General features: G+C 46.2%; 3 protein-coding genes across 4 annotated transcripts; 1 reads left to right on the top strand and 2 right to left on the bottom strand.

Moving 5' to 3' along the window:
• The first annotated feature begins 30,294 nt into the window (after window positions 1–30,294).
• LOC141174302 (uncharacterized) lies at window positions 30,295–35,854 on the top strand. 2 transcript variants are annotated; one of them, XM_073659166.1, is made up of 2 exons: window positions 30,295–30,505; window positions 33,699–35,854. In XM_073659166.1, exon 2 carries the CDS (start codon window positions 33,707–33,709, stop codon window positions 35,411–35,413), a length of 1,707 nt encoding a protein of 568 aa, XP_073515267.1. In that variant the 5' UTR covers window positions 30,295–30,505; window positions 33,699–33,706; the 3' UTR covers window positions 35,414–35,854. The 2 variants fall into 2 exon arrangements, with proteins under 2 accessions (XP_073515267.1, XP_073515268.1); XM_073659167.1 differs by lacking the exon at window positions 30,295–30,505 and adding an exon at window positions 31,221–31,361.
• Window positions 35,855–39,057: 3,203 nt separating this feature from the next.
• TERB1 (telomere repeat binding bouquet formation protein 1) lies at window positions 39,058–63,971 on the bottom strand. Its single transcript, XM_073659168.1, has 21 exons — window positions 63,879–63,971; window positions 63,073–63,121; window positions 61,054–61,167; window positions 58,445–58,573; window positions 58,243–58,374; window positions 57,485–57,545; window positions 57,284–57,396; window positions 57,027–57,149; window positions 56,436–56,588; window positions 55,574–55,705; window positions 55,114–55,239; window positions 54,479–54,633; window positions 53,309–53,461; window positions 50,889–51,187; window positions 49,763–49,812; window positions 49,356–49,445; window positions 47,850–48,017; window positions 46,140–46,202; window positions 44,596–44,670; window positions 41,444–41,517; window positions 39,058–39,300 (listed from the first exon to the last, which is right to left on the bottom strand). The coding sequence occupies exons 2-21, from the start codon at window positions 63,116–63,118 to the stop codon at window positions 39,100–39,102; spliced, it is 2,457 nt and encodes an 818-aa protein (XP_073515269.1). The 5' UTR covers window positions 63,119–63,121; window positions 63,879–63,971; the 3' UTR covers window positions 39,058–39,099.
• Window positions 63,972–64,952: 981 nt separating this feature from the next.
• NAE1 (NEDD8 activating enzyme E1 subunit 1) lies at window positions 64,953–87,838 on the bottom strand. The gene is made up of 20 exons (XM_073659169.1): window positions 87,700–87,838; window positions 86,354–86,457; window positions 86,003–86,063; window positions 85,702–85,732; window positions 85,537–85,608; window positions 85,303–85,382; window positions 85,119–85,228; window positions 77,672–77,781; window positions 77,060–77,122; window positions 76,925–76,988; window positions 76,017–76,108; window positions 75,463–75,522; window positions 75,081–75,214; window positions 73,522–73,597; window positions 73,378–73,417; window positions 72,886–72,972; window positions 69,107–69,199; window positions 68,164–68,278; window positions 65,679–65,728; window positions 64,953–65,191 (listed from the first exon to the last, which is right to left on the bottom strand). The coding sequence occupies exons 1-20, from the start codon at window positions 87,747–87,749 to the stop codon at window positions 65,082–65,084; spliced, it is 1,602 nt and encodes a 533-aa protein (XP_073515270.1). The 5' UTR covers window positions 87,750–87,838; the 3' UTR covers window positions 64,953–65,081.
• Between the last annotated feature and the right edge of the window lie 22,468 nt (window positions 87,839–110,306).

Below are 110,306 nucleotides of genomic sequence, written 5' to 3' on the forward strand. Positions count from 1 at the left end.
ACAGCAATTTTTTATTTATTTTTGTATCATTTTTTTTTCTTATCGTAACCATAAACTGTAATTGCAGATTTTTTTTACATTTATTTTAATTGTCTTTTACAAATCAACAATTCATCGTACGGGTAGAATTGACTTTTTGGGTACTTAGAATTTTCTATGTTTATCCTGCCTCCCCAAAAAAATTGTATCAATTCAGACCTTATTTTTAATTGCAGTTTTCTTCTTTACTTTTTAAAAAAAAAAAACATTCGATTTTTTATGCTTTTTTTCCTTTCTGCTATTACAGTTTCCAACAATTTAAAGTTTTTCTTTTTTTTTTCTTGACGTCCATCGAAAGAACTTGAACATGTGATCACTTTTTATGGCTGTCGGTGTAGTCCTATGTAGAGGAGCCCCCCTCCCTCCATCTAGTAAGTTTTGTGCCCCCCAACCCAGTAATAATGCCCCCTGTAAACATCTAACGCCCACTGATCAAAGTCCCCCAAAAATGCCCCCCCCTCTCCAAAAGTGATAATACCCTTTAGCACCTCCTTAAAAAAACAATGCCCTCCAAAAGTAATAAAGGCCCCCCCCCAAAAAAAAAAAAAAGTTTATTTTCCGGGTGAACAAGTCCTCTTCACCGTCCAGTGTCGCCATGTTTGACATGTTCCAAAACTGAAGTTTTTCCCAGGATGACTTTCTAAAAGCGGCTCACCCACATCAAAGCGCTGAGGTTTTTGCCGCCGAAGGGAAGAGACTTTTTACATTTGTTCTTGAAGTTTGTTGTGAAATTTTATGATTCCTTTTCTAGACTCTTTTATGTTCCCGGGATCAATGGTTGCACACAGGGCATCACTTTGTACAGATATTGGGACATTGCAGTAATTTTGGGCTGTGGCAGGAAAACCGAGTACCCAGAGGAAAAGCAAGGAAAACTCAAGTCCATAATTCATGCGACCCATCTCATCTCTGAACTGCTAGAAGCAAGAAAAACTATTATCTAACCACAGCAGGTGTGCCGATGAATAAGTATTTAAAGAGGACTTCTCACCTGCTATAAATAAATATATTATTTTTTTATTATTTATTTATTTCTTACCTGGTGTAAATGCCGCTGTTCTCCTGAATCCGGCGATGCTTTCCTTTTATTTCTGCTCCCCTCCTTTCCTCATTTTCCCGGTTCATAAATCTAGAGTTTTTTAGCCAACAGGGAGCGGTCCTAAAGAAGACTCCCGTGAGGATTGTTGAGGACCACACCCACTTAGCTACATTTATATACAGGGAAGAAAAGGACATATCTCAGGAACGGAGAGGAGTAGGAGCAAAAGAAAAACATCGCCGGATTCAGGAGAACAGCGGCATTTACACCAGATTTAAAAAAAAACAAGTTTTTTAAATACCTGAAAATGCCAAAATTTAATGTATAGCAATATTCTAAGCCATAAAGAGGTTTATGCGTGAGGAATGGACTATTAGTAGTTGGCCTCATTCAGACAGTAGCAATCTGGGCTCATTTTAGTGTCGATATCATAGACGCAAGTCTTGGTTTTACTGCAGTTTTACCGACCCAAAAGGTATCTGTGCAATAAAATAAAATAAAAATAATCCCTCTTTTATTTTAATCCCAGACATCCCCTTTAAATTCTGCATTGAGTTTCTAAATTTCCGAGGATCTGCAATGTCCTCTATCTAACATGAGGTGGCGCTGCATCTCTTATAACAAACAGTACAGGTTAGGGCTTGTTCTTCAGCATCATGTCTGACTTCATATTGACTCTCCGGTAGACCAGCGGTGCTTGTACATTTAGTAATAAGTCACATTTTTTTACATAGATGAAATAGGTACATTACAGCTTTGAGAATTGCATTTCTGACAAGATTTTAAGACCATGTTCATACCTTCAGTATTTGCTCAGTATTTTACATTAGTGTTTGTAAGTCAAAACCAGGAGTGGGTGATAAATGCAGAAGCGGTGAAGTGTTTCTATTATACTTTTCCTCTTGTTCCATTCTTGGTTTTGGCTTACAAATACTGATGTAAAATACTGACCAAATACTGAACGTGTGAATGTGGTCTAAAAGTAAAAATTATTTACAAAGGGAAAAGAAATGGAACAGCGCCACTCAATGTGTAGTGGACGCTCTCAGGTACTGCAGCTCACTTCACTCCATTGATTTCAATAGGAGCTGAGTTGCAATACCAAAGAATGACCACAACACATGGAGGGGAGAAAAAAAGCGCCTGACCCTGCACTACACATGGAGGGCAGGTAGAAAGCGCCTGACCCTGCACTACACATGGAGGGCAGGAAGAAAGCGTCTGACCCTGCACTACACATGGAGGGCAGGAAGAAAGCTCCTGACCCTGCACTACTCATGGAGGGCAGGAAGAAAGCGTCTGACCCTGCACTACACATGGAGGGCAGGAAGAAAGCTCCTGACCCTGCACTACACATGGAGGGCAGGAAGAAAGCGTCTGACCCTGCACTACACATGGAGGGCAGGAAGAAAGCGTCTGACCCCGCACTACACATGGAGGACAGAAAGAAAGCTCCTGACCCTGCACTACACATGGAGGGCAGGAAGAAAGCTCCTGACCCTGCACTACACATGGAGGGCAGGAAGAAAGCTCCTGACCCTGCACTACACATGGAGGGCAGAAAGAAAGCTCCTGACCCTGCACTACACATGGAGGGCAGGAAAAAAGCTCCTGACCCTGCACTACACATGGAGGGCAGGTAGAAAGCGTCTGACCCTGCACTACACATGGAGGGCAGGTAGAAAGCGTCTGACCCTGCACTACACATGGAGGGTAGGTAGAAAGCTCCTGACCCTGCACTACACATGGAGGGCAGGTAGAAAGTGTCTGACCCTGCACTACACATGGAGGACAGAAAGAAAGCTCCTGACCCTGCACTACACATGGAGGGCAGGAAGAAAGCTCCTGACCCTGCACTACACATGGAGGGCAGGAAGAAAGCTCCTGACCCTGCACTACACATGGAGGGCAGAAAGAAAGCTCCTGACCCTGCACTACAGATGGAGGGCAGGAAAAAAGCTCCTGACCCTGCACTACACATGGAGGGCAGGTAGAAAGCGTCTGACCCTGCACTACACATGGAGGGCAGGTAGAAAGCGTCTGACCCTGCACTACACATGGAGGGTAGGTAGAAAGCTCCTGACCCTGCACTACACATGGAGGGCAGGTAGAAAGCGTCTGACCCTGCACTACACATGGAGGACAGGTAGAAAGCGTCTGACCCTGCACTACACATGGAGGACAGGTAGAAAGCGTCTGACCCTGCACTACACATGGAGGGCAGGTAGAAAGCGCCTGACCCTGCACTACACATGGAGGGTAGGTAGAAAGCTCCTGACCCTGCACTACACATGGAGGGCAGGAAGAAAGCGCCTGACCCTGCATTACACATGGAGGGCAGGAAAAAAGCGCCTGACCCTGTACTACACATGGAGGGCTGGAAGAAAGCGCCTGACCCTGCACTACACATGGAGGGCAGGAAGAAAGCGCCTGACCCTGCACTACACATGGAGGGCAGGGAGAAAGCTCCTGACCCTGCACTACACATGGAGGGCAGGAAAAAAGAGCCTGACCCTGCACTGCACATGGAGGGCAGGGAGAAAGCTCCTGACCCTGCACTACACATGGAGGGCAGGAAAAAAGCGCCTGACTCTGTACTACACATGAAGAGCAGGAAGAAAGTGCCTGACCCTGTACTACACATGAAGGGCTGGAAGAAAGTTCCTGACCCTGCACTACACATGGAGGGCAGGGAGAAAGCTCCTGATCCCGCACTACACATGGAGGGCAGAAGAGAGTGACAGACCCCGCACTACACATGGAGGGCAGGGAGAGAGCGACAGACCCCACACTATACATGTAGAGCAGGTAGAGAGTGACAGACCCCGCACTACACATGGAGGGCAGGTAGAGAGTGACAGACCCCACACTATACATGTAGAGCAGGTAGAGAGTGACAGACCCCGCACTACACATGGAGGACAGGTAGCAAGTAACAGACCCCGCACTACACATGTAGGGCAGAAGAGAGTGACAGACTCTGCACTACACATGGAGGACAGGTAGAGAGTGACAGACTCCACACTACACATGGAAGACAGGTAGAGAGTGGCAGACCCCGCACTACACATGGAGGACAGATAGCAAGTGAGAGACTCTGCACTAAATATGGAGGACAGGTAGAGACTGACAGACCCCTCACTACACATGGAGGACAGGTAGAGAGTGACAGACCCTGCACTACACATGGAGGACAGGTAGCAAGTGACAGACCCCGCACTACACATGGAGGACAGGTAGAGAGTGACAGACTCTGCACTACACATGGAGGACAGGTAGAGAGCGACAGACCCCGCACTACACATGGAGGACAGGTAGAGAGTGACAGACCCTGCACTACACATGGAGGACAGGTAGCAAGTGACAGACCCCACACTACACATGGAGGACAGGTAGAGAGTGACAGACTCCGCACTACACATGAAGGACAGGTAGAGAGTGACAGACCCTGCACTACACATTGAGGACAGGTAGCAAATGACAGACCCCTCACTACACATGTAGTGCAGGTAGAGAGTGACAGACCCTGCACTACACATTGAGGAAAGGTAGCAAGTGACAGACTCTGCACTACACATGGAGGACAGGTAGAGAGTGACAGACCCCACACTACACATGGAGGACAGGTAGAGAGTGACAGACTCCGCACTACACATTGAGGACAGGTAGCAAGTGACAGACTCTGCACTACACATGAAGGACAGGTAGAGAGTGACAGACCCCGCACTACACATGGAGGACAGGTAGAGAGTGACAGACTCTGCACTACACATGAAGGACAGGTAGCAAGTGACAGACCCTGCACTACACATGGAGGACAGGTAGAGAGCGACAGACCCCGCACTACACATGGAGGACAGGTAGAGAGTGACAGACTCTGCACTACACATGGAGGACAGGTAGAGAGTGACAGACTCTGCACTACACATTGAGGACAGGTAGCAAATTACAGACCCCTCACTACACATGGAGGACAGGTAGAGAGTGACAGACCCTGCACTACACATGGCGTACAGGTAGAGAGTGACAGACTCCGCACTACACATGAAGGACAGGTAGAGAGTGACAGACCCTGCACTACACATTGAGGACAGGTAGCAAATGACAGACCCCTCACTACACATGTAGTGCAGGTAGAGAGTGACAGACCCTGCACTACACATTGAGGACAGGTAGCAAGTGACAGACTCTGCACTACACATGGAGGACAGGTAGAGAGTGACAGACCCTGCACTACACATGGAGGACAGGTAGCAAGTGACAGACCCCACACTACACATGGAGGACAGGTAGAGAGTGACAGACTCCGCACTACACATGAAGGACAGGTAGAGAGTGACAGACCCTGCACTACACATTGAGGACAGGTAGCAAATGACAGACCCCTCACTACACATGTAGTGCAGGTAGCGAGTGACAGACCCTGCACTACACATTGAGGAAAGGTAGCAAGTGACAGACTCTGCACTACACATGGAGGACAGGTAGAGAGTGACAGACTCCGCACTACACATTGAGGACAGGTAGCAAGTGACAGACTCTGCACTACACATGAAGGACAGGTAGAGAGTGACAGACCCCGCACTACACATGGAGGACAGGTAGAGAGTGACAGACTCTGCACTACACATGAAGGACAGGTAGCAAGTGACAGACCCTGCACTACACATGTAGTGCAGGTAGAGAGTGACAGACTCTGCACTACACATTGAGGACAGGTAGCAAGTGACAGACTCTGCACTACACATGGAGGACAGGTAGAGAGTGACAGACTCCGCACTACACATTGAGGACAGGTAGCAAGTGACAGACTCTGCACTACACATGAAGGACAGGTAGCAAGTGACAGACCCTGCACTACACATGGAGGACAGGTAGCAAGTGACAGACTCTGCACTACACATGGAGGACAGGTAGAGAGTGACAGACTCCGCACTACACATGGAGGACAGGTAGAGAGTGACAGACCCTGCACTACACATGGAGGACAGGTAGCAAATGACAGACCCTGCACTACACATGGAGGACAGGTAGAGAGTGACAGACCCTGCACTACACATGGAGGACAGGTAGAGAGTGACAGACTCCGCACTACACATGGAGGACAGGTAGCAAGTGACAGACTCTGCACTACACATGGAGGACAGGTAGAGAGTGACAGACTCCGCACTACGCATGGAGGACAGGTAGAGAGTGACAGACTCCGCACTACACATGGAGGACAGGTAGAGAGTGACAGACTCTGCACTACACATGGAGGACAGGTAGAGAGCGACAGACCCCGCACTACACATGGAGGACAGGTAGAGAGTGACAGACTCCGCACTACACATGGAGGACAGGTAGAGAGTGACAGACCCTGCACTACACATGGAGGACAGGTAGCAAATGACAGACCCTGCACTACACATGGAGGACAGGTAGCAAATGACAGACCCTGCACTACACATGGAGGACAGGTAGAGAGTGACAGACCCTGCACTACACATGGAGGACAGGTAGAGAGTGACAGACTCCGCACTACACATGGAGGACAGGTAGCAAGTGACAGACTCTGCACTACACATGGAGGACAGGTAGAGAGCGACAGACCCCGCACTACACATGGAGGACAGGTAGAGAGCGACAGACCCCGCACTACACATGGAGGACAGGTAGAGAGTGACAGACTCCACACTACACATGGAGAACAGGTAGAGAGTGACAGACTCCGCACTACACATGGAGGACAGGTAGCAAGTGACAGACCCCGCACTACACATGATGGACATATGAAAAGAGATTCCCCGATTAGATTTATATCGATGTATAACAGCCACTGGCAGACTATTCGAGGGATTCTCAGCAAGCATTGGCCTATCCTTAAAACGGAGCCAGCACTTAGTAAAATCTTGCCTGACAGACCATTGATGACGGCCCGAAGGGGGAAAAGTTTGAAAGACTCATTGGTCAGAAGCCATTATATCGCCCCCACTTCCACCCCTTTTGGGGTGACTAAATCGCGATGGGGATGCTATCCCTGTGGATCGTGCATGGCCTGTTGAAACATTGTCCGCGCTAAGTCATTCTCTGCCAATCAGGGCAGGGAATTTAAAATTACTCCCCATATCTCTTGCAGCTCTACGCATGTTGTCTACTTGGTCCCGTGAATTCCAGGTTCGTGTTAGGGAACACGTTAGGGACGTGGTGGCTGCAAGGGATATTTTGGATGTATCAGCACTTAAGACTGTCCCGCGGCACTTCAGACTGCGCCACAATTGCGATCCTTCACTCCTCAGATTTATAGGCATTGATATGGTGCATTTGGGTACCAGGGGAGGTAACTACAAACGCACTTTGGTGCAGCTGGAGTGCCGCTGGATTGCAACGCTGGACACAGTGACCCCTGGTGGTCTTAATGAACACAACAGCTTTTCTTCATTTTTGGAGGCTCTCATCTCCTTTGTTTTTAATGTGGGTTTTTATCCTTTTTTTCATTGTTTAATTTTTCTTTCACCTTTTCTCCACTATTTTTGCACTCAGGCGCCATGTTCTACACCTCTATGCCATATATAGGACTTTTGGACGTATATGGGACGGGCAGCTATAACTATTATGAACATTCAGCACAGCAAACAATTCTTAATGATCTGATGGATGGCTACCTACCATTTCTATTTATATGTATACCTGGCCCCTTGATAAATATGTTCTTATTATAACATTGTTATCTCTGATATAGTAATGGGGCAATTGTTTTACTTTCATGTATTCTCTATTTGTCTTTACCATGGCAATTTCTGTACCGTTTTATACATATAAATATGTTTGCTTTCCTCCTTTTCCTTTACCTGCCATGGCTACTATTGAGCTGTGTATGTGCAGTGCCGTTCCTGTCTGACCCGTCATTCATTATTTCCATCAATATGCATACTTTACCTTTTTTCCATATGCGCCTATGGTGGCATTACTGTTCCTGTTGTATAAATGGGGCAATTACTTCATCTGTACTTTTTTGTACTTTCTTTACCATGGCAATTTGTATCTTCTTATACATAGAAATATTCTTGCCCCCATCCTTGCCCTCACTTGTCATGGCCGCCGCTGAGCCGCGCATGCCCAGTGCCGTCCTCTTCTGGCCGCGTCCCGTCGGGCTTCCGTACGTGGGGATTGTGGGTAGTGACGTCACCGCAGTGCGTCCCTGCCCGCGATCCCCCGGGAAACTGGCCGGACATGACGCGGTGCGGGGGGATGCCGCCGCTCCGCATGCGCTGCACTAATCAGCGATCTCCCCAGGAGGGTATTTAATGGCGCCTACCCTGTCCACAGCCACAGCCCCCCGAGGAAGCCATGCGAAACGCGCGTCGGGGCTGCAGCACGGCGGTGTGGTCACTCTAGTCCCCATGGGTGAGTTCCTGACCTTGATTTTTTCTCCCGTCTTGGTCACTTGACCTTCCCTTTTGAGTACTGGTTACCCTCTATACCTGGCAATACTTCTCTCACTCAGGTCCTTGAGCCTTTATACGTGTTCTATAGCCGTGTGCATTATGTATACATGCTATTCTATCTGCTTTATGAACTATTAATTTATTGAAGGGATGATTTACCTTTTTTCCCGGGGGACCCACTAATAAATTGCCGTATCTGCTTTGTGTGTACTCCTACCCTGTATGACCCCCCTTTTTAATTGTTACACATATTTTTAATTTTTCTATCAAATAAAAGTGTTTTTAAATACATCAATATTGTCCTAGATTTGATTTGTAGGGTGTTCTACTCCAATTTTTCTAGGCTTAATGTTCGATTGAGGAGTACCCTGTTTATTGACTATGATATTGTACCATGGTGTTCGGTTCATTTTCTAACATGAAGAACAGGTAGAGAGTGACAGACTCTGCACTACACATGGAGGACAGGTAGAGAGTGACAGACCCCGCACTACACATGGAGGACAGGTAGAGAGTGACAGACCCTGCACTACACATGGAGGACAGGTAGAGAGTGACAGACCCTGCACTACACATGGAGGACAGGTAGAGAGCGACAGACCCCGCACTACACATGGAGGACAGGTAGAGAGTGACAGACTCTGCACTACACATGGAGGACAGGTAGAAAGCGGCAGACCCCGCACTACACATGGAGGACAGGTAGAGAGTGACAGACTCTGCACTACACATGGAGGACAGGTAGCAAGTGACAGACTCTGCACTACACATGGAGGACAGGTAAAGAGCGACAGACCCCGCACTACACATGGAGGACAGGTAGAGAGTGACAGACTCTGCACTACACATGGAGGACAGGTAGAGAGTGACAGACCCTGCACTACACATGGAGGACAGGTAGAGAGTGACAGACCCTGCACTACACATGGAGGACAGGTAGAGAGTGACAGACTCTGCACTACACATGGAGGACAGGTAGAGAGCGACAGACCCCGCACTACACATGGAGGACAGGTAGAGAGTGACAGACTCTGCACTACACATGGAGGACAGGTAGCAAGTGACAGACTCTGCACTACACATGGAGGACAGGTAGAGAGCGACAGACCCCGCACTACACATGGAGGACAGGTAGAGAGTGACAGACTCTGCACTATACATGGAGGACAGGTAGAGAGTGACAGACCCCGCACTACACATGGAGGACAGGTAGAGAGTGACAGACTCTGCACTACACATGGAGGACAGGTAGAGAGCGACAGACTCTGCCCTACACATGGAGGACAGGTAGAGAGCGACAGACTCTGCACTACACATGGAGGACAGGTAGAGAGTGACAGACTCTGCACTACACATGGAGGATAGGTAGAGAGTGACAGACTCTGCACTACACATGGAGGACAGGTAGAGAGTGACAGACTCTGCACTACACATGGAGGACAGGTAGAGAGTGACAGACTCTGCACTACACATGGAAGACAGGTAGAGAGTGACAGACTCTGCACTACACATGGAGGACAGGTAGAGAGTGACAGACCCCGCACTACACATGGAGGACAGGTAGCAAGTGACAGACTCTGCACTACACATGGAGGGCAGGTAGTAAGTGACAGAACCCGCACTACACATGGAAGACAGGTAGAGAGTGACTGACCCCGCACTACACATGGAGGACAGGTAGAAAGTGACAGACCCCTCACTACACATGAAGGACAGGTAGCAAGTGACAGACCCCTCACTACACATGGAGGACAGTAGCAAGTGACAGATTCCGCACTACACATGGAGGACAGGTAGAGAGTGACAGACCCTGCACTACACATGGAGGACAGGTAGAGAGTGACAGACCCCACACTACACATGGAGGACAGGTAGAGAGAGCCATGCCTTTCAAAACAGTCTCTCCAATTTTTGCCGTTTTTTTCGCACCACACCCTTTTCAGAGCTCTCCTATGTTTAGTACCAGTTTTAATAAATGCAGCTGCTGCATTCAGGTCTTTGATCCTCGTTGCTTTTTCCTTTGACATTTTAGTTTCTATCTATTTGATATTCTTTGGTTTATCTTATACCATAAAACTCACATATAACAATTATCTAGATGGTTCGTCCATGACAAAAGCCGATGCTTCAGCTTGTCATCCGCCGAGTCACTTCCTTCTGGCTTCCCATTGTGCGGGGTCTCAGCGTGGAGCCGCACTGTAGCTTCATTGTTTCTTCGCAGCCTATTGCTAAGACGACCATGTTGGAATGCCGGTCCCTTTTCAGGTTTCTTCTTCTCCGCGGTGGCAGCTGTCATACGTCGAGCTTTCCTGCGTTGCGCACACACAATCTTTATGTGTTAACCAGTTGTATAAAGTAGGACGCCCTGTAGGTAAAGAGTCATAATTATAGGGGGGCAGCGGACCCCCGGACTGGCAGGTGTCACCAGCACTTTGTGGCATCGGATCGTGGCCAGTAATGAAATAATGTTTGATCTGGTGACCATAATTGTCTGCAGCTTTGACATCACGGTGACAGCGCTGCAGCTAATCACTAAGCTCGGCTACTCGGGCTGTCAACTCAGAGCTGCTGAGCTCACTGATTGGCTGCAGCGCTGTCAACGTCAGGGCTGCAGAAAATAACAGATACCTGGGGCAGCAGCGGAGACACATAATTTTATAGACATGCAAGTGTGCTCTCCTCCAGAAAAAATTAAGAGGTAACATTTCTCCTTGTGGTGAGTCCTAGCATGTCAGAGTGAGGAGACTTATAAGCCATGCATACTCCTCTGGTGATGATGTCCTGCCAAGAACAAAGATTTTTTTTGTAATTTTATTTTCATTCTACACTAGGAACACTGGTTCCCAAAAATTGTGCGGTGAAAATGCACCCTTGGGATATTTACCTGAACCAGAGTCCTCAGCCTTTATGCCCCTCATCAGTGCAAAGTAAGGGATTGGTTAACAGTAGCCTATGGGATGCTTTTTTTTTTTCTTGTGGAGAGCATGAAGCTAGCATTGAAAGTCTTATAGGCCAGGCAATATTCCCTGGGGAAAAAAAGGTCTGCAAATTAGCTCTCCTCTAAGAGGAAGAAAACTATTAGGCTATGTGCAGAGTTTTTGGAGCAGAAACTGAGCTTAAACTCTCCAAATCCTCCTCAAAAATGCAAAACTCCTCAAAAACTTGGAGTTTCTGCTCCAAAAACTCAGCAAAAAGACTCTGGCCCTAATTAATCAAAGCTTTTAAGCCAAACAAGATGGTGTTTAAAGGGTAACGGTTCTCGTTGTGGAGACTGGCATGTCATAGTGAGGAGACTTATAAGCCATGCATGCTCCTCTGGGAAATTAAATATGCAAATTGTCTCTACAGAGAGGACTTGAACTCTAGCGCCTCCTATTGGAAACAGCAATGCTGAAAGTCAATATCAACCCTTTAACAAACTTTGCGATATGACTCAGGATAAAAGCCAAACCAGAATCTCAATTTGCAGACACAGTGTTTCGGGGTATTGCTCCTCGTCAGTGCAAAGTATGAGATGTGATTTGGCTGGGTGAGAGGCTCTGAACTGGGGTCTAAGGGGTAACAATTCTACTTGTGGAGTTTGACATGTCAAGTCTGGGATGTCAGAGTGAGGAGACTTAAAAGTCATGCAATGCTTCTCTGGGAAATATACAGAACTGGAATGGGACAGGGGGCAGAGCGGGTGCGTGATGACACAGCTTGTCTAATTCATGACGAGGTCTGGCATTAGCTATGCCAGAAATCTCACTCTAGTCCCTGACTGGAGTAAGCTTTCTGACACGGAGCACACTCATTCATTAGATGCTCCAGATGCTCCAAAAAACTCAGCAAAAAGACTCGATTCTTCACAGCTTTTAAGCCAAAAAAAAGTGGCGCAAAAGCTTTGAAAAGTCTCAAAATTTTGGCGCAACTGTTTTTTACTCCAGTTTCTCCCAGCTTTGCTATAATGGGTGGAATGGTGGGCAAAGCGTGGGCATGACGCAACTGCTGGTCTGTGGCTTGAAATCTCACTCCAGTCCCTGATTGGAGTAAACATTTCTGGCATGGAGCATCAGCATCATCAGTTGCTCCAGATTCATGAAGACAAGTGCACCTCTTTATAGATCAGGAGCATGTGCAGCTCTTCATGGATCAGGAGCCTCTGTGTGTACATAGCCTTAGAGGTAGAGCTGCAAAGTCAGTTTTCTTCCCCTTGGAGGAGAGCTAATTTGCATATCTTTTACCCAAGAGAGCATTGCCTGGCCTATAAGTATGGCTATGCCAGCTTGATACTCTGCACAAATAAAAGCAGTACCCCCTATCCAACGTGTAACCAAATAGTATGTAGGGAATACAATGGTCTCTGGCACCGAGATAGATTAGGATCTGAGTTTGATATGAATCCCTTGGCATCGCCTGTGATATAAACAGTCTTCGCACAATAGAATAAATATTTAGCTTGCGGAGGATTGGGCACACATCTAGAGATTTATGGTTCCAGGCTGTGGAATCCGGGCGGAGAGTCTGCAGATCAGCCGCAGGATTGTCCTGACCTCGAAGTGATGGGGACGAAGATGAATTGGGATCCTGCTGTTGTAGTGTTGGGTCTGGATTACATAACCGAGGCCGGGCCAGGAGTGGTGATTGTCATCAGTATTGGCAGTTCACATTTCCTTCTGACCACACATTGCCCCAGGAGACAAGTAGAATACTGCAGGTTGTGATAGACTGTGAAACGCGTCTCACGAAAGCGATAGGTTGCCATTAAACCATGGAATGAATTTATACCGGATGCAACCTTTATTGGGAGCAACTAAATCGAAGAGCGAAGACTAAAGGTTGACCTTCTAGCTTGGGGCTGGAGGGTGGTCGGCTTCTCTCTATGAAAATGTCCTTAGGAATCTTGTCGTGTACGGGTGACAATTGGCATCTACCGGCGTTGCTCATAAATGCTACAAAAACAATACTACGGCGATAACCAAATGATTCTCCCTGCTTTATAATGATCCTTTTAAGAGTAAATGGATAATTTTTAGACAGGGAGGAAACAAACAACGGCCAAAAGATGGCGTCAAAGAATTGGCACATGCCGGGGCAAAGGGTATCTGGATCAAAGGGTGCTCATAAATGCTACAAAAACAATACCGTGGCAATAACCAAACAATTCTTCCTGCTTTATAATGATCCTTTTAAGAGTAAATGGATAATTTTTCGACAGGGAGGGAAAAAACAACGCCAACAGATGGCGTTAAAGAATTGGCACATGCCAGGGCAAAGGGCATGTGGATCAATATTCTCTATGTTGGTCAACATAATAGTGGGATAATTAGGAGGCCACATCTACTAGCGGAAACTCTAGTGCCCACTACATTCACTTGTAGCTCCAGAAGAAGGGCATGTGGGTCAACTGCTCATTATTTGGGATGTCCTACAGCCACTTAGTACTAAAGAAATGTCATGATCACTGGGATGCTACTCAGTAGACACCAAAGTCAATATTTCTTTGCAGTCCATTTTCTCAATCCATAAGGTGTCGGCAGTAGATGATTCCATTTCCTCGTAATGGTGGTCTCAGACACAGGACCTCCGTACTGCTGAGTTTAGCATTGCTTTGTATTGGGGTGCACAAGAAGAACTCGTGTATACATTAAATACTAAATCTATTACGCAGGATGTATTTCCTGCTAATGTTCCCTAATTAGATGATTACATGATCTCTGCTGCCATATAAATACATTATGGCCGAGCGTTCCTGGACAATGGCGTGTTTCTGTCTCATAATAGAGTCCTTTCAGAAACATTTCCCAACACGTGATCTACAGCCGAGATTATTTTACAACTCGTTGACACTTCTTGTCGCTCCAATTTCTCCAGAGAAACATGTGGAATATGGAAGATTGTATCTATGGATAGTGAGACACCTTGAAACTGGGAAAGAACAGTCACGTCTCCAGGACTGAGGGCTGCAGAGCAGGAGATACTGGTGGTGTTGGCGTCCTACTGGAAATCACTTGTGTGGGTTAAATGGTCCCTTTATTTTCAGGCAACTTGATCTAATTTGATAGATAATGTGATAAATAGAAAATCTACCAATGTTTGTTTAATAATCGTGTTGTCTTACCCATGAAAATCCCTCCAAAGTGTCGGCCACTAAGTGTTTCTCTTCTGTCTAACCTGCTGCCCACTGCCTGCTGTTAAGCGCCATCTGTCTCCAGCACCAGTGACACAGAGACAGATCACACTAAGTGGGGGAGGGTCCTTGTCTCTTTATGTTAAGTGGGGGTGGATCTTTGTCTATCACTCTCTGCAATAAGTGTGGGTGGGATATGTCTCTCTACAGTCAGTGGGGGCCAAAGACCCTCCCCAGGACTTTTTCTCTCTACAGTAATTGGAAGAGGACCCTCGTCTCTTTATGTTAAGTGTGTGTGTGGGGGGGGTCTTTGTCACTCTCTCTGCGATAAGTAGTGTTGGGTACATGTCGCTCTACAGTAAATGGGGAAGGGTGTTTGTCTCTCTACATTAAGTGGAGGCAGGTCTTTGTTTCTCTAGAGTAAGTGGGGGAGGGTCTTTTTCTCTCTACAGTAAGTGGGGGCAAGTCTTTGTCACTCTACAGTAAGTGGGGGTGGGTCTTTGTCTCTACAGTAAGTGGGGACAGGTCTTTGTCTCTACAGTAAGTGGGGACAGGTCTGTGTCACTCTACAGTAAGTGGAGGTGGGTCTGTGTCACTCTACAGTAAGTGGGGGCAGGTCTTTGTCTCTCTACAGTAAGTGGCGGCAGGTCTTTGTCTCTCTACAGTAAGTGGGGGCAGGTCTTTGTCTCTCTAGAGGAAGTGGAGGCAGGTCTATGTCTCTCTACAGGAAGTGTGGGCAGGTCTTTGTCACTCTACAGTAAGTTGGGGCAGGTCTTTGTCTTTACAGTAAGTGGGGACAGGTCTTTGTCACTCTACAGTAAGTGGGGGCAGGTCTTTGTCGCTCTACAGTAAGTGGGGGTGGATCTTTGTCTCTACAGTAAGTGGGGACAGGTCTTTGTCTCTACAGTAAGTGGGACAGGTCTGTGTCACTCTACAGTAAGTGGAGGTGGGTCTTTGTCTCTCTACAGTAAGTGGCGGCAGGTCTTTGTCTCTCTACAGTAAGTGGGGGCAGGTCTTTGCCTCTACAGTAAGTGGAGGTGGGTCTTTGTCTCTCTACAGTAAGTGGGGGCGGGTCTTTGTCTCTACAGTAAGTGGGGACAGGTCTGTGTCACTCTACAGTAAGTCGAGGTGGGTCTTTGTCTCTCTACAGTAAGTGGGGGCAGGTCTTTGCCTCTATAGTAAGTGGAGGTGGGTCTTTGTCTCTCTACAGTAAGTGGGGACAGGTCTTTGCCTCTACAGTAAGTGGGGACAGGTCTTTGCCTCTACAGTAAGTGGAGGTGGGTCTTTGTCTCTCTACAATAAGTGGTTGCAGGTCTTTGTCTCTCTACAGTAAGTGGGGGCAGGTCTTTGTCTCTCTACAGTAAGTGGAGGTGGGTCTTTGTCACTCTACAATAAGTGGTTGTAGGTCTTTGTCTCTCTACAGTAAGTGGGGGCAGGTCTTTGTCTCTCTACAGTAAGTGGAGGTGGGTCTTTGTCACTCTACAGTAAGTGGGGGCAGGTCTTTGTCTCTCTACAGTAAGTGGGGACAGGTCTGTGTCTCTCTACAGTAAGTGGGGACAGGTCTTTGTCTCTACAGTAAGTGGGGGCAGGTCTTTGTCTCTCTACAATAAGTGGTTGCAGGTCTTTGTCTCTCTACAGTAAGTGGGGGCAGGTCTTTGTCTCTCTACAGTAAGTGGAGGTGGGTCTTTGTCACTCTACAGTAAGTGGGGGCAGGTCTATGTCTCTCTACAGGAAGTGTGGGCAGGTCTTTGTCACTCTACAGTAAGTTGGGGCAGGTCTTTGTCGCTCTACAGTAAGTGGGGGTGGGTCTTTGTCTCTACAGTAAGTGGGGACAGGTCTTTGTCTCTACAGTAAGTGGGGACAGGTCTGTGTCACTCTACAGTAAGTGGAGGTGGGTCTTTGTCACTCTACAGTAAGTGGGGTCAGGTCTTTGTCGCTCTACAGTAAGTGGGGGTGGATCTTTGTCTCTACAGTAAGTGGGGAAAGGTCTTTGTCTCTACAGTAAGTGGGGACAGGTCTGTGTCACTCTACAGTAAGTGGAGGTGGGTCTTTGTCTCTCTACAGTAAGTGGGGGCAGGTCTTTGCCTCTACAGTAAGTGGAGGTGGGTCTTTGTCTCTCTACAGTAAGTGGGGACAGGTCTTTGTCTCTACAGTAAGTGGGGACAGGTCTGTGTCTCTCTACAGTAAGTGGGGACAGGTCTTTGCCTCTACAGTAAGTGGGGGCAGGTCTTTGTCTCTCTACAATAAGTGGTTGCAGGTCTTTGTCTCTCTACAGTATGTGGGGGCAGGTCTTTGTCTCTCTACAGTAAGTGGAGGTGGGTCTTTGTCACTCTACAATAAGTGGTTGTAGGTCTTTGTCTCTCTACAGTAAGTGGGGGCAGGCAGGTCTTTGTCTCTCTACAGTAAGTGGAGGTGGGTCTTTGTCACTCTACAGTAAGTGGGGGCAGGTCTTTGTCTCTCTACAGTAAGTGGGGACAGGTCTGTGTCTCTCTACAGTAAGTGGGGACAGGTCTTTGCCTCTACAGTAAGTGGAGGTGGGTCTTTGTCTCTCTACAATAAGTGGTTGCAGGTCTTTGTCTCTCTACAGTAAGTGGGGGCAGGTCTTTGTCTCTCTACAGTAAGTGGAGGTGGGTCTTTGTCACTCTACAGTAAGTGGGGGTGGGTCTTTGTCTCTACAGTAAGTGGGGACAGGTCTTTGTCTCTACAGTAAGTGGGGACAGGTCTGTGTCACTCTACAGTAAGTGGAGGTGGGTCTTTGTCACTCTACAGTAAGTGGGGGCAGATCTTTGTCGCTCTACAGTAAGTGAGGGTGGATCTTTGTCTCTACAGTAAGTGGGGACAGGTCTTTGTCTCTACAGTAACTGGGGACAGGTCTGTGTCACTCTACAGTAAGTGGAGGTGGGTCTTTGTCTCTCTACAGTAAGTGGCGGCAGGTCTTTGTCTCTCTACAGTAAGTGGGGGCAGGTCTTTGCCTCTACAGTAAGTGGAGGTGGGTGTTTGTCTCTCTACAGTAAGTGGGGGCGGGTCTTTGTCTCTACAGTAAGTGGGGACAGGTCTGTGTCACTCTACAGTAAGTCGAGGTGGGTCTTTGTCTCTCTACAGTAAGTGGGGGCAGGTCTTTGCCTCTACAGTAAGTGGAGGTGGGTCTTTGTCTCTCTACAGTAAGTGGGGACAGGTCTTTGCCTCTACAGTAAGTGGGGACAGGTTTTGCCTCTACAGTAAGTGGAGGTGGGTCTTTGTCTCTCTACAATAAGTGGTTGCAGGTCTTTGTCTCTCTACAGTAAGTGGGGGCAGGTCTTTGTCTCTCTACAGTAAGTGGAGGTGGGCCTTTGTCACTCTACAGTAAGTGGGGGCAGGTCTTTGTCTCTCTACAGTAAGTGGGGACAGGTCTTTGCCTCTACAGTAAGTGGGGGCAGGTCTTTGTCTCTCTACAATAAGTGGTTGCAGGTCTTTGTCTCTCTACAGTAAGTGGAGGTGGGTCTTTGTCACTCTACAGTAAGTGGGGGCAAGTCTTTGTCTCTCAACAGAAAGTGGGGGCAGGTCTTTGTCTCTCTACAGTAAGTGGGGGCAGGTCTTTGTCTCTCTACAGTAAGTGGGGACAGGTCTGTGTCACTCTACAGTAAGTGGAGGTGGGTCTTTGTCTCTCTACAGTAAGTGGGGGCAGGTCTTTGCCTCTACAGTAAGTGGAGGTGGGTCTTTGTCTCTCTACAGTAAGTGGGGACAGGTCTTTGCCTCTACAGTAAGTGGAGGTGGGTCTTTGTCTCTCTACAATAAGTGGTTGCAGGTCTTTGTCTCTCTACAGTAAGTGGGGGCAGGTCTTTGTCTCTCTACAGTAAGTGGGGGCAGGTCTTTGTCTCTCTACAGTAAGTGGGGGCAGGTCTTTGTCTCTCTACAGTAAGTGGGGACAGGTCTGTGTCACTCTACAGTAAGTGGAGGTGGGTCTTTGTCTCTCTACAGTAAGTGGGGGCAGGTCTTTGCCTCTACAGTAAGTGGAGGTGGGTCTTTGTCTCTCTACAGTAAGTGGGGACAGGTCTTTGCCTCTACAGTAAGTGGAGGTGGGTCTTTGTCTCTCTACAATAAGTGGTTGCAGGTCTTTGTCTCTCTACAGTAAGTGGGGGCAGGTCTTTGTCTCTCTACAGTAAGTGGAGGTGGGTCTTTGTCACTCTACAGTAAGTGGGGGCAGGTCTTTGTCTCTCTACAGTAAGTGGGGACAGGTCTTTGCCTCTACAGTAAGTGGAGGTGGGTCTTTGTCTCTCTACAATAAGTGGTTGCAGGTCTTTGTCTCTCTACAGTAAGTGGGGGCAGGTCTTTGTCTCTCTACAGTAAGTGGAGGTGGGTCTTTGTCACTCTACAGTAAGTGGGGGCAGGTCTTTGTCTCTCTACAGTAAGTGGGGACAGGTCTGTGTCTCTCTACAGTAAGTGGGGACAGGTCTTTGCCTCTACAGTAAGTGGGGGCAGGTCTTTGTCTCTCTACAATAAGTGGTTGCAGGTCTTTGTCTCTCTACAGTAAGTGGGGGCAGGTCTTTGTCTCTCTACAGTAAGTGGAGGTGGGTCTTTGTCACTCTACAGTAAGTGGGGGCAGGTCTTTGTCTCTCTACAGTAAGTGGGGGCAGGTCTTTGTCTCTCTACAGTAAGTGGGTGTAGCGTCGGCGTCCCTGCCTCCTGCTAGGCAGGAACGCTGTTCCCCTCACCTCTCCGCTCCGTGCCCGGCGTCTTCCTCCCACTCTGCTGGCAGCGCGCGCTGCTTCCCGGCTATTGTGCTTAGGGCGCGCGCGCGCGCTCCCCCTCTCTTAAAGGGGCCGCGCGCGCCGTCCTAAGGAGTCCCCGGCCAATGGCCGGAGGACCTCACCATATATAAGGCACCTCCTCCAAAATGGAGGTGCCCGAGCAATGTTGTTGCATAGCCTATCACTCTGCTTCAGCCCTCAGGTCCCGTTACCAGATACCTGCCAGATTCCTGCTTGATACCTGCCTGATTCTTGTCTATCTACTTGCATTCCTGCGGTCCGACAGTCTGCCTACCAGCCCTGCCAGTCTGTCTATGGATCTGATTGCCCGCTCACCTGGGAGCGCTCATCTGCTACCTGCCTGCTAGCCTACCTGGAGGCTCTGCCGTCACGTGCTGTGACCACCTGCCTGTCCAGAGAATCTTACCCGCTCACCTGGGAGCGCTCATCTGCTACCTGCCTGCTAGCCCACCTGGAGGCTCTGCTGTCACGTGCTGTGACCACCTGCCTGTCCAGAGACTCTTACCCGCTCACCTGGGAGCGCTCATCTGCTACCTGCCTGCTAGCCTACCTGGAGGCTCTGCCGTCACGTGCTGTGACCACCTGCCTGTCCAGAGACTCTTACCCGCTCACCTGGGAGCGTCCATCTGCTACCTGCCTGCTAGCCTACCTGGAGGCTCTGCCGTCACGTGCTGTGACCACCTGCCTGTCCAGAGACTCTTCCCCGCTCACCTGGGAGCGTCCGCCTGCTACCTGCCTGCTAGCCTACCTGGAGGCTCTGCCGTCACGTGCTGTGACCACCTGCCTGTCCAGAGACCCTTGCCCGCTCACCTGGGAGTGTCCACCTGCTACCTGCCTGCTAGTCTACCTGGAGGCTTAGCCATCACTTGCCGTGACCTCCTGCCCCTCTACCCAGAGACTGTCCCCGTCACTTGCCGTGACCTCCTGCCCTTCTACCCAGAGACTGTCCCCGTCACTTGCCGTGACTACCTGCCCGCCTTCCCTGGGAGCCACCCGCTTCCTTACAAGGACTGCCCCTTTGTATCGTTGCTCAGAGGTTCCACCTCCCAGACCCGTTAAGAGTGGGGGCAGGTCTTTGTCTCTCTACAGTAAGTGGGGGCAGGTCTTTGTCTCTCTACAGTAAGTGGAGGTGGGTCTTTCTCTCTCTACAGTAAGTGGGGACAGGTCTTTGTCACTCTACAGTAAGTGGGGGCAGGTCTTTGTCTTTCTACAGTAAGTGGGGACAGGTCTTTGTCACTCTACAGTAAGTGGGGACAGGTCTGTGTCACTCTACAGTAAGTGGAGGTGGGTTTTTGTCTCTCTACAGTAAGTGGGGGCAGGTCTTTGTCTCTCTACAGTAAGTGGAGGTGGGTCTTTGTCACTCTACAGTAAGTGGGGGCAGGTCTTTGTCTCTCTACAGTAAGTGGAGGTGGGTCTTTGTCACGCTCCAGTAAGTGGGGACAGGTCTGTGTCACTCTACAGTAAGTGGAGGTAGATTTTTGTCTCTCTACAGTAAGTGGGGGCAGGTCTTTTTCTCTCTACAGTAAGTGGGGGAGGGTCTTTTTCTCTCTACAATAAGTGGGGGCAAGTCTTTGTCACTCTACAGAAAGTGGGGGGCAGGTCTGTGTCACTCTACAGTAAGTGGGGGCAGGTCTTTGTCTCTCTACAGCAAGTTGGGGCAGCTCTGTGTCTCTCTACAGAAAGTGGGGGCAGGTCTTTAGCACTCTACAGTAAGTGGGGACAAGTCTTTGTCGCTCTACAGTAAGTGGGGGCAGGTCTTTTTCTCTCTACAGTAAGTGGGGGCAAGTCTTTGTCACTCTACCGAAAGTGGGGGCAGGTCTGTGTCACTCTACAGTAAGTGGAGGTGGGTCTTTGTCTCTCTACAGTAAGTTGGGGCAGCTCTGTGTCTCTCTACAGGAAGTGGGGACAGGTCTTTATCACTCTACAGTAAGTGGGGGCAGGTCTTTGTCTCTCTACAGTAAGTGGGGACAAGTCTTTGTTGCTCTACAGTAAGTGGGGGCAGGTCTTTGTCTTCTACAGTAAGTGGGGGCAGGTCTTTCTCGCTCTACAGTAAGTGGGGACAGGTCTGTGTCTCTCTACAGTAAGTGGGGACAAGTCTTTGTTGCTCTATAGTAAGTGGGGGCAGGTCTTTGTCGCTCTACAGTAAGTGGGGGCAGGTCTTTGTCTCTCTACAGTAAGTGTGGGCAGGTCTTTGTCTCTCTACAGTAAGTGTGGGCAGGTCTTTGTCTCTTTACAGTAAGTGGGGGCCGGTCTTTGTCTCTCTACAGTAAGTGGGGGCAGGTCTTTGTCGCTCTACAGTAAGTGGTGGCAAGTCTTGGTCTCTCTACAGTAAGTGGGGGCTGGTCTTTGTCTCTCTACAGTAAGTGGGGGCTGGTCTTTGTCTCTCTACAGTAAGTGGGGGCAGGTCTTTGTCGCTCTACAGTAAGTGGGGCAGGTCTTTGTCTCTCTGCAGTAAGTGGGGGCAGATCTTTGTTGCTCTACAGTAAGTAGGGACAGGTTTTTGATGCTCTATAGTAAGTGGGGGCAGGTCTTTGTTTCTTTATAGTAAGTGGGGGCAGGTCTTTGTCGCTCTACAGTAAGTGGGGGCAGGTCTTTGTCTCTCTACAGTAAGTGTGGGCAGGTCTTTGTCTCTCTACAGTAAGTGTGGGCAGGTCTTTGTCTCTTTACAGTAAGTGGGGGCAGGTCTTTGTCGCTCTACAGTAAGTGGGGGCAGGTCTTTGTCTCTTTACAGTAAGTGGGGGCAGGTCTTTGTCTCTCTACAGTAAGTGGGGGCAGGTCTTTGTCGCTCTACAGTAAGTGGGGGCAAGTCTTGGTCTCTCGACAGTAAGTGGGGGCTGGTCTTTGTCTCTCTACAGTAAGTGGGGGCAGGTCTTTGTCTCTCTACAGTAAGTGGGGGCAGGTCTTTGTCTCTCTACAGTAAGTGGGGGCAGGTCTTTGTCGCTCTACAGTAAGTGGGGCAGGTCTTTGTCTCTCTGCAGTAAGTGGGGGCAGATCTTTGCTGCTCTACAGTAAGTGTGGGCAGGTCTTTGTCGCTCTACAGTAAGTGGGGGCAGGTCTTTGTCTCTCTACAATAAGTGGGGACAAGTCTTTGTTGCTCTACAGTAAGTGGGGGCAGGTCTTTGTCTTCTACAGTAAGTGGGGGCAGGTCTTTCTCGCTCTACAGTAAGTGGGGACAGGTCTGTGTCTCTCTACAGTAAGTGGGGACAAGTCTTTGTTGCTCTATAGTAAGTGGGGGCAGGTCTTTGTCGCTCTACAGTAAGTGGGGGCAGGTCTTTGTCTCTCTACAGTAAGTGTGGGCAGGTCTTTGTCTCTCTACAGTAAGTGTGGGCAGGTCTTTGTCTCTTTACAGTAAGTGGGGGCCGGTCTTTGTCTCTCTACAGTAAGTGGGGGCAGGTTTTTGTCGCTCTACAGTAAGTGGGGGCAAGTCTTGGTCTCTCTACAGTAAGTGGGGGCTGGTCTTTGTCTCTCTACAGTAAGTGGGGGCTGGTCTTTGTCTCTCTACAGTAAGTGGGGGCAGGTCTTTGTCGCTCTACAGTAAGTGGGGCAGGTCTTTGTCTCTCTGCAGTAAGTGGGGGCAGATCTTTGTTGCTCTACAGTAAGTAGGGACAGGTTTTTGATGCTCTATAGTAAGTGGGGGCAGGTCTTTGTTTCTTTATAGTAAGTGGGGGCAGGTCTTTGTCGCTCTACAGTAAGTGGGGGCAGGTCTTTGTCTCTCTACAGTAAGTGTGGGCAGGTCTTTGTCTCTCTACAGTAAGTGTGGGCAGGTCTTTGTCTCTTTACAGTAAGTGGGGGCAGGTCTTTGTCGCTCTACAGTAAGTGGGGGCAGGTCTTTGTCTCTCTACAGTAAGTGGGGGCAGGTCTTTGTGACTCTACAGTAAGTGGGGGCAGGTCTTTGTCGCTCTACAGTAAGTGGGGGCAAGTCTTGGTCTCTCGACAGTAAGTGGGGGCTGGTCTTTGTCTCTCTACAGTAAGTGGGGGCAGGTCTTTGTCTCTCTACAGTAAGTGGGGGCAGGTCTTTGTCTCTCTACAGTAAGTGGGGGCAGGTCTTTGTCGCTCTACAGTAAGTGGGGCAGGTCTTTGTCTCTCTGCAGTAAGTGGGGGCAGATCTTTGCTGCTCTACAGTAAGTGTGGGCAGGTCTTTGTCGCTCTACAGTAAGTGGGGGCAGGTCTTTGTCTCTCTGCTGTAAGTGGGGGCAGATCTTTGTTGCTCTACAGTAAGTAGGGACAGGTTTTTGTTGCTCTTCAGTAAGTGGGGGCGGGTCTCTGTCGCTCTACAGTAAGTAGGGGCAGGTCTTTGTCACTTTATAGTAAGTAGGGGCAGGTCATTTTTGCTCTACAGTAAGTGGGGGCAGGTCTTTGTCTCTCTGCAGTAAGTGGGGAAGGGTCTTTGTCTCTCTACAGTAAGTGGGGGCATATCTTTGTCTCTCTACAGTAAGTGGGGGAGGGTCTTTGTCTCTCTACAGTAAGTGGGGGAGGGTCTTTGTCTCTCTACAGTAAGTGGGGGCAGATCTTTTTCTCTCTACAGTAAGTGGGAACAGGTCTTTGTCGCTCTACAGTAAGTAGGGGCAGGTCTTTTTTGCTCTACAGTAAGTGGGGGCGAGTCTTTGTGTCTCTACAGTAAGTGGGGGTTGGTCTTTATCACTCTACAGTAAGTGAGGGGGGCTTTGTCTCTCTACAGTAAGTGGGGGTGGTTCTTTGTACAGTAAGCTGTGGCAGGGTTTTGACTCTTTCTACAGTGAGTGGGGGAGGGCCCTTGTCTCTTTATGTTAAGTGGGGCTCTACAGTAAGTGGGGGCAGGTCTTTGTCGCTCTAGAGTAAGAGGGGGCAGGTCTTTGTTGCTCTACGGTAAGTGGGGGCAGGTCTTTGTTGCTCTACGGTAAGTGGGGGCAGGCCCTTGTCGCTCTATAGTAAGGGGGGCAGGTCTTTGTCTCTATATAGTAAGTGGGGACAGATCTTTGTGTCTTTATAGTAAGCGGGGGCAGGTCTTTGTCTCTTTACAGTAAGTGGGGACAGGTCTTTGTCACTCTATAGTAAGTGGGGACAGGTCTTTGTCTCTTTACAGTAAGTGGGGGCGGGTCTTTGTCTCTCTACAGTAAGTGGGGGCAGGTCTTTGTCTCTCTACAGTAAGTGGGGACAGGTCTTTGTCTCTCTACAGTAAGTGGGGGCAGGTCTTTGTTGCTCTACGGTAAGTGGGGGCAGGTCCTTGTCGCTCTATAGTAAGGGGGGCAGGTCTTTGTCTCTATATAGTAAGTGGGGACAGATCTTTGTGTCTTTATAGTAAGCGGGGGCAGGTCTTTGTCTCTTTACAGTAAGTGGGGACAGGTCTTTGTCACTCTATAGTAAGTGGGGACAGGTCTTTGTCTCTTTACAGTAAGTGGGGGCGGGTCTTTGTCTCTCTACAGTAAGTGGGGGCAGGTCTTTGTCTCTCTACAGTAAGTGGGGACAGGTCTTTGTCTCTCTACAGTAAGTGGGGGCGGGTCTTTGTCTCTCTGCAGTAAGTGGGGGCAGATCTTTGTTGCTCTACAGTAAGTTGGGACAGGTCTTTGTTGCTCTCTAGTAAGTGGGGGCGGGTCTCTGTCGCTCTACAGTAAGTAGGGGAAAGTCTTTGTCGCTCTACAGTAAGTAGGGGCAGGTCTTTTTTTGCTCTACAGTAAGTGGGGGCAGGTCTTTGTCTCCCTGCAGTAAGTGGCGGAGGGTCTTTGTCTCTCTACAGTAAGTGGGGGCAGTTATTTGTCTCTCTACAGTAAGTGGGGGCAGGTCTTTGTTGCTCTATAGTAAGTGGGAACAGGTCTTAGTCGCTCTACAGTAAGTAGGGGCAGGTCTTTTTTGCTCTACAGTAAGTGGGGGCAGGTCTTTGTCTCTCTGCAGTAAGTGGCAGACGGTCTTTGTCTCTCTACAGTAAGTGGGGGGCAGATATTTGTCTCTCTACAGTAAGTGGGGGCAGGTCTTTGTTGCTCTATAGTAAGTGAGAACAGGTCTTTGTTGCTCTACAGTAAGTAGGGGCAGGTCTTTTTTGCTCTACAGTAAGTGGGGGCGAGTCTTTGTGTCTCTACAGTAAGTGGGGGTGGGTCTTTATCACTCTACAGTAAGTGAGGGGGGCTTTGTCTCTCTACAGTAAGTGGGGGTGGTTCTTTGTACAGTAAGCTGTGGCAGGGTTTTGACTCTTTCTACAGTGAGTGAGGGAGGGCCCTTGTCTCCTTATGTTAAGTGGGGCTCTACAGTAAGTGGGGGCAGGTCTTTGTCGCTCTACAGTAAGTGAGGGCAGGTCTTTGTTGCTCTACAGTAAGTGGGGGCAGGTTTTAGTCTCTCTATACTAAGTGGGGGCAGGTCTTTGTCTCTTTACAGTAAGTGTGGGCAGGTCTTTGTTGCTGTACAGTAAGTGGGGACAGGTCTTTGTCTCTTTACAGTAAGTGTGGGCAGGTCTTTGTCTCTTTACAGTAAGTGGGGGCAGGTATTTGTCGCTCTATAGTAAGTGGGGACAGGTCTTTGTCTCTTTACAGTAAGTGGGCACAGGTCTTTGTCGCTCTATAGTAAGTGGGGACAGGTCTTTGTCTCTTTACAGTAAGTGGGGACAGGTCTTTGTTGCTCTACGGTAAATGGGGACAGGTCTTTGTCTCTCTACAGTAAGTGGGGGAGGGTCTTTGTCTCTTTACAGTAAGTGGGGGAGGGTCTTTGTCTCTTTACAGTAAGTCGGGGCAGGTCTTTGTCTCTTTACAGTAAGTGGGGGCAGGTCTATGTCTCTCTACAGTAAGTGGTTGCAGGTCTTTGTCTCTCTACAGTAAGTGGCGGAAGGTCTTTGTCTCTACAGTAAGTGGGGGCAGTTTTTTTTTGCTCTACGGTAAGTGAGGACAGGTCTTTGTCTCTTTACAGTAAGTGGGGGCAGGTATTTGTCGCTCTATAGTAAGTGGGGGCAGGTCTTTGTCGCTCTACAGTAAGTGGGGACAGGTCTTTGTCTCTTTACAGTAAGTGGGGGCAGGTCTTTGTCGTTCTACAGTAAGTGGGGGCAGGTCTTTGTCTCTCTTCAGTAAGTGGGGGCGGGTCTTTGTCGTTCTACAGTAAGTGGGGGCAGGTCTTTGTCGTTCTACAGTAAGTGGGGGCTGGTCTTTGTTTTTCTACTGTAAGTGGGGGCAGGTCTTTGTCGCTCTACAGTAAGAGGGGGCGGGTCTTTGTCATTCTACAGTAAGTGGGGGCAGGTCTTTGTTTCTCTACAGTAAGTGGGGGCAGGTCTTTGTCGCTCTATAGTAAGTGGGGACGGGTTTTTGTCGCTCTACACTAAGTGGGGACAGGTCTTTGTCTCTCTACAGTAAGTGTGGGCAGGTCTTTGTCTCTTTACAGTAAGTGGGGACAGGTCTTTGTCACTCTACAGTAAGTGGGGGCAGGTCTTTGTCACTCTACAATAAGTGGGGGCAGGTCTTTGTTGCTCTACGGTAAGTGGGGACAGGTCTTTGTCTCTTTACAGTAAGTGGGGGCAGGTATTTGTTGCTCTATAGTGAATAAGGGAAAATTCGGCTCCAAATCCACATTTAAGAAAAAAATAATCATAATCTTATTATTGGAAAAAGCCTGTTGCACATCATGCTGACTTCTATACAGGTTTTTTCAGCGTGGAAAAAGATAAAATGTTTATTCTTGAGGAGTTTCTGCCTGAAAAAATGCTCCAATTTTGGACACTGAATCAATAGAAGCAGAAAAAAATCCTGCTTTGTGCATATTTTTTTTACATGTTTTTTTTTGACAGATGTATTGTACTGTAATTTGCTGCCTGAAATTCAGAGCAAATTTGCCATGTGTGAACACACCCCAAAGGATGGCTATACATGGTCCTTTTCTGATCCCATAATGACATGGTCATCCTAACCTTAAGGTCCACGGACCCTGTATCCATCGGCTATGCTAATGTGACTGATGACCGGGCCGTTGTGGTCAAATTTAAATGGCTTCCCCTACTCACGTCTCGTATGACCCAGAAAAGTCAATATGATGGCAGTGATATTCAGTCTATAAATTAACGCTGCAGGGATTGGATTGCACATATTACCTCGAGGACTAATGGTCGTCTCCCTCTTCTCCAGCTGTGACTACCCCTAGGTCATTAGGGTTAGAGTTGCTGTGGTTTCACCATTTGCCAAGCCATGGGTTACATGCAAATTTTATATATTATATGATTTCTGGACTGACCCCAGTATCCTGGTCCAAACTCAATAGCCTCATGCGTACTGTCCACAGGGTAGGACTGGCCCACCGGAGAACCGGAGAATCCTCCGGTGGGCCCTAGCTTCTCAGACTTCTCAGTCGTTATGGGGCCCTTGAGCTGGGGAGAATCCGGCGCCACCATCTGGATTTAAACAGTATTTCAGGATTATGTGATAACCAATTGAATTGGCAAGCAGAGCCAAATCATAACATTGTGTATCTGATGGCTATACCGTAATATACAGTGCCTGATGATAATTAGCCCTGGTCTGACAAATCCCTTTAATGATAATGAATTTGCTTTGTATAAATGAAAGATGGCCCCTCAGAATCAAGTCCTCTGGTGGGCCCAATGTTACATAGTCTGACACTGACTGTATATATTAGTCCACACTGTCTAGATAAGGTTGAATTCAGATCGAGGACTGACCGCGTCTCTCCTGACCTGAACTCAACAGCCTCATATATATGGAGAACTGAGGTTAGTCCTGAAGTCCCGGTCTAAATTCAGTCTGGACTAATAAAATTGCAAGCTCCATTTGTATACGGAAGATTGCAGTTCCATTACATCCAACAGGATCCAATGGGGAGAGGGGAGGGGATAATTTTTGGGCAATTTTGAAAAAAAACTCCTGTTCAATATAATGTAAGCTTTACCAGCTGAGGCAGTGGCGTTGCTATAGGGGGTGCAGAAGATAGTGCATACCCAGGTCCGGGTGTCTCAGGACAGCTTCACACATCTGCATTACACAGTTCATGGACTACTATTCCAGGACCGACCTGTTTGGGGGAGAAAGCTGTCAGCTGAATAATCTTTCGTCCGACAGCTAGTTAAATAGAATCTGTCAGTAGGTTTTGTTATGTAATCAGCTTAATGTAGGGGCTGAGATCCTGATTCCAGCGATGTATCACTTAGTTTACTGGGTGCTGCAGTTGTGATACAATCACAGCTTTCTCTGCTGCAGATCTAGCAGAGCTTCAAATGCTGAGCACTGTATAACCCCACCCACAACTGTGATTGGCTGCTTACTGTGTACACCGTGCATAGGCAGAAAGCAGCCAATCAGTGCTGGGGGTGTGGTTGGACCAGGAGGCACGAGACACCTAGTCTTGTAGTGATCATCTCCTGCTGATAAAACACTTATTGTATTGAAACCACAAAACACATCCTAGATGTCAGCTGACGATCAATAGGATAACATGAAAAGTGCTACAATGAGTTTCCAAATTTTTTTATGCAGTTTCGGAAGCCAAAGGCAGATGGAAGACACATCGGGAGGATTCATGAAGACACGCGTTTCATATGGCAGTCTTGATCTAAAGCCTGCTGGAGGAGATGCACCACATGTATTAAGCGGCATGTGCCTATTAATTTTAAGCCAATTTTGGCCTGTGGTGGGTTAAGCCCCCTAGCCTTCTATGGTGCCTCCATTTTTTTTTTTATAGAAAAGGGCTGGTAGAAAACCACAAAAAGTCACCAAATTTTTGCACAACTACAAATTGCACAAAAGTGCATTTTTTTAATCCATTCCTGGCTCTGGAATGCATTCCCGGTAAGTATTTATTTGTCGGGATTTTGCAAAAATGCAAAAATGGTACCGTTTTTTTGGAAAAATAAAAATAAACCATTGTGTGAACTTTTGCTACAAAAACTACAGCAAAAATCTCAACGTGGAAACATATCATAAGGATATGCGTACATGGAATTTTTGGAACATTACTTTTATCCCAAGTTTGGAAAATAATAAATAAAATAATAATAAAATAATAATAATAATAATAATAAAGTATATAATTATTAATAATAATAAATAAAAGTCTAATAATACATAAAATAATAACTAATTAAATTAAATTAATAATAATAAAATATATATAATATAATAAAAAATATATAATAATATAAACAAAAACAAATATCATAAAGTAATAATAATAAAATATATAATTATTATTAATAATAATACAAAATAAAAAATATAATAATGAATAAAGTAATGAATAAAGTAATAATAAATAAAAAATATAATAAATAAAATAATAATAAATAACATAATAAAATATATAATTATTATTAATAATAATAAAGGAAAGTCTAATAATACATAAAATAACAAATAAAATTATTAATAATAATAAAATATATAATTATTATTAATAAATACAAATATAATAAATAAAGTAATAATAATAACATATATAATTATTATTAATAATAATACAAAATAAAAAATATAATAATGAATAAAGTAATAAAATAAAATATATAATTATTATTATTAATAATAATAAATACAAATAATAATACATAAAGTAATAATAAATACAAATAATACTACTAAAATATATTATTATTAATAATAATAATAAATAAAAAAATATAATAAATAAAATAACAAAAAAAGAATTATTATTAATAATAATAAATACAAATATAATAATAAAGTAATAATAAATAAAATAATAATAAAAAAAAATATACTTATTATTATTATGAATAATAATAAAAATATAATAATAAATAAAATAATAATAATGAAAACATCTGCAATATGTGAACCAAGACTTGGGAGTCTGAGGCTGCGGTAAACTACCTGCAGTCCTAAGTAAAGGACCAGGTAACGCTTTGTAATAAACGTGGTGCCAGATGACGCTTTCGGCTCTGCTACATCTGCTGATATTTTGTCCTATTCCCAGGAGCGGTGACACATACAGAGGCTCTTTAAATGGACTGAAGGGCAGCAGAGTCTTTCTGCTTTTGAGGTCTTCAATACAGCAGATGTAGGGAGGGGAGCGAGTGTAAAAGGCAAGGAGAGGAGGGGGATGGTGAATACCAGATTGTACCTCTGAGAGGGGAGCATCTGTCACTCTCCATCTTGCTCTCAGTCCTAGCCCAACCACTCCTGGTTCTGCTGCATCTCTCACTCCCAGGCTTGGATACATCTACCAGGTATGTTTTGTGGCTTGGGATGCCCGTGTGCCCGGTGGCAGCTGGTGGCGGGCTCGGTGGCTCGCTGGCTTGTAGCGTATGTGCATATAGGAGATGTGCAGATAGTGCTGCAAGCCGGATCCTTTGTTCTGTAAGACCCTACTGCAAAGCCAACTGCAGCATTACCCTCCCTCGTAGCGAGCGATGGCCAAACTCCCACGTAATCCATGTAGCCGTTCACATTTTTTATAATTTTTCCCAATATCCAAAAACTAGATTAATATCCCTATTACCTGTCATCATAACTACAATACTTCTTCTCACCTCCGCAATCCCCTCCCTCCGTCCATGTGCTTCTCGTACCGCCAGTGTCAGCTCTGCGACCAAGAAACCTCGCGAGGGTTAATTCCGAATTTTTCCTTTTTTTTTTTTCCGTCTCGTAAGTTGTACATTAGATGGGTTGCGTGATAATCTCCGCAATCCTACAATTATCTCTCCGCCCTTTATCTAATAATTGTAATTAAATCAATTTGCATCTGTTACATCCGATTTTTTTTTTAATCTTTTCTCCATCTGCTGGTAACAATGGATCTCCACCCTGCGATGACAGCGAAAGGGTTAAACAATGCGTATCCGTATCCAATGCACACGTGCCAGGGGAATATATCCCAATCTCTATTGTTCAGGGGGTTTTAACCCATGATCTGCCGGAAGGGACCATGTAATTCTTCTGGGCTGGACCCAGTCTGGCACACGTTTGGTTAATAGCCTACCAAATGCTGGACCTTTATCAGCTGTGTCAGGAGAGGCACTTCCCAAAATGTTCTGCAGCCTGCAGTAGGAGCAGCAGCATTATTCCTTGTGAGACCTGGGCGAGGTATGGATGATGGGGGATGTAGTTGATGTCCTTGCAGTTGTGCGGGATGATAGAGATATTATACAGTGTAACAAAGACCAGATTTGCTCTGTGGGGTTGGTGGTCTTCCCTTGTTCAGATATTTTGGCATTATAATGGTGCATTGCTCTGGCCCTCCTATAACTGGAGATGTGTCCATCCGATATGGGGGGATAGCGGTAGCTGACCTGTGACCGTAGGGTGTAGTAGCATGCAGCTTTTAACATTTTGGATGCTTTTTTTTTTTTTTTTGTTACCTTTTTTTCCTTTAAAAAATTGCAAAAAATACATGTGGATTTTAGCATTCTGATCGTACCGTAACATTACCACATATACGATTATAGGGTTGTTATATGTGCGGATTTCTACTTGCACGTGGGTTAGCGGTAGTAGAACATATTAGGGCAGTAATTTTTTTTTTTCCGCATGTTCCGTTTAGCAATCACGTGATGGTCATGCATTTTGCATTTCCATGGGTGCACGCTCTGCACCAGGGCCGTGCAGATGACCTGATATGGTCTGGGTGCGTGCACTTGGATAAAATGTTATTGTATCTTTTAATTTTGTGGTGGATCTTCGGTTTCAATCTGCCTGATCTATGCGCCTGTCGGGTGCTGCCTGGTGGCTGCAGATGAGCTCTATCTCTCTTGTCTTGGAGCTGAGACGTGTGGTTGATCACTATGGTCGATTTAAGGGGAGCAGATGAAACCATGCAGGGCAGTGGGATAAGGACCAGGATGTGTCGTTGTACAGTGCATTGTTCTTCCCACCATAGGGGTCCGTGATCATCATCTTATGGTCTTCCTTGACCATTTCAACTCTGCGCTGGTGGAGAAATGCATCCCCCTGATTTGTGACTATTGCAAAAGTTGCTGGCACTGCAGTCTGTGCCCCTTTTTGATCTGTTTGTATATGGAGCGGTGAATGTAGTCATCCTGAAAACTCCTCCTACTTGGCTGAATATAATGAGGTTGATGGGTTTTAACTGGTCCTGGTTTATATATCTTGTTTTATAATCTTTCTCAGTTGAGCTGTAATACCCAATCCCACCAAAGGATAAATGTGGCGCTGTTTGTTCAGTAGCAGTAGGTATGACTTTGATTCCCATTGTGTAAAGTGATTGTATATTGCTTGGATATTCTTATTTTTTTGGGAGGGGGTAGTGTCTGACCTCCAGGATCACACTGATGCCTTCCCATGTCTCTGTAGTATATAGGACCGGCCGTAGGCCTCCTGAGCTGTATGAGGCCGTTGAGCTTGGGACAGGAGATCAGAGGTCCTTGCGTTCTCGGACCATGAAATGTTGCCATGTGCATGCCGCTAAAGGTGACACCCAGTCTTGGTTTAGTATTGCAACCCCTTCTGACTGTCTGGGCCACCTAGAAGCTGCAACCGGCCCCATTCACTTCAATGGAGCTGTGCATGAACTGGAGAGCCGGTGTGAAGGAGGCGCAGCACTGAATTCGCAGTAGGGCTCCTTTTTAGCCTGTGGCGGTTCACGATGAGCAAAAAACTTGGCAACGCGATGTCCAGTTTGGTCATCCAACCAGATCAGGGCAACGTTCACTTCTACACCAGCAATCGTGGGCGCCTCTGCCATTTACTATTCCCCATGCACCAAGCTGTGAGATCATGACGTCTCATGGATGGAGGTCCAGGATGCCGGGCAGAGGATGGCTGGCGCAGAAGTGAACACTGCCCTGGTCCAGCTCGGATGCCGGTGGCTAGAACATCTTTATATCTAGTGGCGATCCCAGAAGGTTAAACCCGATTTATGCCGTATTTTAGGAATATCCCTCAAAAAAATCTTGGAAAGCGTATCTATTAGGTCATTGCTTATGGTGGGGGGGACGGTACGTTGTAGAGTTATAGTAGTCGCCAACTTTTCCCACTGTGTACAACCGTTTAATCGGTGCTATATAGAAAGATGTCTTTGTCTGCTGACAAATGTCAGGGGAAGACGGTCCACCAATCTGCCAGGCAATTAAGGAAAATTTCAAGGAGCGCAGTCCCAGTTCAGCTTCTTTTTTCTGCATGCAGGAGAAAATCTGGCCATCTGTCAAAGTTTATGGTTCATTAAGGAAAGTAACGAGTGGGTTACTGTAATGGGTGTTTCCACTTATGGCACTTGACACCCGTCCTCTTTGGCACCTTGAGGGATGCATTTGGCTATTGACCAGTTGTGGTCTTCAAGCCAAGGCTACATCTGCTGCCAGTTCTTGATTATTTTTTTTCTTCAAGCAATGAATGTTTTATGTTGATAAGCTTTATATACTAGTTTTCTTATGTTCTGATGATCTTCCTTGCTTGTCTTTGCAGTAATAACAATGGGGGCAAAGTTGAGTAAGAAGAAGAAGGGATATTGCCTTGGTGCTGGCAAAGATGGAGAGTCCACAGAAACAACAGAGGTTGAACAAAAAGAAACAGAGACTCAGTTGGGACAAAAAGATGCAGCAGAACCAAATGGAGAAAAAACCCCTACCGACAAAACTCAGAACAATGGTTCAAGTGAGGAAAAGAGAGCCCCAGTGGAAAAAAACAGCATGGAGGATCCATCTGGTAAAACTACCAAAGACGATACAAATAAAGACCAAAAGTCTGAAGGTAAACCTAATGCTGAACAAAAAAAGGTAGAAGAACCTAAACAAGAACAAGACAAACCTGAAAATACCAAGAGTTCAAGTACTTCTCAGCAGACAGCTCCGGAAAGTGGTAAAGAAGAAAAAAGTCAACCTGTAGAAAAACCACAAACTGATCCCGAGAAGGCAAAAGAGTTGTTGGCTAAAGAAGAACCAACTCTGGAGGCCAAGGCAGTAACGACACTCGCAAGTTCAGAGCCGAAACGGCAAAGCCAATCTGTAATCGAACCCTCAGCTCCTGTAGCAGAACATGAAGAAGAGTTGGCAAAGTCAGTACCTGATCCAGAGACTAAAGTGGAGGTAGAGAAGATGGAGAAAGAACAAACTCCAGTGCTGACAAAAGATCAAGTTTTAGAGCAAGCAAAGAAAGAACAGACACCAGTATTGGATTCTGTGAAGGGGGCAGAAATACCTGAGATAGTTGAGTCATTAGTCTCAGAAACTGTTTTGGTAGATCCTGTGTTGCAGGAGCCAGTAGCTGAAGTGGTAGAACCAGAGCCTGCGCAAAAGGTGATGGAACCGGAACCTGAACTTGCCCTGCCAGAAGCTGTACCAGATGTTGAGTTGGTAAAGCCTGAACCAGTGACTGAGCTTGTGAAGTCAAAGATTTCTGAAGAGCCTGTAGCTCTTGTCCCAGTGATCAAGATTGTAGAGCCTGTGGCAAATCCTGAGCTGGTGCCTTGTTCTGAGCCTGAAAAATTAAGTGAAACTAGGCAAGAAACAGAATCTTTAACAGAACCACTGCCATCAAATGAAGTGCCTGACTCCACTGTTAAAGTAGAAGAAATTGTAGAGAATCATGAAACTTTGAGTAATAGCGATCTGGTTACAGAATCGATAGAAACCCAGGCATTTCCTACTGAATCTGTTCCAGCAGAGCAACCATCTGTTGAGAAGGTCCCTCATCAGGATGTGACTGTTGCCGACAAAGGCCCCTCTGAGAAAGCTGTAGAAGAAATCCATGAAAGTAAAGTCCAAGACATGATCACCACAACACAGGAAGTGGGAGATAAGGAAATCCAAAATGAAGTTAAGGAAGAAGAAAAAGAAAGCGTCTCCAATAAAGAACCAACAGAGCAAGGAAGCCTAGAGAAGAAGATTCCCGTAGAGGAGGTATTGGACACATCAAAAGATGATAAAGAACCTGAAGGTACCATAATCCATGATGGAACTCCAGATAAAAATGCTGAAGCTAATGCTGAAAACCACAAAATGCCTCCTGAAGAATTATCAAACGAACCTTCTGCACCACTCATCATTGAGAAGCATGGAGTCGGTAATGGCTTGCCTCTGAAGGAAGAAGTGAAGGTGCACCTTGAGAATGGATGTGATAAAGACCTCCATGAGTTTAACGGTCAAGGTGAAGGCCATGAAATTGCAGTATGCAACGAATAAACGCATGAGGTTTTTTTTGTTTTTGATTGCCAATTCCAAGGTGAAATGATCCACATTCTGGTGAACTGTCTACATCGTCTGTGACCAAATCCTCCATGAAAAATTTTAAGCGTTTTGAAGGCAAAAAAAAAAGTTAAATAAACGCCCCCTCCTCACCCCACCCGACCAAATCTTTTATTAGTGACTCTTGCCATACGATTCTGCCAAATTTATTATAGCTTAACTTATTGATCGAATCTCCTGAAGATAACAAATAAAAAATTCCGGAGTGATATTTATATTCATGTTTTTCTATTTGATGTTCCAAAAGGCCAAATGTAATACGAAAGTGACCAATACCCAATGAAAAATAAAATCTTGTGAGCTTAACCAGATGTTCAAAAATGTCTTAACGCATGAACTTCACAATGTTTTCCACAAATAAAATGTCATTTAAGTTTACACTCTCCGACCATTTACTAGGTGTGAGCATATGACGTTGAAATTTGGGGTGTGGACGCAAGGCTTCTGGATTAGGAAGGTCTACGTTATTGGGTTAATTGTGGAGAGAAGAAACCGATATTTTTGGCTAAGATGCACAATCCTAATGTCAGTTTTACATAAGGGTAATACGGGCTGATTCTATGGGGTGGGTGGGAGGAAAGGAGGATCTTGCATGTTGATCTTCACCATGCAGGATGGCCAGGCATGCATGTTTATGGGTGGATTGGGAGAAATGGCTGTTGGCTAAAGGAACACTTGGGCACTTTCTAAACAAAACAAAAGGATCAAGCCTGTTGAAATCCAACATCTCTGAGCCATTTCTCTTGTCTGGACACCTCCATACACACTTGGTTTTAGGAACAGACATTTCAGACGGAGTCTGGCTGTAGCACCCCCTCCCTAGGATTAGAGATGAGAAGTCTAGAAAGGGGTCTGTGATGACTTTTTCTCTTACATGTCTAGTTCTGAGAACATCCAGAAACAATGGCTGTAACAACTGGTATTCTTAGAGATGTTTCCTCAATAAGAGGAAAATTTGTGGCATATGTTAAAAATTTATTTATTTTTTAAATCCCTAATGAAAAAAAAAAAGAACTTTCCAATTTTTCCCACTGGTCACTATGGCCTAGTATTAAACTTCTACCTCTTGTTGGGCACACGGACTCAAACCCTACTGAATTTTATAGGCACATTTAATCAGTGTGCACATATCATTGTGAAGGAAGGAGGCGGTGAGCTGTGCCATATGTTATGGTGGGGCTTGTCATGTGTATTTTTATTATACGTTAATCCAGTCTGTGATGAGTCTAAACTCTTCCGTAAAGAACAGTAAGTATGAGTCAAAATGTGGGGGGAAACGAACGATCGCATGAAACCCCCTTTGTGATCGTTGCTACGTGGAAAAATAAACCCACCGATCACCTCCCGGTTTTGATGATTGACACTCCTTTATTGGCCCTTGCAGGGATGCCTGAGGGCCAACTTGAGACTTATGTCTTCCTCCTCCTCCGTGTATGATGTTTTCCATGCTTGATCCCAGACCTAGGGTGATCTCATAGATACTGATTCTTGCCAACACCCCTCCAACCTACTAAATCTTGGAGGGACTAGCAAGTCAAGACCTTGTACTGTAATGGTAATTTCACGCTTCTAAAAGACTGACCAAAGACCTCTGAGGGAAGTGGCCTCCTGGAGAGAACAAAGGAAGCTTAACTCCATGGTCTGTTCAATGGACGGACAAAAAACGCCTCCGTAGGAAGTAGCCTAAAATCCTATAATGGGGATGTTTATCCAAAAAAGCCTAAATATTTATATAATGAGCGCAACGGAACAAGAAGAAAAATAGGGTTAAGTTCCTGTTTAGTAAATGACTTATGATGCGTACGGACGTTTGAAGACTCTTCTGCCTATGGGGAATGTACTAATACAACTTTTGCCTAAGCCGTCTATATGGGCATGTAAGTCATAGGAAGCTGAATAAAATGATACCTTCATATCTGCGACCCGATGTCTTATTCCAGAGAAATCCACATTTATCTTAATATGTAAATGAGCTGCTAAGATCTCTGGGCGGGGCATAGATCTCCCAGATAATCTGCCTCCAGAGTTTATTAGAAATGATGGGGTGAGACAAGTAATGACTGACAGTCTGCTCTCCTGATCTACATGTCTCACACTGGTATCGCCTCTCGGGGAGATCTATGTCCGGTCCATAGATCTTAACGGTTACATATTCAGGAAAATGTGGATTTCTCTGGAATAAGCCTTCGGATTGCAGATATGAAGGTATCCTTTTATTCAGCTTCCTACGAACTGCGTGCTCGTATAGATGGCTAGGACAGATGCCCTTTGAGGAACTATCCAGAGATGTTACTTCCATACGATGGTGGGAGAGCCGGACTTTTTTCAGAGCTCTGACCCATTCAATCATGGTGCCAAATCGGGACCCTGTTCCATTCACGCTAACTAAGCATTAATGCAAAACTATATTAACCTTTCGATAATTGCCTTTTGGGTGAGATTCAGGACATCCCAATATATGTTGGATCTTTAGTCGATCCCATCTTTTTTTTTTTTTTTTTATAAAGAGAGTCTGGCGGCACAAAATGACTGTTCAAACCAAGCCCAGGCGCCCGGTGCACCCAAGCAGTTCAGTGCACATATTTGTTTGTCATGCATCTCCACCACCTCTTATTTTTATTTATTTATTTTTTTCACTCTGTCTCCTGTAAAGTCAGAGCTGTCAATCAAATATGAAGGTGTGTTGACTGGCTCAGCTGTGCCAAGGCTAAGCCAAGCGTTCGGGCTTGGTTTGAACAGTCATTTTGTGCTGACACTCTTTTTAATACCTATTTGTGACAAAAAGAAAAGATAATTGTAAGAAAATTGGCTCGTTGGCCTTGGAAAATAGCAGCAGCCCATCAGGATTTTGCGTAGACTCTAACTCCTACAGTATGAAGCCTCACCCTCTCCTGCAAGACTTCTGCAGAAGAGTTGGTGCACGTTGATTTGCAGGACTCCGGTCCATAGGTCAGGTCAGTACTCTGTGGCCACTGGATGGGAGCCACAGATTACAGGCCTGCCCGATGGACCAGGGTCCGGCAAATTGCCTACCGACATCTGCAGCGCTTCTTTTATTAGATGGCCTGGCGTAACCTCATGTATTATCACGACAGGCTGGCTAATCAAAAGAAGAGTCACCGCAGATATTTTCAGGGCTCCCGTCCAGTGGCAACAGAATATTAACATGGCCAATGGACCGGGTCGTGAGAATCGATTAGCTCCGACTCTAAGCTGCAGCGATGGTGGCTTTTGCAGATCAGACATGCTCTTTTACGGCTGCAACGCTCAGCCGCCTTGGTGACAGCATGGAGAGACCGGCACAAGGCCTTCCAGCGCTTTTGTTCTGCGGCGTCATTGCTTTTTCCAGTAAGTGACTTCACTGATAAAATATAGCTGGTGCCTGGCCTCTAACCTGCGAGTAATGATTTATATGAAAAGCGTTAATGGTCTATTACTCAGTGTACTCCGCAGCGTCTAGACCACATCGCTGTTGCTGCCACTATATCAATTATTTTGCTAAAGGAATAAAAGGTCACGTAAAAAAAACAAAAAACATTTTTATTATAAAGACAAATAATTGCGCTCCGGATTTATGGGGCGCTCGATCTGATGTAGTGTATGGACGCTCTCTATAGTATAAGTCAGTGCTTCCCTTGTAATTGCTTGTATTTTTTCGCCAAGTCCACGTTTCTTCGGCCTTTCTGAAAAGGATACGACCACAAAATTGCGTTCCAGTGGTGGCCGAACTTTTTCACGCCGTCCAGAAGATTTGCGATTTCTCTTTGGGTGAAATCTTTACGTGTTGTCTTCGGAGGTTGGTTTTGGTCAGGACTCTTGGGGGTCTGCATGGCCGAATAAGAATGATACAATGATATCCTTTTACAAGGGTCTGCAACCTGTGCTCCTCCCTCGGCTGGGAAACTACAACTCCCAGCTGGAAAGGCACAGATTGCAGACAACTGATCTATAGAAGTTCTACACTGAGAGAAGCCAGAAATGAGTGATAATAACCAGGCGACTCTGGTCTGGGTTCATCTGCTGAATTGATCTGGATGCTCTGTATATATCACAGGCGCAAATATTTAGGTTTCGTTCAATGTAAATACCAGTAAAACCAGCACAGACTAAGTAAATCGCGTCTGTCCTCTGCTAATCACATCGTGTGGTTTCGGGAAAAAAAGAAAGGAGTCACTTTAGGACAATGCACTTAATACTTGACATCTCAAATTTGTCTGTCTTAGGCCACATTCACACATCCATTTTTATGATCTGTGTGCCATCCGTCTGGAACTGACCCATAGGCTTTTCACACATCCGCTTCTTTTAATGGAAAATGTCCGCTGCGTTAAACGCAGACCGTGTTCTGTTCTCATCCGTTTTTTGCGGATCTGACTCATTCACCCCTATGGGGATCTGATGATAATGTCAGACATCCATTCTTCATCAGTTTTCATTAGAAAAAATAAAGTTTAGGCAGTGTTACCTCCTTCAGTTTTTTTTTTGTAAAAGTGGGTGATCAAAAATCAATGCAAAATAAAGGACGCAGGAAACGGTCATTATTTTGAGAGAAGTTAAAAAAGGAAACAGATGTGTGAATGTAGCAATGACCGGGTTCTTCCAAATGTTCCAACTGAAGCTCTGAAAAATAGAATTCGGATGGAACCCCTGAAGAAGCAACGGCGAAACCATTCTCTGTAATGAGGGCTATTGTGTCTGGCGAAAACTAACGGAAACTGGCAAACCAGAGGCCAAACAACTCAGTCTGCCTCATTATAGAGAGTGGCTTCGTCATAGGTCCGTCAAGGGCTCCATCTGAATCCCTTTTCAGCGTTTTAGATGGAAGTCTCGACCGAGATGTAAATGTGTCGTGTGAACAGTGCAATGGTCTCACTGGTTGCTCTCAATCTGATGACAGTTTTCGGTTGTTAGTGCATGCTGGGGTGGGTGTGGGAGGAGGGGTTATACTTTCCAAATAACCAGAGAGACCATTGTTTTCGAGCAGGGGTCAGTGACCTGTGGCACTCTGGTTGTTGTAAGACTATAACCCCCAGCAGGCCCTGTCCGTTTCAAGTTTCTGACCCCCTTTGGGAGTTGTAGTTTCACAACAGCTGGAGTGATGCAGGTTGCTGATCCTGGAGGTTGCTGCTACACAGGATCAGGTTTCTAACATGGTGGGGAAAACTTCTGGGATGTAATCCTCATGTTTTTGGCTCCCTGACATATACCTGTCTGCCACAGTGATAGACGACAGCCTTTTGTAAAATAAACTGTGTTAGGGCGCAGTCAGACAGCCATATAAATCGGACTGGCCACAGCTCTCCTGACCTGAGCATGACAGCTGCATAGAAATACAAGGCGCTGTCACATTTGCGTCAGGAGTGTCGCGGCCAGTCCGAGTATTGTGGTCTGATCTTGGTCCGATTCATACGGCCGTCTGGCCGCGCTCTTACACTCATTATTTACCTTCAGTGGACTATGCAGTGAAAAAAAAAAAAAGGTGCGAGAACAAACTCCACCCCAGCGAATGCTGAAAGGATACCCTTTTGGAATTTTTTTGGAGTGCATGGGTGCCTATGGACAGGTATAGGTAACATGGTGACCCTCAGTGCACCATATCGAGCGCCGATGGACCATATAACAAGTGGTTCGGAGCTCGTTTTTGGTGCTTTTAAACAATGATGGGGACAAAGCCATTGCTAATCCCCGTACTGTATCGTGTTATCGGCAGCACATCCCCTATTTATACGGAATGATGTGCTGCTGACTTTCTTGCTGGTATAAATTATCTAATCTGAATGAGCATGTTTCATGTCCACCAATTATCAGCCTATATAGAATGGATTAAATGAGTTCTCCCTGCTTCTTCTTTTTCCCTCCAGTTACAGTGCCCCTCTTGTCCTTTGGTGGGGTCTGGTATTGAAGCACCTCCCTGTGGCACTGTGGGACCTGTGACAGCCATAAGTTGACATATAACACGTACTGTACCTGAACTTCCAACATTTGCGGCTTGCTGTGGGTATTCTCTTGTCTTTTAGGATCTTCGTGTTTTGATTCTAAACCTGATTTTATAAAGGAAAGGAGAAATCCAATTAAATCGACCCCGGCTCTTTCCTGGTGCTAATCCAGTGAATATTGATTGAAGAGAGTCGAGTGTTGGCAGCGTCGCTGCAAACTGTTAAATTATTAGTGATGTCTATCTGAGGCTGCAAAAGTAACTTTAGCAGTTTACACGCGGAGGAGTAAGAGGCTGATGCGGCATCATCTAGGGAATAAACAGCCACTGCGGTATTATTATTTCTACCCCTGATATCATGCTGCGTGAGTCATCAATGCTGGACAGTGACTCATGCATTTTTACATAATCAGTTGCTGTTTCCTGTAAGACCTGAGCAGGCTGTTCCTGGTGCACGGCAGAAATTCTCAGATTTGACCAGAAATATCTGCGATTTTGCTTTAAATTTTTTTTTTTAAATGGACGAATAGCAGATAAGTCACAAATTGCATTAAGTGACTTGCGACAAAAAAATCCAACACGTTTGGAAACTTTTGCGAGTCTGCGACATCATAGCAGAGTCATTAGATGCAATGTGAAACTGCGATTTTGGTGTCGCACAACACGTCGTCGTCTAGCCTTAGCCTTATGGAGACACTCCGGCTGCCATTATGGGGTGCGGTTTGTATTAAAATATAAGGTTTAGTAGACGGATAGGTTTTAATCCTTTTAATTATAGCAATATATGATGTGTGTACCTGGTCCGTAGTTACAACTATATGGTATGGTATGTGACTGAAAGTAGCAGACTTCTCTAAAAATGTGTGTAGAGGAGCAATCCGCTATCTAACTACTCCTTCCCCTTGACAAAATGGAAAGGACCTCTGTGAAGAAATGGCAGAGAGAGACCCCGCAGAATCCCACCGCTGTCGCCAATGTGAAGAAATGGCAGCAGAGAGACCCCGCAGAAGCCCACCACCTGTGATAGATCCACACCCTGCCACCTGACTGATGTCACTATTACGTCAGACGGATCACGTGATACGGATCTGCCTTTTGCATCAACGTGACGTTCCGCATCCCCTCGAGGATGCGTAAGGTCAGACTGGAAAAGTTCTACACAGACACCCCCTGTCCACGAGGGTACAGGAAGGCACCAGGGAGTGAGAAGAGGTGGTCCACTCAGTCAACACTCACACTCGTGACAGGCTGAGAGGCTCGTTTCACTAGCTCCAGGGAAGCAGAGACTGGTCGGCCTGGGAGAGCTGCCACCTATTTCTGTTAGATATAACGGGACTTATATCGGGCTAGAAACCAGCCCGGTAGCGTGTTTGTTGGACCGTACAACGGACATGAGAGTTTGTGGATCGAGATAAAAGAGAAGCCCAAGGTTAAATTATATATTTAATTGCCTTAGGGGCACACTAGACAATACAATACATAAAGGTTATACATACACAATGGTCAGAGTGGCAAACACAATAGTAGGGGCACACAAGTTATAAAGCAGTTATTAAGAGTCAGTTACCAGTCAGATGGACGACCTGGCTAACCGGGGAAGGGCTGCCACACAATGTGACGTCACGACCTCCCAAGGAAAAAGACAATGGAGCCAGGGCTGCTGGGGCTCTTAACCTCTCTGGGTCACTCCCCTTACTGCCCCCTAGTTTGACTTAAATATCCAACCCCTGGTATCTCTCAGCTACAAACTCTAAAAACTAAAATGGGCTATAAGTCCTTACTGGACGGTCCTAGGGAGCGGGTTCTGGTGTCATCGGCTCCAGCCGGGCCCCAGCTATGCGTGGATACCAAGCACCGGGGCCCTAGGGGCTCCCGCAAGGCTGCGCCGTGTATCTCCCTTTCCCTACGCGCTGGACTGTGCTGAAAGTCAGGGTGACATTTCCCATTCTCTTGGGTTTCCAAAAATCTACTTGGTGTATCACTGGGCCCCCTCACTTGCCGGAGTGTCGAATTACACTGCACATCACTGTACATTGAAGATCTCTATAATCACCGCCAAACATGGCACAATGATTGACATGGGATTATCTTGAATATTCATCACAACCTCCCCTCTAGCTTTATGATTAATACTTAATTAATTCCCAGTGCCCGTCCAGGAAGAATATATTCCTTAAAGGGGTTGTTCAGCCTTAGGCTACAAGTCTGCAGTCGCTCCAGGACCGGAGGATCCTCACAGCACGCAGTAGACTACAAGTCTGCAGACTTGTAGCCTAAAGCTGGACAACCCCTTGAAGACCATGCCTTCTTTTTTAGGACCCATCCCTGCCATGCCCCTCCACATCGCTATCAAGCCTTCTAGGAGTGTTGCCAAAACCTCTGAAATTAGCTTTCCAGGAGGTTTTGGGAGACTTCAGCAGCACATGGAAAATTTGCAGACTCCTCCGGTAATCCAGAAGGTCTCCCCTATTATCGGGAATTTACTAGATGGAGACCTGGATTTTTTGTTCCCAGACTAGTATTGAGGTTTCTTCGGTTTGCTTTGTCCCACAGCCAGGTCATTGGGTTTTACACAGTACCAGTGGTCCTCAGGTGGCCAATATAGGTCATTAAAGTTAATCTGTCAATAAGATCAACCACATATATGGCCACGCAGGTGTTTGAAATGTAAATCACATTGACACCTTTTATATCTTCTATCTGTTGCTGCATTTATGAGTAATTGGCGTTTTTATTAATATGCATATTAGGCGTTAAGTTCTCTGGGTGTGACAGAGCACTTCCCGAGCCTATGCCTTATGAGGCCTTTTCCCTGCCTGGCACCAACCTTTTTAGCTGGATTAGTAGCTCACTGTCTGTGTGATATCAGGCAAAAATATCAGACATTGATCTGTCAATCAAGCTAAAGAGGCTGCTGTTGTGCAGGATTTGAAAGTGCTATGTCACACCCAGAGCACTTAATGCTTCATTTGCATATTAATGAAAAATGCTTATTATTCAGGAATGCAGCAACAGATAGAAAATATAAAGGTGTCAGTGGTCATAAATGCAGTTTGGTGGTGTTCATCTTCATACTGATGACTCTGTGAGTATGGTCCCCTGAGATGGAGATAAGTACATCCTGCTCCAGGAACACAATATTGGTTTTCATAGAATAGAATGCTAAAAAATATGTTGTCTTCACCTTGCAGAGGACATGGCGTCTTTGCACAGTGGCTGCTTTTTTGCTTTGCATTTCTTATAGGAGTCAGCAGGATACCTGTAACACACGATTTACACTTATATTAGCTCAAGAGACAGCACACAGATATTAAAGGCATCTGGTTTGGATATAACCTATTTGGGAAGTTAGGAGTTAATACAGGGGGTGGGGGGATCGGGATCATCCTCACTATAGAGTCTCCCTCTCTGGAAGACCCGGCATGTCCATGCATTATATGGACAGACTATTGAATTCAATAGGAACTGTGTAATGCTTCTTTTTTCCTTTTGGAAGCGTGGCGGGAAAACTGAACGCTTGGTGACAGCTTTACCCATAGATTACGGCTGATTGCTTTATGGCAACATTTGCAACATTGTGAACACAATGGCCGGAGTGCCGGAGGTCGCTGACCCCTGAACTAATGTATATATGTTTAATATATTCATTGTAAAAGGGGTGAATAATCTCCAGTATAATACACAAACAGACGCGGTGAAGCGGGATGAGATACATCACTGAAATACTGCCACCTACTGGAGTGTGAGGAGTATTCTCAGCCTGTCTTCGTTACCACGCTAAATAACATCTATCTGACTTGCTCCCTTGACTTACTATATATGGGGTTGTAAAGGATTAGAAAAATGCAACAGCTTTCTTCTGTAAACAGCGCCACATATGACTGCAGTTTGTGTGTGGTATTGCAACACAGCCCCATTCACTTGGATCACTGCTACAATAGCAGGCGGAACCCAAGGAGAGGTGTGGTGCTGTTTTTTTGGGGGGGGGCAGCCATTCTTTTTTCTAATACTAAAGAACCCTTCTAATGCATCTGTACATGTCATTAGACATCCAGTAGCTATTTACTAGCACTGGCATCAGGGGGAATTTACCATTTACTATACGCTAGGTTTTCTAGCATTGAAAAATATAATAATAATAATAAAAAATAATACTATTATTAATATATATTTATATATACATATATATAGTATTATTTTTTTTATATATATATAAAAATATATATATTAAAATAATTATTAATAATAATGCAAAAAATAATAAAAATAAATTGCACACGTTGGTACAGTGGATACCTGAGCAAAAAGTTTGCAGACTTTTTGTCCTTTTGCGCAGGCTGCTACACTTATCAAACACTTGATGTGCGATTTCAGCCAGGTGTGTTTACTCTGAAACGTTGCCGTGCACTTTGAACAGCCGGCCTGGGACTATGTGTCTCGGTTGACCAGTCCGGGGGGGACTCCCTTCCCCCTTTGACTGTCAGGTCTCTCCCTGTGTAAACACATAGAGGCGTTTCAGTCAAAACATACCTGGCTGCAATCGCCGGTCAGGCAATATGAATCTGGTGACAGGTTCCCTTTAAAAAAGGATTATAAGGCTATTCTGATGTGAATTTTCATAGTCAGTACACCAGCCTCATCAGGTCTAAGATCTATTTAATAATGTATGTGTTTTGTGTTGTGAAATCTGGAGACGGATCTGCTTTAATAGGTTGTTTCTATACTCACAGTTGGATCTGGTTATATTCGGGTCGGTCGCTCCTCCTCTATTGAGTGGTTTCAGCAGTATATCTGTGGATACATACATTTATCGTTATGATCGGTTGGGATCTAACCTGTGACCCCTCACCCATTACCAATCTACTGCTCAAATACTTGTCTGTCTAGTCTTCTCCGACACAGGAGGAATCCAATGACCTCCCCATGTCATGTCTAGGTGTTACCAGCAGAGGGAGCAGTTCAGTCTGTCGGGATCACACATGATCAGCTTCTTTTTTAGTATTTACCTGCAATGTCTCTTTAAATTTTAATAATAATATTGGCAAGAAATTTTACCCTCACCTTAAGTTTGAAGTCCCAGCCAAAAACTTAAATAGGACACTAATACGTTCTCAGATTTAGTTGGAGTCCAACCTAACATACATAATCCTAAGAATGAAAGGCCCCTTTACATTTCGATTAAGAAAATGTAATTGTAATCTGATCTGCATTTGATTAAGTGTGTCTTAAAGGATAAACAATCATTGGGATTTTAATTGGGTTTCCATATGTCATGTGCTATTTTAGTGGCATGGCATGGCATGAGATATAAACATCAGGATTGTAAATTTAAAGGGATATTCCCATCTTCATAGATGGATATTGTCAGATAGTACATGTAAAAACAAGCACGTTTGCAATTTTCTGCTTATTAAAATTTGCAGCCGTTGTCGAGATATTAACACTATTTTCTGTTTACAGCTCGTTGCCCAGGACACCAACCACCCCTGCTGTCTAGCTTGTAAATCCTGTGCTGAAGCTGGATGGGATTAGGAGATAACAGCGAGCTTCAGGGATCCTGTCCAGCTTCAAAACCGCACTTACAAACTCAATAGAAAAGAGCCTGTAAGCACAGCACATGTTCTGCTGTCTAGCAGAGGTGGTCGGTCTCCAAGACAACGAACTGTAAACAAAAGAAAAGTGTTAATATCTCGAGAACGGCTGAAAATTTTAATAAGCAGTAAATTGCAAAATTGCTTGTATTTAGAAGTATTATCCGGCCATACCCATTTATATATATAGGAATAATTCTTTAATAGAAACATTCCAGCCTGCCGTGGGCTGTAAAAATCTCCATCCCTGGCTGCAGTTTGTTTTAAATAAAACCCAGGGCCTTACTCACCCTCCCCGGGTCCAGCGGTGAGTCTCCTCCTAAGTAAAAAAAAAAAAAAAAAAATTGTCCCTAAAGGTGGATAAAGCCTTTAAAGGGAATCTGTCAGCGGGTTTTTGCTATTTAAGCTGAGAGCAGCATAATATAGGGCAAGAGAGCCTGATTCCAGGGATGTGTCACTTACTAGGTTATGTGTTGTAGTTTCAATACAATCAGTGTTTTATCAGCAGGATATTATCAGTGCAGGACTAGGTCTCACATGCACAGAAGTCCACCTAATCTGTGTAAGCCCGCCCCCACCACTGATTGGCAGCTTGTTGACAATGTACACAGGAATCTGCCAATCAGTGGTGTGGACAGGAATATACATGTGGGTGGGGTTATATGAGCTTTGCTACATCTACGACAGAGAAAACGGGGATTCTATCCAAACTGCAGCAAGCAGCCCAGTAAGTGATACATCGCTGGAATCAGGTTCTCCTGTCCTATATTATGCTGCTCTCTGATTACATAGCAAAAACCTGCTGACCTATCCCCTTTAACCACTCAATTTCTATACATGCCATTACTTTTCTGTGCTGTGTTTGGTCCGGCGCCATACAGTAATTTTCTGTATTCCGTTCTATAACATTCCTCTGCCTGTAGAATAACTCTGTGCTGATCGCACAGATTTGGGCATCCCGTCAAGATCTTGGAGCAATTCCTGCTATTCATGACAGGTCCAGTCAGGAGACAGCCTGGAAAACAGATGGGAGATGAACACATTTATGCATGATAGTTGCCCATCTATATCAATGGGCGGTTTATTACTATTGTCTACAAACCAAAAATGTAGTATAGTTCTTCTGATTAGCTATGTCGCTTACCCGATGTGGAGGGCAGTGCAGTAGCCTAGGTATCCATAGTTACGACCACTCATATAGTAACAGTTAGTTGTTAGTGGTCGTAACTATGGATACCTAAGCTCCTGCAATGCCCTGCACATGGGGTAAGTGATATAGGTAATTAGAAGACCTATTCTACATTTTTGTTTGGAGGTATTTGCTAATATTATGATTATTAATATACTTACTACATATTGGGATAGGATCTTGTAGATGTGGATACTCCTTTAAGTACAACAAAGGGATGCGGCAAGGAGCACATCAAAGCTGACCACAACAGCCCCTGGCTGTACTTACAGAGCACTGGATGTGCTCACGGCACTTTAATACTGTTCCTGACGCAGCGCCTTGTGGACATCAGACACTTGAATCATGGTGCAGTCACTTGAATCATGTGTAGTCACAAGCAAAATGGCGCTGTACCGTGAGCCAAAACTTTATTCCCCCCTCTTTTTGGCCAACTCCTAAGAAGGGGTGCAGTTGCAGCCCACCTTTGCAGCAGCCGTAAAGCTACACAATATTACTACTGCTTGCCTTGGCGAATGTGAGCAGCTGCTCCCTCTAGTGTTGAACAGTAGAAAACGCGAAAAATTAAAAATGTAATTTTTTATATTTTCGACAAGTAGAAAAAACAAAACAATTGCAATTTACCTTAACGTTATTTATTCTCTTTTTGGCCACAGATTTCCTTTAAGTTGCCTCTTTGATGATTCATTGCCAGGTAGGTTATTTAAAGGGAATCTGTCACATCTTACATGCAGTCTGATCTGTGCACAGCATGGTATAGAAAAGGAGAACCTGAGCAGAATGATATGTAGGTTTGTTGGAAAAGATTCACTAATGCTTTTATTTAATGAAATCCCTGGTGTATGTCTGCATGTGAGACCAGTGGGCGGTCTCACTAGTGATTGACAGCTATCCATGCATGCATTTACATCAGGATAGCTGTCAATCACTGAATAGGACCGCCCACTGGACTCTTTATTCATTTCATTGAATAAAATACAAGTTATACCAAAACTTTTCTTACAAAATGCATATTAATCTGCTCAGCTCCTCCTGATGTATAAGATCCCACCTGCATATCAGATACCATTTTCAACATGACATGTTCCCTTTAAACCTGCTTCTCGCATTCATCAATTGCTGGATTTTTCGGGGTCTCGCTCATATTCTCATATCTGAAATTACCTGAACACTGTAGCTCATTCAATTGGTGTCTAGTTTCCAGAAATCCACTTATCTCCTTATCGATAATGTCAGCACATATCATCATGGGGTCTAATAAAAATGGAAAATAATCATATTATTACTGCTTGATTAATCCTTTAAAATAAAAGGGGCAATAATTTGGTATAACACAGTAAAAATTACAGCAATAAATAAAAACGGATAAAAATCGCACACTGATGAATAAAAATATGCATAAAAATACGCACACTAATGAATATCGATCCGTTTTTTTCGCAGACCAGAAAAAAAAATGGCGTGTGAGTCCACCCTTAGGCAATAACCACCAAAGTTGCACAATTCCTGGGCAAGAAATACAGACATAGAGGTGCACATTTGGCTTGTAAGCCCCTCATTTCTTACTTTACCTAGATCCTTTTCTTGTCTACATGGAGCTGAAGGTTTAAGAGACTTTACGCTGTAAGAAAAAAATTACACTGTCAAGTTGGTAAATTCAGAGTATTTTTAAAGAAGATTCTGAAGAAAGACTCCTTTTTACCCATGGTATTGAAAGGGTTATTTCCATTGCTTATCCATAGGGTAGGAGATATCTTACTGATCGGTGGAGGTCCGACCTCTAGGACCCCCATTGATCCCAAGAACATTTCGATGGAGCAGTGGTCGGCCATGCGCACCGCCGCTCCATTCATTCTCTAAAGAACTGCTGGCGATAGCGGAGTACCAAAGTCTGATGGAAAGTGAATGGAGCGATGGTGCGCATGGTCGACCACTGTTCCATCAAGATGTTTTAGGGTTGGACCTCCACTGATCAGCAAATTATTCTCTATCTTATGGATAATTGATGGAAATGACTGAGGGGGAAAAAAAAATTTCTTAGGCCTTCTTTGATAGTTTGAAAGTTACATCAGACTTTTTGGACCATGGAGTAAAGGGTAAAACTTATTTAAGAATTATTTAAACTTTTAACCATCTATTTCTAGATTAAAGGGGTTCTATGACATTACAAAATATGGTTGCAGTCTTCCACATCAGTGGCACGGCTAAGGAAGAAAGCAAACATGTTTTGCTAAACCCATAAAACTTTTTTTTTTAGCCCTGCGTCTTTATGGAAATTGGGGTCAGGTGTTGGCTCCGCATATGTCTCTCTTAATTTCTATGGGAATTCCAAAATTTGCTGAGCCTACTACGTAGCCAATTTTCGGAGCTGCTATAGAAATGAATGGAGAGAGCTGCGCAATGCACACCTACCTCCCCTCTTAAAGTTGCACACGTTCTCCAGATAAATGCAGACCACGACGACATGACCAGTATCTATTATATATTAATGTACAAGATAAAATAAACCCTTTAAGTTGGCAATCTGCCTGCAAGAGGATGGTTCAAAGGACGGTGTGTAAGTAATATGATGAATAGGTGGGGCTATAAATTACTTGGAGGGTCTTGTGCAGTATAATAGGTACTTAATCGGGACAGAAGATAGGAAGGAAGAAATGTGACTCTTGATGTTCGCCAATAGCCCAATATATAACATACCTTACATTTCTGACGAGAGACACTTGAGGCCTACTCTGCTCATCTTCCTCTGATGGACTGAGATCATTATGTAAGTTGTTCATGGCAGGATCTGGTAGCGTCTGAGTGACTGCGTCCCTGGAGGTGATGTTATTTCGGGAAGAAGATGGCCTTCTGCTCTGATCTCTGCTTGGTAAATCTGCACAAGTCTCTTGAGCTACACAGCTGTCACTGCAAGTTTTACCAAGCTGACCTGATGTTGACGCCGCGGATTTATGTCGTTTAGACTTGTCTAAAATTATCTGCCGTCTTACATTTTCCTAGATAAATAAAAAAAAATGGGAAAATGGAGAAGAATATAACAAATAGGACTAAAAAACTATTCTGAGCAAGGCAGACATCAGCAACTGGCGGAGCTTATGCCTCATCCGAAAAGGGGTATTCCCATCAAGAACATTTATGGCATAGGATACCCCATAAATGTATACACCAACGGGACACACATCTATTTTGAGAACGAGGTCTTGACGCACACTACATTCATTGGAGAGGTAGAAATCTGACCACCTCTCTATTGAAAGAAGCCCCACAGTCTAAATAAAGGCGAGTCCCATTGGTGACATCCGCCTCTACTATACATTTTTGTCATATCCTTTGGATATGCCATAAATGTATGAGATGGGAATACCCCTTTAAATTTGACTTGATCTACATATACAGTGCCTACAAGTAGTATTCAACCCCCTGCAGATTTAGCTGGTTGACACATGCGGAATTAACTTGGCATTGTGACATTTGTACTGTAGATCAGCCTAGAAGTGGGAAATGCACTGCAGCAAATTTTGTTTTTGTTTTTTGTTTTGTTTTGTTTTTGAAAAACGTTAAAAGTTAATTTAGAGTGTCATTTATTATTCAACCCCTCAAACCACAAGAATTCTGTTTGGTCCCCCTAAAGTATTAAGAAGTAGTTCAGGCACCAAGAATAATGAGCTTCACATGTGTGGATTAAAGATCTCTTTTGCCAGCCTTTTCTGACTATTTAAGACCCTCCCCAAACTTGTGAACAGCACTCAGACATGGTCAACATGGGAAAGACAAAGGAGCATTCCAAGGCCATCAGAGACACGATCGTGGAGGGTCACAAGGCTGGCAAGGGGTACAAAACCCTTTCCAAGGAGTTGGGCCTACCTGTCTCCACTGTTGGGAGCATCATCCGTAAGTGGAAGGCTTATGGAACTACTGTTAGCCTTCCACGGCCAGGACAGCCTTTGAAAGTGTCCTCCCGTGCCGAGGCCAGGCTTGTCCGAAGAGTCAAGGCTAACCCAAGGACAACAAGGAAGGAGCTCCGGGAAGATCTCATGGCAGTGGGGACATTGGTTTCAGTCAATACCATAAGTAACGTACTCCACCGCAATGGTCTCCGTTCCAGACGAGCCCGTAAGGTACCTTTACTTTCAAAGTGTCATGTCAAGGCTCGTCTACAGTTTGCTCATGATCACTTGGAGGACTCTGAGACAGACTGGTTCAAGGTTCTATGGTCTGATGAGACCAAGATCGAGATCTTTGGTGCCAACCACACACGTGACGTTTGGAGACTGGATGGCACTGCATACGACCCCAAGAATACCATCCCTACAGTCAAGCATGGTGGTGGCAGCATCATGCTGTGGGGCTGTTTCTCTGCCAAGGGGCCTGGCCATCTGGTCCGCATCCATGGGAAGATGGATAGCACGGCCTACCTGGAGATTTTGGCCAAGGACCTCCGCTCCTCCATCAAGGATCTTAAGATGGGTCGTAATTTCATCTTCCAACAAGACAACGACCCAAAGCACACAGCCAAGAAAACCAAGGCCTGGTTCAAGAGGGAAAAAGTCAAGGTGCTGGAGTGGCCTAGTCAGTCTCCTGACCTTAACCCAATTGAAAACTTGTGGAAGGAGCTCAAGAATAAAGTCCACATGAGACACCCAAAGAACCTAGATAACTTGGAGAAGATCTGCATGGAGGAGTGGGCCAAGATAACTCCACAGACCTGTGCCGGCCTGATCAGGTCTTATAAAAGACGATTATTAGCTGTAATTGCAAACAAGGGTTATTCCACAAAATATTAAACATAGGGGTTGTATAATAATTGACCCACACTTTTATGTTTAAAATTTAATAAAATTCAACTGAGCAACATAACTTTTTGGTTTGTAAGATTTATGCTTCTGTTCATAAAACCTACTCTCGTTTGCAGTTTGAAGGCTCTAACTTATTTGCATCTTATCAAACCAGCTAAATCTGCAGGGGGTTGAATACTACTTGTAGGCACTGTAAGCATATAAAAAAAAACAGAATTGATATGGTCTTCAAGGCCCGTACTTGACAGTCAAGCAATATGTAATAGGTGAATTACTTTATATAGTTGTTTTTTGGGAAGTAATGTTATTTTCTTAATGTACCTCTCCATGGAGTCCAGGTGCTCTGGATCTGTCATCTTTGCAATTTGGGTGATTTACAAAACTTGGAAACCGGGACATGGATGCAACAATTGATTTCCCATGAGTCGAAGCAACATTCTCGCCTCTCTCCGGTCCTTGAATATTTTCTATATCCTGGAAAAAAAACAAGCAATGATATATTATATGTATAATATTGGCAACACTGGATTATGCTTATGTTATATCAATATAGAAATAAGAATATTTGACTGTAGCTAAGCTCAATATCCCATAAATAGGGGAGGTCCAGCAAGCAGAAATCTGGGCTGCTGCAAGCAGGGTCTTTGTGTGACCACCTGACTGTACATACAACAGACAATATATATGATCCCAGGACTTTGGGGAGACAGACAATGGAATTTGCATTGAAAGGTTATCCCCCCCCCCCCCCCAAAAAAAGATCATGTTTTTCCCATATCTATAGGATAGGGGATAACTTGCTGGTCGCTGGGGGTCCTACAACTTTGACTCTCAGTGATCCCAGAATTGGAACTCTTGAACCATCAGAATGGAGCTCTACAGCCCCATCCTGAATGGAGGAACGCATGCTCAGCCTCCGCTCTATTCATTATCTATGGGATGCCTGTAAAAAGCTGAGCGTAAACCCATAAACAACAGAGGTCGAACATGCGCATCTCCGCTCCATTCAGGGTTCCAAAGCCCCAATCTTGGGATCGCTGGGGGTCTAGAACTCAGACCCCCAGTGATCAGTAAATTAACCTCCATCCAGTAGAGAGGGGATTATTTGAGAATAATCCTTTAAAGGTTACAGGTTACATCCACCTTCATACAGATTTTTCTATCATTCATTTGCCTTCTAAATGCAACTCTCTAATTAGTCTTTATTAACAATTTTCTACCATTTTGCAACTAAAAAGTTACAAAACTGATACAAATCCGTTTCTGATCCAAGTGACATTCCCCTTCTCAAAGTGTTAGGGGTTAGCAGAAGGCAAGAGGTAGTACACAGATCTCCACGATGTGGAGAGGGGAAAATCCATCTGTAGTCTCAGGGAGGGCAGAGAAAACAGGCTATATGAAAGATGAAGATGAAATAAGTGCAGGATTGAAACTGAAAGATGAGCTAATTAAGGCAGTATCACACATCATATATTACTGGCGGGCACCCACCTCATCGTACTGTTGCTGTAGTTTTTGTATTTTGTGAAATATTTCTTCGGCTTTTCCCCAGTATTCATCCAAACATCTCTCCCTTTGGTTGGTGTGACTGGACGCAGAGCAGGGATGTTCTCTTGGGATGTGTTCATTGACAGACAGGGTTTCTGCTGTGTATGGTGGAAAAGGATTGTAAGTAGTAGAAAAGTAAAAAAAAAATGCAAGAAACCTAAAAAATAACAGCAATAATATTCGTATCCAAGCTGCTTACAAAACAGTAATGGCAAGATGATGTTAGACTAGTGGATGCAAATGCATTATCTAAACTGTGCCCAAGAAAGCAGAGTGGGGGCCTTGATCAGAAGAATGAGCAGGCTGTGGGAAGTCAACATGCCTCATCCTTTTGTTCTTAAGAGAAATAAGCTGCCACCAAAGGTATCTAACGGCGGCTTATTCCCCTCTCCACAGTCAGAACACACTCACACTTGGCAGACGGTTCATGTGTCCGACACATCTCATTTGCAATGTAAGGTATACCCCTCGTAGTTCTCTTTCAGAGACGAAACTGGTACTGTGTGGGTGAGGTATGGAGTACACATGGGTGGTATACACACAGCCTCACATCAACCTCACTGCTGCCGCAATCTTACTAATGGCTCTGCAGTTCTGAAGGACGAAGGTGGCTGCTTTGTGTAGTTCGTCATCCTGTGACTCGGCCAGCACCTGGATCATGAGAGGAAGTCCGTGGCTTTTCAGCAGTTCGTATTGATTTGCCTCTGTGGGATGAGACACTTTTATTAAAAACACTTCACATGACAGTTCTGCGCTCATATCGCTCCACCGCTGCGTAAATCTTATTCTGCCGGAACCGCATGCGTGAAAGTTTTCCGCACATCATATGAAACCACAGTTATTTCGCACTGGTGTGATGTCATTGTTGCGATGTAACGCACCTGTGATGTCATGCCAAGCCGGCTAGTCAAAAGAAGAGCCGCGGATGCAATCGGGTAAGAGGCGGTTCTCAGGTCTCCCGTCCAGCGATCACAGATCACTGACCCGGTCCTGCGAATCGACTCGCACCACCTCTGATGGAAACTGCAGGACACATACCGCAGTCTTCTGTGAGGTGTCCGACGGTGAGGACAATGCTGAACTTGTCTTCTGCTTCTAGATTTCCGCAGGATAAAAGGTTCATCAGACTTGATATTATATTGTGCTTTTCCAGGCGGCGGACAGATTTAGCTGGGGAACAAGTAAATGATAATGTTACTATATGTGCTGTAATATACCTCTACAGGTCCTAGCCTTCTGCAGGATTACTGCGATAGTTGGTCCCAATGCAAAATTTCCATCATATTAGGTCTTGTTCGCACCTGCATCTGAGGCTATTCTTTCCAGAAGACCCCATTATAAATCAATGGGAACCATTGGGCACCAATGGTATCTGGCATGATATGAAATTATTTTTTTTGTTTAATGACGTAGCAGAAAAACTGAATTGAGAATGCAGGTGTGAACTCAGTCGTATGCTGGTTTCACACATCCATGTAGCACGGCCTGAGTAAAGTCTGGCTGCAGGTCTTATGACCTGAAATAGGCAACCTCATATATGCCTATGAGGATGCTGAATTCGGTTCAGTCTCTCGGTGAAATGTAGCATTACTTATTTGCAGAATTTGCAGTGAGTTTACCAGGTCTAATGTATTACGATGGGTGGTAAGGAGCTCGTGATCTATACTGCCCTTGGCACCATGTCACTCTCACTCCCCTCTTGAAATCAACTTGTCCTTTTCTTATTATTACTGCATTTTAAGTTATATTCATAATATTGATGTATGTGACCTAGCAAATGACCGACCAAGGGAGTAGTAGACAGAATATCGTACACATGGTGCTAGGATACGTCCACACTGGGGGATTGTGTAGCCGTATGTAACATGCGGTTCTCAAATGTGCAGCCTTGTCCACTTACGGTTTTCTGAGATGCAAGCGTCCAAAGTCTTTGTGACCATTACAGCGAGTCTGAAATTCAAACTTCTGTCCTGTAAACCATTCACTAGGTGGGAGAGAACATCAGCCAATATATCCAGCCCTCCGATAGAAGCAAAATAGTCCTGGGCAAACCCTAAGGAAACACAATGATTTTGGATATAAAAAAACAATCTTATTGTCACTTCTATGTCTTGCAAATATTCAGGAAATATATACAAACACTATGTGGGCTATTTTCATCCACCATACTCCCCCAACCATATCTGTATGGGCCATGTGCACTGAGTACAATCATGGGGAACAGAAAAGGGTCTTCCCCAAACTGTTCCCACAAAGCTAGAAGCTGCAATTGTCCACAATGTCTTGTGCTAAAGCATTAAGATTTTCCTTCACTGGAACTAAGGGACCAATGCCGACCCCTGAAAACAAGCCCACAGTATTGTCCTCCTTCACCATCTGTACAGTGGGTCCAATGTCGACCCCTGATATAATAAGCCCATAGTATTATTCACCTCCATCAAATGAATCATATTATGACAAAGGTTAACATGTCAAGCCGCCATGAACTTACTACTATTGGCGATGGTGAGTCCGATCAAGGAACAGATAGGACGCACCGTCTCATGTTGTAGAGTCCCCTGAAGCTGTTCGATTGCCTGTGGAAATGCTGAACTGCAAAGGTTCTGGTTCTCTTCTGAAAAGAGAAACACAAAATGAATAAACTAATATGTCATAGATTGAGATGTAAAACGCGGCAGCATTCGCCCTTCACGGCTGAATAGACCTAATTCACTCACCTGTCAGGAAATGAATGTAAAGAGATCTTACCATTCTGTGGGTTATTAACGCAGACGCATAGTGCGCTGCAGACAGATGACCACAGCTGATATTCGGGATTGGTGGTCCCACTGGTCAGGACCACGTTACATGTTAGTATTTTACTGCAAAATATAGAAAAAAAGAGACATATTAAAAGATTTCTCTGTGCGGATTTTATCAGATGTACAAAAAAATCATTTACTTTTTTACCTAAATAATAGGAGAAGTGTTTCCATACATCCGGATTCTCTAGCAAGACTCTGCCCAGTCTCTAAAAAAAAAAAAAAGAGCAAATCGATAAAACACAATAAATCAGCCAACGTATCTACAAAGCAGAAAGCAGCATGTAATTCATACTATATGGATACAGGCTTGCCCTGGAGGAAGGATTGGGCTGATGGATTTCATCATGCCCAATCCTCTTGTCTTTAGGAGATATAAGGTGTCTGACAGCAACTTATTTCCTTCTCACATGCATGCTCCATAGTTGTGAAAGCCGTATGAGCTAAAAAAGTCGCAGGACCCACGTCAGGCCTGCAAACCTCCTCTTACCTGCTGGCCTCTTCTGATTGTTACGGCGTGACATTACACCATACCTAATGAGCAGAAGAAGCACCAGGGAATCCCAGCTGGTTGGAGGAGGTTTGTAGGGCTCCCATCCAGAGGCCACGGACTACTTACTTGGCCTGCGAATTAATTCATTCACCTCTACTATCCAGTCATTTCCAACGTTGCTTTGCTTCATTTTTGTTTCCCTAGCAAGTGACCTTCTTGAGATGAGCGGCTATACATATGTTATAGATGTTAGTCGAACACTCGCTCGGCCGACAGCTATCTGTCCAGACTCCGCTGATATGTATATGGGGCACTGGATGACAGACAGCTCTGTAAAGCTGAAATTACTAGGATATTGCAGAATTACTAAATTATATTGTGAGTGTTCACAGACAGCTGAAGTATGGACTTACTGTTATTTGAAACCAAGACGAGGAACATGAACACGCTCATCCGTTTTAGGTTCACAGAAGACGCTTCATCCGATAAGATGGCGTGGACATCTTCAAAGATTGCAATGGTGCACAAGGTTTGCTGACAATACACTGGAATAGAAATCAGGAAGATGTAAAAATAAATATTTAGTAATATTTTACTAGAAATTGTCATCTTTACCGTTGCTTTCAGCCATAATTGCTAGTGTATATAAGGAGGCTTCTTTTAACAGGGAATGAGTGCTGGATTTGGCTAGATTATTGAGAAACATTAGGCCACCGATATCTCTGAAGTAGTCGCAAGCGTCACCTGTAGGAAAAAAAAAAACACAACATTTAGGCTAGGAGACTTTACAAGTCGCAAAAAAGTCAAAATTTATTTTGATATTTTGCAACTTGCTTGTCGCAAGGTGAAACCACTAACTTTGTGCAATCTTTGGACACGGGACATATGCAAAATCGTATTACGGAGGCGAATCCATGCTCATTCTAAGGGTAAAATCACACAACCGTCTTCTTCATATCTGAGAAAAAAGGTCCGATTGTTCTGATCAGACTTTGATCAGAGCGGCATCAGTTTTTCTCGGTCATGGAGAGGGAAAAAAAATCGTAACCTTTTCCATTCTGATAGTCCGTAAAAATAAGACGGCACTTCGAAGTCATCTTAGAGAGATCTGATTTTTTTTACGGACCAATAAACTGGCATCACTGATTAGTTTATGTTCTGTTAGTACAATAAACCTCATTTCAAGGCAGAAACATTACTGTGTCCAACAGTTATTACATATATCAAACTGAAATAGCTGTTGCAAAAACACCAATTTTTATAAAACATTAAGCTTAAGATTAATAGGGGTGCCCAAACTTTTTCATATAACTTTATATATATATATATATATATATATATATATATATATATATATATATATATATATATATATATATATATACATACATATACACACTATACACATGGTCAAAATTGTTGGTACCCCTCGTTTAATGAAAGAAAAACCCACAATGGTCACAGAAATAACTTGACAAAAGTAATAATAAATTAAAAATCTATGAAAATGAACAAATGAAAGTCAGGCATTGCTTTTCTGCTTCCACAGAATTAAAAAAAAAAATTAAACTCATGAAATAGGCCTGGACAGAAATGATGGTTCTTCTTAACTTAATATTTTGTTGAACAACCTTTTGAGGCGATCACTGCAATCAAACGATTCCTGTGACTGTCAATGAGACTTCTGAACCTCTTGACAGGTATTTTGGCCACTCCTCATGAGCAAACTGCTCCAGCTGTCTCGTGTTTGAAGGTTGCCTTTTCCAGATGACATGTTTCAGCTCTTTCCAAAGATGCTCAATAGGATTTAGGTCAGGGCTCATAGAAGCCACTTCAGAATAGTCCAATGTTTTCCTCTTAGCCATTCTTGGGTGTTTTTAGCTGTGTGTTTTGGGTCATTATCCTGTAAAAAGACCCATGACCTGTGACTGAGACTAAGCTTTCTGACACTGGACAGCACATTTCTCTATAGAATCCCTTGATAGTCTTGAGATTTCATTGTACCCTGCACAGATTCAAGACACCCTGTGCCAGATGCAGCAAAGCAGTCCCAGAACATAAGAGTTTCCTCCATGTTTCACAGTACGGACAGTGTTCTTTTCTTGATATGCTTCATTTTTCCGTCCGTGAACATAGAGCTGATGTGCCTTGCCAAAAACTTCCATTTTTGTCTCATCTGTCCATAGGACATTCTCCCAGAAGCTTTGTGGCTTGTCAACATGTAGTTTGGCAAATTCCAGTCTGGCTTTTTTATGATTTTTTTTCAACAATGGTGTTCTCCTTGGTCGTCTCCCATGAAGACTACTTTGGATCAAACAACAACGGATGGTGCGATCTGACACTGATGTTCCTTGAGCTCGAAGTTCACCTTTAATCTCTTTAGAAGTTCTCCTGGGCTCGTTTGTTACCATTCGCATTATCCGTCTCTTTGATTTGTCATCAATTTTCCTCCTACGGTCACGTCCAGGGAGGTTGGCTACAGTCCCATGGATCTTAAATTTCTGAATAATATGTGCAACTGTAGTCACAGGAACATCAAGCTGCTTGGAGATGGTCTTATAAACTTTACCTTTAACATGCTTGTCTACAATTTTTTTTCTAATCTCCTGAGACAACTCTTTCCTTTGCTTCCTCTGGTCCATGTTGAGTGTGGTACACACCATGTCACCAAACAGCACAGTGAGTATCTGTAGCCCTATATACAGGCCACTGACTGATTACAAGATTGTAGACTCCTGTGATGCTAATTAGTGGACACAACTTGATTTAACGTGTCCCTTTTGTCACATTATTTTCAGGGGTACCATCATTTCTGTCCAGGCCTATTTCATGAGTTTATTTTTTTTTTTATTCTGTGGAAGCAGGGTTGAAAAGCAATGACTGACATTCATTTGTTCATTTCCATAGATTTATCATTTATTATTACTTTTATCAGATTCAAGTTATTTCTGTGACCATTGTGGGTTTTTCTTTCATTAAACGAGGGGTACCAACAATTTTGACTACGGGTGTATACTGTATATCAGGGTTCCCCAACTCCAGTCCTCAAGGCCCACCAACAGGTCATGTTTTCAGGATTTCCTTAGTATTACACAGGTGATAATTGCATCACCTGCACAGGCAATAATTCCATCACCTGTGCAATACTAAGGAAATCCTGAAAACATGACCTGTTGGTGGGCCTTGAGGACTGGAGTTGGGGAACCCTGCTGTATATTACTTACTGTTGTCCTGGCAAATAGATCGCACGGCCGCTAAGGTCTCCTTCTGGGAGTCAGGATTGTCCATTTGAAACTTCAGACATTCTAGTAAGAGGTTGAGATCAGTCTTCATTTCTGCTAAAAATGGAAATAATAGTAGTAATTTATCAATTTGACACAGGAAAAAAGAAGCCATAACCAGAACACGAATATATCATAAATATACTGCAGGGTGCAGACGAGCCACAGCTGTATATGGCGGAGGTAGCACAGTTGTAAAATACAGATGAACACTCACACACCGATCCTCTGTGAGCTGACATGGTGCACTACATAAAAGGGTATAGTCAGATGGCCGTATAACACGGACGACGATCGCATTGCAGTGCTCAGACTGGCTAGCAGCTCCCCTGACCAGAGCGTGACAGCTGCATAGAAATACATGCTATCACGCTGGGGTCAGGAGAGCCGCCGGCCAGTCTGAGCACTGCAATGCGATCGTCGTCCGCGTTATAAGGCCAGCTGACTGTGTCTTAATTGAGTGACTGCTGCCTTATCTCTGTGTACTTATAGTACTAAACAACCACCCCCTTCATCGTGGATAACAGGTTTGAAAAAAAGATAAAAGGCAAAAGTATAAAAAGACAGAGAATGTTCCTGGAGATACAGCTGGAAGCAGAGTTCACAAGAACAAAGCTAAAGGAGCAATGGCTGCACTAGCGGGACGTGAGAGAAACAGTGTACAGTGAAGGATGGAGGTGGTTTGTTATCTGTACAGTGAAGCATGGTGGTGGAGAGGTGATGCTTACAGTGAAGCATGGCTGTGGCATGGTGATGCTTACAGTGAAGCATGGTGGTGGAATGGTGATGCTTACAGTGAAGCATGGTGGTGGCGTGGTGATGCTTACAGTGAAGCATGGTAGTGGCCTGGTGATGCTTACAGTGAAGCATGGTGGTGAAGCTTACAGTGAAGCATGGTGGTGGCGTGGTGATGCTTACAGTGAAGCACGGCAATGGCTCAGTGTTCCCTATACTGAGCATAGTAGTGGCTCAAAGATACCTACAGTAAAGCATGGCTCAGTGATGATCTGGGGCTGCTTTGCTTCCTTTGGCACTGGAAACCTGCAGCCATTGAAGGGTAAAGGTATGTGCACAGGGTATCTTTCAGAAGCCGGTGCACCCACCAAGGTTCTCCTTGGTCCTTCTAGGTTCTCAGAAGCCTTTTTCTTGAAGTGGCTTCACTGGCAGTTTTGCTGTAGTTTTAGCGACGGTATCTTTTTCTGTTATTTAAGCTATAAGTAAAACATGTCACTTAAAACAAAAGTTGGAGCACGTGAACAGCAATGTCAGTGTTACATTGCTGTGCATTATGTTCATTTTTGCAGCGGATCAGCAGTGCAATTTCAGGAAGATTCCAGGCAGAAAAATACTGAAAAAGACACTGTGTGCACATGGCCTTAGATGGATTTACTTCAAGTATCAGGAAATTCTAGGCGATAACTGGATGTCTTCTGTGTGGAGCTGAAGCTTGAGCGTTACTGAACCTGGTACCCAGCATACCCCACAGTCCAGCATCTTCTTGGTTACAGAAGAAATCCTGGAAGATTCTTGGGAGGCCGTCACAGGTGCCTGACTTGGACCACATTGGACGAATTTGAAGAAGGAGGTCGCAGAACATCAATCCAACGATATTATTGACATGGAGGCCTTTGCCCATGACGATTGATCTAAAATTCCACATGAACACTGCCAGAAGCTGCTGTCTGGTTATGCATCCCCTCTACAGCAGGTCATAACAGCCAGAGGGGTTGGACATGAAGATGTGAATAATTCTGACTGCGGTTATCAGTAAAAAATAAAATTTTGTGGTGAATTTGGAGAAACATCTTGTTATATTAGTTATGTTCAGATATTTATATTGTTCTTATTTCATTGGTTTATTGCAAAGAGCAGAAAGGTTGTAATTTTTGCTAATAAATGAAATGTGCAATACAATGTGTATAAAACATGTAGTAGTGTAAACAGAGGTAATAACAGTCTTACCAAAGGACGTCACTTTCCTCCCCTGCAAGATTCCGGTAGCCTCCATGTCCTACAGTAATTACAGACAGCGTTATATAGGAGGGTAAGGCTGATATATACAAGGGGGAGGGTGGTATATAGGACGGGGAGGCTGGTATGTACAAGGATAAGAATGGTTTATACGAGGGCGAGGGTGGTATATAGGAGGGGGAAGGATGGTATATACAAGGGCGAGGCTGGTATATAAGAGGGCAAGGATGGTATATGGAAAAGTGAGGCTGGAATATAGGAGGGTGAAGATAGTATATACATATGGTAGGGTGAGGCCAGGATACAGGAGGGGTGAGGCCGGGATAGACGTATACGGGAGGGGTGAGGCCGGGATAGACGTATACGGGAGGGGGGAGGCCGGGATAGACGTATACGGGATGGGGGAGGCCGGGATAGACGTATACGGGATGGGGGAGGCCGGGATAGACGTATACGGGAGGGGGGAGGCCGGGATAGACGTATACGGGAGGGGGGAGGCCGGGATAGACGTATACGGGAGGGGGGAGGCCGGGATAGACGTATACGGGAGGGGGGAGGCCGGGATAGACGTATACGGGAGGGGGGAGGCCGGGATAGACGTATACGGGAGGGGGGAGGCCGGGATAGACGTATACGGGAGGGGGGAGGCCGGGATAGACGTATACAGGAGGGGGGAGGCCGGGATAGACGTATACAGGAGGGGGGAGGCCGGGATACACGTATACAGGAGGGGGGAGGCCGGGATACACGTATACAGGAGGGGGGAGGCCGGGATACACGTATATACAGATACATACAGGTGAGCCTCGGCCGGCAGCACTGTCAGCTCAGTACACAGCAGTGTGAGGCCAGAGATCAGGGCTGTGACTGGTTTCCTGGCAACCACCACTGAGCTCCTCAGTCAGGGACAGAGCGTCCCAACTACACAATCTAGGATTGGTTGAAAGCGAGTGATGCTGCCTAAAGCAACCAATCAGCATCCAGCTCTCTTTTCCTAGTGTAGGGATGGAAATAATCAAAGCAGCAATCTGATTGGCTATGTAGTTTTGTACCCGCTCCTCAGGATCTCTGCTTGCTGTCACTTGTTTCACCTACGACGCCGGCTCAGTACAACACACTACTATCTGCTCGTCCCATACACAATGGCAGATGTGTGACCACCGCTCCATTCAGAGCGCAGGACACAGGACGACCTCCCAGCAATCCTGCATTATGGGCCCCAATCATTATTGGCAGCTGCGCCTGTTTTTTTCTATTTAGCGCTTTGCACCTTTTTGATTTCGTGCAAAATTCATGAACCGTAAAGGGTTTGACTTAAAAAAACAAAAAAAAAAATCAATCAATCAATGAATGAATGAATGAATGAATACAAGACAAGAAAAGTAAAATTGTCCATCAGTACCTTTTAACATTCGCCCCTCTGGTTGTTCTACTGTGTGTTCCATCATATAATAGACACCGAAGATGCCCAATGGACCCCAATATGGGGTCCGCCAAGATGTCCGCCTCCTGCCCGATGACATCCGCGGCTCTTCTATTGATTAGCCGGCCTGGGGAGATATCATCGTTGTGGTGTTACACACGTGACTCCGTGCCAGGCCGGCTAATCAAAAGAGCCGCGTATGCCGTCAAGAAAGAGAAGCCTCTCTTATGGCTCCCACATGCAAAGAGCAGCAGCCCCCGACGCGCAGGGGAGCAGCAGCCCCCGACGCGCAGGGGAGCAGCAGCCGCCGCCGCCCCCGACGCGCAGGGGAGCAGCAGCCGCCGCCGCCCCCGACGCGCAGGGGAGCAGCAGCCGCCGCCACTTCTCCCGGGAGGACTTCTGCAAAGAACACGTAGAGCAGTAGTAATAACAATGACAGTCACAATGGTTTCTGTGGAGAGCTTTTATTGTAGTCCCCTTCTTTATTACGACCCATCTAATAATAAAAAATAAAAAAAATCTTATAATGCAAATGTACAGACATGAGCGGACGCAGGTACAAGCAATAGTGAGGGGTCTACAGCTGGAAGGTGGCCGACGTCTGTAACATGGCGTTGTATAGAAAGGTGTTATTAAATATCACAAACTGCTTCGTTATTATTTTGATGGCTTCCTGAGCGGCTGCGCCTGAAATTAAAAAAAAATATATAATAAAAAATAAATAAGTAAAAAATCGGTCTAAAAATATAAAAAAGATACTTTGCACATTACAAATGTCAAAATAATATTTTAATAGGAATCTCCTATTCTGAGATATAGTGGCCAAAACCTGAGGCTGCACTACTAGGTGCATTTGTGTCCATTTTGAATTTAAAAGGGTATTCCTATTTTGGGGGGGGGGGGGCGACACCCTCCCCAGGTCCAGTGCTTAGTCTCTGCCGCGCCGCTGCTTCAGATGTCCGTTTTCTGGCATCACATAATTGTCGACGTGATGTTAGCGCTGCAGATAACAGACACTGGGAGCAGCAGCGAAGACTCAATGCTGGACCTGAGGAGGGTGGGTGAAGCGTTGTTTGATTTTTTTTTGTGGACAGGAGTTTTCCTGTTAATTCTTGGCACTCTATAGAAATATTTGTATAAGTGTGAACAGCCCTATGTACAAATGTTGCATTACCGCCCAAGAAGGAAGCGATGGTGTGCGGCTCAGCGGCTCCGTATCGGCAGCTGGAAACGAAAGGAAATGTAAAGGGTTAATGCGGCGCTGCCGCCAGTCAGCGGCTCCTGACCTACTTCCTGCAAGACACTTGTCTAGACCAATCTCATCACCCTCCAAGCACAAAAGGACCCGAGTGTCCGTCTGACTAGAGGAACCTGATCTCTGGCTACATTTATCCCGCTCGCTCATGTTGTCTGCTTAAAAGTCACTCTAGCAGTGAAAACACAACAGTTCTATTGCAACAACCATAAAAAAGGTTTCACTCTAATGAGCAATTTTGCTTAAAAATTAACAGGAACACTAGTACTACTTCCTCCGTCTCGAGGCACAGATAGTGCCACCTCACTGTTTCTTCCTATAAAGGATGAAGGTACACATAATAGCACTGCCTACTTAATCTCTTACTAATGATTTATGGACAAAAAGTAAGGATTGCCTTTCAGTCCCTGCAAATTATGTAGATACAGATAGTACTGGCTCCTTGTCTCTCTCACTGTACATAAAGTAGGCATAGATAGAACTTTCTTCTCGTGTCTCCTTGTAAATGAGGTAGGTACATATAGTACTGACTCCCTCCTTTTCTATAAAGTATGCACAGATGGCACTGTCTCCCTCTGTAAATCAGGCATGTACAGATAGTACTGCCTCCCAATGTGTGCCTACATAATTTACAAGGAGAGACAGGCAGGCAGTACTATCTGTGCCTACATAATTTACAAGAAGAGACAGGAAGGCAGTAACATCTGTGCATACTTGATTTAAAGAAGGAGACAGGGAGGCAGTACTATCTGTGTGTACTTTATAGACAGTGAGGCAATATTATCTGTCTCTAAAACCATTTACAAGAAGAGACAGGAAGGCAGTACCGTCTGTATACTTTACAAAGAGTGAGGCAGTACTATCTGTGCCTATCTCATTTACAAGGAGAGACAGGAAGGCAGTACTACTTGTGCATACTTTATTCACAGTGGGAGGCAGTACTACGTATGCATACTTTATTTACTCAGAAGACAGGAAGGCAGTACTAACATAATACTGCCTCCCTGTCTTCCTCTGTAGAAGAATGCACATATAGTACTGCCTCTCCTTGTAAATGACATAGACACAGATAGTACTACCTTCCTGTCTCTTCTTGTAAATGAGGTAGGCACAGGTAGCACTGCCTTCCTGTCTTTCCTTGTAAATGAGGTAGGCACAGAGAGTACTGCCTTCCGGTCTCTCCTTGTAAATGAGGTAGGCACAGAGTACTGACTTCCTGTCTCTCCTTGTAAATGAGGTAGGCACAGAGAGTACGGCCTTCCGGTCTCTCCTTGTAAATGAGGTAGGCACAGACAGTAGTGCCTTCCTGTCTCTTCTCGTAAATGAGGTTGGCACAGACAGCACTGCCTTCCTGTCTCTCCTTCTAAATGAGGTAGGCACAGAGAATACTGCCTTTCGGTCTCTTCTTGTAAATGAGGTAGGCACAGACAGTAGTGCCTTCCTGTCTCTCCTTGTATATGAGGTAGGCACAGAGAGTACTGCCTTCCTGTCTCTCCTTATATATGAGGTAGGCACAGACAGCACTGCCTTCCTGTCTCTCCTTATATATGAGGTAGGCACAGACAGTAGTGCCTTCCTGTCTCTTCTGGTAAATGAGGCAGGCACAGACAGTAGTGCCTTCCTGTCTCTCCTTATATATGAGGTAGGCACAGAGAGTACTGCCTTCCTGTCTCTCCTTATGTATGAGGTAGGCACAGACAGTAGTGCCTTCCTGTCTCTCCTTGTATATGAGGTAGGCACAGACAGTAGTGCCTTCCTGTCTCTCCTTCTAAATGAGGTAGGCACAGAGAATACTGCCTTTCGGTCTCTTCTTGTAAATGAGGTAGGCACAGACAGTAGTGCCTTCCTGTCTCTCCTTGTATATGAGGTAGGCACAGAGAGTTCTGCCTTCCTGTCTCTCCTTATATATGAGGTAGGCACAGACAGCACTGCCTTCCTGTCTCTCCTTATATATGAGGTAGGCACAGACAGTAGTGCCTTCCTGTCTCTTCTGGTAAATGAGGCAGGCACAGACAGTAGTGCCTTCCTGTCTCTCCTTATATATGAGGTAGGCACAGAGAGTACTGCCTTCCTGTCTCTCCTTATGTATGAGGTAGGCACAGACAGTAGTGCCTTCCTGTCTCTCCTTGTATATGAGGTAGGCACAGAGAGTACTGCCTTCCTGTCTCTCCTTATGTATGAGGTAGGCACAGACAGCACTGCACTGCTTCCTAGTCTCTTTATGCAGTGTAGCATGCTGCAGCTACTCATTCAGTCACTAAACACTAGGTGGATTTTGCTATAAATTGCAGCAGGAGAATGTTTGCGGGACGTAAGTTATAGATTGGCATTACTATAAGTGGGTGGGGGGGGGATTAAATCTAATCCCGTGTACTTCCTGATATTATAAACATAACTGACTTACAATTCCTGGATGTAGTCGTCCTTCACGCTCAGCGATATCCCGTATTCCTGGAGAAATCCGTTCAGACAGGTCTTCAGTTTCCCAAAATCCCCTTCTACCTGGTAGTTATAAACCCCTACAAGAGACGTGCACCCAGGATGGATTATAATCTAGAATACACGGTGTGAGCAAGAGACAGCGTGCACTGACCGCAGAGAATCCCTACAGTCCAAACAGCAAAGAAGCATCGAACCTAGGAGAGTGCTATGCCAAGTCCAAGTGATTACTTTTGTTCACTCTTCTCCGGAATTTTGAAAGCCAAACTTTTTAATTCTTCTGTCGACGGCACTATGTTGGGGTACAACAGCAATTCTGCCTGTTTTTTGGGGGTTCTATTTTTTCGGCAGGTAGTCACAATGGGTAATGTCGGATAGATCTTGTAAATACAAGCAATTTTGTAACTTACTGCTTATTAAAATTCTCAGCCGTTCTTGAGATATTAACACTTGTTTAAAGATTGTTGCCTTGGAGACCGATCACCTCTGCTAGACAACAAAACATGTGCCGTGCTTACAAGCTCTTTTCTATTGAGATTGTTAGCACTGTTTTGTTTCGAAGCTGACTAGGATCATTGGAGTGGCCTTTACCTCCCAACTCTGGTCAGTTTCAGCGCAGTGCTTACAAATTAGACAGCAGAGGTGGTCGGTCTCCTAGGCAACGAGCGCTAAACACAAGAAATATGTTAATATCTCAGGAACGGCTGCAAATTTTAATAAGTAGTAAATTGCAAAAGTGCTTGTTTTTACGAGCTCTATCCAACGATATCCATCTATGAAGAAAGGGAATAACCCTTTAAGTCCCAATAAGGGACTTCACCATGTGATCGCTTATATAAAACACTGGAACACTGGTGTATTACTCCTCTATATGGGCTATTAGTCCCTGCTAAGCAAAGAGAATTTACCTGGATATCGTCCATGCTGTTTATGGAACCTGTCCACCGCCCTCAGCATCAAATAGAAGACAATCTCATTATCCGGATTCTCCATAAAGGAAACTGGAAGAAAACAGCAGATGACCAAGAACGTAAATCCCAAAATCCCTATCATGTAAGGTGGCTGCACACAGCGAGGATCAGGGATTACACGGTGATAATCTCCCAATAATTAAGTAATGGGATAATCGAGATCATTATCAACCTGGAGGATGTACAAGATTAGAAACGGCATGGCTGCTCTCTAATAGAAACAGCGCCACACTGGTCTACAGGTCGTGCCTGGTATTGCGGATCAGCTTGGTCGTGCAGTACTACACACAATCTGTAAGCAAGTGCTGCGCCATTACTGGGAGAAAGCAGCCATGCGTTTTTTGGGGGGGGCTTTCATTATATTATAATATATATATATATATATATATATATATATATATATATATATATATATATATATATATATATATATATATATATATACACGTTTATTTAAATTCCTTATATTTGCATTTATTGTATAAGGCGTTTTTTTTAACCAATTAATATACATTTGCATCCCAAAATGTCATTTTTATTGGCATCATGACGGCATGCATACGTTATGATCGCTTTTTATTGTTATTGTATTTTAAAAGGGGGGAGGAGGGGTGTTGTGACCGAAAACCGTCAATTCTAGCGGTTTTATGTTTTTTGCTTTTATTTTAAGGGTTAATTTTATATTTTTATAAAATAGGACTTATGAAGGCAGCGAAAACAACATTTTTTTAATTATTTTATTTTTGGACTGTGAAAAGTTTGTGATTTTGTTTTTTAGAACTTCTAAATAGTTTTCAAAACTTTTTTTTTTAATTAGTTTTCACTTAATTTTAGTATCTTTTAGGAGATTCAAACCTGTTCTATATACTGCAATACTACAGCAGTACAGAATATATTAAAATATATATATATATATATTAACCACTTCGCACCAGAGCCTGTTTTTGCCTTCGTGACCGGGCCAATTTTTTCAATTCTGACCACTGTCACTTTATGAGGTAATTACTCTGGAACGCTTCAATGGATCCGGCTGATTCTGAGATTGTTTTTTCGTGACATATAGTACTTCATGATAGTGGTAAAATTTCTTCGATATCACTTGTGTTTATTTGTGAAAAAATCGGAAATTTGGCGAAAATTTAGAAAATTTTGCAATTTTCAAACTTTGAATTTTCATGCCCTTAAATCAGAGAGATATGTCACACAAAAGAGTTAATAAATAACATTTCCCACATGTCTACTTTACATCAGCACAATTTTGGAACCCAAATTTTTTTTTTTGTTAGGGAGCTATAAGGGTTAAAAGTTGACCAGCGATTTCTCATTTTTCCAACAAAATTTACAAAAACATTTTTTTAGGGACCACATCATATTTGAAGTCACTTTGAGGGGCCTTTATGACAGAAAATACCCAAAAGTGACACCATTCTAAAAACTGCACCCCTCAAGGTGCTCAAAACCACATTCAAGAACTTTATTAACCCTTCAGGTGCTTCACAGGAATTTTTGGAATGTGGAAGAAAAAAATGAACATTTAACTTTTTTCACAAAAATGTTACTTTAGACCCAATTTTTTTTATTTTCACAGGGGTAACAGGAAAAAATGGACCCCAAAATTTTTTGTGCAATTTCTCTTGAGCACGCTGATACCCCATATGTGAGGGAAAACCACTGTTTGGGCGCTCGGCAGGGCTCGGAAGGGAAGGAGCATCATTTGACTTTTTGAATGTACAATTTGTCTGAATAATTAGCGGACGCCATGTTGCGTTTGGAGAGCTCCTGATGTGCCTAAACAGTGGAAACCCCCCACAAGTGACACCATTTTGGAAACTAGACCCCTTAGGGAACTTATTTCCAAGTGATGTAATTCAGATGAAACCCCTGCGGGATCCATTCACTGTAATGAGGCAGCAGAGTTACTCTGGACTCCGTCTGGCCTCTGTTTAGCGGTGTCCTTTTTTTCTGAAGTGCACAAAACTGTGGCCAACCGCACTTTTATGCACGCCTAAAACAAATGACACCGTGGGATCACAGGCCAGATGGCATCCACAGTGGCCTATATCTGCCTCATTACAGGGAATCTTCCGTCATGGGTTCCGGCTGAATCACATATTTTAGAGATTTACACGGAAACTCTGGTGTAAGCGCTCGGCGCAGAGCGCAGGATAAATGTGGGCAGAGCCTTTCTGCGATCTTTGGGAGACATAATAAATCAGTAGCAGGTGAAAAATTGGTTTTATTTATTTTTTACGCCGTTCCTCGTGCGGTGTAAGTGATGAGATTACTTTATTCTTTGGGTCGGTGCGATTACAGAGATACCAGATTCATATGGGGTTTTTATGATTGACAGCTGTCACACACTAAAAGACGCTTTTTTTGCAAAATCTAGTTTTTGCATCGCCATATTTTGAGAGCTATAATTTTTCCAGATTTTGGCCGACAGTCATGTGATGGCTTGTTTTTTGCAGGACGAGTTGACATTTTTATTGGTACCATTTTTAGGTACGTGACATTTTTTGATCGCTTTCTATTCCGTTTTTTGGGAGGTAAAATTAACAAAAACCAACAATTCAGGAATTGCTTTTTGAGGGTTTTTTTATGCCGTTCTGCGTGTGGTAAAAGTGATGAGGCAGCGTTATTCTTCGGGTCAGTACTTTTACAGCGATACTACACTTACTGTATATTTTTTTATGTTTTGGCGCTTTTACACAAAACCATTTTATAGAAAAAATATTTTTTTTGCACAGCTTTTCGGCTGATGGAGCTGTATGGTGGCTTGTTTTTTGCGGAACAAGATGACGTTTTCAGCGGTACCATTTTTATTTCCATTTTGCTTTTTGATCGCATTTTTTTCCACTTTTTGTTTGGCGATATGAGGAAAAAGCAAAGTTTTTTGCTCCGTTTTTTATTTATTTTTATTACGGTGTGCACAGAAGGAGTTAATTAGTGTGACAGTTTTATAGCTCGGGTTGTTTCGGACGCGGCGATACCAAATGTGTACTTTTTTTATTTTTGCATAAATATACGGATTTATCGGTTTAATATTTTATTTATTTATTTTTATTTATTTTGTAATTTTTTTTTAACAGTTTAAAAACATTTTTTTTTACATTTTTACTTAGTCCCTGTATGGGACATTAATTTTTATTTTTCTGATCACTGATCTCATGTAATGTAATAGACATGTATTACATTACATGAGATCTTCCCTGACTGTTTCACAGTCAGTGTCTCCTGTTGGACTCAGCTGCAGGGCTGAGCTCAGCAGGACACCATATATGGCAGATCTGGAGGCGGTCATGTGACCTCCAGCTGCCATAGCAACGTCAGGTCCTGGAAGGTATAAGGGGGCCTTCGGAGAGGTAAGTGGACGACCCCCTCTCCTCCTGCTGTCTTCTATATGCCGCGATCACTATAGATCGCGGCATATAGAAGACAGCAAAGGGTTAACATCATTGGGACCTGATCCAATCAGGTCCCGATGATGTCCCCTATCAGAGCTATCACTCTGCACCGCTCCCGCAGCGCTTGCAAGACCCTGGGGGTCCTGAGCGCTGCGGGACCACCCACCGTTTTTAAACGTCCGCGCTGCACAGAGCCCAGGCAGCGCGGACGTTTATCTACAGTGGGCGGTCGGGAAGCGGTTAAAAAAAAAAAATCACAGTCTATGAAATCCAGTACAAAAATACAGTGGCGTTAACCTTTTATCTTCTTACCAATGTCATCCTTTTTAGCCGTGTCCATCCCATATTCGTCAGCTAAAGATCGGCATCGGACAAATCGAAGAAAAGAACAATTCCTGCCTGAAAAGTAAGGAAGCTGCTTACACCAAGATCTTATAATTTCCTGTAAAAGTACTAAATCGGATTGGCAAATATACATAAAACACCGCAAATATTTATTTCCATTTCAGCCTTATAGGGAGACATAAAAGAGGAACAAGGATCCATAAAAAAATGGATTATTGGGGCAAAGACTATAATGACGAGTCTTTATAAATGAAATTATAATATAAAAAAAATTATATATTTTTCCACCACTTTACAAAGTTATGGGGGCGACTAAAGCAAAATGTGCAGTGCTGAAATATGAAGGTCTGCAGTGCCATCTGGTGGTCAAGGTGTGTATTACATTACAGAGAAGGCACATTCATAAGTCCTAAAAGGAGGGAAAAAAGGAAAGTGATAAAAAAAGAAATAAAAACTTACAGAAAAGACGGATATCTTTTTCAGATATGCTTTCTGGGGGCTGTAATAGAAAAAAAAAAAAAAAACAATATTAAAGTTTCGGGATAATAAATTCAAAAATAAATAAATATATAAATAAAAAAAATCTCTACATTACAGACTTACTCTGCCGATAGACTGCAGGAGTTTAGAAACATAGTTTTCCACGGTTGAAGCATCATTTTTGGCTTTTTCTCGATACCTATGAAGCAAAAGACGAGGGCCGATAAATGACAGTAAAACTGATCCCACAGATCAGATGTCGGTCAGTCTACCCATAAACGTCCTCCCTCAACCAGTTTGTCTCCCTTGAGAACAAAAGAGTTGAAATTTAACTTCCAAAATGTTTCTTTCCCCAAACATGATCTATTGGGGGGGGGGGCAGCTTTAGCCTTCATTCCCAATTACACCCTTAAATCCCCTTAAAGGGGGGGGGTTTCCCATCTTTATAAATGGGTATTGTCTGATAGAGCTCATAAAGACAAGCACTTTTGCAATTCACTGAATATTAAAATTTGCAGCCATTCTTGAGATATTAACACTTTTCTTTTGTTTACATCTCGTTGCCTTGGAGACCGACCACCGCTGCTGTGTAGCTTTTAAGTGCTGTGTAGAAGCTGGCCGGGATTAGGAGGCAACAGTGCTCTCCAGCGATCCTTCCCAGCTACAAAGAAGTGTTTATAAGATCAAAAGAAAGCAGCTTGTGAGCACAGTGCACGTTCTGCTGTCTGGCAGCGGTGGTCGGTCTCCAAAGCAACGATCTGTAAACAAAAGAAAAAAGTGTTAATATCTCAAGAACAGGTGAAAATTTTAATAAGCAGTAAATTAAAAACTTTCTTATATTTACAAGCTCTATCCAACAATACTCATTTATTAAAATGGGAATAACCCTTTAAAAGGCCGATAAGGGGGAACAATAGCATTTTTTTTTGCATTGCATGGTCTAGTCTCACTCTGAAAGGTGGCAATACATATTACTGTATATATTTGAAAGTAAAATTGTCCTATTTCAGGGAGACTGGTTGATATGTATGATGGAATCCCAACTCAGTTCTAATGGCAGATTTTGGCAAAAAGTAGGATCAAGCATGTTGGATTTCAACATGTCTGATCCTTTTCTTTACAAGGGCTCAGGTCAAACCCAGGGTGCAAGTTTATGGCTGGGAGTGGAAGGAATAGCCGTCCGTAGGTACCAATTCGGAAAACTAAGTCTAAGGTCTATGGGCTTTTTAACCTTCCCCTCCATAGAATTCAATGGAGTCTAAAAATACAAATCTACATTGACTTCCATGTGTAGACGAGAGATCCATATTCTCCCTATATGAGACCCTTACATGCCAATGGAGTCTAGAAATCGGGAAAACTACGTAGATTTGTACTTGGAGAATACAAATCCACACAGTCCAAAAACAACGCACCCATGTTGACTTACATGGGGAAAATGGATAATTTTTAGACTTTTTTTTTTTTTTTTTTTTTAATTTCTTTACAGATTACTCCTTTAGTCAATAGGGAATCAATATGATCATCGGTGACTATTGTTGGTGGTGGGCTTGTGCTTATACACAGCAGCCAATCTGAAGAAGAAGAGCTGCAGTGTAAAGCAAAGTGGAAGAAAAGTGTTCCAGTCATGGCAAAATGATAAAACTGGAGTGGAAACATTTAAAAAATGTCTAGAAACTCACACATTCTGAAGTTTAATAAATTTATCAGAGTCTGCGATCATATCAGGAATCGTTCCTCGCAGTGGCAGATTCCCTTTTCCTTCAGATGCTGTAAACTCCTTAACAGCTCGGGCCAAGATCCAAAAATCAGAAGACTGTAAAAAAAAAAAAAAAAAAAAATTCTGAAAACCTTATTTTTTTCAGATAAAGTATCAGAAAATAATGGGAAAGCCTTCTATAGTTTTTATTAAAACTTTATCAATCCGGCAAATGGGCCAGAGTATCAGATATCCTCGAAATCTGGATGCTCCTTGCTAAAAGCTAAGTGCCGGATTACAAGACTTTCTGGATAATCAGATCTGCCTATGCTATTTAAGCAGATTTTTCGCCTCCTAGGTCTCACCTGCTGAGTGATGTTTGTGCACCGCTCATCATTAAAAATGTCTTCAATGTTGCTGGGGATCTAAGAAAAAAAAAAAAGGCAAGAATAAGACATAATGGACTAGAAATATAATGAATGGATCCCCAAAACATTTTATTTAAAGAGTTGGGATTTTCAAAAGTGACGACCTCTCATTAGGATTGGTCAGATCGGTGGGGATCCGCCCCCTTGGACTCCCGCCGATCAGTTGATTGAAGGAGCCGCAAGAGCTCCATTCACCCCTGTAGTGGCCAGGAGTGGAACTGCAAGCTGATGGCACTACACAATGTATGGAATTGTGCCACTTCTGGGGTCAACACCTCAACATCAATCATATCATTGTTGGACCAAAAAATAAAAAAGTAAAAAAAATAAATAAATAAAACAAAGTTTAAAAAAATAGATTAAAAAAAAAAAAAAAATGTAGAAAAAGTTTAAATGCTCCTTTTTCCTATAATAAAAATATTTGGCATCACAGCGTTTGTAAAAGTCCGATCTATCAAAAAGAATAGGTACTTTTAAGGATATTTTGTTACCTTGGTTGTATTTAGTGCAGTGTTCACATTCTTCACGGCCTCCTCAAAGTTCTCCTCGTCCTCGGGGACCCCGTTCTCGTTCTTCAGGATCCCTGTGAACGGCAGATCAGGGGGTTACACCGAGGAACAGTAGAAGTGCCACGGAGCGTAGGAGAGCAGGAGGAGGGGAGGAGGACAGGAAAGAGGGGGGGTGAGCAGGAGCGCGAGGGCAGGGGGACAGGAGGGCGGAGGGCAGGAGCAAGAGGGCAGGAGCGCAAGAGCAGGGGGACAGGAGGGCAGGAGAGCAGGAGGGTAGGAGCGCGACAGCAGGGGGACAGGATGGCAGGAGGGCGAGGGCAGGAGGGGCAGGAGCACAAGAGCAGGGGGACAGGAGGGCAGGAGAGCAGGAGGGTAGGAGCGCGAGAGCACGGGGACAGGAGGGCAGGAGGGTGGAGGGGAGGAGGACATCAAAGAGGGGGGGTGAGCAGGAGCGCGAGGGCAGGGGGACAGGAGGGCGAGGGCAGGAGGGCGAGGGCAGGAGGGCGAGGGCAGGAGGGCGAGGGCAGGAGGGCGAGGGCGAGAGCAGGAGGGCAGGAGCGTGGAGGGCGGAGAGCAGGAGGGCGGAGAGCAGGAGGGCGGAGAGCAGGAGGGCGGAGAGCAGGAGGGCGGAGAGCAGGAGGGCGGAGAGCAGGAGGGCGGAGAGCAGGAGGGCGGAGAGCAGGAGGGCGGAGAGCAGGAGGGCGGAGAGCAGGAGGGCAGAGGGCAGGAGGGCAGAGGGCAGGAGGGCAGAGTGCAGGAGGGCAGAGTGCAGGAGGGCAGAGTGCAGGAGGGCAGAGTGCAGGAGGGCAGAGAGCAGGAGGGCGGAGGGCAGGAGAGCATGGGGACAGGAGGGCAGGAGGGCAGGAGAGCAGGAGGGCTGGAGCGCGTACCTTGTCGGAGGAGGTCCCGGAAGGCTTCCTTCTCCTTATAACCTTTGGGTATCTGTTCTGCATTCTATGAGAGAAGTCAGAGGAAAGTGAGGATGCTGCCGCCGCAGCCGCGCAGAGACCCCGCCAAAATGTTACCTCTGTGCGCCATTTCTCCAGATACTTGGCCACCACAATAATCCACGGAGTGTGACTGTGATCCTAAAATAAATAAAACACAATGACAGTGGAAGAAACAGATATACTTTCTAACGATTTCTGATAATCCATAATCTCTGCTAATTCGGCAACTACTGATTCCTCATTAAAGGGGTCATCTCACGAAAAGAAATGATCATCCATCTACTGGATTGGTGGGGGTCTGACCGCTGGGCACTTATCACCGTTCGGATAGTGGCAGTGCACTCTCTTCATTCCCTGCGCTGCACTTTTTTCGGCAGACTTGTTAGGAATGAATGGAGATGCGGTCGTGCATCCTAATTGCCTCACCATCTTGTAATTTGGATAAAAATTCCCTGATCTACCGATTGTTGCAGGTCCCAGCGGTCGGACCCCCACTGATCCAGTTATCACTGGATAACCCAATTATCGGTGACTGACAATAAATCTTCCCAATATACAGTACCATCACAATAATAATAACTGGAATAGGAGTCATACGCGATACTCTCTGGGCATCATAAACTGGCCGGAGTGCAGTAAGCGTCTCTCCATGAAGCTGGAGGAAAACTATACGTGTCACCCCAATACCTTCCTCTCCATGTGATCCAGGTCATAGAGCTGGAGATGTTCCCTGAGCTCAGTGAAGGGCTGGTCCAGCCGCAGGTCCTCCAGCGCATTGTCAGGATGAGATTCTGTAACTGGAAAAGCAGAAAAATACATCCATTAAGGGGGTTATTTTCAGTTTTAGAGACCCCCTGTCCCTTGGCTGAAGTTTGCTTAGAAAAACAAAAATAAAAATAAAAAAAACAACAATTGGCTTTACTCACCCTCCCCAGGTTCATCGCTGAGTGTCCACCAATGAATCTCGGTGTAAGATTTGGGTTGTTTTTTTTAATGAATTGCAACGAGGGACAGGGGTTTTCCAAGACCAGAAAACCCTTTTAGGGTCTGTGCACACGTTAAGCATCTGCAGCAGAAATTTCTGCACCACAACCGCTTCAATTGGTAGGAAAAGCTTCAAATGTGCAGGATTTTATTGCTTTTTTTATGCATTTTTCCCCCATTCATTTGAATGGATGAAAAACGATGAAAGGATTGACATTCTGCAAAGGGGAGAGAGGCAAAAAAAAAAAAAAAAGGAGGGGGAGAGAGGCAAAAAAAAAAAAAAAGGAGGGGGAGAGAGGCAAAAAAAAAAAAAAAGGAGGGGGAGAGAGGCAAAAAAAAAAAAAAGGAGGGGGAGAGAGGCAAAAAAAAAAAAAAAGGAGGGGGAGAGAGGCAAAAAAAAAAAAAAAGGAGGGGGAGAGAGGCAAAAAAAAAAAAAAGGAGGGGGAGAGAGGCAAAAAAAAAAAAAAAGGAGGGGGAGAGAGGCAAAAAAAAAAAAAAAGGAGGGGGAGAGAGGCAAAAAAAAAAAAAAAAGGAGGGGGAGAGAGGCAAAAAAAAAAAAAAAGGAGGGGGAGAGAGGCAAAAAAAAAAAAAAAAGGAGGGGGAGAGAGGCAAAAAAAAAAAAAGGAGGGGGAGAGAGGCAAAAAAAAAAAAAAAGGAGGGGGAGAGAGGCAAAAAAAAAAAAAAAGGAGGGGGAGAGAGGCAAAAAAAAAAAAAAAGGAGGGGGAGAGAGGCAAAAAAAAAAAAAAAGGAGGGGGAGAGAGGCAAAAAAAAAAAAAAAAGGAGGGGGAGAGAGGCAAAAAAAAAAAAAAAAGGAGGGGGAGAGAGGCAAAAAAAAAAAAAAAGGAGGGGGAGAGAGGCAAAAAAAGGAGGGGGAGAGAGGCAAAAAAAAAAAGAAAAGGAGGGGGAGAGAGGCAAAAAAAAAAAAAAAGGAGGGGGAGAGAGGCAAAAAAAAAAAAAAGGAGGGGGAGAGAGGCAAAAAAAAGGAGGGGGAGAGAGGCAAAAAAAAAGGAGGGGGAGAGAGGCAAAAAAAAAGGAGGGGGAGAGAGGCAAAAAAAAAGGACGGGGAGAGAGGCAAAAAAAAAGGAGGGGGAGAGAGGCAAAAAAAAAGGAGGGGGAGAGAGGCAAAAAAAAAGGAGGGGGAGAGAGGCAAAAAAAAAAGGAGGGGGAGAGAGGCAAAAAAAAAAAGGAGGGGGAGAGAGGCAAAAAAAAAGGAGGGGGAGAGAGGCAAAAAAAAAAGGAGGGGGAGAGAGGCAAAAAAAAAAGGAGGGGGAGAGAGGCAAAAAAAAAGGAGGGGGAGAGAGGCAAAAAAAAAGGAGGGGGAGAGAGGCAAAAAAAAAAGGAGGGGGAGAGAGGCAAAAAAAAAAAGGAGGGGGAGAGAGGCAAAAAAAAAGGAGGGGGAGAGAGGCAAAAAAAAAAGGAGGGGGAGAGAGGCAAAAAAAAAAGGAGGGGGAGAGAGGCAAAAAAAAAAGGAGGGGGAGAGAGGCAAAAAAAAAAAAAAAAGGAGGGGGAGAGAGGCAAAAAAAAAAAAAAGGAGGGGGAGAGAGGCAAAAAAAAAAAAAAAGGAGGGGGAGAGAGGCAAAAAAAAAAAAAAAGGAGGGGGAGAGAGGCAAAAAAAAAAAAAAAGGAGGGGGAGAGAGGCAAAAAAAAAAAAAAGGAGGGGGAGAGAGGCAAAAAAAAAAAAAAAGGAGGGGGAGAGAGGCAAAAAAAAAAAAAAAGGAGGGGGAGAGAGGCAAAAAAAAAAAAAAAAGGAGGGGGAGAGAGGCAAAAAAAAAAAAAAGGAGGGGGAGAGAGGCAAAAAAAAAAAAAAAAGGAGGGGGAGAGAGGCAAAAAAAAAAAAAGGAGGGGGAGAGAGGCAAAAAAAAAAAAAAAGGAGGGGGAGAGAGGCAAAAAAAAAAAAAAAGGAGGGGGAGAGAGGCAAAAAAAAAAAAAAGGAGGGGGAGAGAGGCAAAAAAAAAAAAAAAGGAGGGGGAGAGAGGCAAAAAAAAAAAAAAAGGAGGGGGAGAGAGGCAAAAAAAAAAAAAAGGAGGGGGAGAGAGGCAAAAAAAAAAAAAAAGGAGGGGGAGAGAGGCAAAAAAAAAAAAAAAGGAGGGGGAGAGAGGCAAAAAAAAAAAAAAAAGGAGGGGGAGAGAGGCAAAAAAAAAAAAAAAGGAGGGGGAGAGAGGCAAAAAAAAAAAAAAAAGGAGGGGGAGAGAGGCAAAAAAAAAAAAAAGGAGGGGGAGAGAGGCAAAAAAAAAAAAAAAGGAGGGGGAGAGAGGCAAAAAAAAAAAAAAAGGAGGGGGAGAGAGGCAAAAAAAAAAAAAAAGGAGGGGGAGAGAGGCAAAAAAAAAAAAAAAGGAGGGGGAGAGAGGCAAAAAAAAAAAAAAAAGGAGGGGGAGAGAGGCAAAAAAAAAAAAAAAAGGAGGGGGAGAGAGGCAAAAAAAAAAAAAAAGGAGGGGGAGAGAGGCAAAAAAAGGAGGGGGAGAGAGGCAAAAAAAAAAAGAAAAGGAGGGGGAGAGAGGCAAAAAAAAAAAAAAAGGAGGGGGAGAGAGGCAAAAAAAAAAAAAAGGAGGGGGAGAGAGGCAAAAAAAAGGAGGGGGAGAGAGGCAAAAAAAAAGGAGGGGGAGAGAGGCAAAAAAAAAGGAGGGGGAGAGAGGCAAAAAAAAAGGACGGGGAGAGAGGCAAAAAAAAAGGAGGGGGAGAGAGGCAAAAAAAAAGGAGGGGGAGAGAGGCAAAAAAAAAGGAGGGGGAGAGAGGCAAAAAAAAAAGGAGGGGGAGAGAGGCAAAAAAAAAAAGGAGGGGGAGAGAGGCAAAAAAAAAGGAGGGGGAGAGAGGCAAAAAAAAAGGAGGGGGAGAGAGGCAAAAAAAAAAGGAGGGGGAGAGAGGCAAAAAAAAAGGAGGGGGAGAGAGGCAAAAAAAAAGGAGGGGGAGAGAGGCAAAAAAAAAAGGAGGGGGAGAGAGGCAAAAAAAAAAAGGAGGGGGAGAGAGGCAAAAAAAAAGGAGGGGGAGAGAGGCAAAAAAAAAAGGAGGGGGAGAGAGGCAAAAAAAAAAGGAGGGGGAGAGAGGCAAAAAAAAAAGGAGGGGGAGAGAGGCAAAAAAAAAAAAAAAAGGAGGGGGAGAGAGGCAAAAAAAAAAAAAAAGGAGGGGGAGAGAGGCAAAAAAAAAAAAAAAGGAGGGGGAGAGAGGCAAAAAAAAAAAAAGGAGGGGGAGAGAGGCAAAAAAAAAAAAAAAGGAGGGGGAGAGAGGCAAAAAAAAAAAAAAAGGAGGGGGAGAGAGGCAAAAAAAAAAAAAAAGGAGGGGGAGAGAGGCAAAAAAAAAAAAAAAGGAGGGGGAGAGAGGCAAAAAAAAAAAAAAAAGGAGGGGGAGAGAGGCAAAAAAAAAAAAAAAGGAGGGGGAGAGAGGCAAAAAAAAAAAAAAAGGAGGGGGAGAGAGGCAAAAAAAGGAGGGGGAGAGAGGCAAAAAAAAAAAGAAAAGGAGGGGGAGAGAGGCAAAAAAAAAAAAAAAGGAGGGGGAGAGAGGCAAAAAAAAAAAAAAGGAGGGGGAGAGAGGCAAAAAAAAGGAGGGGGAGAGAGGCAAAAAAAAAGGAGGGGGAGAGAGGCAAAAAAAAAGGAGGGGGAGAGAGGCAAAAAAAAAGGACGGGGAGAGAGGCAAAAAAAAAGGAGGGGGAGAGAGGCAAAAAAAAAGGAGGGGGAGAGAGGCAAAAAAAAAGGAGGGGGAGAGAGGCAAAAAAAAAAGGAGGGGGAGAGAGGCAAAAAAAAAAAGGAGGGGGAGAGAGGCAAAAAAAAAGGAGGGGGAGAGAGGCAAAAAAAAAAGGAGGGGGAGAGAGGCAAAAAAAAAAGGAGGGGGAGAGAGGCAAAAAAAAAAGGAGGGGGAGAGAGGCAAAAAAAAAAGGAGGGGGAGAGAGGCAAAAAAAAAAGGAGGGGGAGAGAGGCAAAAAAAAAAGGAGGGGGAGAGAGGCAAAAAAAAAAAGGAGGGGGAGAGAGGCAAAAAAAAAGGAGGGGGAGAGAGGCAAAAAAAAGGAGGGGGAGAGAGGCAAAAAAAAGGAGGGGGAGAGAGGCAAAAAAAAAGGAGGGGGAGAGAGGCAAAAAAAAAGGAGGGGGAGAGAGGCAAAAAAAAGGAGGGGGAGAGAGGCAAAAAAAAAAAAAAAAGGAGGGGGAGAGAGGCAAAAAAAAAAAAAAAGGAGGGGGAGAGAGGCAAAAAAAAAAAAAAAAGGAGGGGGAGAGAGGCAAAAAAAAAAAAAAAGGAGGGGGAGAGAGGCAAAAAAAAAAAAAAAGGAGGGGGAGAGAGGCAAAAAAAAAAAAAAGGAGGGGGAGAGAGGCAAAAAAAAAAAAAAAGGAGGGGGAGAGAGGCAAAAAAAAAAAAAAAGGAGGGGGAGAGAGGCAAAAAAAAAAAAAAGGAGGGGGAGAGAGGCAAAAAAAAAAAAAAAGGAGGGGGAGAGAGGCAAAAAAAAAAAAAAAGGAGGGGGAGAGAGGCAAAAAAAAAAAAAAAGGAGGGGGAGAGAGGCAAAAAAAAAAAAAAAGGAGGGGGAGAGAGGCAAAAAAAAAAAAAAAGGAGGGGGAGAGAGGCAAAAAAAAAAAAAAAAGGAGGGGGAGAGAGGCAAAAAAAAAAAAAAAAGGAGGGGGAGAGAGGCAAAAAAAAAAAAAAAGGAGGGGGAGAGAGGCAAAAAAAGGAGGGGGAGAGAGGCAAAAAAAAAAAGAAAAGGAGGGGGAGAGAGGCAAAAAAAAAAAAAAAGGAGGGGGAGAGAGGCAAAAAAAAAAAAAAGGAGGGGGAGAGAGGCAAAAAAAAGGAGGGGGAGAGAGGCAAAAAAAAAGGAGGGGGAGAGAGGCAAAAAAAAAGGAGGGGGAGAGAGGCAAAAAAAAAGGACGGGGAGAGAGGCAAAAAAAAAGGAGGGGGAGAGAGGCAAAAAAAAAGGAGGGGGAGAGAGGCAAAAAAAAAGGAGGGGGAGAGAGGCAAAAAAAAAAGGAGGGGGAGAGAGGCAAAAAAAAAAAGGAGGGGGAGAGAGGCAAAAAAAAAAAGGAGGGGGAGAGAGGCAAAAAAAAAGGAGGGGGAGAGAGGCAAAAAAAAAAGGAGGGGGAGAGAGGCAAAAAAAAAGGAGGGGGAGAGAGGCAAAAAAAAAGGAGGGGGAGAGAGGCAAAAAAAAAAGGAGGGGGAGAGAGGCAAAAAAAAAAAGGAGGGGGAGAGAGGCAAAAAAAAAGGAGGGGGAGAGAGGCAAAAAAAAAAGGAGGGGGAGAGAGGCAAAAAAAAAAGGAGGGGGAGAGAGGCAAAAAAAAAAGGAGGGGGAGAGAGGCAAAAAAAAAAAAAAAAGGAGGGGGAGAGAGGCAAAAAAAAAAAAAAAGGAGGGGGAGAGAGGCAAAAAAAAAAAAAAAGGAGGGGGAGAGAGGCAAAAAAAAAAAAAGGAGGGGGAGAGAGGCAAAAAAAAAAAAAAAGGAGGGGGAGAGAGGCAAAAAAAAAAAAAAAGGAGGGGGAGAGAGGCAAAAAAAAAAAAAAAGGAGGGGGAGAGAGGCAAAAAAAAAAAAAAAGGAGGGGGAGAGAGGCAAAAAAAAAAAAAAAAGGAGGGGGAGAGAGGCAAAAAAAAAAAAAAAGGAGGGGGAGAGAGGCAAAAAAAAAAAAAAAGGAGGGGGAGAGAGGCAAAAAAAGGAGGGGGAGAGAGGCAAAAAAAAAAAGAAAAGGAGGGGGAGAGAGGCAAAAAAAAAAAAAAAGGAGGGGGAGAGAGGCAAAAAAAAAAAAAAGGAGGGGGAGAGAGGCAAAAAAAAGGAGGGGGAGAGAGGCAAAAAAAAAGGAGGGGGAGAGAGGCAAAAAAAAAGGAGGGGGAGAGAGGCAAAAAAAAAGGACGGGGAGAGAGGCAAAAAAAAAGGAGGGGGAGAGAGGCAAAAAAAAAGGAGGGGGAGAGAGGCAAAAAAAAAGGAGGGGGAGAGAGGCAAAAAAAAAAGGAGGGGGAGAGAGGCAAAAAAAAAAAGGAGGGGGAGAGAGGCAAAAAAAAAGGAGGGGGAGAGAGGCAAAAAAAAAAGGAGGGGGAGAGAGGCAAAAAAAAAAGGAGGGGGAGAGAGGCAAAAAAAAAAGGAGGGGGAGAGAGGCAAAAAAAAAAGGAGGGGGAGAGAGGCAAAAAAAAAAGGAGGGGGAGAGAGGCAAAAAAAAAAGGAGGGGGAGAGAGGCAAAAAAAAAAAGGAGGGGGAGAGAGGCAAAAAAAAAGGAGGGGGAGAGAGGCAAAAAAAAGGAGGGGGAGAGAGGCAAAAAAAAGGAGGGGGAGAGAGGCAAAAAAAAAGGAGGGGGAGAGAGGCAAAAAAAAAGGAGGGGGAGAGAGGCAAAAAAAAGGAGGGGGAGAGAGGCAAAAAAAAAAGGAGGGGGAGAGAGGCAAAAAAAAGGAGGGGGAGAGAGGCAAAAAAAAAGGAGGGGGAGAGAGGCAAAAAAAAAGGAGGGGGAGAGAGGCAAAAAAAAAAAGGAGGGGGAGAGAGGCAAAAAAAAAAGGAGGGGGAGAGAGGCAAAAAAAAAGGAGGGGGAGAGAGGCAAAAAAAAAGGAGGGGGAGAGAGGCAAAAAAAAAGGAGGGGGAGAGAGGCAAAAAAAAAAGGAGGGGGAGAGAGGCAAAAAAAAAGGAGGGGGAGAGAGGCAAAAAAAAAGGAGGGGGAGAGAGGCAAAAAAAAAGGAGGGGGAGAGAGGCAAAAAAAAAGGAGGGGGAGAGAGGCAAAAAAAAGGAGGGGGAAAGAGGCAAAAAAAAAGGAGGGGGAGAGAGGCAAAAAAAAAGGAGGGGGAGAGAGGCAAAATAAAAGGAGGGGGAGAGAGGCAAAAAAAAGGAGGGGGAGAGAGGCAAAAAAAAAGGAGGGGGAGAGAGGCAAAAAAAAAAAAAAAAAGGAGGGGGAGAGAGGCAAAAAAAAAGGAGGAGGAGAGAGGCAAAAAAAGGAGGGGGAGAGAGGCAAAAAAAAAAAAAAAAAGGAGGGGGAGAGAGGCAAAAAAAAAAAAAGGAGGGGGAGAGAGGCAAAAAAAAAAAGAAAAGGAGGGGGAGAGAGGCAAAAAAAAAAAGAAAAGGAGGGGGGAGAGAGGCAAAAAAAAAAAAGGAGGGGGAGAGAGGCAAAAAAAAAAGGAGGGGGAGAGAGGCAAAAAAAAAAGGAGGGGGAGAGAGGCAAAAAAAAAGGAGGGGGAGAGAGGGCAAAGGGAAAGGGACGGATCCAGTGATCTTACCAGTATGTTCTTTCACAATAATCCTCATGTAGCCAATAAAACCGTACGTCCGGGAGATCAGCAGAGGAATATTTGAGTTCCAGAGTGTTTCCGCCAATCGCAGCAAAGTGCTGGAACAAATATAACAAGCAGTGAAGTCAGGACCACCTGACAGTCTGGGTGACAGCGGTGGGCACGGAATTACCTCTCCGACAGCTGAGTGGCGATCACTAATGTAAACTTGCAGAAGAAAGATGGATCGCTGTCCAACAGCTGCTCGGGATTCTGGGAAGGATCACAGGGAAGTTACACAACGGAAACCTGGGACTCTCCAGCACTTGCAGAACTCCCAGAATGCCCGGACTGAGATCTGTAGTTCTGCAGCGGCCGGAGATCACCGATCCAGCACAGAGGACCCTCAGCCCCGCAGGGCACTGACCTCCGCTACGTAATCGCCTGTGACGTCTTCATTTAACTCTTGCAGCAGCTCCATGGAGGTCTGAGCCCGGCTCTGTTATAGGAAAAATAATGCCCAAATTTACACCGGTGCCGGGCGCTAAAACAAAGGGGGCAGAAGTATAATCTGAGAGAGAACTCATCTCACCTTTCCGATACTTTCTCTGTTTAGGAAAAAGCTGGAAAAAAAAGAACATTAAATTCATGTGAAATATTACAAGAAAACTAAATACTGATGTATCCCACCACAATACAGTGACTCCCACTCATTATAACCGCAAGCTAATACCATACTGTGACCTCCGGTGATCTACTTTAAGTGTTTGAATCCACTACAGCACCCCGGCAGGAGGGAGGAAGTACTACATCATTCTTCATATTTGAGGGAACGTTCATTATTTGGAACAAACTTTCCAAAAACGCATAAAATAAAACAAAATAGATCTTACTTGTTACCGACATCCTCTCCCTTGACCACATTTCCGTCTACAATCGTGAAGGAGCCAATACCTGCGAAGGAGATGACGTCTCACAACTGTGTGATACTAAAAGACACCAGAAAACCTCTCCGCAGCTGCTGGGGGCAGTGGGGCGCAGCGTTTAGCAGTCAGTCCCACAGATGATGAATGGAGCGCAGGGATAGGGATTGTAACAGGGATAGAAGCGCCCCCTTCTGCAGATTGATGCAGGTGCAGTCGGACCCACAACGATCAATGAATTATCACCTCTCCTGTGGACACCAGATCTTACACACACCATTGTATGTTCCTCCCAGCAGCGGACAGCAGCTCTTTACTCACCGGGTAACACCAGGTTCTTCAGGATCTCGGTGCCAGTCGCTGTGGCATTTATCAGGCAAACATGGGCCGACTCCAGAGCTTCCTGCCCGTGATCCCCCCATAACCTGAAAAAGAAATGCAGAGGGCAGTCAGTGTGTGCATGTACCCGGATGAATAAAAATTGCTGTGTCCAAAGGATGGCGGAGGAGGGCCGGATGCCCCACAGGACAGTAGAGAACACACAGGATCGTGCAGGCTGGCGCAAGCTGCCAGGGAGCCCCAGGGATGGAGGAGGGCTTAACTGGACAGCGGAGACGGGTAGGTAGCTCCACAGGATGGCGGAAGCAGGTAAAGAGCCCCACGGGACAGCAGAGGGCCGAACTGGACAGCGAAGGCGGGCAGGGAGCCCCGCGGGGCGGCGGAGGCGGGTAGGGAGCCAGGCAGAGGTAGCCCCATGGGACAGCAGGGGCAGGTAGGGAGCCCTGAAGGGCGGCGGGCAGGGAGCCAGGCAGCCCTAAGGGGCAGCGGAGGCAGGTAGGGAGCCACATGGAGCGGCGGAGGCAGCCAGGCAGCCCTATGGGGCGGCGGAGGCAGGCAGGGAGCCCTGCAGTGCGGCGGGCAGGGAGCCTGGCAGCCCTACGGGGCGGCGGGTAGGGAGCAACAGCGGCGGAGGTAGCCCCATGGGACAGCAGAGGCTGCCCCGCGGGGCGACGGAGGCGGCCAGGGAGCCCCGCGGGGCGACGGAGGCGGCCAGGGAGCCCCGCGGGGCGACGGAGGCGGCCAGGGAGCCCCGCGGGGCGACGGAGGCGGCCAGGGAGCCCCGCGGGGCGACGGAGGCGGCCAGGGAGCCCCGCGGGGCGACGGAGGCGGCCGGGGAGCCCCGCGGGGCGACGGAGGCGGCCGGGGAGCCCCGCGGGGCGACGGAGGCGGCCGGGGAGCCCCGCGGGGCGACGGAGGCGGCCGGGGAGCCCCGCGGGGCGACGGAGGCGGCCGGGAAGCCCCGGGGGGCGACGGAGGCGGGCGGGAAGCCCCGGGGGGCGACGGAGGCGGGCGGGAAGCCCCGGGGGGCGACGGAGGCGGGCGGGAAACCTCATGGGGCGGCGGAGGCAGTCCACAGGATCATGCAGGCTTGTTGTGCCCACGGGATCGTGACCGGTATTCATGGTAGTAGCCTTCACGTTACACCACATAGGACATACGGTGTACACCACTAGCCACCATTACTGCACAGGACACAGCATCATGTGTATGAACACTACAATAATACATGGAGCAGTGCACACTGCCGGCACAGGACCTGCACCCTCTCCACAGTGCATCCTCCTGGTCATGCACACACAGCCAGATCACATTAGCCATGTCCGTACCTGAGCTGCCTGTCATACTTCTGCTCCTTCACCACTGCTCCCTGCGCCATGACTTCCCCCGGAAGGAATATCGACTAACCGATCCCACTATCAACCAGCAGATGGCGCTCACAGACAGGCTACGGTCACATGTCTGCAATCAACTACCTAATATTCGCCAGTAGATGGCGCAAAGACCACATCATATTATTTACCATTTCTACTATCTGCCGGTAGATGGCGATCGCACAACATGACACTAATTTCTAATACTAGCAGGTTGCCGGACCTCATCTGATCACATGATCACAAATGAGTCACCAGTCAGCGCACGTCTCTCCAGTAGGTGGCGCTGTGGCCACGTCAGGAGCCGCGAATGTCACAATATTATCTGTGTGGCCAGGGTACTGCAAGGCCCAGCATGCCATGTGCAGCTGTTTATATATGCTTTGCGTGGCACCACAAGTCGTTTTACATTGCAATGTCTCTTTAGTATCAGGATTTCTATGTATATAGTACTACAGGTCCCAGCATATACTATACGCTCCCCAACACACAGTATGATGGCCCTACACTGTATGATGCGCCCAAAGTGACCCCACAAGTCATGTAATGTCATCACATCTGCACACGCACAGGACGTCAGAGTCCCGGTGACTTCATTGCATCACTCTGCCCCCACCTCGTCCAGTGCAGCCCCCCGCCATAAATCTACAGAAAGGGGAGCCGTAGTGCAGGGAGGCCGTGCCCCCCTTCTCTATCACAGACTTTAATCGTACTGGTGCGCCCCCTCCCCCCTATTACAAAGTGACTTTTCTTATTATGTTTAGCTTGGTCTTTAGTAAACAGTGTAATCTTGGTATGTACAGCACCGTCCCTTATATATAGTGTCTGCCCTTATATGTAGAGTCGTTCCTTATTACATAGTGTCCTCCCTTATATATAGTGTCTGTCCTTATATGTAGAGTCGTTCCTTATTACATAGTGTCCTCCCTTATATATAGTGTCCGCCCTTATATATAGTGTCGTTCCTTATTACATAGTGTCCTCCCTTATATATAGTGTCCGCCCTTATATATAGTGTCGTTCCTTATTACATAGTGTCCTCCCTTATATATAGTGTCCGCCCTTATATATAGTGTCGTTCCTTATTACATAATGTCCTCCCTTATATATAGTGTCGTTCCTTATTACATAATGTCCTCCCTTATATATAGTGTTGTTCCTTATTACATAATTTACTCTCATATATAGTGTCGGTGCTTATTACTTAGCGTCCTCCCTTATATATAGTATCCTCTTTTTAAATCTTAATGACAGCAAAAAACATCCAAATGACCCTGATCAAAAGTTCCCATACCCCAGTTCTTAATACCATGTATTGCCCCCTCTAACATCAATGACAGCTTGAAGCCTTTTGTGGTAGTTGTGGATGAGGTTCTTTATTATCTCAGATGGTAAAGGTGCCCATTCTTCTTGGCAAAAAGGCTCCAGTTCCTGTAAATTCCTGGGTTGTCTAGCATTAACTGGGCACTTGAGATTTCCCCAGAGTGGCTTAATGATATTGAGGTCAGGAGACTGAGATGGCCACTCCAGAACCTTCACTTTGTTCTGCTGTAGCCAATGACAGGTCGACTTGGCCTTGTGTTTTGGATCGTTGTCATGTTGGAACGTTCAAGTCCGTCCCATGCGCAGCTTCCAGGCTGATGAGTGCAAATTTGCCTCCAGTATTTGCTGATAACGTGCTGCATTCATCTTTCCTTCAACTTTTACCAAGTTTCCTGTGCCTTTGTAGCTCACACATCCCCAAAACATCAGCGATCCACCTCCGTGCTTTACTGTAGGAATGGTGTTCCTTTCATCATAGGCCTTGTTGACCTCTCTCCAAATGTAACGTTTATGGTTGTGGCCAAAAAGTTGAATTTTAGTCTCATCACTCCAAATTACCTTGTTCCAGAGGTTTTGAGGCTTGTCTCTGTGCTGTTTGGTGTATTGTAGGTGAGATACTTTGTGGTATTTGCGCAGTAATGGCTTTCTTCTGGTGACTCGACCATGCAGCCCATTTTTCTTCACGTGCCTCCTTAATGCATATTGAAACTGCCGCACCACCAGTTTTCAGAGAGTCCTGAATTTCAGCTGATGTTATTTGTGGGTTTTTCTTTGCATCCCGAACAATTTTCCTGGCAGTTGTGGCTGAAATATTTGTTGGTCTACCTGACCGTGGTTTGGTTTTTACAGAGCCCCTGATTTTCCATCTGTGAATCACAGTTTGAACTCTGCTGACTGGCATTAGCAATTCCTTGGATATTTTTTTGTATCCCTTTCTTGTGTTATACAGTTCAACTACCTTTTCCCGTAGATCCATTGACAATTCTTTTGCTTTCCCCATGACTCACAATACAGAAATGTCAGTGGCTGGATGAAAGATGCAAAAGTCTGTCTGGATCCCAGAAACTCACTCAGCTTTTATGCACACACAATGATTACAAGCAAACAGGTCACAGGTGAGGATGTTATCTTTAGTAGCCATTCAAGCCTATTTGTGTCAAATTCTGTGCATGTTATCAGGCCAAAATCACCAGGGTATGTGAACTTTTGATCAGGGTCATTTGGATGTTTTTAGTTGTCATTAACCCCTTAAGCCCCGGAGCATTTTTCGTTTTTGCATTTTCGTTTTTGCTCCCCTTGTTCCCAGAGCCATAGCGTTTTTATTTTTTGGTCAATATGGCCATGTGAGGGCTTATTTTTTGCGGGACGAGTTGTACTTTTCAACGCCATTACTAGTTTTATCATATCCTGTACGGGAAAACGGGAAAAAAATTCCAAGTGCGGTAAAATTGCAAAAAAAGTGCAATACCACAGTTGTTTTTTATTTTTTTTTTTTACCATGTTCACTGAATGCTAAAACTGACCTGCCCTTCTTATTCTACAGGTCATTACGAGTTCATAGACACCAAACATGTATAGGTTCTTTTATATTTAAGTGGTGAAAAAAAATTCCAAAATTTGGTAAAAAAAAAATAAAAAAATAGCGCCATTTTCTAAGACCCGTAGCGTCTCCATTTTTCGTGATCTGGGGCTGGTTGATGGCTTATTTTTTGCGTGCCAGGCTGACGTTTTTATTGATAACATTTGGGGTAGATCCGATGTTTTGATCGCCCGTTATTGCATTTTATTGCAATTTTGCGGCGACCAAAAAACGTAATTCTGCCGTTTAGAATTTTTTTCTCGCTACGCCGTTTACCGATCGGAATAATTCTTTTTTTATATTGATAGATCGGGCGATTCTGAACGCGGCGATACCAAATATGTGTATGTGGTTTTTTTTTTTATATATATATTTTATTTTGAATGGGGCGAAAGGGGGGTGATTTAAACTTTTATATTTTTTTATTTTTTTTTATATTTTTAAAAACTTTTTTTTTTTACTTTTTGCATGCTTCTATAGTCTCCATAGGAGACTAGAAGCAGCAACTGTCCGATCGCCTCTGCTACATACAGGGGACGAGCAGGTCCCCTGCATGCAGCAGAAATGGTCCTGTGCTATGAGCGCCGACCACTAGGTGGCGCTCATAGCGACAAGATCATGACAACCACAGGCGTCTGCTGCAGACCCTGGGTTGTCATGCACGCCCATCGGCGACCCGCGATCACGTGACGGGGTCGCCGGTGGGCGGGGCTTATGACGCGCTACCCGGAAGCGCGCGTTAAATGCTGCTGTCAGAGATTGACAGCAGCATTTAACTGGTTAACAGCCGCGGGTGGATCGCGATTCCACCCGCGGCTGTTGCGGGCACATGTCAGCTGTAAGAATCAGCTGACATGTGCTCCGTTCAGTGAGGGCTCAGCGCAGCAGCCCTCACTGAACGGAGGGTACGCAAATATGCGTACTAATACGTCCCCGGGGGTTAAGTGGTTAAGATTTAAAAAGAGAAAACACAGTAGTTTGACAATAAATGGATTCACCCAACCAATAACCATGAGTGGAGAAAAAGTTTTTTTGTTATCATTCATATTCTCTGAAACAAGGCCAAGAAAGGAAAAATTCTGCCGGGTATGTAAACGTTTGAGCACAACTGTATATAGTGCCGTCCCTTATTCCATAGTGTCCTCCCTTATTATGTATCGTGCCAACCCTTATTACCTAGCACCCTCCCGTACTATGTCCCTTATTAACTAGTGTCCTCCCTTATATATCACGCCATCCATTATTATACATAGCGCCATTCTTAATTAGATAGCACTGTCCCTTATTACATAGTTACGTAGGTTGAATAAAGACTTAGGTCCATCAAGTTCAACCTTCCTCCCCCAATTGTAAATTTTGTCACTAATTTAACTGTAACCCACAATGTTACCTGTATCGAGGAAATCATCCAGCCCTTTTTTGAAAGCTGTTATAGTGTCGGCCATCACTACCTCTTGTGGTCGGCAATCCACAGTCTGACTGCTCTGACGGTAAAGAACCCTTTCCTGTTTATCTGACGGAATCACCTTTCTTCCACCCGTAATGAGTGCCTCCTGGTCCGTAGTATGGTCTTTGGAAGGAATAAGTCATGTGCTAGTCCTTTGCCCATTCAGTCATCTTATGCAGATCGTTCTGCAATATTGTAATGTCAAGATCAGATATTAATATCCTACATAGTTTGGTGTCATCAACAAAGACTGACACTTTACTCTCAATCCCATCCCCAAGGTCATTAATAAAGAGGTTAAAAAGAATCGGTCCTAGCATAGATCCCTTATTACATAGTTTTCTCTGTTATTATGTACAGCCCATCCCTTATGTCATAGCATCCACTCTTATGTATAGTGCGATCCCTTATTACATGGTGTCTTCTCTTTTCTTGTATAGTGCCTTTCCGTAGAACATAATGTCCTTCCTTATTGTTTATAGTGCCATCCATGACTACATCCGTCCCTATTATTATAAAGTGTATTTATTCATCATGTAAAGTGCCATCGCTTATTATATAGCATTCTCTCTTATGTATAGCGTCATCCTTTATTACATAATGTCTTCACTTATTATATATAGTGTTCTCCCTTGTTATATATAGTGTTGTCCCTTATTACATAATGTCCTCTATTACTGTGTATAGTGTCTTTCCCTCTCTTATTATATATAGTGTCGTCTCTTATTACATAGTGTGCTCTATTACTATGTATAGTGTGTTCCCTTATTATATATAGTGCCGTTCCTTATTATATAGTGTCCTCCCTTATATATATAGTGCTGTCTGTCCCTTATTACATAGTGTCCTCTATTTTTATGCATAGTGTTGTTCCTTTTTATATATAGTGCCGTCCCTTATTACATAGTGCCCTCTATTACTATGTATAGTGTTGTAGGGGGTCAGCCCTTACTGGACATTAAATGACACTGTAGCTTTTAGAGACCATGCTCCCCTCTGATTATTGCTCTTGGACTAGTATCCTCACCCCCGCTGTTGTTTTGGTGTGTGCTGTTGAAGGGAGAAGAACCAGGAAGTGAAGAGACCTCGTGTGTGTTTGCGGTAACAGACAGGACGTTTGCCTGTGTCCTGATAAGGAGAGATAATAAGAGGATCTGATGTTCTCTGGGGAAAAGATAAAGACTGGACTATTGCAAGATTGGCTGCATTGCTCCTCTGGAACAGCTTCCCTGAAGATTGGTGACCTGAGGTAACAGATAACACGGTGTGTCAGCCATTCCTCGTCATTGAGAGCGGAATAAGACTTGCCTGACTGGAAGGAAGAAAGAGACCAAATCTACAGGAGAAAGAACTGAAGCATAACTCATCCAGCTCAGCTACAACAGAACCAAGCAGTAGCTGCCTATCTATTCCTGAACTGCACAATTGTGGGTAAAACACCGGTACAGTACTCTGTTAGGCTGTGTGCCCACGATGCGTTTTTAATGCGTTTCTGCAGCGTTTTTGCAGCTGCGGAAACGCATTAAAAACGCATGGTAGAAGGCCTGCCATGTTCCCCAATGATAATCCCCATGTGCTGTACACATGCTGCGGAAATTTCTGCTGCGGATTATCATTGCGGAAAAAAACGCAGCACTACCAATTATTTTGCGGAAGTGCTGTGTCTTCGCCGCCATTGACTTGCATCAGACCGCATGGATTACGCATCACTGTATATGTAGATGCGTAATCCAAGCGTTCTAATGTGCGGATGGTACCCGGGTGAGGAGGAGAGTCTCATCCACACCCAGGTACCATTAAAAAATCTGTAAAAAAAGAATAAAATAAAAAATAAATGTATACTTACCTTCTGGCGGCCCGCGCTGCGCTCCTACTTGCTTCCCGGCACTTTGCAGTGGATTGATGTCAGAGTCATGTGACGGGTCACGTGACGCTGACGTCGGCAGGTCTTTCAATCCACTGCTGCTGGCAGCCAGGACCGAGCGAAACAAGCCAGCGCGGGCCATCGGAGGATAAGTATATATTTATTATTTTATTTTTAACACTCTCTCGGTCACACTATATAAATTCATGCCGTTTGCATGGATTTATATAGTGTGACCTCGTTGTCACAAGCACTTTCCAAGTGATGCTAAAATCGCTTGGAAAGCGCTTGTCAATCCACATGCGGAAATGTCAGTGGGTAACGCTCCATTTCCGCATGTCCCTGGCAGGAAACCGCATGTACAATCCGCATGCGTTTTTTTCTGCCAGGGAGATGCAGAAACGCTCAGGAAAAAATCCAGAGCATTTCTGCATCGTGGGCACATGGCCTTAGGGTGTAGCTCAGTTTTCTCTTTAGTTAAGACACTGTAGCAGCGTGGCCCGATTGGTGGAAAATCCAGATAGTGAATTAGGCGAGAGTAGTTTGAAAACCTGATTTATACTGTTTGTATTGTACTGTCATTGCCATAGCAGGAGCAAAGTTCTGTGATACGCTTCAGCTATTTCTCCTTATATTCATGTTAGTAACATCATTATTATAAAAACTGTTATTTCTATCTTCCGATATATATCCTCTTTTACTTAATAAAGCTGGTGTTTTGTTTCTGCCTCCTCGTTTGCTGTGCCGTACTTGAATCCTGCCTTGCGGTGTTCTTTGGACACCACTACAATGTCCTCCCTTATTATGTACAGTGGGTACGGAAAGTATTCAGACCCCTTTACATTTTTCACTCTTTGTTTCATTGCAGCCATTTGGTAAATTCTAAAAAGTTCATTTTCTTCTCATTAAAGTACACTCTGCACCCCATCTTGACTGAAAAAAAAAGAAATGTAGAAATTTTTGCAAATTTATTAAAAAAGAAAAACTGAAATATCACATGGTCATAAGTATTCAGACCTTTGCTCAGTTTTGAGTAGAAGCACCCTTTTGAGCTAGTACAGCCATGAGTCTTCTTGGGAATGATGCAACAAGTTTTTCACACCTGGATTTGGGGGTCCTCTGCCATTCTTCCTTGCAGATCCTCTCCAGTTCCATCAGGTTGGATGGTGAACGTTGGGGGACAGCCATTTTCAGGTCTCTCCAGAGATGCTCAATTGGGTTTAGCTCAGGGCTCTGGCTGGGCCAGTCAAGAATGGTCACAGAGTTGTTCTGAAGCCACTCCTTTGTTATTTTAGCTGTGTGCTTATTGTCATTGTCTTGTTGGAAGGTGAACCTTCGGCCAAGGATGAGGTCCAGAGCACTCTGGAAGAGGTTTTCATCCAGGATATCTCTGTACTTGGCCGCATTCATGTTTCCTTCAATTGCAACCAGTCGTCCTGTCCCTGCAGCTGAAAAACACCCCCATAGCATGATGCTGCCACCACCATGTTTCACTGTTGGGATAGTATTGGGCAGGTGATGAGCAGTGCCTGGTTTTCTCCACACTTACTGCTTAGAATTATCACCAAAAAGTTCTTTCGCTCATCAGGCCAGAGAATCTTATTTCTCATAGTTTGGGAGTCATTCATGTGTTTTTGAGCAAACTCTATGCGGGCTTTCACATGTCTTGCACTGAGGAGAGGCTTCCATCGGGCCACTCTGTCATAAAGGCCCAACTGGTGGAGGACTGCAGTGATAGTTGACTTTGTGGAACTTTCTCCTATCTCCCTGCTGCATCTCTGGAGCTCAGTCACAGTGATCTTGCGGTTCTTCTTTACCTCTCTCATCAAGGCTCTTCTCCCACGATTGCTCAGTTTGGCTGGACGACCAGGTCTAGGAAGACTTCTGGTGGTCCCAAACTTCTTCAATTTAAGGATTATGGAGGCCACTGTGCTCTTAGGAACCTTGAGTAATGCAGAAATTCTTTTGTAACCTTGGCCAGATCTGTGCCTTGCCACAATTCTGTCTCTGAGCTCCTTGGGCAGTTCCTTTGAGCTCATGATTCTCATTTGGTCTGACATGCACTGTGAGCTGTGACGTCTTATATAGACAGGTGTGTGCCTTTCCAAATCAAGTCCTATCAGTTTAATTAAACACAGCTGGACTCCAATGAAGGGGTAGAACCATCTCAAGGAGGATCACAAGGAAATGGACAGCATTAATACATTTCTGGGTTTTTTTTCAGTCAAGATGGGGTGCAGAGTGTACTTTAATGAGAAAAAGATTAACTTTTTAGAATTTACCAAATGGCTGCAATGAAACAATGAGTGAAAAATTTTAAAGGGGTCTGAATACTTTCCATACCCACTGTATGTATAGTACTATTCCTTATTACATAGTGTCTTCCTTTATTATGTATAGTAACATTCCTTATTATAGTGTCCTCCTTTACTATGTATAGTGTAGCATTGGCATCTCTGCCCCCTGACAGGCAGAGACGCCGTCCCTCTTACCGCCGTGCTCCCCGCCCGGCGTCCTCTGGCGCTCCTGCTTCTGCTGCTGCCGGTGCGCGCAGCTTCCCGGGCACTGTGCTTAGGGCGTGCGCGCTTCCTCCCTCTTAAAGGGGCCGTGCGCGCCGTCCTAAAGAGTCCCCGGCCAATGGCCGTAGGACCTCCCATATATAAGGCACCTCCTCCAAAATGGAGGTGCCCGTGCAAGGTTCTAGCTTTGTGTGTTAAACTCTGCTTCAGCCCTCAGGTCCCGCTGCTAGCCTGACTACCAGTCCAGCCCGCCAGCCTGACTACCAGTCCAGCCCGCCAGCCTGACTACCTGTCCAGCCTGCCAGCCTGACTACCAGCCCTGTCTGCCAGCTTGTCTACTCTCTAGCCCGACAGTCTGTCTACAGTCCAGTCCGCCAGTCTGTCTATGGGCCTGCCAGCTCACTTACCTAGAAGCACCTGCCTTTTACCTGCTGAGCCTACCAGCCAGCCTACCTGGAGGCTCCTGCTTGTTACCTGCCGTGCCTGCCTGCCCGCTTACCTAGAAGCACCTGCCTGTTACCTGCCGTGCCTACCAGCCCGCCTACCTGGAGGCTCCTGCTTGTTACCTGCCGTGCCTACCAGCCCGCCTACCTGAAGGATCCTGCTTGTTACCTGCCGTGCCTGCCAGTCCGTCTGCCAGGATCACCCATCAGCCTGCCTGCCGTGCTCATCTGCTGTACCAGTCAGTCCCTGCCTTCTGACCCGTGGGAGTCACCTGCTCTCATACAAGGTCGGTCCCCAGAGTAGCACTTGGTCCCTCTGCTCGGTCCTTCCCTGGTCACAGAGTCGATTGAGCCGCTGTACGACCTTGGTCGGTCCAAGTTGATACCTAGTTATGCCCCTGTGGTCCCTCCTTGCACCGCAGCACAGAGGTTCCACTACCCGGATCCGTAACAGTTTGCACGGGTCATGGAACCCGGTGGCCCCCAGGCCCCTTCGCTTGCTGACCTGTACCAGGAGGTTTCTTGTCAGAGATCCCAACAGGAAACCATCCCGACCTACCTGCTGTAACGGGTCTGGGAGGCGGAACCTCTGAGCTACTATACAAGGGTGCGGTCCTTGTAAGGGAGCGGGTGGCGACCAGGGAAGACGGGCAGGCAGTCACAGCAGGTGACCGGGACAGTCTCTGAGTGAACGGGCTGGAGGTCACGGCAAGTGACCGGGGCAGTCTCTGGATGAACGGGCAGGAGGTCACGGCAAGTGACCGGGGCAGTCTCTGGATGAACAGGCAGGAGATCACGGCAAGTGACCGGGGCAGTCTCTGGATGAACGGGCAGGAGGTCACGGCAAGTGACCGGGGCAGTCTCTGGGTAAAGGGTAGGTACGACCTGTGATGGCAGAGCCTCCAGGTAGGCTAGCAGGCAGGTAACAGGTGTGCGCTCCCAGGTGAGCGGGCAGGAGTCTCTGGAATGGCAGGTGGTCACAGCACGTGACGGCGGAGCCTCCAGGTAGGCTAGCAGGCAGGTAGCAGGTGTGCGCTCCCAGGTGAGCGGGCAGGAGTCTCTGGAATGGCAGGTGGTCACAGCACGTGACGGCGGAGCCTCCAGGTAGGCTAGCAGGCAGGTAGCAGATGTGCGCTCCCAGGTGAGCGGGCAAGCTGGTCCATAGACAGACTGACAGGAGTTGGAGGGCAGACCGTCGGACCTCAGGCTAGCAGGCAGGTAGCAGAGGAGCGCTCCCAGGTGAGCGGGCAAGCTGGTCCTTAGACAGACTGACAGGAGTCGGTAGGCAGACCGTCGGACCTCAGGCTAGCAGGCAGGTAAGCAGAATATCAGGCAGGAATCAGACAGCAAACTGGCAGGAATCTGGCAGGTAACTGGCAACGGGACCTGAGGGCTGAAGCAGAGTAGTGAACAGTGCAACAACATTGCTCGGGCACCTCCATTTTGGAGGAGGTGCCTTATATATGGTGAAGTCCTCCGGCCATTGGCCGGGGACTCCTTAGGACGGCGCGCGCGGCCCCTTTAAGAGGGAGGGAGCGCGCGCGCGCGCGCCCTAAGCACAGTGGCCGGGAAGGAGCGCGCGCTGCCAGCAGAGCGGGAGGAGGACGCCGGGCTCGGAGCAGAGGGGTGAGGGGAACAGCGTCCCTGCCTAGCAGAGGGCAGGGACGCCGGCACTACAGTACCCCCCCCCTTTAGGCCCCCCCTTTTTTAGGCCAGAGAGAAATTTAGCAAGGATGAGAGGGGCATGGATGTTCTCCCGGGGCTCCCACGTTCTCTCTTCAGGACCAAACCCCTTCCAATCTACTAGAAAAAAGGTCTTCCCTCTTACCCTTTTGGTGGCCAGAATGTTCTCTACCTCAAATTCGTTTTCAGCGGAAACCGGAGCAGGAGGCGTACCTGTAGACTTGGAAAAAGAGTTAAGCACCACGGGTTTGAGGAGAGATACATGGAAGGAGTTAGGGATCCGCAAGTTGGCCGGGAGTTTCAATTTATAGGCCACCGGGTTGATCTGACTGATGACCTCCAGAGGACCGATGAACCGAGGCCCTAACTTATAGGAAGGAATCTTGAGCCGGACATACTTGGACGAGAGCCAGACCTTATCCCCTGGACGGAATTGAGGAGGATCCAGACGTTTTTTGTCAGCATGTCTTTTCATACGCTCGGATGACAGAAGGAGTGCGGATCGGGTACTCTCCCATATGGAGGAAAATTTGTTAACAAGAGATTCCGCAGCCGGATTGTCCACCGAGGTGGAGACGGGAAATGGGATCCGAGGATGCTGACCGAAGACAACAAAAAACGGGGATTTGGAGGAAGATTCGCTCTCGTGATTGTTGTAAGAAAATTCGGCCCATGGCAGGAGATCCACCCAGTCTGAATGGTGGGCATTAACGAAGTGCCGGAGGTAACTGGTCAGGTTCTGATTGATCCGCTCCACTTGACCATTAGACTGTGGGTGGTAAGCGGAGGAGAAGTCCAGGGTGACGTCTAGCAGTTTACAAGTGGCTCTCCAGAAGCGTGAGGTGAACTGTACCCCACGATCCGACACGATGTGGAGGGGCAGGCCATGAAGACGGAAGATGTGGCGGATAAAGTCTTTAGCCAGCTCGGGTGCAGACGGGAGGCCTGGCAGGGGAACGAAATGAGCCATCTTGGAAAAGCGGTCAGCGACCACCCAAATGACCGTACAACCGGCAGAGATGGGGAGATCAGTTATAAAGTCCATTGCTATATGCTGCCAGGGAGCAGCAGGTACTGGGAGCGGAAGGAGGCGACCGGCTGGCAGATGTCTCGGAACCTTGTTGCGGGCGCAGGACACACAGGCAGAAACAAAGTCTATTACGTCCTTGTGCAGGGTAGGCCACCAGTAGTGCCGGGTAATAAGCTGGAGGGTCTTTTTCTGACCGGCGTGGCCAGCTAGTTTAGACGAGTGACCCCAGTGTAGGATCTTCTCCCGATCAGGTACTGATACGAACGTCTTACCGGGAGGGAAACGATTTAGACTCACGGGAGCCACCTGCATTACTCTGGCGGGATCGATGATGTGTTTTGGTTCCTCCTCGAGATCAGACACCAGAAAGGATCGGGACAAGGCGTCCGCCTTGATGTTTTTGTCAGCCGGGCGAAAATGAAGAATAAAATCAAAGCGAGCAAAAAACAAGGACCACCGAGCTTGGCGCGGGTTAAGTCTCTGGGCATGCTGGAGGTAAGCCAAGTTCTTGTGGTCAGTGTAAATTATTACCGGGTGAAGAGCCCCTTCGAGCAGGTAACGCCACTCCTCCAATGCCAGCTTGATGGCCAATAACTCTCGATCTCCTATGGAATAGTTGCGCTCAGAAGAGGAGAAGGGTTTGGAGAAGAAGCCACAAGTTACCATTCTCCCGGAAGATGATTTTTGGGTAAGTACCGCTCCGGCTCCAGAGGAGGAGGCGTCAACCTCCAGGAAGAACTGCTTGTTGCCATCTGGGCGATGCAGCACCGGGGCGGAAGAGAAGGCCTGTTTTAAGGAAAGAAAGGTCTCCTCTGCTTCGGGTGGCCACTCTCTGGGATTAGTGCCCTTACGGGTGAGCGCGGAAATTGGGGCAGTCCGGGAAGAGAAGTGCGGTATGAAGAGGCGGTAGTAGTTGGCGAAGCCCAGGAACCGCTGAATGGCCTTCAACCCCTCCGGTCGGGGCCATTTCTCGATGGCAGACAGTTTCTCTGGATCCATTCGAAGGCCGGTCTGAGAAATAATGTAGCCCAAAATCGGAAGCGAGGTCTGCTCAAAGAGGCACTTCTCATATTTAGCGAAGAGGTGATTCTGCCTGAGCCTGAGCAGGACCTGACGAACGTCTCTCCGGTGAGTCTGGAGATCCGGAGAGAAGACCAAGATGTCGTCCAGGTACACCACTACGCAGGAGTAGAGAAGATCCCGGAAGATGTCATTGACCAACTCTTGAAAGACGGCAGGAGCGTTACAGAGACCAAAGGGCATTACCAGATATTCATAGTGGCCGTCCCGGGTGTTGAATGCAGTCTTCCATTCATCCCCTTGACGGATACGGACCAGGTTGTACGCCCCACGGAGGTCCAGTTTGGTGAAGATTCTAGCCCCCTTCAGACGATCAAATAATTCTGGAATGAGCGGAAGGGGGTACTTATTCTTCACCGTGATCTGGTTAAGGCCTCTATAGTCTATACAGGGACGGAGAGAGCCGTCCTTCTTTTTTACGAAAAAGAAGCCTGCTCCCGCCGGGGAGGTAGATTTCCGGATGAATCCCCTGGCCAAATTCTCCTCAATATATTCGGACATCGACCGGGTCTCAGCAGCGGACAATGGGTAAATACGCCCACGGGGAGGCGTAGTACCGGGTAACAGGTCGATAGGACAGTCGTATGGTCTATGAGGGGGTAATGTCTCTGCCTCCTTTTTATTAAAGACATCAGCAAATGACCAATAGGGAATCGGAAGTCCAGGTAGATTAGTTGGGGTAGGAGAAGGATGGGCGGGATGAACAGGAACCAAACAAGTCTTATGACAGTCCTGTCCCCAGTGAAGGACTTCTCCGGTCTGCCAGTCAAGCACGGGTGCATGTCTCTGGAGCCAAGGTAGACCTAGTAAGAGGGCGTGAGAGAGTCCAGGCAGAACATGAAAAGAGATGCTCTCAGAATGCAGCATTCCCACCTGCAGAGTTACGGATTCGGTGATGAGTTGGATGGGACGTGGTAAGAGGCCCCCATCCACAGCAGCGACAGATAATGGTATAGCCAGAGGTTTGGTGGGAATGCGGTATTTTTCTACCAGGACCTGTGAAATAAGATTCCCGGCCGCTCCAGAGTCAAGTTGGGCTAGTTCGAAATAACGATTCTCCCCGCAGATAATTGAGACTGACAGCAGCAGAGATGGAGAGGATTTATTCTTGTCTAGGTCGACCTCTCTGAGCGAACCTAGACACAGGCGTTTCCCGACCTCTCCGGGCAGGTACGGATCCGGTGCTCCTTACTGCCACAGTAGAAGCAGCTCCCCTCGGCACGGCGTAAGTCCTGACGGGTTTTGACCATCTTGGTCTGGTCGACCTGCATAGGCTCAGGAGAGTGTACCTGGGGAGAAACGGAGGGAGTGACGGATTTCTGAAAAGTAGGAGCTAGACGTGGAAACCTCCTCTCACGGGTGACTTCTTTGGCACGCTCCTGGAACCGTAGGTCAATCCGAGTGGCAAGAGTTATTAGGTCATCGAGAGTGGTAGGAATGTCTCGACCGGCAAGTTCATCTTTAATACGGCCGGACAGACCCTCCCAGAAGACAGATACCAGAGCGTCGTTATCCCAGGCCAGCTCCGAGGCAAGGGTACGGAACCGTATGGCATATTGGCCCACGGTGAGACTTCCCTGACGGAGGCGTAGCAGAGATGATGCGGATGAGGTCTTCCGTCCAGGTTCGTCGAAGACTTTCCGGAAAGCCGTGAGAAAGGCAGGCAAGTCGGACACCAGGGGGTCTCCTCTCTCCCATAGAGGATTTAGCCAGGCCAGGGCCTCCCCGGTGAGATGGGACATGATGAAGGCAATTTTGGCCCGGTCGGAGTTAAACTGGTGGGACAGGAGTTCAAAGTGCAGGGTGCACTGATTTATAAAGCCCCGAGCCTGAGCGGAGTTGCCTCCGAAGCGAGGAGGTGCAGAAAGCCGGGGTCCGGGGTAGGATACCATAGTATTGGTGGGCAGCGGAGCTGCCGGATTGCGAGTTATGGCTCTGGCGGTGGTTGCTGGTGGAGCAGTCAGAGTGTCCAGGCGAGTATTGACATTCCGCAGGTGACCCAGGATGGACTCCTGTTGGGACCTCTGACGGGACAGTTCATGACACAGGTCCGAGAGTGAGGGAGCTTGGGTGCCACCGGGTTCCATGGCCCGAGCAAACTGTAACGGGTCTGGGAGGCGGAACCTCTGAGCTACTATACAAGGGGGCAGTCCTTGTAAGGGAGCGGGTGGCGACCAGGGAAGACGGGCAGGCAGTCACAGCAGGTGACCGGGACAGTCTCTGAGTGAACGGGCTGGAGGTCACGGCAAGTGACCGGGGCAGTCTCTGGATGAACGGGCAGGAGGTCACGGCAAGTGACCGGGGCAGTCTCTGGGTAAAGGGTAGGTACGACCTGTGATGGCAGAGCCTCCAGGTAGGCTAGCAGGCAGGTAGCAGGTGTGCGCTCCCAGGTGAGCGGGCAGGAGTCTCTGGAATGGCAGGTGGTCACAGCACGTGACGGCAGAGCCTCCAGGTAGGCTAGCAGGCAGGTAGCAGGTGTGCGCTCCCAGGTGAGCGGGCAGGAGTCTCTGGAATGGCAGGTGGTCACAGCACGTGACGGCGGAGCCTCCAGGTAGGCTAGCAGGCAGGTAGCAGATGTGCGCTCCCAGGTGAGCGGGCAAGCTGGTCCATAGACAGACTGACAGGAGTTGGAGGGCAGACCGTCGGACCTCAGGCTAGCAGGCAGGTAGCAGAGGAGCGCTCCTAGGTGAGCGGGCAAGCTGGTCCTTAGACAGACTGACAGGAGTCGGTAGGCAGACCGTCGGACCTCAGGCTAGCAGGCGGGTAAGCAGAATATCAGGCAGGAATCAGACAGCAAACTGGCAGGAATCTGGCAGGTAACTGGCAACGGGACCTGAGGGCTGAAGCAGAGTAGTGAACAGTGCAACAACATTGCTCGGGCACCTCCATTTTGGAGGAGGTGCCTTATATATGGTGAAGTCCTCCGGCCATTGGCCAGGGACTCCTTAGGACGGCGCGCGCGGCCCCTTTAAGAGGGAGGGAGCGCGCGCGCGCGCGCGCCCTAAGCACAGTGGCTGGGAAGGAGCGCGCGCTGCCAGCAGAGCGGGAGGAGGACGCCGGGCTCGGAGCAGAGGGGTGAGGGGAACAGCGTCCCTGCCTAGCAGAGGGCAGGGACGCCGGCGCTACACCTGCGGTCTGTCAACTCTCGCCTGGACACACTGTCTGTTCCACCTGTGTCCGCCTCGAGTCGAGCGACACCCGCTCCGGCAGTGCCACTGCCTACCAATACCACGGCATCCAGCCTAGGACCCCGGCTTTCTGCGCCTCCTCGTTTTGGAGGTGACCTCGCCTTAAGTCGGTGCTTTCTGAACCAGTGCATGCTGCACTTTGAACTTCTGGCACATCAATTTCCCTCCGACCGGGCCAAGGTGGCATTCATCATGTCTCACCTCACCGGGGAAGCATTGGCATGGCTAAACCCTCTACGGGAGAGAGGGGATTCCCTGGTGTCCGATCTTCCGGCTTTCCTCACTGCCTTCCGGAGGGTCTTCGATGAACCCGGACAAAGGATTTCTACTGCCTCCTCGTTGCTCCATTTCCGCCAAGGGAGTCTCGCCATGGGCCAGTATGCCATACGGTTCCGTACCCTCACTTCTGAGCTTGCCTGGGACAACGAGGCCCTGGTGTCCACCTTCTGGGAGGGCCTTTCCGGTCGGATTAAGGACGAATTAGCCGGCCGGGACATTCCTACCACCCTGGATGACCTTGTGTCACTAGCAACCTGGATTGACATCCGTGTCCTAGAACGTGCTAAGGAGACTACCCGGGAGAGAAGATTTCCTCGTCTTGCTCCTGTTTTCCAGAAACCGGCTTCCCAATCAGCAACTCCCCGGGCACGCTCGCCCGAACCTATGCAGATCGACCAGACCAAGATGGTCAAGTCTCGCCAACAAACACGCCGAGCCGAGTGGAGCTGTTTTTACTGTGGTAGTAAGGAGCACCTGAACCGTTCCTGTCCGGTGAAGCCGGGAAACTCCAGGTCGTCCTAGGCAACAGTAAATCCTCTCCGTTCTTGAGTTTGTCCGTCTCTATCTCCTGTGGAGAGAACCACTTCTTTGAAACCGCACATCTGGACTCCGGAGCCGCTGGGAATCTCATTTCCCAGTCCCTTGTAGAGAAGTATCAGATTCCTACCAAACCTCTGGCTGAACCATTGGCAGTTGCTTCCGTGGATGGAAGACTCCTTCCGGTGACCATCTTGCTCGTCACAGAGCCCGTAACCCTGCAGGTGGGAATGCTGTATTCAGAGAGGATCTCCTTCCATGTGCTTTCCGGACTCTCTCACCCTCTTTTGCTAGGTCTACCCTGGCTACAGAGACATGAACCCGTTCTGAACTGGCAATCCGGTGAGGTGCTCCGTTGGAGACAGGATTGCCATGAGACCTGCCTGGTCCCGGTTCTCCCGGCTCGACCTCCATCTACTTCGACTAATTTACCCGGTCTACCGATACCCTACTGGTCCTATGCTGATGTCTTTGACAAGAAGGAGGCAGAGACACTGCCACCTCATATTCCATATGACTTCCCTATCTACCTGATACCCAGTGCCACTCCACCCAGTGGGCGTATTTAGCCGTTGTCGTTGGCCGAAACCCGGGTCATGTCGGAGTACATCGAAGAAAATCTGGCTAGGGGATTCATCCGGAAATCTTCCTCCACGGCTGGAGCCGGATTTTTCGTCGTAAAAAAGAAAGACGATTCACTACGCCCATGTATCGATTATAGAGGTCTCAACCAAATCACTATCAAAAACAAATACCCCTTGCTGCTCATCTCTGAGCTGTTCGATCGCTTAAAGGCGTGAAGATCTTCACCAAGCTCGATCTTCGTGGGGCGTATAACTTGGTCCGGATCCGCCAAGAAGACAAGTGGAAGACGGCATTCAATACCCGGGACGGTCACTATGAATACCGTGTGATGCCCTTCGGCCTCTGTAATGCTCCCGCCGTCTTCCAAGAATTAGTTAACGACATCTTCCGTGACCTCTTATATTCTTGCGTGGTGGTGTACCTGAACGACATCTTGGTCTTCTCTCCAGATCTTCTCACACACCGGAGGGATGTTCGTCAGGTCCTGCTTAGGCTTAGGCAGAATCACCTTTATGCAAAATTTGAGAAGTGCCTCTTCAAGCAGACCTCTCTTCCGTTCCTGGGCTATATTATCTCTAAGACAGGTCTACGGATGAACCCCGAGAAGGTCTCTGCCGTCTTAAAGTGGCCCCGTCCGGAGGGGTTGAAGGCGATTCAGCGATTCCTGGGCTTCGCCAACTATTACCGTCTCTTCATTCCATATTTCTCCTCACGGACTGCTCCCATCTCTGCACTCACCCGAAAGGGAGCAAATCCCAAGAAATGGCCGTCCAAAGCGGAGGAGGCCTTCCTCTCCTTAAAACAAGCCTTCTCTTCCGCCCCTGTGCTGCACCGTCTGGATAGCAACAAACAGTTCTTTCTGGAGGTTGATGCTTCCTCTTCCGGAGGCAGAGCGGTGCTCACCCAGAAATCTTCATCCAGGAGAATGATAACCTGCGGCTTCTTCTCCAAGCTCTTCTCCTTGTCTGAGCGCAACTACTCCATAGAAGACCGAAAACTGCTAGCCATCAAATTGGCACTGGAGGAGTGGCGTTACCTGTTCGAGGGGACTCTGCACCCTGTGGTCATCTATACTGACCACAAAAACCTGGCTTACCTACGGAATGCCCAATGACTCAATCCGCGTCAGGCCCGGTGGTCTTTGTTTTTCGCCCGCTTCATCTTTACCCTACATTACCGCCCGGCGGACAAGAACGTTAAAGCAGACGCCTTGTCCCGATCCTTCCTGTCGTCCGATCAAGAGGAGGAGCCTATGCATATCATCGATCCCTCCAAAGTGATGAATGTGGCCCCCTTGGACCTGTCTCGTCTCCCACCCGGTAAGACATTTGTAGCGGTTCCGGATCGTAAGAAGGTTCTTCTCTGGGGTCATTCATCCAAACTAGCCGGCCGTGCTGGCCAGAAGAAGACCTTCCTGCTCATTATCCGGCATTACTGGTGGCCTACCATGCGCAAGGATGTGGTAGACTTCGTCACGGCCTGTTCGTCCTGTGCTCGCAATAAGGTTCCCAGACATCTTCCTGCCGGCCGTCTCCTGCCTCTTCCTATACCTGCTGCCCCGTGGCAACACATTGCTATGGACTTTATTACTGATCTCCCTGTTTCTGCCGGTTGCACGGTCATTTGGCTGGTTGCTGACCGCTTTTCTAAAATGGCCCACTTCATTCCTCTGCCTGGTCTCCCGTCTGCATCTGTGCTGGCTAAGGACTTCTTCCATCACATCTTTCGTCTCCACAGCCTACCCCTCCACATTGTGTCTGATTGAGGGGTCCAGTTCACTTCGCGCTTCTGGAGAGCTACGTGTAAGCTGCTGGATGTCACCCTGGATTTCTCCTCTGCTTACCATCCACAGTCCAATGGACAAGTGGAGTGTATCAACCAGATCCTTACCAGCTTCTTCCGGCACTTCGTCAACGCTCACCATACTGATTGGGTGGAGCTCCTACCATGGGCCGAGTTCTCCTATAACAACCATGAGAGCGAATCTTCTTCCAAGTCCCCATTCTTTGTGGTCTACGGTCAACATCCCCGGATTCCGTTTCCCGTTTCCGCTTCAGTGGAGTCTCTGGTCAGCAAATTTTCCACTATTTGGGAGGACACTAGATCCGCACTTCTTCAATCCTCCGAGCGGATGAAAAGACATGCTGATAAGAGACGTCTGGATCCACCTCAATTCCGTCCGGGAGACAAGGTTTGGCTCTCCTCCAAACATGTCCGTCTCAAAATACCCTCCTATAAGTTGGGTCCACGGTTCATCGGCCCATTTGAAGTCTTCAAGCAAATCAACCCAGTAGCCTTCAAGTTAAAACTCCCGTCCACCTTACGGATTCCCAACTCCTTCCAAGTATCTCTCCTCAAACCAGTTGTGCTTAATTCTTTTTCCGACAATTCAGGTACCTCCCCAGCTCCGGTCTCCGCTGAGGACGTCTATGAGGTAGAAAACATTCTGGCCACCAAGAGGGTAAGAGGTAAAACCTTTATTCTGGTGGATTGGAAGGGGTTTGGCCCAGAGGAGAGAACTTGGGAACCCAGGGAGAACATCCACGCCCCGCTTCTCCTTAGAAAATTTCTTTCTGGCCTAAAAAAGGGGGGGGGGGGGCGTAAAGGGGGGGGGGTACTGTAGCATCGGCTTCTCTGCCCCCTGACAGGCAGAGACGCCGTCCCTCTTACCGCCGCACTCCCCGCCCGGCGTCCTCCGGCACTCCTGCTTCTGCTGCTGCTGGCGCGTACAGCTTCCCGGGCACTGTGCCTAGGGCGCGCGCTCCCTCCCTCTTAAAGGGGCCGCGCCCGCCGTCCTAAAGTGTCCCCGGCCAATGGCCGAAGGACCTCCCATATATAAGGCACCTCCTCCAAAATGGAGGTGCCCGTGCAAGGTTCTAGCTTTGTGTGTTAAAGTTAAACTCTGCTTCAGCCCTCAGGTCCCTCTGCTAGCCTGACTACCAGTCCAGCCCGCCAGCCTGACTACAAGTCCAGCCCGCCAGCCTGACTACCAGTCCAGCCCGCCAGCCTGACTACCAGTCCAGCCCGCCAGCCTGACTACCAGTCCAGCCTGCCAGCCTGACTACCAGCCCTGTCTGCCAGCTTGTCTACTCTCCAGCCTGACAGTCTGTCTACAGTCCAGTCCGCCAGTCTGTCTATGGGCCTGCCAGCTCGCTTACCTAGAATCACCTGCCTGTTACCTGCTGAGCCTACCAGCCAGCCTACCTGGAGGCTCCTGCTTGTTACCTGCCGTGCCTGCCAGCCCGCTTACCTAGAAGCACCTGCCTGTTACCTGCCGTGCCTACCAGCCCACCTACCTGAAGGCTCCTGCTTGTTACCTGCCGTGCCTACCAGCCCACCTACCTGAAGGCTCCTGCTTGTTACCTACCGTGCCTGCCAGTCCGTCTGCCCGGATCACCCGTCAGCCTACCTGCCGTTCTCATCTGCTGTACTGGTCAGTCCCAGCCTTCTGACCCGTGGGAGTCACCTGCTCTCATACAGGGTCAGTCCCCAGAGTAGCACCTGGTCCCTCTGCTCGGTCCTTCCCTGGTCACGGAGTCGATTGAGCCGCCGTATGACCTTGGTCGGTCCGAGTTGATACCTAGTTACGCCCCTCTGGTCCCTCCTTGCACCACAGTACAGAGGTTCCACCACCCGGATCCGTAACATATAGTTCCATTCCTTATTACATAGAGTCCTCTTTTATTATACACTGCTCAAAAAAATGAAGGGAACACTTAAACAACAGAATATAACTCCAAGTAAATCAAACTTCTGTGAAATCAAACTGTCCACTTAGGAAGCAACACTGATTGACAATCAATTCATGCTGTTGTGCAAATGGAATAGACAATAGATGGAAATTATTGGCAATTACTCAATAAAAGAGTGATTCTGCAGGTGGGGACCACAGACCACATCTCAGTACCAATGCTTTCTGGCTGATATTTTGGTCACTTTTGAATGTTGGTTGTGCTTTCACACTCGTGGTAGCATGAGACGGACTGTACAACCCACAGAAGTTGCTCAGGTAGTGCAGCTCATCCAGGATGGCACATCAATGCGAGCTGTGGCAAGAAGGTTTGCTGTGTCTGTCGGCGTAGTGTCCAGAGGCTGGAGGCGCTACCAGGAGACAGGCAAGTACACCAGGAGACTTGGAGGGAGCCGTAGGAGGGCAACAACCCAGCAGCAGGACTGCTACCTCCGCCTTTGTACAAGGAGGAACAGGAGGAGCACTGCCAGAGCCCTGCAAAATTACCTCCAGCAGGCCACAAATGTGCATGTGTCTGCACAAACGGTTAGAAACCGACTCCATGAGGGTGGAATGAGGGCCCGATGTCCACAGATGGGAGTTGTGCTCACAGCCCAACGCCATGAAGGACGCTTGGCATTTGCCACAGAACACCAGGATTGGCAAAGTCGCCACTGGCGCCCCGTGCTCTTCACAGATGAAAGCAGGTTCACACTGAGCATATGTGACAGACGTGACAGAGTCTGAAGACGCCGTGGAGAGCGATCTGCTGCCTGCAACATCCTTCAGCATGACCGGTTTGGCAGTGGGTCAGTAATGGTGTGGGGTGGCATTTCTTTGGAGGGCCGCACAGCCCTCCATGTGCTCGCCAGAGGTAGCCTGACTGCCATTAGGTACCGAGATGAGATCCTCAGACCCCTTGTGAGACGATATGCTGGTGCGGTTGTCCCTGGGTTCCTCCTAATGCAGGACAATGGCAGACCTCATGTGGCTGGAGTGTGTCAGCAGTTCCTGCAAGATGAAGGCATTGAAGCTATGGACTGGCCCGCCCGTTCCCCAGACCTGAATCCGATTGAGCACATCTGGGACATCATGTCTCGCTCCATCCACCAATGTCACGTTGCACCACAGACTGTCCAGGAGTTGGCGGATGCTTTAGTCCAGGGCTGGGGGGAGATCCCACAGGAGACCATCCGCAACCTCATCAGGAGCATGCCCAGACATTGTAGGGAGGTCATACAAGCACGTGGAGGCCACACACAATACTGAGCCTCA

Source organism: Phyllobates terribilis, unplaced genomic scaffold, assembly GCF_046119375.1.
Source record: "Phyllobates terribilis strain yellow unplaced genomic scaffold, ASM4611937v1 Scaffold_13__5_contigs__length_258822181, whole genome shotgun sequence".
Taxonomy (NCBI): Eukaryota; Metazoa; Chordata; class Amphibia; order Anura; family Dendrobatidae; genus Phyllobates; species Phyllobates terribilis.

What these genes read in the sequence shown, in the direction of transcription:
- LOC141174302 (XM_073659166.1), top strand. Translation starts at nt 33,707, where the DNA reads ATGGGGGCAAAGTTGAGTAAGAAGAAGAAGGGATATTGCCTTGGTGCT.
- TERB1 (XM_073659168.1), bottom strand. Translation starts at nt 63,118, where the DNA reads ATGGAGGCTACCGGAATCTTGCAGGGGAGGAAAGTGACGTCCTTTG. An exon ending in GAGGAAAGTGACGTCCTTTG is followed by an intron (nt 61,168 to 63,072) that starts GTAAGACTGTTA and finishes TTCCATTTTTAG; the next exon opens with CAGAAATGAAGACTGATCTC. An exon ending in CGCTTGCATCTCAGAAAACC is followed by an intron (nt 55,706 to 56,435) that starts GTAAGTGGACAA and finishes CTTGTTCCCCAG; the next exon opens with CTAAATCTGTCCGCCGCCTG.
- NAE1 (XM_073659169.1), bottom strand. Translation starts at nt 87,749, where the DNA reads ATGGCGCAGGGAGCAGTGGTGAAGGAGCAGAAGTATGACAGGCAGCTC. An exon ending in GAAGAACCTGGTGTTACCCG is followed by an intron (nt 86,064 to 86,353) that starts GTGAGTAAAGAG and finishes TCTCCTTCGCAG; the next exon opens with GTATTGGCTCCTTCACGATT. An exon ending in GGCTAAAAAGGATGACATTG is followed by an intron (nt 69,200 to 72,885) that starts GTAAGAAGATAA and finishes GTTTTCTTCCAG; the next exon opens with TTTCCTTTATGGAGAATCCG.